Source organism: Lissotriton vulgaris, chromosome 1_2 (assembly GCF_964263255.1).
Source record: "Lissotriton vulgaris chromosome 1_2, aLisVul1.2, whole genome shotgun sequence".
Lineage (NCBI taxonomy): Eukaryota > Metazoa > Chordata > Amphibia > Caudata > Salamandridae > Lissotriton > Lissotriton vulgaris.
In genome coordinates this window covers 204,992,863-205,137,041 of record NC_141686.1, presented here as the reverse complement: position 1 = coordinate 205,137,041, position 144,179 = coordinate 204,992,863, and positions in this window count along the sequence as shown.

Sequence of the window (144,179 nt, the reverse complement as noted above, 5' to 3'; positions counted from 1 at the left end):
GGGCTCCACCGGAAGTGATCAAATTGGTAGTCTACAGTGTTTCTGGATGTTTCAGACTGAAGCTGGCGTCAGCATGAGAGCACCACCATCTCGTGGCTACGTCATGGCCATTCCGCGAGCAATCATGGCAGTCGCTCCCCACCGGAAGTCTGCGGGAGTCGGGGGTCCCGGTGACTGTTGTAGAATCTTCAAGGCTGAGGGGACTTTTTTGGGAATGGGGCCCAAGCCCTAGCAGTCAAGTGTCCGAGTTCCATGGTTGCCCAGAGCCATCTTTGCAGGCCAGGCCCAAGTCTGTGGAGCCGACCACCATTTCGTGAGCTCCGTAGCTGCCGCCTGTCGCTGTACCGCAGGATTGGGTGCAATTCCGTTGGATGGCGGGTGAGACGTTGTAATAGCAAGAGCAGGCGCAATTCAGCTGGTTGAGCGAGGCACTGTGTCGCAAGGGCGGGCGCAAGTCAGCTGGTCGAGTGAAGCGCTGGGGTGTAGCTGAGAAACCTCCACCTGGGGAGGTGGGGGAGGCTCGTTCGCGCCGCCTCTCCCTTCTAGTGCACCCCACGCCGTCTCCTGGCGCAGGTATATGTGATGGTCGGACCAGGGCACCGCAGGACGTGTCTTCAGGTCAAACGGATTGTGGGACAAGGTGTGGAGCAGGCGAAATTATCTCGGGGGCCTCCGTCAAGCGGTTCAGGGAGGCACCGCATCACATTGTTTTCCAATGCAGTCAGGTCCACAAACAGCCCCCACTTACTTTGAGAATAGTGAAGCTGCAGCAGGTGCAAATAAGCTTCAGACAGTGTTACAAGCGCTGCTCGGAACCCTCAACTATGGCACCCAACATCCAGGACTAATGCCATTTGTGCAAGGCAGTGACATCGAAGCATCTCAGGGACCAAGCAACATACTATATCCAGAGTCCCTACCACAACCTCTGCCTTCCTTCTTACCTAGTTATTGTTCTTTCACTCCCACTCCAGGCTTTTAGTCTGTGGATGGAAAACCATGAACCTACACTCACCTATGAAAATCTTACTATTGATGGTTGATTTTGAGCTCCAAATACAAAGGCTTGTTTGGATCGATGTTGCAGCAGGCTGCCATGTAAATAGATATTTAATAAAACGTTTTACCCTGTTACTTGTTGATTTTGAGTCCCAAATACAAAGGCTTGTTTGGATCGATGTTGCAGCAGGCTGCCATGTAAATAGTTATTTAATAAAACATTTTACCCTGTTACTTTGCTGGTGTGTTGTATATATTTATAATAATTGCATAGGGTTTGTCGTTATTTTGGGTGGGGTGGGCGGCGGAGCCGAGCTGTTTTGCAGCCATCATGGTGTCGAGCTCAGTTCCTCTCACTAGTTTCGTATTTCTCATGAGGGGTTGTTCATAATGTTTCTATTTTAGCGAGGTCAAAAAGAGATCCCATTAGTGGCCTACTGATTTTGCTTGATTCCTTTTGTTTTTTTAACGATTTTTCACTATCTGCAAAGACTAAACAGTATTGCGACTCTGTGCTTGTTTGTAAATAGAGAATGAACCAAAGAGAACCAATTCCAAAACAATAAATGCTAGGATAACAATCAATCAAATGGAGAGGGAGGCAGGCACGACAGATTACAACGGGGGCAAAGGCCTGTGTTACCTACCCTTCACTATCTCCAAAGAGAGAATACTCCTAAAAGAAAAGAGGGGGGGGCAGCGTTCAAAGCACATCAGCGTGCATAAACACAAATTTTTTTTTACCTACCACGTACTTGACATTTTACAGCTTTTGATATTTGCTATTAAAAAACCATTGAAATTCACTGAAAAAACCATAGGTTATAGACCACATATAGTTAGGAATTACCATTTACAACACCTTGAAAATTCACTGAAAAAACCATGGGTTATAGACCATATATAGTTAGGAATTAGCATTTACAAAACCTTATTTTACTCACACAAAACCATTGAAATTTCATATATAGTTAGTTGCACTAACTATATATCGTGCACCCGCAATCCACTGCTGATCATGTCACATATTACATCATTCATGACATGATCAGTGACATCACTGATGACATCTCAAATGACATCACTGATGACATCACTGATGACAACATCCAGTGACTGTGTGTTTCTGTAAAGTCAAAATATGTCTTACATATTGAAGAATGAGTGTCTGGATGAAGGATTTAGTAGGTGCATAACTGACTGTATGAGTGAGTGATTAAATGTGTCTCACTGAGTGCATGGGTTAGTGACTAAACTGTCTTAATTTGTGCATCATTATGTCTGTTGTACTGTAAACTGCTGCATGTGTTGATCAGTAGCTTTATGATTAAGTATATGGGTTATTGATTGGTTGCCCAAGTATTTGTATGGGAGACTGAGTGTGTGTGTGTGGGTGGCTGGGAGGTGTATGACTCTGTGCATAGATGTGTGAGCAGTTGATTCACTAGATGTATGGGTTCAAAAGTGCATGTGGATACAGCTGTATCCTACCTCACCGCCAAGACATGGAACTCCCTCCCCATCCACCTCCGCCTGACCCAGGACCACCTCGCCTTCAGGAACCAATTCAAGACCTGGCTGTTCGAGCAGTAGCAGATCCCCCTCCCCCAGCGCCTTTGGACCCACTGGGTAAGTAGTGCACTATATAAATGCGATGATTGATTGATTCCAGTAAATGTGGTTTGGTTTGATATTTAAATATGTATTACATATATAGCAATTTGCATTGAACAATGAGTGGATGCATAACTGTCTGGATGGAGGATTTAGTAGCTGTGTGATTGACTGTTTAAGTGGCTAATTAAAAGTGTCTCACTAAATACATGGGTTGTGACTAAACTGTGTGAATGGCTGTATCACTCTGTCTGTTGTTGTGTAAACTGCTGCATCAGTTGGTCACTAGCTACATGAAAGTCTATATTAGTTATTGATTAGTTGGCTGAGTATTTGTATGGGAGAGGGAATGTGTGTGTGGTTGGGTGGGGGGTGTGTGACTTTGCAAAGATGTATGAGTAGTTGATTCACTAGGTATATGAAGTTAAGAGTGCACGTGGAAACAGTTGTTTGGGTGAATGAGAGTGTTTATGGGTGTGTTGATTGTGAGAAGTTGGCCTGGCATATGATGTTCACTATTCTAGTGGGCACCTTGCACCAGTCCAAACGACCCATATTGCTGGTAGGCTAAAGACCACCTTAGAGAAAGCTATTATTGGCAAAGTCTTGAAGGAATGTAAAGCAGCTTGTTTTACCAGTCTATAATCTCTTGAATGATCAAATGAAAGTACACCACACAAGGTATATATATATAATATATGTATTTATTCTAAACACAACCCCTCTAGTCTCTTTATGAGGCTAGAGTAGGCGTGGGCGGAAAATCCGTTCCGCTCGTGGATTTTGCGGATTTTCGGGAAATCCGCAATCCGCGAGATTTGCGAATTTCCCGCAAAATCCGCAAATCCGCGAGCAGCGGATTTTGCTCGCACTGCTCGCACTGTTCGCGTGAGTTCGCGCCCCGCGAATAAGTGCAAAATTGCAGAAATACGATCTTGGCAAAACTGAAAGTAACTACTTACCAGGTTCAAAAGTTCAGGCACATCATTAGTAGCCATTTCCTGTAGTGCTTCCTGAGGGGCCCCTCCAGAGTTCAGTTGCCAGTTGAAACTATTATGTGACCCTGCTCTGAACCTCCGAATAGTTACACATATGCCACAAAGGTCCTGAATTACAGCTAAGGGAGACAAGCAGGAGCCAGGCTGGAAGTTAAAATCCATTAATCAGCCCCTAATTCATTATTGTCAGTTGGGGCAGGGCAGGTGTTGTAACTAATTTTGCAACAATGAAAGCACTTAGCAAGTGCAAAAGATCACTAATCAGGGCGCACTAAGGAAGCAGGTGCCAGCTAAAAAAATATTCTGTGACACATTAATCAGCCCCAAATTAATTCAGGTCACTTGAGGCAGGGAAGGTGTGCTTTGCTTTGCCGAAAATAATGTACACTGGACAACCAGAGGGTGTAGTGATGAAACAGAGGGTGGCATGGGTGGGCCAGAGGGTGGCATGAGTAGTCAGAGAGTGGCAGTGGTGACAGAGAGTGGCAGTGATGAAGAAGAGTGTCCCAAACAGGCTGGACACGTAGAAACAACAAGTTCGCAAAACTTGCGACCCGACAGGTAAGTTCGCAAATTGCGAAATTGTAAAAACCCTCGCGAACTGGCAGAAACACGGGCGAACACAAAAAAAAAAAAATCCGCAAATTCGCGGGAATTCGCGGATTTTGCGGATTGCGAATCCGCAAATCCGCAAAATTCGCGGATTGCCAATCCGCAAAATCCGCTCATGCTTAGGCTAGAGGCCAAAGTACAATACAGGAACTTAAATAGCACACAGTAAATAGCACAGTATACATTTTGTCCTAGGTGCCTTAAAAACCATATACTAAAATAGTGGTATAAGAACCATATGAGAGTTAGAAGTAAGGCCTAGGGCCTGTAGAACCACTGGGGCAACCAGGAACCACCCAAGGTAGGGACGCAAGAGACCCACAGGAGACGAAAAACCTGAAAGCAGAGGGGACAGAGTCTGGATCACTAGCCAGTGACCAGGATGGTGAAAAGAAGATGCCAGCTGATGTTGGGTGCTTTAAGGTGTAGTAAGTGAAGCTTGATTTTTCAGGCACGAGGTCCAGGAGGCGTCAATGACGACCAGGAGCTGGATTCTAGCTGCCCCACTCGAATGGTGAGTGCTGCAGTGTCGGTATCTGGATTGGATCCAACAAGCCTTGGCAACAGCAACACATACAAGATGACAAGATTGGCTTCGGTGCAGACCGGCAGGATCTGAGGGACTGACCCTTTAAAGGGAAGTCAGTCCCACATCACTCGTGATAGCTACAGGTCTCACCTTCACTGGGGACTTGTGTCAGCCTCGGCGATGTCTGGAAGTCCATGTCCTATGTCGCAGATTCTTCAGGATCCGGCTGGAGCCTCGAAAATGCAGACCGGCAAGATGCTTGTTTGGTGCCTGTTTGAACAGGCAGGTCAATCCTTGACCACAAGGAAGATTTCTTCGGTCTTCCAGTCGATATGGAGTGTCGAAGGTCCAAGATTTCATCTTCAGAGTTTCGTCCAGAGTAATCTAAATTCCTAGTGACTGGGTTCCTAAACTTATACTAAGTTTAGGGGTTGGACTAACTCTAGGGTCCCACCTATGTCCAGTTTTGCACCAGAGCTGGAGCTGAGTGCCCAGCAACCAGTTTGAACAGGGAAATGCATGGATTACCTTGTTTGCCCTAGGCAGTATCTGAAAAGCACTCACTGAATGCAACCCACCCTGCCCCAATACACTAAAGCCTGTCTAGGGAGGTGCGGGCACCTCCCTGGACAGGAAACCTATTGTCCAGGCCTCCCCTGCCAGGGTTTCGCCCAGCAGCAGGAGGTCAGAATATTGTCAATGGCAGCAGCATCCATTGTGTGAGGCTGAGGCTACTTTAAACATTTACCAGGTAAGTAATGTGTACATGTCTTCTCCCTCTAGGATTGTCAAGGCCTGCCATATGAGTGACTTATATGTTAATAGGTGTCTGTTTTAAATGGTGGATATAGGTATACTATATCCCAGTAAGAGGTGCTTCCACCACCTTACCCAGGCTGCAAGTGCAGACCTGTGGTGCCATTTTGGACGGCTTCCCAGGGGTGGCATGCTTCAGCCCTTGGTAGGCCTCTGGGGAACCTATGCTTTTGGTACCTTACTAGGGACTCATAAGGGTGACCCAGTAACCAATCTGGTATGTACCTAAAGTACATGCAATCAATTTATAGGGATAACAGCTAGGCTGTGGTCCTGATTAGCAGGGCCACAGCCAAACTAAAGTCAAAAGAACTGTGAAACACAGCAAAAAGTGGGGGTAACCATAGGAAGCAGATCCTACTCTCCTACATTAATGAGCAACTATAACTCTCAGTGGTACATGTCCAACGATGTAGAAAAATAAAAGGCAGTATATGTGACAGTTGTTGTATAGAAATAACTATACATAAGAGTCAGTGATTGTTTGAGTGACTGTATGGATGACTGTATACTTGTAATAATGATTTTATAAGACACCAAGTATGAGTTACTATCTGTATAAATAAATGAAGTGGTGTTTGTATAAGTGTGTAGCTGAGTAAATGTAAGCGTGATCGATTGTTTGCATAAGTGAGTAGGATGACTGCGTAACTGAGTAGGATGTGTGCAGGTGTGTCAATGTTGATATAGGTGTATACGTGAATTTGATAGTGTTCTATTGATCAGTGACAGCATGTATGAGTGAATCTATAGGTGAGTGATTAAATGTGTGTGTAGACCTAGGAATCAGTGAGTGGGTTTTTAGAAACTTGTATTGGTGTGTCAATGGTTTCAAAAATGACACTTTGTATTTTACAGTGAGTGATCAAAGGTTATACTACTGTGTGATGAGATGTATCATATTGTCACATAGATAATGTCAACAGTGATGTCATCAGTGATGTCATTTGAAATGTCATCAGTGATGTCATTAGTGAAGTCACTGACCGTGTCATGAATGATGTAATATGTGACATCATCAGCAGTTCGAGTTGTAGTTTGCAGAATTAACTATAATGGAGGAATTTCACTGGTTTTGTACGAGTTATGTTATTGGCAATTTGGCAATTTATTGGCAATTTATAAAGCGCGCGTACGCCCGAGGGCTTCTTGGCGCTGGTAAGATAAAAAACATAACAGGAGGAGAGTCTGGCGGAGGAGTTATTTCGGGTAAGCTTGTATGAAGAGATGTGTTTTAAAAGCCTTTCTGAAGGCAAGAAGGTCTCTACTCTGTCTGAGGGCAAGAGGTAAAGAGTTCCATAGGGTGGCTGCAAGGAAGTGAAAGCAGCTGCCGCCTTGTCGTTTTTTCTTGAAACGAGGAACTTCTAGAAGATCTTTGTGGGCAGATCTTAGGTTCCGTGGGGGGACGTATCTACCGATCAGCTGTCTTATGAATAGGGGTCCTTTGCCTTGCAGAGCCTTAAAGATAATGCATCCGGCTTTAAATTCGGTTCTTTGAGCCACGGGGAGCCAGTGCAAACTCTCGAGGCCTGGTTTGATAGGTTCCCATTTGGGTACTTTGCAGATCAGCCTGGCGGCCTGATTCTGCAGGTACTGTAGTCTCTTGAGTTGTCCTACGGGTAGGCCTAGGTATAGACTGTTGGAAAAGTCAATATGGGAGAGTACCAGGGCCATGACCACCTGGATTAAGGCGGAGGGAGTGAGGAAATGGGCGATTTTCCTGATTTTCCTTAATTGGAAAAATCCGGAGGAGACCACGGTGCCAATTTGGGATTTTAGCGAGAGGTCCTCGTTGATGGTTATCCCTAGGCTTTTCACAGTGGAAGATTTTTTAGGGGGGAGGCCCATGTCCGATGGCCAGAAGTTAGGGCTCCAACTAATTTCGCTCTTGCCGGGCAGGATCAACTCAGTTTTCCCTGGGTTTAGTTTGAGGTGGTTTGAGGACATCCAGCTCTGAATTAGGGTCATGGTGGCTTGGAAGTCCTCCACCGCGTTAGGAGAGTTGAGGACAAAGATAAGCTGTAAGTCATCTGCATAGTTGTATGCAGTGACTTTATGCTTACTTAGGGCAAAGAGGAGGGGCCGCATGTATAGGTTGAACAACAAGGGGGATAGTGAGGAGCCCTGGGGCACCCCACAGAGAGACTTGACCTTGGCGGCAGAAAAGGAGCCTAAGCGAACCGATTGGGTACGTTCGGAGATGAACGATTTTAACCAGGCTAGGGCAGAGTCTCTGAGGCCCGCCTGTTCGACACGGTTGACCAGAATGGAATAGTCAACCGTGTCGAATGCCGCGGATAAGTCGAGAAGTACTAAGGCTTGATGAAGGTTGTTATCGGCGTTGGACCTCAGGGTGTTTTGGACTGCTAATATTACCGCTTCAGTGGAGTGACCAGGTCGGAAGCCCGCCTGGTTGGGTTGGAGGTATTCTGTTTCCTCCACGAAGTTAGAGAGGCAGTTGGTGACATGTGCCTCCAGCATTTTCGATAGAAAAGGTAGCAGTGATATGGGCCGATAGTTCGCAAGGTCGAGCGGGTCGATGCCGGGCTTCTTGGTAAGGGGAATCAGTAAGGCCTGTTTGAAGCTGCTAGGTACTGTCCCTGACATAAGAGAGTCGTTGAGTAAGGATAACATGCTGTCGGGCATAGCTCGACCAATTTCTTTCATGATATGGGGGGGGCAGATGTCCATAGGGGATCCTGATTTGACTCTAGACAATAAGGTTAAGAAAGTTTTCGAGTCGATAAGGGGGTAGGAATGTAGAGTTGAGGGATTGAAATAGATGTCATCCACTGGGGCGGATGATGGAGATGTGAGGATGTTTTGCTTGATCGTTAAGATTTTGTCACGGAAGAAGTCATTCAGGGAATTGCATAGTGCTTGTGAGGGAACTACCGGGGGGGAAGTTCTGTCGTCGTTGCAAAGGTCGTTCACGATCCTGAAGATTTCTTTAGATTTGTTGGTGGAGTTAAGGACTTTAGATGAATAGTAGGTTGTTTTCAGGTTCTGTAGGGTTTTTTGATATGTCTTCCTGGCTGAGCAATATGCGGCTTTGGCCAGTGGGCAGTACTGGGAACGCCAGGTTCTTTCCTTTTGCCTCACTTCGAGTTTCAGTGTTTTTAGTTCGGGTGTAAACCATTTGTGTGCGTCCGGGCTCCTTGAGCAGCTGAGATGCGTAAGAGGAGCATAGATGTTAATCGCTTCGGTGAGCCAATCGTTGAGCCGGCTGTCGGCCTCGTCCACATTGTTGCTAACGAGAGGGGGGGAGTTGCCAAAGAAATTTAGGAAGGCTGGCATGTCTATGGAGGACCATTTCCTGATGGTGTTGCTGGTTTGTAGTTTAAAATGGGTTGTCTTATCTAGCTGGAAAGAGAAAGTAATGCTGTGGTGATCAGACCAACAGCAAGGTTTTATGTCTAGTACAGATAGGGGTAGGTTCAGAGACCAGATTTGGTCGAGGCTGTGGCCCTTCTGGTGGGTCTCGGTGTGTATATGTTGCGTCAGGTTAAGATCGCAAAAGAGTTCGCTCATCTCTGCAGCTTGGGGGTCCAACGATAGGTTGTCGAACCAGAAGTTTAGATCTCCAACCAGGAGTAGTTTAGGATGGTTAGTGACCAATGGTGCCAGTAGTTGAGCTAGAGCGGAGGGGAATGTAGCCATGGTTTGAGGAGGGCGATATAATAGGACCAATATAAGTGAGCCATTGGGGGTGTCAATTTTGGCGACTATGTTTTCAGTATTAGGTAAAGGCAGAGAGGGGAGCTGTCTGAGTTGGAATTTTTTATTGACGATTATTGCTGCTCCTCCCCCAGTTTTTCCGCCTGAGTGAAATGCCCAGCTAACTATAACAGCCCTGAAACCTATATTTTTTTCAGTGAATTTCTAAGGTTTTTTAAATGCTAATTCCTATCTATAACATGTGTGAAACCTATGGTTTCTTCCACGAATTTCAAAGGTTTTTAAATAATAATTGTTAAATGTAATAATAGTTATATATATTTTTTTGGTACTGATTTTATTTATTTATTTATTTTATTTTGGAATTTTGTAAAGCGCATGGTTACGCGCTCCGGCGTGTCCCCGCGCTGAGAGAGAGCCTGTAAGAGGGATAGGAAGTTACAGTAGTGCTAGGCGGAAAAGGTGGGTTTTGAGGGCTTTACGAAATTTGGTCTCAGAGGGTTCGAGGCGCAATTCAGCTGGAAGCAGGTTCCAGTGCTTGGCTGCAAGGAGCCTGAAAGATCTGCCCCCATCCGAGCTTTACGGATTCTGGGGACAACAGCCAGACCCATGCCAGAGGATCTGAGCATCCGCTCTGGTCTATATGGGGTGATGAGGCTATTCAAAGAGCCGGGTGCTCTACCTCCAAAGATGCGATGGCACATGCATAAAGCTTTGAAGGTAATCCTTTCACGGATTGGTAGCCAGTGAAGGGACCTCAAGGCGGCTTTAGAGGGTGCTCTCCTAGGAAGCCTCAGCACCAGCCGGGCTGTGGCGTTTTGCAGTACTTGGAGACGGTTGAGACTTTTAGCCGTAATACCCAGATATAATAGGTTGGCATAGTCAAGTCTCGATGTAACCAAGGCATGCACAAGAGTTTGTCTAGCACCGACCGGCAGTAGGTCAAGGACCTTTCGTAGGCTCTTAAGTATGCCGAAACACATACCAACCACCCGATTTACCTGGGGAGCGAAAGACAGATCAGAGTCGAATAGAACCCCAAGATTTTTCGCCTGTTGACCCGGCACGGGGGTTGAGCCTAGACAGTCAGGCCACCATGCTGAAGACCACACAGACGGCCCGCCCCCCATCACGAGCACTTCCGTTTTGGATCCATTCATCTTCAGGCAGTTGTTAGACATCCAGGAGGCAAGCTCCTGCGTGCACGCACTGAAGTTGAGTGCCGCGGTTTCGGGTGCCCGTGACAGAGAGATGACCAGCTGTGTGTCGTCAGCGTATGATACCAGTTGGATACCATAACTTTCTACAATGGTGGCAACAGGGGAGGCGTAAAAGTTAAACAGGGTGGGGCTGAGGGCAGAGCCCTGGGGAACCCCTTGATCGAGATTGAACACACGGGAGTAGTGTTCTCCCTGTCTGACCTGAAAGCCCCTCTCAGTCAGGAAGGAATGCATCCAACTGAGTGCCACCCCATTTACTCCACCATTGTTAAGACACTGTAGCAAGGTGGAGTGTGCTACAGTGTCGAATGCGGCACTTAGGTCGAGTAAGATGAGAGCCATGGTATGCCCCTCATCTACTCCTTGCCTAATGGTCTCAGTTGCCAGAAGCATCACAGACTCTGTTGAGTGGCGTGCTCGAAATCCAAACTGAGTCGGATGGAGAAGGTTGGCTTCTTCCACAAAAGTCATAAGTTGGAGATTGGCCACCTTCTCTGCCACTTTGGCCATGTAGGGAAGAAGGGAAATAGGCCGAAGATTGTCTAGCCTATCCCAACTGAGATTAGATTTTTTTTGGAGCGGGAGCACAATCGCTTGCTTCCACTTTTTGGGTACGGTGCCGGTTTTAAAAGAAAGATCCAGAACATCTCTGATGTAAGGCTCCAAAGCTTCCATACTCCCTCCAAGGAGTTTCGGTGAGGCCGGATCACGGGGGGAACCTGACTTAATCGAGCGGCAGATTTGCTGCAGCTCATTAGATGGTATTTTCTATAGTTGTTTAACTTTGTTTTTAAATATTTTATTTATAAAATAACATTATAAATTTTTTATATCAATGCAAAAATATTTTTTTTAAATATTGAAACTGAAAAATGTTTTAAAAAAAATATATTTATATTATTTCCTTTATTACTATTTTTTTCTAATTTTTTTTGGGAGCCGCGCACCCAAAGCGTACCCTTCTGCATGGATTCTAGCAGCCCTGTTAGGAATGTTGTGAAGGATTCGCGTACGGTGTGCGACGGGTGCGTATTTTCAGACATGTGTGCGATTGATATGCGACCGGTCCGCTACTCCAGCTCCTGCGCATTCACGACACATGCACAGTACTGTACGCAACACTTTCGCGGTGACAGGTTCCGCGTGATAGGATATACGTGTTGGGCGTGGTGGGTGCCCGACTCCCGTGTTTTTTTTATGTCTAAAATGATATATATATATATATGTCTTTAATAATATATTTTTACTTGTAATAAACAAATTACTTTTAAATGCACTTTCGAGAAGTCGCGTAGGGTGCTTGCTGCGTGTGCGCATAGTCAGCTGATCCCATGTGACCCCACTCATTTGGATCATTCTTCTTTGAGCATCTTTGGGAGTCATCTCTGTGCTTTGAAGAAACCTAATTTCACCATTTTTTTTGGTTTAAAAAAAAAAAAAAGAACATGGCTTAAGGACAGCAGCAACAGGAGGAGAAACATTCTTCAGTAGAATAATTTTTTGCCAGAAGCTCCATGTCCTCAAAGGCCAGAGTCAGTGGTATGGAAATTCTTCACCTTTCCAGCAGGACAGAAGAAAGTAAATGCAACGAAGTTCATTTGCCGGATTTGTGAGAGAGTTATCTAGAGGCAGTGCTGAAAAGAAGTATTCCTGTGGTACTGCTTTGATGTATAAACATCTAAAGACCATTCATCAGGTGAATCTGTCTCGGGAGGAGTGTGGAGGAGCGGAAAGGAACCCTCCACCTGGAATTCCAAGTACTTTTGCGACATCAACTGCTGCATCTGCACTAGACATATGCCCTGAGTTTGCTTTTCTTGAACAGCACTGCGTCAATTGAAAGAAACTTATTTGTTTTGGGGAGCAGTCTGTAGAAGCAGTTTGTGTTGCACAACGGAAACATCATTGGTAGTTTTTTGTTTGCTTTGTTTTTTGGAACGCAAAATCATTCTTGAAGTTTCCTGGTTTTTTTCATTCATTACACCAAAAAAATACAAAATTGTTCAGAAGATAAATATATAAAAGAAAGAAAAGTTCTTCTCAGAACTAACTTCTCTGGTTAAAGAAATAATTATATTTGTATGATAATGTGTGAATGTTTGGTTATATATGTTTAGAGCATAATTGACTGAAAGAATGCATTAGTAATGTATGGTGAATGTAAAAGTGCAAAAGAAAAGAGTCATTACCAAAACAATTTTTTTTAATTTTTGGTGGGTGAGTGGAAACACAGTTCAAGTTCAGAGCCTCTTTTAATGAAGAGAGTTATTTTCAGACCACGTGCTGCAGTGTGACACTGTAAGCTCTTCAGCTGCACTTCGCTCTGGTGCTTCCAAAGCACAGGGATGAGACATATGTACATAAATATGTTGCAACTCTATGCTTCCCTCTCCACTGCTGTATGAACTGGAGACATACATTGACACAGCCATCCTTGCACCATGGTGCAAGGATGTTTATGTTGTGGGAAGATTGTTTTTGTGCAGGAAGGGACAGTGCTTAGTTATTGGTGGAGTAATAGGATAAGGAGCGAATGCTAGATGGGTGATTGGAGAAATGCATGAGACAGACTAGAGGATTCCTAGACAGCATAGGTAGTAACTGAGTATTTAAAATAATGTATCAATGCTATGTACCTGATTAGAGGTCTGCATGCATAGTGCTCAGAATGTTGCAGCTGTACGAGTTTTCTTGGCTAGATCATTCCTTAGGTACATGACTAGTACCTAGAATAATTTCAGTGCTGCAAATAGAGTACACGTTCAATTTATAAGTGCTTAGATATTGGCAGAGTGATAGAATATGCAGATAGTGTTGGATGGGTCAATGGAGAAGTGCACTACTTAACTTAGTAGTTTGTTTGAGGTTTATATATATATATTGCTCAGCTAAATGTAGTAGTGCATTGATAGAGTTTGTGTTACTTAATCTTACCTTGACAGTAGTACATATAAAAAAAACATTGTTTTTTACGATTTAAATTTCTTACAATTTCGTACTTTATCATTAGGATCTGTGAAAGAGAAGAAAAAATACAGTGCTAATATATATATAATATATTTTTTACAACACAATATAATTTTAACATTATGTACAATATTTAATTTTCCTTTTCCCGATTTTGTGTCAAAAATATTTTCAGTATAGTCAACTATTTCTGAACAATCCATAAAAACAACATCCCCAATAACATACCATGTAATACAAATCACACACACATATGAAATGATTTGATTTGATTTGATTTGATTTATCAATTTCTAGAGCGCACGAATGCCCGAAGGCGTCTTGGCGCTATGACTTGTCCGTATTCCTAGGCAGGCCTGGAGTTAGTGCAGTTCTTGAAGTTTATGCCGCGAAAAGCCAAGTTTTGATTTTCTTTCTAAATAACTCCAACGTTGGGCTGTTTTTTATATCTAGTGGCAGTTGATTCCATGTCCGCGCTGCATGAACGAGGAAGCTTCTTCCTCCCCAGTTTGATCGTTTAAACTCGGGTATTGCTATCAGTTTTTGTTGTCCAGATCTGAGTAGTCTGGATGGTTCGTATTGTTTCAAGTGTGTTTTCAGGAAGAGGGGTCCTTTGCCCTGCAGGGCCTTGTAAGTCAGGCATAGTGATTTGAATTTGACTCTTTGGCTACTGGTAGCCAATGGAGTGACTCTAATTTATGGCTGATGGGCTGAAACTTTGGAATTTCCAGTATTAGTCGTGCTGCTGCGTTCTGAAGTCGCTGCATTTTTTCAATAATTTTTATTCTGGCTCCTGCATACAATGCATTTCCGTAATCCAGTCGAGACAGTGCGAGAGCTGTCACTACCATTTTACGCGTATCTTGGGGCAGATATTGGAGTATCTTTCTTATCATTTTTAGTATCAGCCAAAAAGACGAGGCTAGCTTGTTTACTTGTGCTTCGTATGCTAATTTGGTGTCTATCATGAATCCTAAATTTTTTACCTTCTCCGAGGGTTCTGGTCTTGTTCCCAGTTCATGAGACCACCAGTCTGGGGACCAGATGTCAGTGTTACCTCCCAGAATCATTACCTCACTCTTTTCTCCATTGAGTTTGAGGCAATTTTGTTGCATCCAATGACTAACTCTTAGCATGCATTGTTGGAATTTTTCTGCTGTTACTTCTTTGTCTTTGCCTATGGAGATGACAATTTGTGTATCGTCTGCGTAGGAGATTGGCGTAAAAATGCTTCTTTCTAAGAGAATTTTCTTACTTAAATATGAAATAACTGAAATAGCAATTCAATGAGCAATTCTATATAATTTCCATATACTCAAAATGATGTTCTTCAAAAATATATGCTGTGAGAATGTCCAAGAAAAAGTCCTTAATTGCAATTAATACCTTTCCTCTAGGCCAAATGGTATTCCTGAAATGCTTTTTACTGTAATTGTCCAATAGTAATTGTGTTAATAGTTTAAACATATTTCCAATAGGCTGAAAAAACATATTTCCAATAGGCTGAATTATGTTTTTAAAACTTTGGCTTTAAAAATATTAGGTAGAAATGTGGTAATTCATGAGGCAAACAATGTTTAAAAAACAAATGTGCATCATTACAATATGTCATCCTTTATCGCACTTAAAATCGACAGTGTAATATCCAGATGTTGTAGAAGGACCATCGTGAAAAATGATTACTACTGCTACAAAAGTTCTTCCTGATATTGATAGTTGACTTGCTACAAAATGTTAAATTAAAGTTTCCTAATTTCTTCTATCAGTTGTAAAACGTTGTATCAATAAAATTATATATTGTCCACATTTTGTATAAATAATGTTGATAACATTTCTGATTTGCATTGGCTACAATCCATGTTCTGATTTGCTGCTTTAACTAGTTTGTTGAAATGTCAAATATATAAATCTTTCAGGGCCAGATTCACAGAATTAACTTAAGACAAAATCCTAAATTTACTACTTTTGGTATTCGCAGAAGTTAGGATTTTGTCTTAAGTTTGTCTTAAGACAGACCTAAGACAAAATCCTAGCTTAAGTCTGTCTTAAGACAAAATCCTAACTTCTGTGAATACAAAAGTAGTAAGTTTAGGATTTTGTCTTAAGTTAGTTCTGTGAATCGGGCCCCATGTGTCTATGTTAGTGATAGATGTAAACGTACAATTTTCACATTCATGTTCCCATTTATAACGAAGGCGAAAAAGATTTTCAATTTCTATTCCTTCATTTTCCAATACTGCATGCATATACATTATAAATTCCTGAGCATCTTGTTGAGTATTCTGCGTAAATTGTGTAGAACCAGGACATATATCCAAAATATTGCGAATATCTTAAACCTTTACATTTTACTTTTATCAGTTCTCAATTATTCATAAATAAAATGCAACACTGAACAAAATCTTTTTTCTCAAATCCCCATATTTGCTGATGCAGGCTTTCTAGACAAAAACAACATTGACCACTATATTAGCAAAGGAGTTGATACCTGTACTATTTTCTAACTGATACTGGACAATCTCTTCATTAGTGTCCTTTTTCATTTTACTTGCAATCTCAACTTTATCTTGATTTTTTTCCTAAAGATATTTCACTAAAGATAGTCTCATATTTTCTTTTTCGACCTACTACATGCTTTTCATGTACAGGATATTCACCTAAATTTGGAGCATACACTCTTCTTAACCGATTATACTCTTTTACACAGTTTACATCTGCACTAATTGTTCCCTCATCAAAATCAATCAAATACAATCCAGATAAAGTTCTGACTCGGGACAAAGCAACATATGCCATATCCTCTTATCTACACTTAAACCTTGAGAAGTATGAATAGTCACTGCATATGCCAGAGAAAGAGGAAACTGTTTTCTATGAACATATAAATCTTTAACAAGCAAAAAAACTAACTTGACAATGACCAATTTGTTTTACTTCTTCAATCTGATCAAATTTAATTTCAAAAATTCAATTCCATCTCTACTTTGATAATTAAAAAAATGAACAACTTTACCCATTGCTCCATTTATTAAACCTTTTTCCACATCCAAATTATGCCGTAAAATTACCAGACAGTTTACACATACATATATATTTCTAAATCTGCAGTTTTAGATATGGATTTTTCTAAAGAATCCAATTTTGTTTTCAATTTTTCCATCAAAATAATAGTGATTCCTTCATGCTCTAGTTTATCAATGGCTTCCATTTTGATTATTTTTCATTTTCTAGCTTCAAAAGTTCTTCATTGAATATAGAGACTCGCGCAGTGTTGGCATGAGGCAGATTATAGATTTATTTTCTGCAATTTTTTTAAATATTTTTTCAGGAACTATATTTTCATTTGTTTGTAAGTAGTCGACTTCGGAAAGCTTGTTTGCCATGTTCTGTCAGTAATTGGTTGTCCTAGTGGATCTTGACTTAGTGGAGCAGAACATTGACTTGAGAACTGTTTCTAGCACTCTCAGCTGCAATAGTAGCTTCTTGATCAATTTAATTGTTCAACTTTTTGAGATAATTTGAAAAACAGTACATTCTATGGTATCTTTAAAAGCATTGAAGGAATCTTCATAGCTCTGAAAATCTCCAAGTAATTCCAATTCTGTACGCCACAGTTGGAGTGGTGTGGCTTACTGGTTAGAGGCGGCAGACCCAGAAGCAGAGAAACGGCCCGGGACCAGAGTTCAATTCCCGACTCGGCAGGGTCGTGGACCAGGGTCAGCGGAGTCGATAATTCTCGCCTCGGTGCCTACTCTAACCAGGGATCACACTCGCCAACTCTGGGCATTAGCTTGCTTCATCTCTGCAATGGCCCCCCACATTCCCGGGGATGCCTGGTTTCACCTTGGAGATACCCAGTAGGGACCATCTCACAGGGATAGCCAGGACGGGTTCCCCAGCGGTCTACAGCGCCAAGACGCCTCAGGGCAGCAGTGCGCTTTACAAGACACATACATACATACATACAGTTTGAAGAGTTGCAAAAGTGTTAAATAGTAAAATTCCCTTTTATCAGGAGAATCACAACTCAGTTTTCTGCGATTAATCTAATTTCCTTTCCTTTGTTTCACCAAACATCCTTCTTAACCAATGACTGCATATTTTCCTTCATTCATGTTTTCTGTAGAATTCTGTTTAAAAGTGTAATATTGCAGCACTTCATAAAGACATATGTTCTCAAGATGATGACTTCTATTTGGATAATATGTGTCAAATATGTTTGTTTTGACAATATCTGTACTTTCCGGTTCTTTTTCTGCTAAATATTCTATTTCTTGTACAAATTTAAGTACTCGATTTCGCGTTGCAGCAAGACCCAGACTCACCCAAAGGATTCTTCTAGATTTTGAGTATAAACTTGCAGATTATAACCAATCTGAGCATTCAGACACTCCAATTTATCGATGGGATAACATCTTCAAACTGAAACTGTATAATTTCCTACTGAGACTCTTCTCGTGAGAAACTTCTTCCCACATTTCTTTTAACTCCGTCTTTTCTGATTTTATAATATACGATGTCACATACCGGGCAATAGCAATGGAATTATCAGCTACATACTGAATATTCATATTTGCATTCCACATTGAGAGAATAACTGGATTATAATCATTGATATATTTTGATTCTTCACGTCTTCTCTAATTGTATGCATTTTTGGGAGATTTTCGAGTAATTGTATGTCTCACAGCTGACATAAAAATTTTAACTCTTCCTATGGATATTACAGGACGTGGAAATCCAAAACGACATTTTGTGTAAAACTTTTCCTTAGACGTATACTTTCGTCAACAGTATTTTCTAATTTGATGACTTTGGTATCGTAAGGCTTTTTGCCTTAAGATGTTTTCTTCTGTTCTTTTTGGTATAGCACATGTGGCATATTCTACAATAAAAGACAAAACAGTGTCATCCGAATCAGTTCCGAATTTGGGTGCATCCTTGATCCATAACAGCATATGCATATGAGGAGCACCTCTAACTTGATACTCCTTTCTCCCAAAAAAATCCACAACTTCTCCAAAAGTAGGATTCTTTTTGTTGCATATTAAAGACATCATAGCTTCAAACCTATGATTGAAATATCTGCATACATTAACACGATCCAAAGAGCACAATTCTCCAGATGTCTTGTATTCAATATTTGTTATTTTCAAATTTGCTTCTCGAAGAAATTCAAGTAAAGCATCCCAAGCGTATTCAGCACAGCTTAGGGTAAGAACCCATGTAGGAGTTCTTAAGTACCTTAACATACATTTAGGTACTCCATGACATGCCATCAAATGAATCAGCTGAGATTCTAAATGATGTACTTTATCCATAAATTCCTTTGCAGAAACATTTTGAAGATGTACTCCCGTTTTAATATGCGGTTGGTTAAATGCATATGAAAGTCCAGACAAGTCACTCTCAAACAAAAGATGAAATATATATGGGATGATTGTCGAAATCTTGGATCTTCTGCATACAATCTTCTTTTCCGATATTCAAACACAGGGATCTGCACTGATCGTTCATCATATTGTACACCTTTTCCAGTTGGGAACAGCAGTTGAAAACAACAAGCTTCCAAACTTTTTTCCCATACACTCATGGGAGTCCCCTTTGCTTTCTTCATTTGGAATAATTCAATTGAATTCCCCATCACTTCTTTCGAATGAAGTGGATGTACACTATAATGTTCATAGATTTCTTCACTTTTGGAAATGTCCACTTTTTAAATTTGACCACATGACATTTCACTGTCATCTGCTAAAAGTATTTATTTTTCATCCAAATACACATTTTTGTAGTAGGTTTTTCATCAGATATAATGTTGCCTTTTGCACTTTCCTCACATCCACTAATTCTTGCCAGATTTTCTTACTCTTAGTAGGAACACCATTAACTAGAATAACTAGTGGTTCATTTTCTACATTCTCAACACCAATAGTTTCATTATTTTTCTTTAAATCTTGAGGTAAATATGCAACTCTTCCTTTTAATCCTCTCTGTAAATCTGTAGGAGGCAAGGTACCTGTTTTAGGCTCCATACAAACAATAGCCTGAAATGGGTGTGCACATTGAATCAGAATAGACTCATACGTATTTAAATCTATCAGTTCTGGAGGAATAGTTACCAAATCTAGATTATTATGGACAGTTCTAGCGGGCATTTTATTCTCGTCTAATTTGTTATAACAATATTTACAAATACGCTGATCTGAACCCAAATCAAAACAATTCTCTACCAAAAAGTAGTTGCAAATGCCTTCCATTTATCATTAATTACTCTTTCACTTTTTAAATACAGATCAACAGTCCTAGCCTGATTTTTATAGTGAGTTCGCCGGCAACAAATGCAAGAATAATTTGGCCTTTCACCTGAAATCACCTTAAACTTTGTAATATGAAAAAGATTTTTGCAAAGCACATTTTTTGCAATATACAGATAATGAACTATTAAATCTCAAGCAAGGCTCTTCAGATTTACTTCAGTAAATCTCCGTGTTTAAACGTTTAGTCTTAGAAGCTAATTGGCCATATGACAAGAGAGTCTCCCTCGTTTATAGAGGACTTAAAGAGGAATTAAAAGATATGGTTATGCAGATTCTTGAACTTCCTGATAATATTAACTAATTTATAGATCTAGTTATAAAATTAAATCTCAGGCTTTCAGAAAGAAGGGGAGAAAGAGGAAAATCGGATCATGGATTAATGTTATTCAAAGAGAAACCTATCACTCTAAGAGAAGCACCTATCAAGTTGGACTCTGTAGAACCTATGCAGATAGGTTCAATCCGAGGGTCTCTTTCTAAAGACAAAAAGGAGAAGAGGCAGAAATTAAACCAATGCCTTTCTTGTGGCAAAACAGGACATTGTGTTAAGGAGTGTCTGATTCGTCCCAACAAATTGAAAGAAAAATCAGCAGAAGTAGCTTTAACGCATGTTCAGTCGGAAAACTAGAAAACTCGATAAAAGAAGAGGTCATTTTGTTGAGTGCCTATTCTAGTTTGGCCTCCACTGTTCCGCCTCATGGGTGCCGTCATCTGTGTATTAAGGTGATGCTACAAAATTTAAATGATTTTAAGTACTCCTGGGAAGTATATGCACTCATTGATTCCGGAGTCAGAGGCAACTTTACTGATACCCAGTTTTGGAATACTTTAGGTTTCAAAACTAAGATCAAAGACATCGCAGAAATAGTGTGGGCAGTAAATGGAAAGGAGCTCACATCTGGACCCATATTAAAGCAAACTGAACTTCTGGAAATGGATTGCTCCCCTAGTCATAGAGAACAAATTACTTTTGACATCATAGATGCACCTCAGTTTAGATTGATTTTAGGAATCCCTTGGTTAAAACTACATAACCCTGACATTAATTGGGTATCCAAGACTATAACTTTCAGATCTTCCCAGTGTCTTAACCATTGTTTTTTGAAACATCTAACAGAAGACATAGTGCAAGGCTTTGACGTTTCACATGAAACCCTGAGCATTGTATTTCTTGAAGGAGTTCCTTTAGACTATTCTGATTTGACTGATGTATTTGACAAAAAAAAGGCCAAAACGCTTTCCCCCCATAGGGATCTTGATTGTAGGATAGATTTAGTACCCGGAGCCATGCAGTAGAATATATGCTCTTACTGAAAAAGAAAATGAACATCGGCGAGAAAATTTGGATGAATATTTAGCAAACGGTTTTATCCAGCATTAAAAATCTCCAGTTTCTTCTTTTTTTTATACCGAAGAAGGGGGGAGAGTTACGCCTGTGCATTGACTATAGAGGCTTAAGTAATGTGACCATAAAAAATACGTATCCTTTGACTCTCATTACAACTTTATTAGATCAAGTAAAACAGGCCATCATTTATACAAAATTGGACGTGCGCAGAGCATACCATCTTGTGAGAGTTTGCCAGGGCGACAAATGGAAGACTGCGTTTTGCACCACCTTAGGTCTTTTAAAATATCAAGTTATGCCCTTCGGACTCTGTAATGCTCCTGCTGCTTTCCAATTTTTTATAAATGAAGTATTACATGAGTTCATAGATGTTTGTTGTGTAGTTTACATTGACGACATTCTAATATATTCAAAGTCAAGAGAAGAACATGTAAAACAAGTATGTGTCATTCTTCAAAAATTGCTCTCAAATTCCCTATATGTTAAGTTAGAAAGAAATATGTTTCATGTCTCTAAAGTAGACTTACTTTGATATGTGATTAGTCCCTCTGAGATAGAAATGGATCCGAAAATGGTGGAATCAGTACGTTCTTGGCCAAGTCCAACTTCTGTGAAACAGGTGCATAGTTTCCTAGGTTTTGCAAACTTCTATTGTAGATTTATAAATCCTATAACCAAACTTTTACAAAAAGGAGTACAGTTTGACTGGTCAGAATGTGCAGAAAAAGATTTTCAAGAATTAAAAACAAGGTTCACCACTGCACCATTTTATGTCACTCTGATCCTACTCAACCTTACATACTAGAAGCGGATGCTTCTCAATTTGCTCTAGGTGGAATTTTATCACAGCGTGATAAAATCTCTGGTCAAATGCACCCTATAGCCTTCTATTCGAGAGAATTGTCTGCAGCCGAACAAAATTAAGCCATAGCAGACAAGGAGTTATTGGCAATAGAAGCAGCTTTTGAAGAATGGCGCCATTATTTGTTGGGGGCTCGTCATCCAATTACTATCTATACAGATCACAGAAATTTACCTGCCTTGAGATCTGTCAAAGCATTATCTGCCAGACAATTGAGGTGGTCTTTATTTTTAAATGACTACAATTTTGTAATTACATTTCGACCTGGTAAAGAAATTCAAAAAGCTGATGCATTATCACGAATGGAAGAAAATGAATCTGAAAACTATGTAACTGCACAACCAGTGTTACCTACAACGTGTTTTCAAGCTAGTCTTTCTATATGTGATGTATTCTCAGACATTAAAAAAGAATTACAGTCAAGAAATATAGAAGAGTTGAAAATAGAATTCCCATTTACACAACAAAGAGATAAGCTGTTATTTGTGCATGATCAAGTTATGGTATCTTTTGCAGACATTCAAAAATCTGTAATGCATTTTCATCATGACACCCCTTTATCAGCTCATCCAGGAGTTACTAAAACTTACAAGCTCATCAAAAGACACGTTTGGTGGCCTTCCATGTTCAAGGATGTACAACATTTTGTTGAAACCTGTAGCATCTGTGGTCACATCAGACTCCAAGTGGACTTTTGAGACCTCTATCCGTACCACCACAACCTTGGCATACTATTTCTTTAGATTTTATAGTTGAGCTTCCTCTTACTAAAAAGGGTTTTTCAACCATCCTCACTGTAGTCGATCAATTATCACGAATGGCCCATTTTATACCTCTAAAGAAACTACCTTCTGCCATGGAATTAGCACAATTTTTAATGAATCACATAATACGATTACATGGAATACCATTAGTGGTAATTTCCGATAGGGTTTCCCAGTTCATTTCCCATGTCTGTCAAAATTTAAGTGCATTACTGAACAAGGAAATCCGATTATCATCAAGTTATCATCCTCAAACTGATGGTTTGACTGAACGCACTAATCAGAATATAGAACAGTTTCTCCGATGTAAGTTAACAAATCTAGATGATGAATGTTCAGATCTCTTAAGTGCTCTAGAATTTGCATATAATAATGTGGAACATACTTCCATTAAAATGTCTCAGTTTTTCTGTAATTATGGATTTCATCCAAAAAAATATTCCTGGTCAGTTACCCGCTACAAATACAGTACCATCTATATATAATTACATCTCTAAGTTAACATCCTTTCATGACGAGGCTCAATATAATTTGGCTAAAGCAAAAGAAAACCAAAAGGTTGCAGCAGACAAACATAGGAAAAAACAACCCTCATACTCTTTTGGAGATAAAGTGCGGTTAAACACGAGGATTTTAAAAATGAATGGAACTAAAACATGTGATCCTTGGTTTAAAGTACCCTTCCTCACAGAGAAAGGTATAAACCCTGTCTGTGTAAAGTTAACACTCCCTTATCAATATCTGTTTCATCCAGTCCTCCATGTCTAATTCCATAAGCCTTTTAATCCACAAACTCAAATCATTCAACCTCCTCCTCCAATTACTATTGAAGGACACCCAGAATTTGAAGTGAAGGCTGTCTTAGATTCTAAAAGGATACATGACAAACTCTTTTATTTAGTAGACTGGAAAGGTTATGGCCCCAAAGAACGAACATGGGAGCCTATAACTCATCTAAAAAATGCGCCTAGAGTAATAAGAGCCTTTCATACACGATACCCAACTAAACCAAGACCTATTGCAAGAGTTTTAGGAGGGATCTTCAGAGGGGAGTACAGTCATGAATCACAACAGGTTTAATAGGGCTGGTCCCACAACACACATGATTATTCAATCAGTGTGAAGTTCATTAAAGTAAAAAACCCACCCCATTCCCGTGAAACATTTAATATGTGCAATTAACAATTTGTGTTTCAGAATTCACATTTACTTTTAGAAATGTATACTTCTTTGTGGCTTTGAGCTCAGGACTTGAAATGCGTGTTTTGGTGCAGGACATGGGATGCGTGTTTTGGTGCTCGCCGCTTTTCACAATCAGAGGCTTGCATTCTCCGCCTTCTTTCATTGCAATTTGGGTTTGGCACTGAGATTCATGAGAGACTCGATTCTCGGGCAGGGAGATGCAGCAGGGACAAGACGGTGGGGAACTCAGCACGCTCCGCTCATGTTACGTAACAGACCATGTGCGTGTGAGCGTTTGGGTGCGGTTTACTATTTAAACTGTACCCAAGGTTCTAGAAGGCGCTTTGTCTTCATCTTGCACACAGGAAGAACCGCATCTGGAAACCTTCCGCCTGGCCTCTTGACTTATCTGATTGATCCAAGGGACATTTTCGGCAATTCCATGAGCTGGCTGACAGGACTGGCGGTGGCCCTCCCATTCCACCCAAAAGATTCACTGCATGGGAGGAGAAGGTGCTTGCCATACTGCACCAAGAGAGTCTAACAGGAGTGTCCAGAGTAGTGGAGGCTGGTAAGTACAAACACATGACTACCACCACACGGCTATGTACTGCCTTGCACAATTATAAAGCTATACCTCTTAGGAGAAATTCCATTAATCTGCACCAGACACTCCCAAAAACATGTCTCACAGATCCAACATTCACATGTCTCACAGATCCAACATTCACTCCCTCCCATTCACTTCAAACATAGCTATCAACATTACCATGGGGACATGTGTGCAGGGAGCCAGCACTACAACTCCCACCAGGCCCCCTTGTCTCACAGTTTAGTAAGATGGAGCCCTCCCTCTACCCCACTCAGAAGCATGTGTCAGCCATTACATTACCCTCATTAAACTAACAGGTAGGTAGCCATCTTCCCTGGGAGGGCTGTTTGGGGGTGGGAGTCCTGCACAACTACTCCCACCATGCCCCCTGTCCCACACCTGAGTAAGATGGAGCATTCCCCCACCCAGGAGCAGTCAGAAACCATAGTATCACCACAAACAAACGTACAGGTAGGTCGCCATCTTCCCTGGGAGGGCTGCTTGGGGGTGGGAGGCCTGCACTACTACTCCCACCATGCCCCCTGTCCCACACCTGAGCAGGATGGAGCACTCCACACCAACGCAGAAGCAGTTACCAGCCAATGTATTGTTCACCCCCACCTAACAGGTAGGTAGCCAGTTAACAAGGTTGTACTGTTTGTGGATGAGAGGCCTGACCTTCTACTCCCACCATGCATCCTTGTCCCGCAGCTCAGCAAGATGGAGCCCTCCCCAGAAGCATGTGTCAGCCATTACATTACACTCATCAAACTAACAGGTAGGTAGACATATTATGCTGTCTTGTGGCAACACTGAGCAGGATGTAAGCCTCCACCACACACACACAGATGTGTCACAAAAGAAAGCCAAATGGGAAAACATAACAGGTAAGTAGCCAATATGTGCATCTAGCCATTCATCACAAAACCATGGTGCTGTATGACAACACCAGCCCTCTCGTTTCACATACACACCGATCATATTGCCACTCACAGTGTGCAGACAGCTAAGCCAAGGAAACTGTCACAGCAAGTGTGACACACCAATGCATATGTAAAAGAAAGTCTATGCACAATCATGCACAGCACTGAATGACATGTATAGTGCCATGGGGCCAGAGCAACAAGGACATATGAAAACAAATAAATCATGGTTGGTGGTACCATTCCAGATATGCACATGACAAGACAAAGGTATGCAGGAGATGACAATGGCCAGTTCATGCCCAGATGTGACGTCTCCCAAAGCAGAGTAATCAACAAAGAGTCCGCACAGAAAATCTTGTTGTTCTAGTTCCTAGATGGCAACATGTCCCTATAATCACAAATTCTGCAAGTGGTGCACAGTAGTGCACATAGAAAACAATGTGATGATTAGTTAACTATGTAGTATACATACAGTGAATAATACACAGCTAACAGAAAGCTTGCAGGGTGCACTACAATGACCATTTCCCATCTGACCCACAAGTGACCAAGGACTGACTGTAAAGGACAACACCTGCAACCTGCAGAGCCAGTCTCCCCACCCCTCCTACCCCCCCCACCCCACCAGGAACATCAACTCTCTGATGTTGACTCCCGGGATTCTCTGAACAGGGAGCTCAAAGCTGGTCAATCTGGTGTGCCAGGGCGCAACAGGTCACAGGACACCAATGTCCCCCCACCACATCTGCGGTTATACCAATGTCTCTGCAGACCCTTGCTGTTATGGCTGGTGTGTCCTCCACCCCCACCACCACCAGTGGTGCCTACAGTGGTGAAGCAAATGGTCCATGGCAGCAGGGCAGGAGGGAGGGGCCCACTGTCTCATACCTAGCTGCTGTACCTGGCACACCTTCAGGCATCATTTGTACCTGGCATACATCAACAACACAATGACTAAAGGCTGAGCATAAATGATAAGTGTGTGCATGATCAAACATAAGAGGACAGGCAAATCAGAACATCATTATTTGAAACAAACATTGCTGTGATTTTCACTGCACTTTCATACATTGACCTGTGTACACATTGTAGAGTCCATAACAACACTGTCCTGTGTACAGGCCCATCAATATCACAAGTGACATGTGACGGAGTACATGCCAGTCTACAAAATCACATACACAAACATGGCATGTGTAGTCACCAGTGGGGTACATGGAACATTAGCATTGTGTGCGCAATCATGTGCCATTAACCATGTGGCCCCTGTGCACTGTTGATGATTGCCAGATGGCCATTGACACAGCATGATGTGTCCATTGGTGCTAACAAAGTAATCCGCCACCCCAATCTCTGCCACCCATGTCATTGTATGGCACCCAAATCCCAGTAGCCACCACCTGGCAGCAGCGGTGTGTCATCAACAATCCCCAAAACACAAATGCGGTAGTGAAAGCTATAGAGACATTCCCAAATGGCTTTTGGCATGCTCCACCACCCAAATCGCAGTGACTAATGTGAACGTATGTGTTAGATTTGGGTGTCTCTACTTGGCAGAGGTAGGTACCTTTGACCAAATAGGGACCCTTGTGTCTAGTCAGTTTAAGGGGGTACACTCCTAAAACAATCCCTGCTCACCCCTTTGGTAGCTGAGCAGACAGGCTTATCTCAGAGGCAGTGTGTAAAGCATTTGTGAACACATACAGTAACACAGTGACAACACTACAGATGGACACCACACAAGCTATAGTATAAAAGTAGGTATTTTTATATAGACTGAACACAAGACCACAAACAACAAAAATCCACAATACTGTACTTTAAAAATGGTAGAAATAGCTTAGGTCTCTGGAGACGGTAATTGCGACACTTTATACTCAATGTGCCTTTGGATGCTTAACGCTATACAATGAAAGTGTTGCAGGGAAGCTGATGCTTCGGTTCCTGCTGAGTAGGGGATGCATCAGTTCTTCTCAGCGTAGGGAGGTGATGGTTTGGTTTCTTACTGGGCTTCCGTGGCGATGCAACCAGTGATACGATGACAATCGGGTGCAATGAAATAAAATAGCATCTTTTTGAGGCAACAACAATGCGTGCACACCCAATGGCTGTGAGGTGACTCAATAAATTTCCAGAGCTGTAACAGGCCCTGCAACATGCTATTCCAGTGATGCGAGGGGGTCTGCTGCGACGGCGACACTTTTCTCATGTGATGTGAGGCGCTTCAGCAATGCGACAGTTGCAACACCCTTCTTCAGTGATGCGACAACAATGGCTGCGGCGGCATCATGTTTCTCCAGCGATGCGACGGGGGTCTGCTGCAACGGCGACACTCTTCTCCAGCGATGCAAAGTGCTTCTGCAATGCAACAGCGGTAACACCCTTCTTCAGTGATGCAATGACAGCGGCTGCAGCTGCATCACGCTTCTTCTTCGTGAGTCGCGCTTCCAGATCCTTGCGACACATAGTCCATCAGAAGGCCAAGCACAACAGCAGGCATTTCAAAAGAACTCCGGAGAGCTGGTTGGTGAAGTCTGATGTCCCTGAGTCTTCAGCAGGAGGCAAGGTCTATCTTTAAGCCCTTGGAGATCCTTTACAAGTTGATGATAGTAGCAGCAAGTTCCTTTCTCTTTTCTTTGGCAGTCAGGCAACCACTGCAGGCCACTCCCCAAAACAGCACTCAGCTTAGGGATAGTTTCCTCCTTCAGTTTCTCTCTGGTTCCTCCCCTCAGCAAAGGTTCTTCTTGTTTCCCAAAAGTGATCTAAAGTTCTGGGTCCCAATATTTATACTAGCAAATCCGTTGTCCTCTGAAGGTTAAGGGTCCTGTACCCAGTCCAAACCAGTTCTGTGCAGTCCTGGAGCACTTTGTTGACAAGACTCCTTCTTTCCTTTGACAGTGTGGGCGAGGGACATCAGACAAACCACAAGAGGCAGAGCCAGCATTGTGGAAGGCAGGCCCAGCCCTATTCAGGTCCCAAGTGCAACTCCTCCCACCCATCTACATGCAGATAGCTATATTCAGCCCTGTGCTGACTCACCCTGTCTCCTGGAATCCCCCAGCCCCTGTCACTCAAACTCTAGACAATGAATACACAACCTAGCAGAGGCAAGTTTGGACAGTTAGGCACAAAAATACTTTCTAAAAGTGGTATTTTCAAACACAGGTTGTTAAAAACAACTTCACTAAAAGACAGGCATACTAAACTCGAATTTCTACCTAGTTCCCTGAGTCAGTTAGGATAATAAGATGTTATAATCAAACTGCCCATTCTGGCCTATGGAGAATAGTGACCATGAGTTATAATGGGGTGGCCCAGTGCCCCTCAGAACCTGGGTTATATATGCAATAATGGTTCTGTTGGGAAGAAAAACAATTGCTTTGTCTGTCCTTAAGACAGATAATATTTGCAGTGTTATTTTGGAATTACAAATATCCAATTAAAAACTAAGCAAACACACCATTTTTGGGATTCAATCCTGTATATTTATTATTTTATAAATTATTACTTATATAAGCAACACTGATGTACATATACTCAAGGGGTTGTCCTAAACAAAATTCAACAAAAACATACAATTGACTTACACAAGATTAAGTGAATAGAAGTGAAACAATGACATTTACTGCAATTCACAAGTAAACATACATAATGACAATTAAAAAACTGGTCCAAAAATCACGGTACATTGGTTACAACACTATTACAATTTTCTGGTTGTGGTTGAAACTTAGTAGGGACTGATGGGCAGTACTACGTTGACGTTTCGACCCTATGTTACGGTGCTTTCTTTTTTCACAACCAGCTCGGGTCTTCATCAGGACTAAAAATACAACTGGACAACCTATGGGGGAAAGGAAAGGCTTTTAGCGTCTTAGGTGTGTTATAATATACTGTGTGGTAAGATTGTAACCATCATGGTTATCTCACCTGTAGGGATCAAAGACCTGCGTCTATTTCTGAGACGAGGGTAGGAGGATCTGTCAGCCGACAATATTCACTCCTCAGGGGTCAATCACTTCACGAGATCTGTAATTAATAATTACTACGCTTGACTACCACATTTTTAGTAAACCGTTATTTAAGATTAGGACGTATTAATATTCGTACGTACCTTGCGCAATTTATGCATACGATTCATCCACCAGCCGGCGGAGAATCAGAAAATCACTCGTTAAAGCGCCGCAATGTGATCACCTATGACAACAGGAAAGGAGAGGACGACTTAAATCAGGCTCTCTATAGATTAATGATTATAGAAAAACTTTGGCGATTTAATAAATGCGCCTTATATTTGTGCAGAATTGTTACAAAAGGGGAATTATTGCATGCAATCAATAACATGCATTCAATGGGTCCACTTGCAACTAACAAATACAACAATTGTGTCTCTGCAAGGACAGAAAAACACTGCAATCCACTGAGACATGTCCGGGACACACACACCATCCACATGATGTACCCACAAAATAACAGGATATAATGACTGTTCTCTAATTTCAAACGCACTTGAGAATACAGACCACAAACACCTTGCTTAACAGGAATATCTGCAGAAAGGGGAGTCCCGGAAGGTAACAGGGTCAGGACACTGTCAGAACAATACCTACCTTACACTCACCATAGACACAGGAAATGTATTGTATGGGTCAACTGCCTTGAAATTGTATTTGCCTAGAGTGGCATACACCTGTGGTAATGTTGTCATTGCAATTAGTTAACTAGATCAATTGAAGGCACGGACATTAGTCCCCCACTATCAAGTCACATACATCAATTGCAACATTACTCTGTATACATATGTGTGCCCCATGCAGGCAAATTCCATATGTATCCTTGTGTATTGAGAAGACAGTTGTCTTTCAGCCAATAACATATATATGCAGCTTGCTTCTACAAAAATGTTGCCCTTTGCCACACTTGCACTATGTTGACATCTGTAAGCAGAAACTATGAAGAAGTCTAATTTCAAAAGCAAAAGTTTGTGACTTCATGTCACACTCCTGGACAAAACTAATGTAGACATTGACACCCAGCCAATGTAGTTACAAGAATGGATATTGCATTCTAACTGAGTGATTATACTCCATAGACCATATGTAATCCACGCCATATTACCATCATCGTATACTTACATTATAAATTACCATGAATTACAGGTAACAACAAATGCACTTTTCCGGCCACAGGAATAGCAAAAGAAATATGGTAATGTTGGAGGGTTTGGTAATGTTGGAGGGTTTGCAAGGAAATACGAAGGGTAGGTGCTTTTTTGGTGCAGGAATTTTTGGGGGTCGGGTAATGGGGTTGGATATGGAAATTAGGGTTTCAGGAGGGGTGGGGACTTTTTTGAACAGGGAATTTTCTCTTTTGGGAAATTTGAGAGGATATTCTAGGTTTCTTGGTGGGCAGGGGTTTGGGGAGTCTGAAGGTTATGGCGGTTGGCAGGGTATTTTATTTTGTGGGATGGGTAGGTCAGTTTGGATATGGAAGAGGTCAAAGGCAATCAGGTGGAGTTACTGGGCAGTGTGGGTACGAAGAGAGGCAAGGGTAGGGGCAATGGAAGTAGAGGGTTGTGAGGTCTGTGGCATGTCTGTGGATGCTGTCTTGTGAGTGTGCGTGTGTGTGTTTGCACATATGTCTGGGTGTTTGTGTGCTGCATGTAGATGCTCAGGGCGGATACTTGGAACTGTGGATGGGGAAGAGGCAGGAGGCAGGTGGAACAGATGAATTTGGGACAATGCTGCCATCAATGTGGAGGGGAAAGCCTGATTGGATCTCTGTAGCGCAGAAATGTCCGAGTGAATGCCCCCTAGGATACCAAGATACCATTTGGGTAAGGTGACTGGTATGCTTCTGGAGCACGTTCAGCACTGACATCTTACCCACAGAGATCTAACTCAGGAGGTCAATGGCTTCCTCACTCAGGGTAGCAGGGGAGACAGAGGCAGGAGGTAAGGTTCCTGCTGCAAAGAAGATGCCTCACCTTCTAATGGATCGTCCACTGATAAGGGGCTGGGGAGCAGCTGGGAGGGTAATAATGGTAGGGGTGGTGGTGCACTCTGATGGACTGGATACAGTTCCAGGGTCATCCCCCACCACATGGAGTCCTCACTGGAGTTGGAGCTTGACGTTGAGCTGTTAGATGTTATATCACTCGTGCCCTCAGTGAAGCTCCCTCTGTTCTACTGTTTCCCTCTTACTAAGTGTCAGCACAGGAACCACTCTGGCTAGCTGCTTCCCCAATGTCCATGGTGCTGTCTACTTTGCTGGCCAGCTCTGATACCATAAACAAGAAGTAAAAGGAATCACATGAGTCATCCATATGAACTTAACATATACGTTTCAACATACTCTTTCAAGATTACACAACTACATCAATCAAGATTTTACTTCAATTCAATTCAATTCAGTCTTTATTTCGTTGCATTGCAACGTAAAAGATACAATAAAATATACAATACATTATAAGACATACAACAGTAAAATCTTCATCATAAGGGCACCCTAGTGTTACATTACTTCTACAATTCAACAATTTAACACATTGGCAAATATTTCATCAATAGAGCACATAATATATAGCTCAGTTTGGCACAGTATCAATAAATATTAAAATAGTTTAAAAAGAGTAGAAAAGTTAAAAAAACATTAAATTGAGTTTACACCGAAATTTAAAATGCTATACATTGGCTTTATTCATGATTCCGGGGAGTCTAGTTTAAAATGGAAGAGATAGTTTCCTTCTAACAAAGTAGGTGGACAATAGGAATTTACTAATACCGAACACGATTACTTGACTGGTGTCCATAGTTAGGATTCTGCCCGCTTCCCTATGGGAAGATGTACCAAGATTGCGGCACAGGGGGACTATCCATTTTTTCCTAGCTTTGTCATAACTAGGACAAAAGAACAATATGTGGAAGATGTCCTCCCTTTGGTTATCGGTGCACAAAGTACAATGCTCTTTATCAGACTTCCCCCATCTTTTCTCAGTTACTTTTAACCTCAATGTTCCATACCTAAATTTTAGATATAGGGATTTTGCCAAGGGGGGTTGGATTTCATCTAGAAATTGTTCGAATAGAACCTCATTTTTTGCCAGTAGGAATTTTTCAGTAAGGGGGCGATGGGTTCTCGAATACACAGAATTATAGTTCACATATGACCAGAAGCTTAGTTTAACAATTTTCTTGGAGTTTGGGTTTAGAGTTTCCGGCTCGTTCCAAAAATGTGCTAATTCAAGCTTGGTAAGCCAGTTTTTCACGTGCTTAAACCAAAAAATCTTATTATCTCTATCCAACTCTAAAACTTCCTTCAGGCCATTTCTGTAGTCAGATAGTTCTACGGTTGTCCATAATCTGATCCACATCAGCAATGGTCTCAATATAGTATGCTGGTCTGTGTGTTTGATGTCAAGATTATTAATTATTATTATTATTATTAAATTACACTTGTATAGCGCTATCTACCCGGAGGCCTCGTAGCGCTCATGACTGACACTTTATTGGCACGGGATCAGGGCAGATCAGCGTACTTTTGCATACAAGTGTGTTTTAAGGGTTTTCCTGAAGGAAAGATGGTTAGTGGTTTCCCGAAGGGATACGGGGAGGGCGTTCCAGAGCCTGGCCGCGGTATGTGAAAAGGAGCGACCACCCCATCGAGCCTTCTTGACTCTGACGGAGGTGGCCAGCTGAAGGGAGCCAGAGCGGAGGGAACGCACAGGAACGTAGGGGGTGACCAAGGACTGCAAAATTGCGGGACCAGTGTGATGGAAGGCCCTGTGTAAAATACACATAGCCTTGAACTGCACTCTCGCCGCAATAGGAAGCCAATGGAGTTCTCTTAAGGCATTCCTGGCTGACTGCCGGCGAGGAAGATTGTAGAGAAGGCGGGCCGCACTGTTTTGGGTGACTTGGAGCTTTTGGATGACAAAGGAAGGGGCTCCCATAAAAAGAGCATTCCCATAGTCCAGGCGCGATAGTATCAGGGCCTGGACCAGGATCCTCCTGGCCTGAAAAGGAAGCAAGGGGAGCACCTTCCGCAGCATCCTCATCAGCCCAAAACAGGTGGCCGCAATCTTAGTGGCTTGTACTGAAAAGTTCAAGGCTGGGTCGAGCCAGATCCCTAGGCTCTTTATCTGGGGCTTGGGAGTGGGGGGCTCACCTAGACATGGTGGCCAGATGGATGTAAAAGCGGAGGGGGAAGAATTCCCCAGCAGAATGACATCCGTTTTCTCCCCATTGAGTTTTAAACAAGAGGAGTGCATCCATCTGGAGACCGCCTCCAGACAGGGACCTAAGGTGTGGGACGAACCCTCCGCGTGGTCTAAAGAGACCACCAGTTGGGTATCGTCCGCGTAGGTGACGATACGCACACCGAAGGGTTGGACTATTCTGTCTAGAGGCTCCATATAAACATTAAACAGGGTGGGGCTCAGGGAGGAACCCTGAGGAACCCCACACCTGAGAGGATGTTTGGGGGACACTGCCTCACCCTCAAAGACCTGGAAAAACCGGTCGGTCAAGAAGGATGTCAGCCATTCCAGGGCCGCGCCCGACACGCCCATGTCCGTCAGTCGTTGCAACAACGTGACATGGTTAACCGTGTCGAACGCGGCGCTCAGGTCCAATAGGATAATGGCGACTTTCCCACCCTGATCCAGCACAGCTCTTGCTTCTTCTGTGACCACTAGAAGAGCAGTTTCTGTCCCATGTCGCGGACGAAACCCTGTCTGAGAGGCACGCAGGAGACTGTTTGACTCCAGATAGTTTGTTAGGGTGTTGTTTACGTGCCTCTCAAGCAGTTTGCTCAACCAGGGGAGCAGGGAAATGGGGCGATAGTTTGCCATGTTACTTTGGTCAAGATTGGGCTTTTTCAGCAGCGCTCTTACCATTGCGCACTTCCAAGACGGGGGAACAGATTTGGAGGAGATGGAGGTGTTAAGAACATCCAGTATGATGGGGCGGATCATATCCATCGCCAATTTGAGAGTGTGTGGGGGTGCTGGATCATTGGGAGATCCAGAGGTGACTTTAGCAGTCAGTTTATCTAATGCCAAAGCATCCAAGGGTGGGATTGTGTCTAGCCTACAAGAAGCTAAGGCATCGAAGGTTGGGAGGGTGTAGGGTTCCGGCTCGTTATTTGTGTCCTCAAATGAGGAGTAGATTGTAAGAATCTTTTGAGAGAAAAAGTTAGCCAAATTGTTGCAGCGGTTTTGAGCACCCTCAGTATTGGGGCATTCGGCTGGGGGGGAAACGAGGGATTTCACAATTTTAAAAATTTCCCTAGGGGCATTGGCGGCTGCTTGAATTCTACTGTCGTAGAAGGAGGTTTGTGCTAGTTTTATCTCCTGTTTGTAGAGCCTAATATTGGCTCTATATTCATCCTTCTTAGTTTGAGAATAGTCCTGTCTCCAGGCTCTCTCCTGCTTACGGCAGGCTAATTTCATACTCTTAAGTGCGGGGGTATACCATGGAGCAGCTTTTGTTTTTTTTGTAAGATTATTGTTTTGAACAGGAAGAACCCTATCAAGTGTAGAGGTGATCCAACCGTCAAAATTGTTGGCTGCTATGTTGGCATGCATCACCTTCCCGGGGGGGTCTATAGCCAAAGCAGCTTCCCATGCAGGGAGGGAGAGAGAGGACCATTTCCTAGCTTGGTGTTTGGCGGGACAGTGGGCAGAGAGGAGGGTATTTGTGTGCCAGATGAAAGGTATCACAAAATGATCCGTCCAAGGTAAAGGGATGGGGGGCTCCACTGTAATGTCGTTGATATTACTAAAGACAGCGTCGAGAAGATGACCTCTATTGTGCGTTACATGGAATCCCTTTTGATAGAGGTCCAATGCTTGAAGATTAGCACGAAGCGAGTTAGCAGCAGTATCAAGAGGATCATCGAGGTGCAAGTTGAGATCCCCCAACAGAGTGAAATTAGGTGAAGATAAGATGACGCTGGCAGCCAACTCAGTAATGTTAGTAATAAAATCTTTAAGGGCGCCGGGAGGGCGGTAGATCAGAATGCCAGAGAAGGTGGTAGTGGGGGAAAGTTCTAGCGAAAATTGAAGACTTTCGCAGGTCGAGGAGGTAAATGGGGTGATTCGGCACTTATAATTGTTCCGATAAACAATAGCCAGTCCACCGCCTCTCCCAATTTGGCGGTCCAATCTCTTGAGAGTAAATCCTAGTGGGATGGCTCCGACGACTGCCGGGTCGTTGTCTGCCTGAAGCCAGGTTTCTGTTAGGAAAAGGGCGTGAGGATTGAGCTCCTCAATCAGTAGACGTAATTCGATGTGGTGTTTATTAAAAGACCTACAGTTTAGTAAGAACATTCTCCACTCTTGAACAGAAAATGGGCGTCGATTGACGCGGATTGAAGGACTCCAATTACAGTTTTTACAAATGAAGTCTGAAAGAGTAGGCAGAACCAGGTGATCACAAGTCGGACTAGTAGCATGACGTAGGGCATGAAGTGTGGAACAGTCATAGACCATCGTGGGTGCAACCACAGCCATGATAAACAGATATTACCACAGGTAGCAGGAAGCGTCTGGACGCGGACTGGCGCAGACTGGCTTCTCTCTGGCGCCTCTCCGGCGCGTCTACGGCGCTACCGCAGCGCGTCACCGCTGCACGGTTGAGCGAAGGACTAAGTAGGTAGGCGGAGTGGGAGACTAGCGCGTCAACCCACCAAGTATGGCCGCCTCCAATGGAGCAACCAGGAAGTAGTGCTGCTTGCCTCCCTCCACATCAAACAGCACTAGAAGCTGCGGTGGACCGGGGAGTGAGCGAGCACACAGCAAGGAATTAATTACACGATGGAAAAGTATTTAAAAACAGTCTAAAAACACAATTCTAGCAGGAATACAAGAACACGCTTGTAGCAGTCCTGCTTGCTACCAAGCGCCAGCGTGATAAATTGTAAGTCAATTTCGAGCGCGCTTCAGGCCAGCCCTTTAGTAATCAGGGCGGAGTGGGAGACTAGTGCGTCAACCCACCAAGTATGGCCGCCTCCAATGGAACAACCAGGAAGTAGTGCTGCTTGCCTCCCTTCACATCAAACAGCACTAGAAGCTGCGGTGGACCGGGGAGTGAGCAAGCACACAGCAAGGAATTAATTACACGATGGAAAAGTATTTAAAAACAGTCTAAAAACACAATTCTAGCAGGAATACAAGAACACGCTTGTAGCAGTCCTGCTTGCTACCAAGCGCCAGCGCGATAAATTGTAAGTCAAGATCTAGATATAGGGGTATCAGGGGGGTGTTAGTTGGAATTTTTAATAGTCCCCTGACAAATTTGTTTTCCAATACTTCAAAAGATTTTTTACATATTGGACCCCAGATTTCTGCCCCATACAGGGAGGCGGATTGTACCTTATATCTAAAAAGCTCTATCGCGGGAGTAACTGCTTTGTTTACACTTTTGTTATATCTCTGTGTGATTGGGAAGCAATTTTGATTGAACACCAATTTAGATTTTTCCAGTTGTGGGCCCCAGCCCATTGCGGAGTCCATCAGTACCCCCAGGTAGGTAAAACTGTGCTCGTAGTCTAATCTTTGCCCATTCAACATTAAATTCTTTTTAAAGGTTTTGTGCGGGTTCAAAGCCATATATTTTGTTTTTTTTATGTTAATTTCTAATCCTTTATTGATACAGTACTGTTGGAACCTGTCTAAAAGGGTCTGTAGGCCATGAGGCGTTTGCGATATTAGGATTGTATTGTCCGCGAAGAGGAGGGACGCAACGCGTTCCCCTCCCAGTCGAGGAGAATCATTATCACAATCTTGCATATAGGTTGCAATTGTCATTTACATAGAGGGAGAATAGGGTGGGCGCCAGGACGCAGCCCTGCCGCACTCCCCTTTTTATTGGGATTGGGTGTGTGAGCTCCCCGTTTGGGCCCCATCTAACCTTAGCGTAATTCTCCCGGTGCAATCCTATTACTAGTTTTAATAAGTCGCCAGGCAGCCCTTGCCTATTCAGGGTTTCCCAAAGTAGATCTCGTGGGATGAGATCAAATGCTGCTCGTAAGTCAACAAAGGTCACATACAAGTGACCTTTGCGCATGATGACATACTTCCAATACAAGCAGCATAGCCTGAATACTTGGTCTATAGTACTAGTTTTGCTTTTACTTAAATACTTCATAATGTTCCATAAATAGCACATGTTAGAACACAATTCAAATTGTGCACATTCACACATGATGATATCAGCAACATTGTGTGCAGCAAGTTCAGCTTCTTCATCCACAATGTCTTCAACATAACAAAGTACCAGCTGATGTTTTGTTGTTCGCTACTGAAGTCATTCTGTCATAAAGTACCTTTCTCATCTAATGCAAGGGAGTTTAAACCTCATACTGGGAATAGTAGACACACAATTGATTTGAAACATGGTATCCATTCTGCTATTCCTATTCATCAACTTGGGAACCAGTAGGCCTAATGGTACAGCTCACATATCATGATAGTCATATATCATGCTGGTGCAGTCATTGAATGGGTCATATCACACAGATCATACTTAAGTTGCTCATATGTCCAGTAGCAGAAGTAGTTTTTTGTCAGCTCACATGTATTTCTCTTATTGTGGACACATTAAAGCAGTAGGCATAGCTAGGGTGCAATGCATTTGTATTATAGTCTTTTGTCACTTATGCTCAGTTTTAATAAGATTAATCAGATTGTCTTGCACATTGCATACATTTTACCAGTTTGCCATGTAAACACAGGTCAGCACACTGCCAAGTCCAATGACTGCATTTTCCTCCAGCTTCATGTGAATAACTATGTCACGGGGCCTTCTGGTTGCATTGTCTGTACAAACTATTAGTCCTGAACACCTTACTTGAAAAAGTGTATTCACTACTTCTTACCATGTTGTCAACACTGCAGAAGTCGACATTTGTTAATGCCAAGTCTGAATGTCCCTCACTTTTTTTGTGCATTGTGCACACATTGTACAGATTAAGTGCTATCTGTTCATCTCATTTTTGTAAAGAACTTCTGAATAATGCTCATATGACATCTCTGACTCTAACAGTAAGGCAACTAAACCATTATTTGCAAAGCATCATGTATTACCAGTTAAGAGCATTTACACACAAGAGAACCTTTGTAAATGTATATCGGACATCATTCCTTTCATTCAAAACCCTGTTTCAACCAGAGACCTAGGGCCAGATGTAGGTCGGTCGGTAACGGCCGAAAATCGGTATTTTCGGCCGTTACCGACCGGTATACATGATTTGGCATGTAGGGGCACAATTTTACAGAATCGGTAACTTTACCGATTCGGTAAAGTTACCGATTCTGTAAAATACCGAATCGGTATTTCTACCGATTCGGTAAATCTCTGATGAAGGTGGGACTCTTCTGAGTCCCAAAGACCCTTCAAAATCGGTATTTTACCAGACAATCCTATTGTGTGGTAAAATACCGATTTCAGGTGTGCATGCACATGGGTGCATGCACACCTAGACAAGTGACAGACAGACATGCCCTTAGGGCACGTCTGTGTACCACATGGCGCAAATGCCTATTTGTGGGGTGCCAGAGGGTGTCAAAGTGACACCCCCTGCACCCTTGCAAAATTCGGTGTTTACCGATTCTGTAAATACAAAATCGGTATTTCCCATTGATTCCTATGGGCTTTGAAGCCCATAGGAATCAATGGTAAATACCGATTCTGTATTTACAGAATGGGTAAATACCGAATGTGACCGATTCGGTATTTACACATCTGGAAATACCTACATGTCCACCACATTGATTTACCGATGTTCAATTACCGAATCGGTAAAATTCGGTAATTGAAAATCGGTAAATCAATTTTACCTGCATCGGGCCCCTAGTTTGTTAGCCACTTAATGGCATGTATTGTCACTATTACAGAGTCAAAAATATGAACTCAGTTTTGGAATAGAGAGGATGGATTCCTACCCTCAGGGCCAGATGTAAAACCCTTTTTATTCAGCGCCTCGCAATTTGCGACACATTGCGAGGTGCAAATTGTGAGGCACTAAATGAAATGTACAACAGTGTGTTTACACTGTTTTGCGATTCCCAATGGATTCGCAAATTGCGAGGGTCATTAATATTAATGAGCCACTCGCAATTTGTAAGCCCATTGAGAAAAGCCAGCCCTACCAGGGATGGTGGCCTGCTGGGCTCAGCAGACCACCATGTCTAGGACTGCTTTTTATTAAAGCAGGTTTTATGTTTTTTTTAAATGCAGCCTATTTTCCTTGAAGGAAAATGAAATGCATTTAAAAAACAAAATTGAAACGTTTTTGTTTAATTTTTTCAATGGCGGGCAGTGGTCCCTGGGACTACTGCCGCCCTTAGGAAATAGATTTGAATGCATTTGCAAAGGGGAAGCAATCCCCTGGGTACTCCTTCCTATTTGCAAATGCATTACCACCTACTTCAAGTAGGTATTAAGTGTTTTGCGACCGCAACACATTATTACATTGTTTTGAGTCGCAAAACCTATTTAGCGATTCGCTAAAAAATTGCGACTCGCTAAATAGGCTATATACATGGCCCAATATGTTTTTGCATGTGCAAACGAGTTCGCAAACCCGTATGTGCATGCAAAAATGGGTTGTACATCTGTCCCTCATTCAAGTGAAAGGCCAGTGTGGCAGGTGACATGAGTTACCAAACCTGTAAATTACCCATCAGATACATAGGAGTTCACTGGGCTCCAGTGCTGGGACTTAACATTGGTGCACTGACCAATTACTACTCACCAAGCCCTCAACATAGAAAGTGCCTGCTACTTGCATGTATCGCATATGATTCCACAGTGGAGTGATCTAACTTCAACATAGTTTACAGAGTTGGCGTGGCCACACAGAGAGCAGTCTAGACATTTGTCAATGCGCTGACAGATGTTGAGCACTTTCAATAGTTCTGAAGCCAATCTCCATGCACAGGTTGTTTTTATGAGTTCTGAGTACAATAGGATGACACTACTGTTAATACTCTGACATTTTTTCCTCACATGTCCCAGAGGAAGGTGGCAATCCTTCCATCTACCTATTCTGGTGCACACGCATCTTTTAACACTAAACAGTGTTTTTGTGCGTCTCGCAACCTAAAAAATAGGCAGCAGGCTAAAAAGCTTACACATACATGGATTAGTATGTTGTGCAACAAGGCACCTACTCACCTCCTCAGTGCTGCTGTCAGGCCCTCAACTCTCCATCCAGTTAAGGGAATACCACCGCAAGGATGTGTTACATTTGGGGGGTCAGGATGTGTCATGTGCCCCTCTAGTCTGGAGGAGACAGGCCCAGCCAGACTTTCGCAATCTTCCGGGTCCAGCCTCTCAATTCCTGCCACCATTTCCTGCAGTGGGCACTGCACTGACGGTTGAACCCCATAGAGTGAACCTTCCAGGCGATGAGCCTCCACAGGTATACCTTCTGACGGGCATTGACCTGTAAGGGTTTCATTGTGGGAGGCCATTAGTTCACATGCAACATGACATATACAAATACTGGTAGACATAGGTCATAAACTGTTTGCTCACATGGAATAAACAATAGCAAAGGTGTATTCTGTGCACTTCACCAGTGTTGAATTATGACTCTCCTGAGAACAGTGATATGATATTAACACTAGTACCTACACATCTATTGCAGTGTACTTGCCCAGAACAGTTACATACTCCACTGTGCAAGTTTTAAAAACATGTTGAAATGGTTTTCTCTACGATTCCAAATGCCAGAAGTGCATGGTTATTGCACATGTTAACTGACAAAGCTTTATCCAAAAGGGACGGTGCACAAAAAATGTAAATAAAGTTCAATTTGTCTCCAGAAGTCTTCGGAAATACTTTATTGTTCGGAATTTCTTTTTTTTTAAAACACTTCAGCATCAGCCAACGCGTTTCGTACCGATGGTACTTCGTCAGGGCTTATATATAGTATTGTGTGATCTATAAATATACGGAGTTATTGGTCTAGGGTGGTCACAATAATCCAAGATACAAAGTATCTTCGCCCGATCTTGAAATAGAGAATGGGTGATTAAACGCCCCAGAATTCTTGATAAGACAAGGGAAAATCCTCTCTATCAAAATCTTGAGTCAAACCAAATGTAAGGTCATTACAAATGAAATATGAGGAGTCAGGAATACCACTCAAAATCTCATATGTTCCATAGACCTCAAATCTATGCCTTCTGTATTTACTTGTATGGGGCTATGTCCCAGTCCGTACTGTTCAATAGGTATCCTCAGAGGTTAATATTAAACCCAATGGGACAGCTGACTCCGAAATAAATTGATCATGTGTAACAATAATCATAGGATCAGAATGAATAATACATCTGTAGAACTCATCAATATAACGGCCATTGTGCCTCAATACGGCTGTACGCGACCCCCACAGTCCTAAGTCCGAGTTAACTGACAAAGCTGTCTGATCATCACTCACTTTCTCAACTGGCTTTAGTCCATGGGACCATAGCGGTTGGTCCTCGTTTGTCACATTTTCCAAAATCGTCCAAAGCATTCCATTGCTTACTGACAACAAGCATACCACGCGATTCAAACAAGTATCAGTGGGCCTCAAGTAACTTTGATACATGACTAATGGAAGTTTACAGCATCGGGGTTTACATGAGCTGCGGACACGAGCATAGATCCCAAACCATCATCATAACAACTATCAGCCTATGGCTGTGTCTGATTCGGGTATGATGCGCCTACTGCGTCTTTTGAAAAATCGTTCTGGTATGCAAACACTCTGCATATATATATTGTGAGTTTGGGATATTCCATGCCTGGATGCAGCATTTGTTCTGGTGAAAGGGACATCTAGCTGAAAAGCCTACACTCACATGACACATTGATAGGGTGGCTAATCCTAACATGAATTAAAACTACTCCATTTTGCCTCTTGGGGTTATTTCAGGCCAATATGTGTATTTGGTGCAATTCAAGTACAGAGTTCCCCTAGTTACTGCATTTCAGGACAGTGTGGCCTAATGTGCAATCTGTTTGATGTGAGACTGGAAAGGTGGTGTGTGTTTCAAGTTCTCGATACTACTTATCTAGAGGAATGACTACACTGTAACATTAAGCAGCCACATACGCTTAGCTTGTATATGTGAATTTTTAGGGTCATCTATGTGTGCTACACTTAAGTGTACAACTGAAGTTCCTGGCACTTCTACATTGTAAAAGATTTGTGTATGTAAGTGTGTGTGTAATGCAGATGTGACAACATGACAGTGTCCACCCTATGACATTGGTTTGCATACATTGCATTGTCATGCGCTATAAGTATGTAGTGCCCCAGATGTCGTGCAGTACAGGATCCTATTATGTGTACAAATGAACAAGTGCATGTTGCTTGGTACATTGTGAACTAACACTAACCATGTATACACTCTACATATAGGTATCGCAAAGGAGCCAAAAGACAGCCTCCTGTGTACAGGCCCTTCCCAGACCTAAAAACATTTGAGAAGCGAGAGATCATCAAGAAATACCATCTCACAAGGGCAAGAATTAATGAGTTGTGCCAGCAGTTGACAGCGCCTAAATACCGCCAGTGATTATCACGCTTTTGAAATTCGATTTTAATTCATTCATTCATTCACCTTATTTGAGGCCTTGGATAATCAATCTAACAGCGCTAAATCCCAAGGTGAAGGTGATGGCAGCACTACATTTCTCTGCCATGAGATCATTCCAATACACATTGGCAACATTGGGTGGAATGTCTCAGCTGAAGCTCAGCAATGTTCTGTGGGATGTGTTGCGGCATTGGCCAAATACATAGACCACTACATCAAGTTTCCTAAACCTGGAGAGTAGTCTGACATCAAGGGTGATTTCTATGCATTAGGACAGATATCCAATGTAATTGGTTCTATCGATGACACATGTGCTTGTCTCTTTTATAGTATTGTAAAACCGAAATAAAGACTTTGATGATGAAGACACATGTTATGTTGATACCACCACAAGCCACTGAACAGGTGTATCACAACAGGAAACATTTTCACTACATCAATGTCCAGGTGGTGTGTTTGCCTGACATGTGCATTTCGCATGTCTGTACCCTTTCCCTGGGTAGGCACATGACGCATATATCCTCTGTAACAACATCATCCCATATTTGATGAGTCAACTGCAAATTGACCGGGCCTGGCTTGTTGGTACTTGATGTTGTATATAGATGTAGTGTGTGTTGGTTGTATGTCAGATAGTGATATGTATTTATCAATTTATAAAGCACATGGTTACACCGCTGGTGTGTCCCTGCGCTAACGCAGACTTTTCAGTGGAGCCAGCATGGAATCTACCAGCTGTGAGTGCTCTAACCAAATAGCGGCACTCAAATAGGGAGCCTTGACGCCCTTTGGGCTAAGTAGCGCAATATAAGATGGGTTTCATTCATTTATTTAGAATTTAGTTGGAAGGTGTTAACAGCCAGGTATTTATTCCCTTACAGAAAGTTTTTTTGCAAGGTTCAGATCTCAGCTCCCCTGGCAGAATATTCCAGCTTTTGGCTGCGAGGTAACCTAAGGATTGAGCACCCATCCTGACTTTCTGTGTTCTTGGCACAGTGACCAGGGAAGTGCTTTTGATCTTAAATTCCGTGCTGGTCTATAGGCAGTTATCATAGAGTAGAAAAACTGCAGCCCTTTTTTCCACAGAATATTGTGACAATAGGACATGGCCTTAAACATAATCCTCTTCTCGACAGGCAACCAATGCAGGGTAGCTAGCGCCCTCACAGCCACTGCTCTTTTTGGCAGGTTCAAGACTAGGTGGGCAGCCGCATGTTGAAGATTGAAGCTTGGTTAGTCCTTTTTCTGATGCTCCCAGATAGAAGATGTTTGCATAGTACATCTAGGAGGTGACCAAGGTATGCCGTGTAGTTTTACTGGCAGTCATCGGTAAAAATTCAAGGAGTTTTCTCAGGATTTTGAGAATCCTGAAACATTTCCCCACCACCCTCTGGATTTGTCTTTCAAACGTAAGTGTGGACCTCTGGATTATTTAATTCTGCTTTCAGGGCAATCATTTACCCTAATTCCTCAGACCACCATGCAAATATCCATATCGAGGGTGGTCTATAAAAACCTCAGTTTTGTTGCCATTAAGTTTAAGGCAATGGTCTGCCATGGGTCCTGGGACCAGGTGACAAGTTCCGTTTCATTGGCATATGAAAGAATAGTCACATTGATATGTTGTTTGAAAACTGAAATGTTTTCTGCGTTCATTGTAGAAGACTCTGGATGAACCAACCACCCATGGTTATTGACACCATTGTGCAACCCAGTCACCCCAGCAGAAATGCGCTTTAATGAGGCCCACTACCTGACCAGGTGGATAGTGGAGCGGACATTTGGCTTCCTGGAGTCAAGATTCCTCTGTCTGGATAAGATGGGAGGAGCCCTCCAATATGCACCATGAAATGTGTGCCAGATAATCGTGGCTTGCTGCAAGCTACACAATGTAGCTATATGTAGGAACATACTTCTGATAGTGGACAAAAGAGACCAGCAGGTGCCTCAGATGGAGGATCCAAGCTTGGGCAATTGGAGATTATTAAGCATTGCTCAAAATCCGTTCCGCTCACCGAATTTGCTAATTTTTGGCAATTTCGTGGTCCGCAAATCGCACGAAATTGTCAAAGAATTCGCAATTCGCGAGTTGGTGGATTTTTTTTGCTTGGTCACGCTTCAAAAATACAATCTTTCGCGCGTGGCATTGACTTACCGTTACTCTGAATTTGCCGAGTTGTTTTCCTCCTGGTTTGCGTGCGCTGCCCCATTTTTGATCTTGCTCCGTGATTGCGCGAGACTTTTCGACCACGAGTACGTCATGGCGTGATCGCGTGGGACTATTCGACCGCGAGTACGTCATGGAGTCCCGCCATCTCGCAATGCAAGACTTTCAGAACGCGAATACGTCATAAGGGCCCGTGATCATGCATCGCGAGAGTAAACAATTGCGAACACGTAGATGCGCCCCGCAGCTGACACCCGGCTGAAGATTTGAACATCTTGCGTTCCCGAAAACACAAAAATTGGTATTCTGCACAAGAAATCTATCGCTGGAAGCATAAACCTTCTGAAATTGATGATTTGGATCAGAATAACTCCTCAGATTGACATATGGCTGCACGTTTTTGTGCAAGGAGTGCATTTAGGAGGGGTTAGGGGGAAATAAGTGCCCCAGAGTTTCCAACTTCCCGTTCCTGTCCAGCAGGCTCCTCCCAATGCTTTGTCCATGTTCTGGTCACTTTTCATTTGGATCTGGAGCTGGAAGGATTACTCTTTATGGCTTCTGTTGGATATCTGTATTTGAGGACTTTTTTTTGGATCACTTTTGGAGTTGAGATTTTACAAGTAAGTTGGTTTTGTTTGTTTGGGGCATTGCAGTTGCTGCAACTACAATTTATAAACTTTTTCACAACTTTAAAGAAAAGATTGTGTGGGTAGCCACAGTATCCAGTAGGTCCAGGGTTAGTCATGGGTGCATGATACAACTGTTTCTGTGAGTTATGTTGAACTTAAATATCATTTACGGCATGGATGGCATGGAATTGAATAGCTCACTGTTATATCTATGTTGAAGTTTCTTGTAATTTTGGGGTGCGTGTTAAAGCCATACTAGCCAGTAGCCCCAGGGGTAGTCAGTGGTGCATAGGCCAAGTCTTTCTGTGGGGTCTCCTGAATTTAAACATCATTTAGGGCATGGATGGCATTGTATTGGGGTGATTTTTGTGTGTATTTCGATTTTTTGGGTGTTGTTGGGGCCTGGTCCAGAGCCTGGCCGTGTGGGTGGGGGCCATTTTGAGGCCTGGTCCAGGGCCTGGCCATGTTGGTGGGGGTCTAGGGGCCATTTTGAAGCCAGGCAGTGAGCTTTGTGCCATAGGCCTGCAGCCAGTCTGCCTTGCTTTCATACATTATGCCCTGGGGTACTTAGTGGTGCATGAAACAACTCTCTCTTTGTGGTCTCTCTTCTATAGAATTGCAATTTTTATTTTGGGTCTTTCCGCTTTTGGGTGTGCTCTGTTAATGATAATAAATGCCTAGTTGCAAATATTAATTGAAGCACAACATATGCAACATTTATTTAACTGATGTTCCTCAGGCTTCCTTTGCTTTTAGGTAAACAAAGACTGAGAAGAACCAGGAATCATCCTCATCATCATCACTTGTTGTAGTGCCAGGATGAAGTCCTGCTGCGGTGTGTGCACAATGTCACATGTGGCCACAGACAACTCTGCAACATGTGCAACTGCGTCCTGCTGTTCTGACATCTGAAGAAGAGGGACCCAAAGAAAGGTGGCCGTAGCTCCTCTACCAAGAAAGTTGCCAGTGCCACTGCCAGTAAGAAGGTGCAGAAGAAGCAAGTGGCGCCACTTTCCAAGGAGACTGGTGTGCCGACAGACACTTTTTTTGGGAGAAAAAAACTACGCCTCCAGCAGCGGTGTCCCCCGGGGATCAAGCTGGGAGCAGCACCTATGCTTCATTGGTCTCAGTGACACCACGCCAAGTTAGGCCCAAGCCCATGAGTGCCGCAGAGGCAGCCACTTTAATTGCTCTTCACCATCGACCAGTGATGTTGGCGTTGACTCATCGCAAAGTAGCATCCAATCAACGCTGGGTGTAACTCATCTGACGAGTTTTCAACCACAGCCGCAACGGCAACCACAGGTGTACAAGTAGAGGCTCAAGGAGAGACGCAAGGAGAGGTGCATGGAGAGGCGCAAGTAGAGGCGCAAGTAGAGGCGCATGTAGAGGCGCAAGTAGAGGTGCATGGAGAGGCGCAAGTAGAGGCGCAAGTAGAGGTGCATGGAGAGGCGCATGGAGAGGCACTGCCCACAATGCTTGTTCCTCCAGAAGTAGCGGCACATGAGGAAATTGAGATTCATGCAGAGGTATCAGCCGAGCAAGCCACTCTGAGTCTTGATGAGCCATTGTCTTCCAGATCCCCAGCAAGGATAAGGAGGGCTAGTACATGTTCTTCTTCAAGCCCCCTTCCTTCTGATCTACATCTTGATTGGCACCAACCAATTCAGTCTGATAGGAAGGCAAGCCATGAGCCGACAAAGCTAGGTAAAAGGAAGGTTCCCGCAAGGCTTCCACTTATGGGTGATGACGAAGAAGCAGTAGAAGTGGTGTATTCTGCTGCTGATGAAGTGTCTGGCGATGACAACCCAGTCATCAAAGTCGTCACTCCAGCCCCAGCAGGCATGCAGCAGACAGACATTTTTACCCTATCCCGAAATGCTGCTGTGAGGGATGTGGGAGGCGTGGCACTGGTACCACCACCAACACAGGTAACTACTACACCAACACGACCTACAGCTGCCATATTTTCACTTCAGAAGGGCCGGCAGGGACCTCCATCAAGCTCGACCACCGTTACCACAAGTAGTGGTGCTGGTACACACAGTAACCCTGGCAGCAGCAAGGCAGTAGTAGCGCCCACACCCTCTACCCCAGCAACATCTATGAGGCACAGTAAGAGTCTGCTAGAGACACCAATGCAAAAAAGTACATCAATGAGCCTAACTGGTTGAAGAAACCTGGATCATCATCATCATCACATATGAAAACGGTCCAGACCACCATTAAAAGCATGTTTTGGTCGGAGGTGCCATTTGAACGCAACCACCCAATGGCACATCTGTATAATACAATGCTGGCTAAAATGCTAGCGTTGGACCTTCTCCCTTTTTCTTTCATGGAAGGAGTGGGTTTTATAGAATTTGTGGCAACAGTCTGCCCTAAATGGAAGGTTCCTAGCTGGTCCTATTTTGCCAGAGTTGAAGTTCCAGCACTACATGAAGATGTGCTGGAAGTGAATGGGGCCGCTTTGCAGAAGAGTATTGTTCACACTATCCACCTGACAACAGACATGTGGACACATTGCCAAGCCGTTGTTTACATGTGCATCACTCCACACTGGGTCTCTTTTGCGGGGGTTAGAGATAAGATAGCTGCAGGTGTTGACAGTGTCACCGTTTTTCAAGCTACTCGGAAACATGCAACAGTAGCCATGTTTGCCATGGAGTAATCTCATACTTCAGTAAACATTTTGGAGGAGTTTAACAGTAAGGTCTTTAAATGGCTGCTGCCAAGAAGGCGCATACTTGGTATGTTTCCACGGATAATGGCAGTAATATAGTTAAGGCCATGAATGATGGTGGCTATTTCGGAGTGCCGTGTTTGGCGCACAGTATTAACATTATTGTTCAAGATTTCTTGATAAAAGAAAACACAGTCAGCAACTTACTGACCACCTGCCGAAGAATCTGCACACATATCAGCCATTCTTTTAAGGCCCGGAAGCAACTGAGGATCATTCAACGTAACCATAGAGTGCCAGTCAGAGGACTCATCCAGGAGGTGGCAACACGTTGGAACTCAACCTTCTACATGCTTGAGCGTCTCTTTGAGCAGTACTTGGTAATCAAGGAGTATGTCTTTAACGCACGGGCTACTGTTATGAAAGACATGAGGCTAGAGGTGGAGGAATGGGACCTAGTTAAAAGCCTGACAGACTTGCTTCGTCCTTTTGAGGTCTTCACCCGTGAAGTCAGCAGGGAGGACTGTAGTTTGGGCAAAGAAATCCCATTGTTGCGCATGCTAGAGCACCAACTGAAGGCGGTGCCTTCAACGTTCCGAGTTGATACTGAAAAACAAGGTACATATCTGTTGGCGGAGAGCTTAATAGGCCGCCTAGTTGACAATGTAAGGCTTAAAGGCATACATTCACAACAACATTACATTTGTGCCACTATTCTGGATCCACAGTATAAAAAGGCTCTGGCCAGCAATGCATTCATTCCTTTTTCTGAAGAAGATGTTTCAAAGTGCTAACATTGGCTAGCTCTGTCAGCCACTCGGTTTGAAAAAGAGCGGCAGGAAACTGAAGGAACCACCACAAGTACTACTGAAGCATCAGGCCATCCGGCGTCAAGGTCCACTTCTGTGGCTGGAGGCAGTCACTTTCCCTCAGAGCCATTAAAGACACCAGCAACCGGATCATCACCTGCACCAGGCCCAGCCATAATATTGTCAGAAGCGGATTGGATAACTCATCAAGAGTTTGCTTGTTCCAGTGTTGATGCAAAGGCAACACATGGTACGCAATGTGGAGCACCCCTGGAGGACTTTGAGCGGATGGTGCAGTCCCATCTGGATGATCCAACAGAAGTTTTCATTGATCATAACTCATTGGTGTATTGGTATGGGAAAGGCCTCAGTGGCCCACTGATCACCAGGCTGGCTATAAATTATTTGGCTTGCCCACTCGCAATCGTGTCTTCTGAACATGGTTTCAGTGCTGCTCGTGCCATTGTCACTTCAAAAAGGACCCGCCACTTGCCCAAAAATGTGGAAAGGTTAACAATGATCAAGATGAATGAGCACTTCATACCACAAGATTACAAAATAAGTGAATCCACGTGGGAAGAAGAGGACACCGACTTAGGTGAAGGAAGTTCTTCTCTGTTAGCTGACCTACTCCATGTTCAATTCACAGAGTTTGAGGATGAGCTCTACTTCCCTGACAACTAGGCTTGAAATACTAACTTTTTTTTTCTTCCATCCCTATTGTCTTTTATTTCTGTGTGTCTTTCTTTGATTTGCAACTTTTAGCACAACAAAACTTTAATCACAACAAATCCATCAGCAGCACTGTCTTAGTTTTATTTCCATATTGAAGGTGCCGTTGTCTACATTCCTGAAGTTCACAACTCAGTCATGCTCCTCTGTCATCCTCCTCCAGACTCCCCCTATCCATTTCCCTCAAGGCAGGTGGCCGGATTACGCAGAATCAAGAAACTGTTGCTTCGTAGACGAGTCCCCTCAAAAGAAGTGGGACTAGAATGACTGACTATGCTGACTGTTACTTCTGAAATTGACAGAAGAGGCTGCCCTGTGGCCCTGTACTTAAGAATAAGATGTTGACAATTGGAACAGGTAATGAATGATGAGATGGCATGTAGTGGGAAACACTGGCTGTCTGGCTCTGATGAAAGCAATTGTTGTTTGTTTGTTGTGGATGAAGTGAATCCTATCTATGTGTTCTGTTATTATTATTTAATCTTGCACACAATAAATGTAACTCAAGTGTGCTCTGTTTACCTTGTTTAATACAAATTGTACTTCTACTGCAGGGGCCACTACGTTCAATATGGAAAACGTCCTTGGACTCACTGTGTGTAGACTGTGACTGCATGAACAACATTGAGTTTGTCAACCACATGATGATGATGATGATGATGAGTCATGATGACCAAAGTTACATAATATCTTTACAGTCACTCACTGGGATGGATGAATCATCATCATCGATTTACGGAAGAACTATGGCCATTTCGTGAGTGGCAAACAGGTAATCAAGTCAACAACAACCACAGCAGAACTACATGTCTGTCTAGTCGTGGTATGGAGTGGTCGAGTCAGTGTAGTAGTGTTATGCCAGAGTCCAGACAGCAATTCATGTGAAATTGCGCCTATGTGGCTTGCTGTATAAAATTAGATCTGCTTTGTCTGTCTGTGTCAAAGAGGAATTTTACTTAGAGGTTGGTTCACTCAGGTGGTGCCTGCCTTGACCATCTGCATGGCCCTGCCCCTGGCCTGCTGTGTGCTATACTTTTCCTGGAAATAGAGACTCAGAGTTTAGAAATTATGCATGTATGTAATACTGTTGCCTCTGAAAGTAAAAGTGTTATTTTTGCACTACACACTGTACCTAATATTTTTCCTCCGTGGTGTTTTAATGTCCCTTTCTGTTTTTCCATTGACAATTACAGGCCGGCACTTACCCTGTGCGACTGGAAAAACATTAACTCAGGCTTACCATAGCAATTCTGCATCCACCAGGCAGGCAGAGGACAGTGTGGTCACCAAGATTGATCGACGGAGCGCCCGATGGAATAGAGGAGTACCACGAATAAGAGGAACAGCTGGAAGCATGCAATTTCCCAATTTGACCAAGACAACTACAACAACATACAGTTACAGTATCCACTTCACTTGCCCTTATCTTTTAAATAATGTTATTGTTGTGAATTTCTATGAGGCTTGTATCCAAAGATTTGCTTTTCTTCATTTGTTGTTTGCCCATGCTGTGTTTTTTTTTCTCTCTCCAAAAAACTTTCCCAAAAATTCCCATTCCCATCCATTTTTCAAACCCTAACCCTCTTCCTCAGGGCTGTGTGGTTTTTATTGAGGTCTGAGAGTAAATTACACCAATAATTCCACACGCTTGCTGGGGAGGATAAGGTCAAAGCAACAGAAAATCAATTTAAAGGCAGGTCAAGGAATCTGCGAATATATTCCTATTCTGCTTGACACCCACCCATGAGTATTTGCAAATCATTTCAGAATTTCATGTCGGCCATCGAGTGGATTCATCAACAACAACATCCTCCTACAAGTGACGAAAGCTTACGCTGCTGTGTCCTACAGTACTAGTTCTTGTAGTAGCCATAATCCACACAACTACTAGTTAACGTTTGATTGAATACTTTAGCATTGCTTAAGCTACAATTTAATTTATGGCACTGTTCTTGTGTACTGTACTATCGTACTGTTCTAATGCTCCTCTCAGGCCACACAATGTCTCACTTCCGTCTTTTTCATATGCTGCTACTGCCTGTGTGTACCACTACTATTACCACCACAACGATACCATTTCATCCGTCCAGGATTCCATAGCCAACCTTAATCGCCATTTGCTGTGCAGCCAGCCCTGTGCCTAGCCCTATTCTCAAACACTAATGACAGGTAAGATAAGCATTTTGGGGGAGGAAGAATAATGGAGTAGGGGGAGAGGAAAGACTGATGGTAGTACTAGTAAAGTAGTAGGACAATTGAATTCACTATCTCTGTCAGTGGCATTTTTATAGAAATTTGGGTGATATTACTTAGACAATTTGAATCAAGCAGCCAGTTAAGTTTCAGGAATACAAACGCACAGTTAACCCCCCCTGCCTCCCCCTCAAAACATAAAAACACGTATGCTATGTGTAGGTAGAAAATAAATAATTATTTTTACCCTACACAAATAAACTATCCCGCAAGACCCGACTGACCCCCCCTCCCTAACCCCAACCAATGTCCATGAAATGCCCAAAAGTCCAAAAACCCCAACACCCAATTCCCACTCCCCCAAAAGTCTTTAAAAAATGGGCAACGGACAGTCTCTACTTTTGCCGGCGGTGTCCTGTGGCCAGGTGGTTGCGCAGCTCTCTACGGTGGGCCTTGAGCAGGGCTTTCCGCCTCGACAGTGTCACCACCTGCTGCTCATGGTAGGCCACTCGCAGGGTCAACAGGTGCATCCGAGCCTTGCAGGCACTGTGGGCGGCAGCTGTTGTGTTCGCTGCTCGGTGGCGGCGGGTGGCTGCCGGACCACGGCACCGTGCCTCTGGAGGATTGCACTGACTGTATGACCCAGGGGCAGCGGAGGAGGATGCAGCTGTTGTAGATGTAGTAGTAGACTGCAAGTCATCCTCCTCCTCCTGGTCCACCAGCCGCCGATATTCTGCAACAATAGCCTCCATCTTCCGGCGCCTGGCCCGGATAGCCAACTCCGTCCTAGATAGTTTAGAAGGAGTATCTATATGAAGAAAGAGAAAAATACTGCAACCAATACTCTTTAAGATTAATACAAATAATTCAACAGAAAGTTGTGTCACAGTAGCACTAGCAACTTGCAAGCACAGTACATAACATTTGTGGCATGTATCTATCTAACCTCCCACTTCGTCGGCCTCTGCTCTAACATTAGTGAGAGTTTCAGAAATTCTAATAGCACTATATGGACTCACTAAATTAGACTCAGACAGTACACCAGTCTTCTTCTTCTTTCTTGTTTAGCAAAATTACTACGTAAACTTGTGGAAGCCGGCATAATGCCAGCGCAGTCAGCTTGCACCCAAGAAAAACAGACACAAGCCACGATGACGCAGGCTTGCATTACTGTTACCAGTCCAGTACATGCAGGTGGTGATTGGTGAAGCTCTTACTTTTCTATTACGGGTGGCACTGGCCATACTCTATTACAAGGGCTACTGCTCAATTAATTTAACCTTCACCCTGCCCTGTCCCTGACTACTACAAAAGGAAAATGAAGAAGATAATATGATCATCTATCCCTTCACAGGACATTTGCTTATGTAAGGCATGACTTTAGGTGCTTTGTTTTTATTGATTGCATGAACACCGATATGCCACACATGAATGACAGAGTTGAAAACAAATTAATAACAGAGGTAGTGAGTGGTCCCCGTAATCACCGGAGGAAGGCACTTGTGAGTTGTGACTTGACTTGATAATGTGAACTATACAATAGATACACAATATATGTTGTGCTTGCAAACTACTGTTAGTTAAGGGAGTATTCTGAAAAATTATAACTTCTACTTTTCTCTGCTTTGCTACTCTGGCACGGACATGCAGTGTTACATGCTCTTCAAAGTAACACTCTTCCTCCAGTGACCATCTACTCTGTCTACTCTACAATGTACACCTATGCTATCTATGAGGAAGATACCATCCAGGCATCCATCCATTCAAAGTAAATGTCAATCATTCTTCTTAATGTCTCAACTGGACAAACCTTACTTTTTCTCAGCGAAAAACACCCTTTTTTATTTTTTGGGTAAACCGCCAGCCATGCATCCGTGCTTGACTTGCATTCGAATTTGAACCGAATGATATATTGCGCACACATTTGGGTTCTGTTTCACCCACCCAGGTTGTCCTCTTTTCTTTCTCCTTCCACCCATCCTTGGTTCAGCCTTCAACCGGCCATGCATCAGCTTCCAAGACAACTGTGCGTGCATTCAAAAACACGTATCATTCTTTGACAGTCATTATTTTAACTTGCTCATCCTTCCTTACACCCTTCTTTCCCTTTTCGTTCATCCCATCCATCAAGTTCATCTCTGATCTGACTTGGCATCTCGATAAAACTTTCACAGCTGAGTTGAAGTCAAATTTAGAGGAGGCCATTGGTTACTTGTCAACTCCTGCCTCTAATGCTATTGCTAATGCAAAGTCAATGGTGACTGTCTTCTACCTGGTTGACAACAAATTTGTTCTAAATTTGTAAGTCTTCTTAACAGTAAAGTGTACTTACTTGGAATGTAAAACATATATACCCCTGCAGCGAGCCTACTCTGCAATCTCAATAAGGAAGGAATATAATAGCTATGCTTACCACTGCCCGCCACCACCGTGGCATGCCCCACAGCAGTTCCTGCTGGCACCGCATCCACCCCTGGAGTAACCGCCTCCGCTCTGGCCCTGGCACTGGTGGTGGGCTGTGCTGATGGTGTTACACCTAGAAAATACATTTAATATTTTTAGATGCAACATACACCACTCCCTATTTTGTCTAGGAATGAAAAAATAACATGTTACTACATAAACAAATTTAAATATTTGTGACACTCTAGTCTAAGCTAAAAAATCCCCTTTCGGAAGGGGAGGGTGTTTTTTATTTATGCTCAGCCATAACTTGATACACATTTTTGTTACAACTGATGAATGCTTGCTTTTTAAAATGCACCATTTTTCTCATAACTGACAGAAGTTTCGCTTCTATGAACAAGAGCAAGATATTAATCAGAGTGGTCATCGTCACCACCAAGACTTTAAGTTCCAACCAGGTGAGGGCTCTCCCATAATTGATGTGTAAAATAAATCAGCCACTGTTCAGTTTTAAAGAGTTTACTCTTTACATTATGTAAATAAAGTTGACTTTATTAAATGTTTTTATATAATGCACAATTGAAATGTAATATACAGAGTACACACAGAGCTAGTTGTTTTACTTTTAATAAAGCTTTAAAACTTACATATGTAAATGTAAATGTATAGGCATTTATATAGCGCACTACTTACCCGGAGGGTCCCAAGGCACTTTGACCACTGTGAAGCCCTTCCTGGCTTCCCTGAGAGATGGTCCCTTAATGGGTATCTCCAGGGTGAGACCAGGCATCCCCGGCGGTCTGGTGGGGCCGTTAGTGAGGATGAGGCAAGCTAATGCCCAGAGTTGCCGAGTGTGATCGCTGATCAGAGTGGGCACCGAGGTGAGAGAATTATCGAGTCCGCTTACCCTGGTCCAGAAACCTGCCGCGCCGGGAATCGAACCCTGGTCCCGGGCCGTTTTCTGCTCTCGGGTCTGCCGCCTCTAACCAGTGAGCCACACTACCTCACATAGACTCTGTGGTTTTTGGTCATGAGTGAGTGTGCTGAATAGGAGTTTTGTTTAACACCTTTTGCCAATTGTGCAAGCTTAGCTAGCTACACAGGCAGACTAATAAAATAGTAGTAGCACAGAGAGTCATAGTAGAGGCAGGATAAGAATTTAGAAACAGTCTACAAGAAGATCAAAGACGATTTAGGAAAAAATAGAATTATGATGAACATTTGGAATAAATACGTGCTGTAAAAGTTAGGGAAATATAACTATTAATATTAACAGGAAAACTTAATGGGGCCAGCAGAGTAGCCCTCGGCAGTCCGATCCTGGCCTTCCTGCTCCGCCGGCGCCGCCACTGCCACCTCTGTCCTCTTGCCCCTGGGAGGAGCTGATGTACATGAAAGAAAGACACAAACATGGATGATTGTTGTCAACTAAATCAAACATTTCAAAACAACAATAACAAATTATTTCGGGGAAATAGACAACAATTGCACTAAATTTATTGACCTATCTGGATTCGCAGACTGTCTACTTGGAAAGTTCTACTAGGACTGGCAGGCAGCACTCAGTAGCACGCAAAGTGACAGACACAGACCGCCATGATTGCAGACCACTAAAAAGTTTCCTACTAAATAACCAGTCATAATATATATTCAAACTATCAATCCACCACCATTATCTCTTCTTAGTGGCAGGAGTACAACGGAAGGACTCGACTTGAGTCTCTAGTGTCTAGAATTACACAGTTCTGTAAAGTACACTCATACATAATCACTCAGGCCAAAAAAGCACAAAATTGAAAACTAGTAAGCATAGTAGCACCGCCAGAAACCTTTGAAACATATTTTGCTCCTGACAATATGTCATATCTTTTAGGAGCCCTACCTCTACCCCATCTGCATGCTACTTTATGTTTCACCATTAGCAAACCCAGCGCAATCAGTCGCTTGATTTGTCCTTCAATGTTGGTTGTGTAGCCTAGTAATGCCATTTCCGGGGTCAAGTCAATTTGCATTTCCACTATTTCATTCAGCGCCCTCCCTACTTCTTCCCAATAGTTGGCTATGGCAATACAGAACCAAGCCAAATGCATGAAATCAGCACCTCTTGCCCACATCTGTCACAAGCTTCATTTTCCATCAGTTTGAGTTTGTACATACTTGCAGGTGAATAGTACATTCTGTGTAAAAATGTAAAAAGCATATTTATTAATATACTGCTCGCTGTGATTCTTTCTGTTTTCTGGCAGCAATATGACCATATTTAATCTGTTAAAGGATATCCCAGTTCCTGCTCCCAACCTACTCTGGCCTGCACAGTGTTTCCCTCCTCCTTCCCAATAGTTGCTTTGTATATACGCGACAGTGTGTGAGACTGCCTGCCATGTAATCACAGGTGTAGTGGTGACCGACTGGGATGTTCCTTCGGGAACTTTGGCGTGGCTGTTTTGACATTTTGTCTATGTTGAATAAATAGGAAGCGATACATTGTGGTAGGATTGCTCTCCCCAAAGAAGATGTGCCCAGGCTTAAATCCCCCCTTTTCGTACATGTCTCCTCACGTATCCATACCTTATTTTAAAAGCATGCCTCTGCATATTCCCTCATGCGTAACTGGAAGGGCCTGTTGGTGTATTAGTGGGAGCAACAGGGAGTATATCATAGGGGTTTGTGATCTCTTTGGAATATTTTTCCATGCGGAGTTGGTACGTTACTGTTTTATATTTGCCTCCTGCTGCCTGACTCCTCCTTCCAAAAACCCAGCCAAAGGGGTGGGTGACATATAACCTTGTTCAACCGCTAGATCATTCATAAATGGTGGAGGCTTAAACCACTAAGTATGTATGTATGTATGTATGTATGTGTGTTATTATATAGCGCTTGACTTACCCTAGGGCATCTCGGCGCTTGCATTGGGAACCCGTCCTGGCTTTTACCTGTGACATAACCCGTACTGGGCATCCCCAAGGTGAAAGCCAGGCATCCCACCACAGGGGCCGTTGTGGAGATTAAGCAAGCTTAATGCCCAGAGCTGCATAGTGTGAACCCGTGCTTAGAGTGGGCACCGAAGCGAGAATTATCAAGTCCGTGGACAATTGGGCTCAAGACACTGCCGCGTCGGGAATTGAACCCTGGTCTGACCTCTGCTTCAGGGTATGCCTCCTCTAACCTGTGAGCCACACTTCTCCACCAGTGAGCCACTAAGTAGCATATTGAGCTTGCGCACTGAGATAGTATAGTTCGACATCTGGTGCTTCAAAGCCCCCCCTGAGCAAAGGGTAACGTAAGTGTTCTCAATTTAATATGAGTTTGTGTTACTCCCCATGTGTGTCTAATTAATTGACTTTTTAGCCTTACAAAGAAGGGTTGGCCCGGTGGAAAAGGGATATTTATGAATAAATATAAAACTTTGGCCATTATTATCATCTTCATTAGCCAATGCGGCAAGCCAGAGATAGCGGCATTGCAATCCACTTAGTGATGGCCTCTTCTACCATGTTTAGGACCATAATTAGTCCTCATTAGTTCTTCCCTATCTCTAGTAATATTGATACCCAAATATCGGAGCTCAGTTTCGAACTACTGTAGTGGGTATTCCACCGGGCTGTTCGGGGTGTTTTGGGTGAGAGGGAAGATCTCTGATATCCCTCAATTTATTTTGGTGCCTTAGTATACGCCAAACTTGATGATTTCACAAATGGTGTCATTTAATCCTGTTTCTGCGTCTTGTACATATAACGTGATATCATCCGCATACAACAAGACTAGTACCAGCCTAGTTGGGTAGTCCAGTGCATGTACTGTGTAATATTGCCAGAGCATAGCCACCAGAGGCTCTATTGCAATCACAAACAGTAGTGAGAGGGGACATCCCTGCCTCGTTCCTCTAGTTATTTCAAATGTTGGAATGTGTGTTCCAATTACTAGCAACATAGCTCTCTGCATATGATATAATAGCTTCACCCACGCCAAATAACCCAGCGGAAACCCCATGTGTGTCAGGACTGATAATAAATATTCCCATTGAAGAGAATCAAATGCTTTTGTGGGATCTAAATAGACTGCCATTGCCTTTTCGTCCTGATCTATATCCTGAATAATGAAAAATAGTGTGCTTAAATTTTGAGATGTGGCTCTGCCTGGCAAGAACCATGCTTGGTCTGGATAAATCAATTTTTTCATTAACAGGCTTAAACTTCGGCAAAAATGTTGATCTCATAATTGATAAGGGACAGTGGTCTGTACGAGTCTGTGCTGTTTTCAAGATCGAAACTATGTTAACTTCCTGCATTGATTGTGGCAATATCCCCATTTGCACAACTTCTTCATACATTTTTTTCAGGACTGGCACCAGGATATCTAAGTACTGTTTGTAAAATTTGGTTGTGAGACCGTCGGGTCCCGGAGCCTTCCCATTACCCATCTGCATTGTAGCTACTCTGATTTCCTCTTCTTCTAGATCAGCAGCCAGAAATTCCCTACGCGCATTGCTTAGCCAGGCCAGTTCTACCTTCTCAAGATATGCCCCTGTTTCTGCTTGTTTGGAGTTACACTAAGTATATAATGGTGAGTAGTGCACAGCGAATGTGTTTATAATGTCTGTTGTATCTCTGTGTACTTTACAGCCTCATCCATAACTTCTAATATACAATTAGCGGATTTGTGAGGGGGTGTTAGCTCAGCTAATGCTTTTCCAGGTCTTTCCCGTTCACCGTACCTCCTAGCTTTCTAGTTTTTTCCACCAAATAGGCTGGCTCACTCCGACATGTCTTTATACTCAGAGAGCATTTCCCTGATATTCACTAATGCCAAATTTGTCTTGGCTGCCTACACTTGTCTTCCCTGATCCTTTATTTTGCCTTCGAGTTCGGATAGGCAGCCTGATTCATCAACGACCCGTTTTGCGAGTCTATAATAGCGATTCATAAGGAATCGCTATAACAGGCTCGCAAAACGGGATTCATGCAGGAATTGCATGAAAAAATGCGATTCCTACATATTCCTTATTTGCGATTAGCAAATTTCTAATCGTAAATAAGGAATAACTCCCCATTCATTCCTATGGGCCAAAAGGCCCATAGGAATGAATGGAGAGTTTTCCTTATTTGCGATTAGCAATTTGCTAATCGCAAATAAGATAGCAATTTAAAGGGTGCCAGGGGTGTCCAAAGGACAATAGGTTTTGCACACACAATTCCAAAGGACATGTGTGTGTGCAACATGCAACTTAGAAAAATGCTTTTAAAAGCATTTTTCTAAGTTTTCGCTATTTACCACAAGGTTTGACCTCGCGGTAAATAGCGGGCCGAAATTGCGAATTCGCTATTTAAAAATGGATGATGAATTGCATTTAAGGAATCTCAAATAGAGATTTCTTAAATGTAATTCCTCGCAAAATAGCGAAATCGCTATTACCGATTTTATACATTTGGGATGATGAATCCCAAATGCAAAAATCGCACTCGCAAAGGGCCAGATTCTCAGAATCTGGCCCTTTGCAAGCGCAATTCAGCTTGATGAATCAGGCTGAGGGTCTTTCTAATATCTCTTAAAATATCCCCCCAAAATCACCATGCATAGCTCCTTTACAGTGACTTTTATTCCTTCCAAGACTGTGGTTAATTAGCAAACTGAATCTGTACTGTTTCGGAGAAACTCCTCTAGCTCTTGATTCAGTTCCGTCTGAAAAGCCGAATCTAACAGTGCTGTGATACCGTATTGCCTGAGACGAAAAGGCACTTCTACCTTTGTCTCTGTCACTGGCTCCACGAGAAGTAGCAATAAGGGGAAGGATACAAGGCAGACATAAGCAGAGGCTGAGGCTTGGGGCGAGTTCAAAGCAAATAAACAGGGTAAACTGGGCAAAATAGGCAGACCACAAAAAAAACGAAAGTAATAATAAAGGCTAAACGTGAAAAGCTTAATAAATATGGGAGAGTGCAAGGGTCTGAGCTGCAAATGTATAGGGAGGGCAGTGCTTTAAAATATATCACAAAAGTACCTTCTGAAAATAGAGAGCTATCTGAGGGTGAGCCAGTGGAAAATACTGACGAAAGCTCTTTCCCCTATCGATTATATAAAGGAAAGGGCCCAAAAAATACTAGTAAAAAAGGCCCTCCTTTGGAGAATAAAGTTAAAGTAACCCCCCCCGCTAAGGTCATAATTTAAGGTTTTGCCCCAAGTTTTGGATGTGGTAAAACAAGCGAAAGCTCTCAGGATAGGCAGTTTTCAGCCTGATTTGGTGAAGCAGTCTCACTTCCCTTTTAATATGGCAACAGAGAGTCCTTTGCCCTTGCCTGGGTATTGCCCTCAGTCAAAAATCAGCTCACACATTTGGCCAATTTCTGGCCTGCCTTTAAGTTCTTCCAACTTATCAGAGCCGCAGCTGCAGCCGCAGCCGCAACCGCAGGATAAACTGAAGGGTGGACAATCCCCTCAGCTGAATGAGTCAGAGGTATTAGGAGCTTCTGAAACAAATGGGATTATGACCCTATAAATCTCCCTACAGGTGGAGACGAAGCTGCTACTGTCCACGGAGTATTGGATGCAAATATTGGAGTGGGGGCGGCGGTGAGTGATGAATTTCCCTCAGGTACTCTGCTAGAGTCTTTATTCCTTACGATTGCATCTGATATTAAAAAGGTTTTTGCAATCTCGGAGTCAAACCAGGGAGACATTAGACTTTTCTGTGAATCCGTATAGAAAAAGCTCAACATTCTAAATTTCAGGACAGGAATCTTAGAAAACTTGGTGGAACAACTTAAAACTGACCTGGGAGCAGCTAAAGATAACATTTCCTTACTTAGAAAAGAGGAAGTTGCACTCCAAGACCAAATGTAGTCATTAGAAAATGACTCCAGGCGCAATAACTTTTGCCTTTTGTGCAGATCCATGTATCAGAAGAGGAACTGAGGCGAGATATACAGAGGATGCACAGAGACCCTTTTAGGAGATATCATACAAAACCAAGAAAGATCCTGATCAGTTTCCTCACCTTTGAATTAAAAGAGAGAATACTAACGGCTGCTCTTAATTTGAAATCTTTGAAATCAAGAGACTTCACTTTTGAGATGATGTCAGATCTTTCGCGTTCCACTCTAGATCATCAATGGGAGCTGGGGAAGAGAATGGAAGATTTTAAGAAGTTGGGGGCTGTGGTCCAACTCAAGGTACAAAAAACACATAAACGTCGTGTCTGAATGGTTTCAGTTTTTGATCACGTACACTGTTTGTAAAATTTTTTGTATGACCACTGAATTCAACCTGTAGATATAGGATTGTCTGTTTTGAATTATCATGATTTAGGATATTCAGAGATGTCCCTGATAATCATTCCGATTATTTATTTTGTTTGCAGAGATTTCCCCTGATGAAGGGCTTATATGGCCCGCCTGCAGGAAGGGGTAGGGTCAAATTGTGGTCTCCTTAATCCTCCATGAGAACGCTCTAATGTTTATCATGGAACGTAAACGGCCTCCAAGGTAAGAACAGGAGAGAAAAACGTATACAATACTTGAAAGATTCACACGCACATATACTTATCCTGCAGGAAACCCACATTATCATAAAGGAAATTACTAAATTTTTTGTTTGCAGAGATTTCCCCTGATGAAGGGCTAATATGGCCCGAAATGCATACAGAATGATGATGAAGCATTTTGGATATATTCATTGATTTATTTTGGAATTCATCTCTTTTGTACATATGGAAAATACAATTTGGCAAAAAGAAAACCGGTCAACAAACTTCATTATACCATTGGGCAACCAACACGCGAATTTGCGCAGGGGGACAACTCCTATTGGGATTTGCGTCCAACTCAAATTCCCAGCTCAACTGAGGATCATGTTCAATAATAAGATGCATAATGTGCGAACAGTGCAGGGGCAGATGACCTGCTAGAGAGTTTAAAATAATCTTTCTTACACTATGACAAAGTATGTACACTGCGCAACTTACCTGCTTGAATTTGGGTGACGTACATAAAGAATCTGGCTAAGCACTGTCTAACTACATGTAGATATATTTGGCATACACCAGGTACATATGAGTTAATTATATTTCTGAAATATATACATGTATTCAGCACCAGCACTATCATAAACTAAAAAGTAAAAATAATGGCAGACCAGGGTCTATCGGCCAGCAGAACCTGGACTCTCCAGGTAAATAGGGGTTGGGTTCTCCAAGGGGGGAGGAGTAGGGTTAGGGGGGGGCGGTGGAGTTAGCACGGGTGAGGGAGCAGAGGGGTAAAAAAGAAAAAAAGTAATTCTCATTAGTCTGTTAGCCCTATTAGGGTTTTTTATCCACTGTTGCTGTTCAGGTGTAGATTCCTTGCAGGAAGGGGTAGGGTCAAATTGTGGTCTCCTTAATCCTCCATGAGAACGCTCTAATGTTTATCATGGAACGTAAACGGCCTCCAAGGTAAGAACAGGAGAGAAAAACGTTTACAATACTTGAAAGATTCACACGCACATATACTTATCCTGCAGGAAACCCACATTATCATAAAGGAAATTACTAAAATGTGTCAGAAGCTAAGGTGGGTGGAACACTGTCTCTGTTCTGGTCAATCGTCTAATGTCAGGGTGGTTGCTATATTAATCAAAAGGCAAGCTAATGTCAGCCTTCTGGATGTGAAGACGGACTCAAGTGGATAAATGGGTTATAGCAACGATTTCTGTAGAGAGTACCCCTTTTACGGTAGTTGGTTATTATGGTCCTAATCATGATGATCCTTCAACCCTAATAACAATATTTTTAAATCTACTGGGCCTTCCTGATAGAACAATTTTCACAGGGGATTTCTTTCGTTTTAGATCCTCAATGGGATAAATCCCCAAATAGCAGAGCTAACATCTCGTCTAAGTCTAGAGCCTTTTTGAAAACGATGATGAGGCAAAATGCGCTAATTGATTTCTGGAGGGAGAGGTGTCGCAGCCAATTGGGAGTGTCTTCCTATAACAAAAAATACAGATACAAATCTAGGATAGACTATATTCTAATAAGTAGTGATTTAGGAAGCAATATCAAAGATATAGGCTATTTGAACCCCCCTACTTTTGGATCATGCGACCTTCTTGATGGAATGGGATCTTGTAGGGAGAACTCAGCAAAGGGTTTGGTCATTCGATCGTACAATCCTTTTAGATAAAGAGGGTATTACTTATCTGTCCCAGGAAAATAAATCTTTCCTAGACATCAACATTGGTTCTGCTGAGGTCACTGTGGTCTGGGATACTCTAAAATCCTTTTTGAGGGGATTGGTAACAAACAGGGCCTCATATAAAAACAGGAAGTATAGGGAGGAAATCTCACTAAGAGAGGGTCAAATGAAAGAGGTCGAAAAAAGTATAATGAAAGAGAAAGATCAGGAGCGAATTCAAAAATCAATTGATAAAATGGAATTTCTGAAAGCGCTTCTGGAAAGCACAGTTCAGGCTAGAATCTCCAGCAGGTGGGAGGTGAGCAGGCTTGCTCATTTTTATTACAGAGAGGGGGGTGGCAGATTACTAGCCTGGAAGGCTAAATCAGACAGGGTGCACAATTTGATCAAGGAAATATAAGTTGCAGACTCCAATACAACAACAAATAATGAGGATGAGATAGGAGATGACTTCCATACCTTTTTTAAGGAATTATATGATGAGGACAACAGAATAGATAAAACTGTTGCTAGAGATTGGTTAAACTCGGTCCATCTCCCAGCTCTGGAATCTACTGAGAGGCAAAACCTAGAGGTGGAAATCTTGCAGCAGGAAGTTAGGAAGGCACTCTCCGCTTGTAAAACTGGAAAGGCAGCTGGGCCGCATGGCCTTCCAGCCGAAGTCTATGAATCTATGGGTGAAGTCATAATTTCATTCATGACCATACTTTTCAATAAGGTTCTAGTAGACGGGGTTCAACCACCCTCTTCGTGGGGGGAAGCAAATATTACTTTGATTTTGAAACCAGGTAAATCCTCATTCAACTGTGGGTTGTATAGACCCATTTCGCTCCTCAACTCTGATTATAAGTTCTTTATTAGGATCCTGGCTGATAGGCGGAAATCTTTTTGATTTCATGTACAATTGATTCTTACCCTTTTGCTGGCTTGCATGATGCTTGATGCAACAAAAGCATTTGACAGGGTAAATTGGAATTATCTTGCTGCCGTACTAGAGAAATTGAACTCTGGCTCAATGTTTTGCTGGACTATTAAACTCTTATACAGTGACCCGTCGGCAAGGTTGGTAGTTAATGGTAATCTGCCTAAGCCCTTTGGCATTAGGAGAGGAACAAGACAGGGCTGCCCTCTCTCTCCCCTCCTCTTTGACTTGTACATAGAGCCATTTGCTCAGAGTCTTAGGGAGGAGCCAGTCATAGTACCATTCAAGAGCGGCACATGGGAGAGAAAGGTAGCCCTGTACGCGGAGGACATTTTAATTCTGTCGTCAGATTTAGAGACATCTTTTCCTCAAGTCATCAAATTAGCAGAGGTGTTTGGCAGAGTTTACGGCTATGAAGTTAATGCAGGAATTACCAAAATCATGACCTGGAACCTGCCAAGGGTCCAATACCACACTAAAGATGAGATGAGATGAGGTATTTGGGAGTTAAAATCGTTCCTAGCATTGAGGAGGTAGCCAAGGTGAATCTTTCAAATATTCTTAAAGAGAGCCAAAATCAAATGAGATCTTGGGCCCATCTTCCCTTGACCATCTTATGCAGAGTAAACTTGATAAAAATGGTTATTTTACCAAGAGTAACTTTTCTCTTCAATATTATCCCACTACATTTCGACAAACAATTGATTGACCGATTTCAGCAAGCAATTAATTCATTTATGTGGGTCTACAAAGCAACCAGGATCTCCTGGAAAAAACTAAGACTGAAAAGGAAAAAGGGTGGTCTTGCACTCCTGGATGTGGAGTACTATGCGTGGGCATTTCAATAAAGTCACTCAAGAATGCTGTTAAAATCTGCAGATTCTTCAGATAAAGGGAAAATGTTTAAAGCAATGCTGGATCAGTCGGGGCTTACCTAATAAGGTTTTCTTTTTAAATATGGAGTCTGAGGGCCCGATTCACAGAACGAACTTAAGACTCAATCCTAAGCTTACTATTATTTTGGTATTCACAGAATGCACTTACTACTTTTGGCATTCACAGAATGAACTTACTAATTTTGGCATTCACTGAAGTTAGGACTCCTAACTTTAGGACTCCTAAATGCCTTCCGTGAATACCGAAAGTCCTAAAATTACGATTGTTCTCAATTTAGTAGTAGTAAAGTTAGGACTACTAACTTTAGGACGCCTAACTGCCTTCTGTGAATACCAAAAGTCTTAAAATTAGGAGTCCTAACTTTACTACTACTAAATTGAGAAAAATCCTAATTTTAAGACTTTTGGTATCCACAGAAGGCATTTAGGAGTCCTAAAGTTAGGAGTCCTAACTTCTGTGAATACCGAAATGAGTAAGTTCATTCTGTGAATACCAAAAGTAGTAAGTGCATTCTGTGAATGCCAAAAGTAGTAAGTTCATTCTGTGAATACCAAAAGTAGTAAGTGCAATCTGTGAATACCAAAACAGTAATAAGTTTAGGATTGAGCCTTAAGTTCATTCTGTGAATCTGGCCCAACATTTTTTTCAAAAAGGTTAGGCTGAACGTTCTATGTGGAGCAGCCCAAATATGGGCCAGAATTAAAACATCAACGGGCCTGGAGTATTACTCAAGATTAGCTCCATGGTGGGACAGTCCAGAGTCTCCTAGTTGCCTTCAGGATATGCTGGCCACACCATTAAAAACAGCAGGATTAGTAACATGGGGAGACTTAACTGAAGACGATTCTCAAATTCCTTGGGAAACATTTGAAGAGAAATTGGAAGGGGGTATGTCGAGATTTAAGTATATTCAGTTAAAAAGTTGGTCCCAAAATCATTAAAAAACGATTGGATTGGGGAATGATCTTGAAGAACTCTTGGTTAAGAAAACCAGCAGGCAAGAAGGAGGTAGCTTCTTCCTATTGGGCAAATGAGGAGGCAATAGACGGAAATTTCAGTTTAGCCAGAGAATTATGGGAAGAATTGATTTTGGTGGGGGATTGTACTGAGTTATGGCAGGTCTCATATAACACTTTGTTCTCAGTTGTGAAGCCAGCCTGGCTGAGAAGAAATCATTATTTCACTACGCACAGGGCTTACCTGTCGCCAGCTAGACTCTCTGAGATGTTCAATGATCCAGATGTAAAAAATGTAGCATTGAAAGGGCCCCCGATACACACATGTTTTGGACTTGTCCTGCTATTTCGGATTTCTGGCAAAAAGTGTCTTCCACTATAAAGTCTATTTTAGGATATCCAGTACACATTACCCTCAGCTTAATAATTTTTGGTATCCAAACTGAAATTACTGGCCATAGTAGGGGTTTCCTCTTCTTTGCAATTCTGTTGGCCAGACGAAAAATATGCAAGAAATGGGCTGAGGTCTTGCCTCCTACACATTCGGAATGGCTTTCATCGGTGTATAAAACATCCAGAATTGACTTGGCCAGACTAAAAAATAGCAAGAAGAGAGCAATTTGGGACTGCCTGTTAAATTGGTCCCCTGTTCAGACAGAGAGATAACCTACTTGTCTCTGTACCTTGTGAGGAAAACCTTCATTTTGTCCTACGATTAGGCCTCATGGAAAGCTCTTAGACCGAGATGGATTCCCTTGGTATCACTGGGTCATCAGGTAATAGTGATCTAAGGAGAGTTCTATTTCCAACTCCGGTCTTTGGTTTCTAGAAATCGGTGGAGAGCATGACCACCCTCTCATAAACAGCGAGAGGGCAGCAACTGGTAGGTTGCAGGTGAACCACTAGTAGGCGGGCGATATGGGGATAGGGCAGCACCCCATAAAAAAACCTCCCTCTCCAAAGCAAGCAACAGTGGCGACCGGCGGATTACTAGCTTGCGTGGGTTTGAGGAGAAGGAAGATCAAAAAAAATTAAAGATTTTTAAAAAAACAGTGCTGTGATAAGCAATTGCAGTGCCATATATCTATTTCAAACTTTTGGGGTAGTCAGCTGCATATAGACTGGGTAGGTTTCTGAATATGTTCGTGCTAGATGTTGTGTGGAAGCAAAATGTGCCACTATTTCTTTGGAAGTTAACCAGATGTCAAGCCTGGACCACCTACTTTGCACAACAGAGTGAAATGTTTCTTCCTCCAAATTAGGGTGGCAGTGACGCCAGGCGTCTACCAAATGATGTTCAGCTACAATCTGTTGTACTTGACACTGCGCTTTAGTGTAGTGATGTGGCTGAGGATACGATCAGTCTTGGGAAGGACATAGTGTGAGATTGAAGTCTCCTCCCCATATTATGTGTGTGGAGCCTATGTTTAAAATCAGCCCCCAAATTTGATAACAAAAAATCTCCATCATCAGTATTTGGTCCTTAACTGTTTACCAATGTAATGGACTGCAAAGGCAGCCTGACCCAAGCTATACAATATAAGCCTTGCGGATCATTTATCGACCCCTCTTCGACATATGACGTATTGTTTTCATGAGTATAGCACTGCCTCTTGAGTATGACGAATATGAGGAAAAATATCGATATGAGGCTCATCTTGCAGCAAATGTAATTGTGTTAGAGAAGGTTGTATGCGCTTCCTGGATCAAAGCAATTTTCACATGATGTTTATCCGTGTAGGCTAGCAGATGCTATATCAAACCTATACCCGCAGATTGCTCTTTGTTATCACTATTACCTAACATTATTCTGCTTTAGTGCGCCCATTTGACCTGATATTGTGTATCTGCTGAATCCAATTACTAGAAGATTGCATGTCTTGTTGTACTCTGTGTTTGATGTTCTCTCTGCATATCCCCAACTTGCCGTGTAGCAGTCCCTCCTTCCTTAAACCCCCCGGAACTAACATGGAAGCCAATTGCACCGTTTCTTTCTCTGTATCGTTCTTGTAGCACATGTCCCATTTTTTATGCACATTATACATTTTGGCTAATTAGTGATTATAGTGGTATGGAATAGCAACCTTCTCATTGGCACAGTTCACAAACTTTACAGCAATCGTAAAGCTTAACACAATACAAACAACAAACCTTCGTCGTGAGAACAGTTGTCTTCCTCCATATAGGGAGAGATATGGGGAGCTCCCTTTGGGGTGTGTTCTCCAGGGGGCGAGGCAGAGTCTCTTGTCCAGCTGACTCTGCACTGGAGGGTGCCCGGGGTTTTACTAGTTCAGTGTCTGGCTGCTTTTTTCTTTAATCATGTGGGTTTCCACTGGGCTGTACACCGATCTCCGTTGGGTGTTCGTGTGAGACAAAGTTCCAGAGTCAGCAGCGGGTTCTTGTCCAATTGTCACCCGTTGTCCTATCAAGTCACTGTTGTTTGAGCACATCTGTCTGGATGGGACTCAGTCCTGCATCTTTTTATAGATGCTGCTACTCTTCATGATGGGAAGACGATCCTCTGCTAGTTGAGGTTGAGTGTTCCGTTCGCTTGGCCTGTCTTACGGTAGTTTCTGGGAACTCAGCTGCCTAGAGCGGAGTGCTGCCAAAGTGTTCTTTGCCTTTATAGGTGAGGCGCAATCTAGCAGGATACAGCATTGCATATTCCACCGCCACCTGCTGCACTTTTTTCTTTAGCAGTAGGATTTTTTTGCGTGCTTCCTGGAGTGCCAATATAAAGTCAGGGTATAATGATATTGTGTTATTTTCAAATACTATTGATTTCAGTTCCCTGGCCCTGCGCAAAGGTATGTATTGATCTCTATAATTTAGTATCTTTGCAACTATTGGTCTTGGTGGTGCACCAGCTGAGGTTTTTGGCGCATCACTGATAGATTGCTGGTTTTCATGGTATATGATCATCCCAATAATCTTTATGCATATGAACAGATTTACTCTTTTGCTGACCTGTCCACGGTCTACCAGTGTGATTGCTGCCTGTCTCCTGCTGACAGCGCTCCCCTTCATGGGCGCTGCCCTGCCGCCGGAGCCTCCTGCCTGCCTCACGCTGCCTCGCTGGATTTCCCATCATGCTAGCGTGGCCGCCGAGTGGAGTGCGGGCTGGGGACCACATCTCCCCTCAGCCCTTGTGGCCAACGCATCACCCAACCTCGCCAGGAGGTGCTTAAAAACGGTGTAAGCCCCTGCTGAGTGGGGAACCTTTGCTGACCTGTCCACGATCTACCAGTGTGATTGCTGCCTGTCTCCTAATGACAGCGCTCCCCTTCCTGGGCGCTGCCCTGCTGCGGAGCCTCCTGCCTGCCTCCCGCTGCCTCGCTGGATTTTCCATCACGCTAGCGCGGCCGCCGAATGGAGTGCGGGCTGGGGACCACATCTCCCCTCAGCCCTTGTGGCCCACACATCACCCAACCGCGCCAGGAGGCGCTTAAAAATGGTGGAGCCCCTTTGAGTGGGGAACCTTTGCTGACCTGACCACGGTCTACCAGTGTGATTGCTGCCTGTCTCCTGCTGACAGCGCTCCCCTTCCTGGGCGCTGCCCTGCCGCCGGAGCCCCCTGCCTGCCTCCCGCTGCCTCGCTGGATTTTCCATCACACTAGCATGGCCGCCGAGTGGAGTGCGGGCTGGGGATCACATCACCCATCAGCTCTTGCGGCCCACGCATCACACAACCACGCCAGGAGGCCCTTAAAAATGGTGTAAGCCCCTCTGAGTGGGGAACCTTTGCTGACCTGTCCACGGTCTACCAGTGTGATTGCTGCCTGTCTCCTCCTGACAGCGCTCCCCTTACTGCCGCCAGAGCCTCCTGCCTGCCTCCGGCGGCAGTAAGGGAAGCCTCCTGCCTGCCTCCGGCGGCAGTAAGGGGAGCCTCCTGCCTGCCTCCCGCTGCTTCGCTGGATTTTCCATCATTCTAGCGAGGCCGCCGACTGGAGTGCGGGCTGGGGACCACATCTCCCATCAGCCCTTGCGGCCCACCCATCACCCAACCGCACCAGGAGGCGCTTAAAAACGGTGTGAGCCCGGGCAAAGGGTGGGCCCTCTGATGCCCAAGGAGGCCCGAGGAGGCCCGAGGAGTCTGGTCTGGGCCACGTCTCTTGGTTATACCATCAAGTCACAGCCCAAGGTAATTTAACTCTGCTGAACTGCATTTGATTAGATTGTGACTTAACATAGTACCTGCCTAGGCGCTAAGTGGCATCATGGTCAAAAAGACACCAATGTCAACTCGATCCACGTCAAGGAAATTAGCACAGGCAACAACCCCACTTCCAAGCTTGACTGTGATCGATAAAATGTTACAAAAAACAATAGGGGTTGTTGTCACTGCCATAGAAAGTACCCAGAGGCGTCTTTCACTACCGCGAGCATGTGTTTGACAACTCACCCTACGCAAGGAACTAATATACCTGCAAACACCTCCATAATAACAGCTTTGTCACAAGACTCCATTCTATTGCATTCATACGCGGACTTACCGGGGAATGATCAGAACTGTGCTGATATATTACAACAGTCACTACCCACTGATTTTGCTGTTCGGGAGAGCAGGCTGTCACTAACCCCCAACTTGCAGCCAAGTGAGGTTCCCCCTCCTGTGATTGATGTGTCTAATGTCAGAGAGGAGTTAGATGATTGTGGTAATAATGATGCAGCAGATAAGGCATCCGATATGAGCCCATCACAAAGCATAAGCGGTAATGGACCTAGTGGACCCAAAGGTAGACCGTTACCTAGTAGGAAATTGGTAATTGTAAATCAACCCGGGGGGGAGACATAGAAGTAAACAGAAGAGATCAACCCAAATTTCCTCGAAACAAGGGGGGGGAAATAAAACGCAGCAGAGCAGCCATTCACAATTAAATGAAAACCAGGGTACTGTTCAAAAAGACTCATTACCTGTTACTATGGAGGGTCTCATAACACAGCTCGAGCATTTATTAAAGTCCCTTATTACCCCAATAGTTGAAAGATTGAGGGTCTTAACGGACAAGGTAGAGAATTTAGAAAAGCTGTGAATAGCTAATCTCGATCTGTTAGAACACATTAGCACACAGTATAAGCAACCAACAAAAAATGCCCTAAAGGGGAAGCCTAATAACAACTTGGCTGGGGGCGACACGAGAGTAGTTAGTCCTCTTGCACCAACAATCGCAGTCACTGCCCCGGAAAAATTAACTACCAACATCCCTACTATAACAACAGGGCAGAAATCTGCTGTAGAACAAATGGAGAAAGGCAGCTTAGAACCCAATAATATGGACAGGGTAGCACCTGTCCGGAACATCAATAATATAATCCCCCGCAATGATAAACTTACCACCGGAAATCAGTGCATATGTAGCTATCCTCGCCAATGTACCAAAGTTAAAGCCCACCCAATTTGAAAACCAGCAAACACTCACAAGCAAAACACTATATTGGCTCACTAGAAACTGTGGGTTTCCGATGTGATGGGCAAATCAGATTATTTCAACCCAGAGAGTAGGTTGGTTGGGACCCAGTTAAAAGGAAATAAATGGTGACTGTATAGTTATAAACTTCAGGACATCTGACTGGGTCAGAGACTCAATCTTAAATGCACCTGTGCCCTCCAATTGGGAATATAACACAACTCTACTCCCTTTAGACTATTTCTACAGGGGCCAGTCAGGGAACAACCCTAAAGCACGGATAATCGACCACCACAGAACTACCCATTTCAATCAATATACCACAGCCTACGACTTTGCTCCAATATATAATCCTTGGGACAACTTCGTAATCCCGACCTACAACAGATTCCAGGTGTTTGGCTCACTGGATGAGAATGACTGACAGAGGGAACAAACCACATTATCTCAATCACTTGATGTAACTGTTACTAGGGGAATGGTTGAAACTGATTCAGGGGTGTCTGCCATAAAGAGGGTAGCCGGGTACACTGTAGAAAGGTTAGCAAGTGATGGTTTGCACACAATTGCCAAAATAGTTCAGACCGATGTAACCTCCGTCATAGATACCATTCCGGCTGAGAGTTTAGAAACAGTTGCACCTTATGACACTGCACATGATTATACTGATGAAAGCCTCAACATCATTACCCGGAATATAGCAGGTATTGCAGGTAAAATAACTACCCCTTTCTGGAACACCTTTATTACACAAGGGCATGATATAATTTGTCTCCAGGAGACGTGGCAAAGAGCTCAAAAACAAGTTGAGGGATACACATCATATAGTGTGGATGCATCAATCCCTGTAGCAGGAAGGGCAAAAGGGGGACTCTTGACTTTGTGATCAACTACCCTAACTGAGTTCAGTCTTGGTAGCTGTGTAGAGGTGGCCCCGTACGCACAGATTCTGCGCCTGGTACATGGTAAAGGTAGGGACCTAGTTATAGTAAACTTTTACAATAACATCATTGGAGCTAACCGGGGTATGATTGTACAAGACATAGAGCGGGCAATAGAGGGAGTATTAGAGCAAATAGGTGATCCCCCTGTAATAATTTGGGCAGGAGATTTCAACATTCAAGCGTGCAGTCATGCACAGAAGGGGATCTGCGGTCATCGAGGTGAGTACTATAGCGGAGGTAGTACTGCTTATAATCATTTCCCCCATACCAACTACAGAAGCGCCTTGAATAATTTAGTTGCTAAATTAGATTTAGAGTTGCTAGACTGCACAAAGAATAGAGATAATGTAGAGTGCCCGTCATTTAGAGGGAGGGATGCCCACTCAAATATTGACCACATCTTGGTGTCCAATGGATCAGTCTATTCCAACTTCTGGGTAGTCGAGCAGACTGTGAGCAAACACAACAGCCTATCACTGGTACTATTTGGTTGGGGGCGAAAAACCCATGCTTATGGGAGACCCGTTCAAGGGATCACAGCCGAAAGACCAAAAAGCATGAGAATAAAGTGGGTTAGAATTAACCCTGCCCAATTTATGATGGAAGTTCTCTTTAACCACATCGCTGCTGTGGTTATTTTTCCCCTGTGCTGGAAATTGCCATTTTGCTGCTGTCATGACGAGCTCAGCTCGTCATCAGCACAGCTCAACTGTGCCTCATGACGAGCTGAGCTCGTCATGAGCATGGAAGGGGTTAAATGTAGCGTGAAAATAGATTATTGTCTAGGTTCCAAACTGACCCCTGGCAATATACTCATTAATTTTTTTTAAATAATTAAAGTGATTGATAACTCACTTACAGTTAGGAGTCGAAAGCTGAGGAAAACTCAAATGGTTTGGTTTGATAGGAATTGTGCCCAGTCATTAAATAAACTCAAACTAGCTCTAGATACCAAGCCCAGAGATATAGCAAAAATTAGAGAGGAGAGCCATAATTATAAGATCTTGTTGGCCACCAGAACAAAAGAATTACAAAATGAGGCTTGGTCTAATCTGGACATGGCAGCGGCAACAAAAAACCACAAATGATTCTGGAAAACCACTAACCTCCTAGAGAATGACAACATCCCTGAAATCACCTTCCATGTAAGCTGTCGCGCCTGGATAGCCCATTTTACTGGGATTTTTAATTCAGATGGGCTGATTTTAGATATAGTTATAGTGCCCGGTTCAAAATGGCAAAAAAAGAAGTTATCAGTGACCCTAACCGAGGTCACCTAGGCAATTAGAAATAGTAAGGGCGGCTAAGCCCCGGGCCCCGATGGGGTGCCAATGGATTTTTACAAACATGAAATGAACTTATGGGCACCTATCCTGACACAATATTTTAATGCTGCCATAGAAGACAGGCTTCCACCAACATGGAACCATTCCATTATCGTACCTCTTTACAAGAAAGCCCCAGGTCAGAGGCACTTAACTACCGCCCCATCTCACTTCTAGACTCGTCAATTAAAATTCTTAGTTGAGTCCATTTAGAGAGACTAGAAGCCTGGGTTGAGGAAAACAACATCTTATCCCCATTGCAGTACGGGTTCAGAAGGGGGATGGGAACGATGGAGCAGTGTGTGAACCTGGAACTTATCATCAGCAAATACACAAAAGCCAAAGAAGGTAATTTATTCTTATGCTTAGCTGATTTAGGTTCGGCTTTTGATTTGGTAGAACATTCACTTTTATGGCCAGTTTTATTAGAAATGGGTGCTCCTACCGAAATTATTTATTTTCTGACCAGACTCTATGAAAATTTGTCTAGCAAAGTCAGATTCGGTACTGCTGGCGAATGCACTCCTTTATTTAGAATTAACAGAGGCATTCGTCAAGGATGTGTTCTTGCCCCACTTTTATTCTCTTTATTTATAAACCAAATTGATCAAATTCTAAGAACAATCCAAGTAGATGCCCCCATTATAAATGGTAACCCCATTCCAATTCTTTTATACGCGGATGATGCGGTCCTTCTCTCTCGGACCCAAAATGGCCTGCAATGTCTAATCAATAAGTTTCAGACCTTCACAGAAAGTAGAAAACTGATAATTAATAAGGGAAAAACATTTATAATGTCATGTGGAAGGAAGTCAAGAAAGAACAGGACCTTTTATTTAGATGGGGGAAACTGGAAACTGTAAAAAAGTTCTGTTATCTGGGTATTACATTCTCAGGAGACGGAAGGTGGGCTAATGAACAGGAGAGCGTTCATTCCAAAATGGTCAGGAATACTAGTAGCGTTTTTAGATTTGCGGCGAAACTAGGGGGCCGTAGGATACAAGAGATGGAGTCTATTTACAACTCTAGGTGCATATCATCAGCCCTGTATGGGGCAGGGATATTGGGCTACCATACTCAGAGTGGTAACCAAATGCAGTATGAGGAGAATGCCTTCTTGAAACGATTGCGTTGTGCCCCGGCTGCAGCCTCAAATGAGCTAATGCACAGGGAAATGAGCTTAAACTATGTCAAGGACCTAATCGCCTTGCGCCCCCTGGCCCTATGGCGATCAATCTGGTCAAAAGAAGAAACAAAATTCACTCAGGATGTGATAAATGACTGTCTAAAGCCCGATCACCGCTCAAATATACCTTAGTTATGCCATATTCAATTCTGGTATAAAACACTCTATGAATTTGATATTTTTAAAGAACCTATAATGGGGGCAGGTTTATCAAAAAAAGAGCTTAAAGTCACCTTCCTGAAACATAAAAGAAGTAACAGAATGACCGAATGTGTAAAACAAAGTACGTTCAACTTTTATCAAGAGTACAGTGCTAGCGAAGGCTTTCAATCATACCTTACTGTTGTCACCAAAAGCTCTCATGGCTTTGTATTAACTCGCTTACGCCTAGGAATTGCACACCACCTAGTAGCATTCCCACTGATTAAGCAGCATGGCACATGTTTATGCCCCTGTGACGGTATTTCCAAGCAGAGTAGCTGTCATTTTATGTTGTTTTTCAATTTGTATACTCCTTATAGGAAATTTTATCTGAAACCCATCTTTTTAAAATATGATATACGTAGTACTAAGATAGCGATGCAGCTGATGTTTAATTTAGGGAGCCCAGATATATGCTTCCATGTGGCTACATACATTTTAAAATGCATTTTTGCACGGAAATCAATCATTGTAGGAACTTAATACATGGTTTTAACTTATATGCACTTTACTATTGTCAGTTTGCACATGTATTTTGAGACAAAGGTATACATCGTTTTTAACCCATATGCACTTTGTCATTGCCATTTTGCACATGCGTCGGAAAATGAGTATTCTAAATTGTGTTTGCCAATTTTGCACATCTGATTAATTCAGCTATTGTATATTATGACTGTTGTCCCTCATTGAATAGTTAACATATGTTATTTTTATGATTGATGTTTATATCACGAAAAGTAAACCCCTTATTACGTGTTCCTCAAAACCAAGAAGGAGCACATAATGTTTGTATTTGGTACTTGATAAATTAGGGTCTGATGTAAATTAATGATGTACATGTAATTTTTATTTTGTATTTGTTGCTATATGGTTATATTTATAGATACCGAATAAAGCATTTTGAATTTGACAAATTTTACTCTTTTATCATTTTACACAATAAATTATTTTTCATTAGATCTCAGAAATCTTGGCTGTGCCTAACGTGAAGCAAGAGGCTCTCACCTGCCCTTTTATTTCCATTCAGTTTTTGCAGATAAAATGTTACAGAAAGCACACATAAGCATTTGTGTATTGGTAATTTTTTCCGGAGCGTCCCTGCATGATGATCAAGAAGTCAAGGGGATTGTGATGGGTCGGGTTTAGAAAGTTGTTATCTAATTCTAGGTAAGAGAAGGTATTAGAAATCCCACTGGCCCTTTGGTTTGTCAATTTAGGGCACTCAAGGGAGCCCTATTCTTAATTCTCACACACGTTCATAATGTGACACGTTTTGTTAGAGAAACATTACTTTTTGTTTAAGCCACACCAATGTTCTGCTCATTATGGGGTTGTTCACGAGCTGTAATTGGCATAGTATATTTGACGCTCTTGTTTATCTTACCTAACAGGTAAAGCAAAACATGGAGGTGCCTCAGAGGAGAAAAGTCACTTTCAGCAATCTCTGGCTGGTCTTTCCACCACGTCTTGTTCATGGCACTCATGGACAGGTGTGTTGTGCTGGAATTTTATAGTGTCTCGGGTACCATGGGGCTGCAATTGCTGACACCTTGGGTCCATGGCACGTTTGAAGCCAAAAAACACCATGTGGTGGATGTTTTACTCCCAAAGGTTTAATTACACTGAGGTTTTCATTGAATGCTTTGAGTTAAATTTGCAATCATTAATGAGAAATGGGGTTTTGCCTGCACTGTTGTTAACGAGGACACTCTCTGCCCTGAAGGACGTCCCGAGGACTTGCCGTTCCCTGGAGGGAACCAACGCCTGCTATCCTTTGTGTTGCCGCCTGCGGGACCGGGACGGGACTGCGAGACCCAGCATTCTCAGCGCAGTTTCCATCGCAGCGCAGCTGGTGTCTCTTCCCGCCCCCAACACTCCCTAATTAACCACGCCCCTTCCCGCGGATCGCGGGACGCGCGCGGGCGAAGACTGGGCAAAGAGCGGGCCCTCTGTGGCCCTCAGAGGCCGGAAGAGGCTGAGCTGGGCTAGAACCCCTGGTCGGACATCAGTCCGTGTAAGACTATCGAAGTAGGTCCACTGGGGTGTTATTTCCTGCTTAATATGTCTATTGAAGCCCTAACTCCGGAACTTGTTGGTTCAGAAAAGCCAGTGAGTTTGATCAATGAGACATTAGACAACTATTTTAAGAAAACTGTTATGGACACCCCCAGTATTCCTACCCTAGCGGAACGACGGGCTGAGCGTCGACGCTCGGTGGAAAGCCTGAAAATTAGGTCACTATCTGACTCACCTGTATTGATCATCTCTACCTTGGAGAGGACTTTAATTGAGAATGATTGTACTGTCTCTCTGGATAGTGTTCCATTAATATTTAGAGAGTGTACGCCCATGAATGATACTGGTTCCCAGGATATTGTGAATGCCCCCATTAATCCTATTAATTCCAGTGTAACTAAGGCCACAATTATAACTGAGGCATTGATAACCCCTATCCCTAGGCAAAGTAAACCTGCAAGGAACAGGGCTAAGAAAGTTACGCCGACTAAAACTTATGGCCCCCCACCTAATAAAAAAAGTCTGAAAACGGCCGATTTACCGAAGCGGAAAATAAATCATGCTGATTTTGGGATTAAAGCTAATACTAATACAGGGAGAGAGCGGGTACTAGCATCGGATCAGGGAATCACGGTTACATCACTTATACATACAAGCCCCACGTCTAAAGTAGTGGAGGCCAGCTCTGATAATTCATCCGTTTGTGTGGCACCACAGGAATCCCCAAGCCATGTCTTACTCGATAGTGTAGAGTGCATAATAAGGACATACACTCTTGCTATCGTAGAAAGACTTAATAAAATGGATGATAGAGCGGGATATGGGTAGCAAGTTAGTAACCCTGTTTTACAACCTACCCTCATACCAACCCCTTCAAGTACCCCAGTTATAACCCCTACACCTGCCCCTGCCCAGACTATGGTCATGTCACAAGCATCACACACTCCTAGAGAAATTATACCCAAAGCTACCCCTGTATTGTCAAAAAGTAAACTCACATTGCCCCCTGCTGTATCTGCTAGTGGGCCGACGAGGAGTATAGGACAAGCCCCTGGGAATCAGAAGAGGGATAGGGGGAGTGGGAGGCCTACACGGGGAACTACAGTAAGGGCCCCCTTCCAGAACTTCCACCGGAAGCAGTGCCTTTCGTGGTGGTCCTTACCGGGGTGCCAGAGCTAGAGGCGAACAAACGCGAGGGTTTTGCTCAACTGAAGAATAAAATAACGCATTGGCTGAGCATGTATAGACCCATTGCGAATAACATCAATGGCGAAATCGTCCATGTTCGTCGCCTCCCCTGGCTGGGGGGAAGACCTAAGGACATTGAGGGCGACGTGGTGGTCATAAATTTCAGAGACCAGAATGCTGTCCACTTCATACTTAACTGGTCCTCTGATCAAGTTAGCAACCATATCCCCCCTCGCCCACTTACATACTTCTATCCACATTCAGTGGTGTTCCCGCCCCACCACCAATTCCCGCTAGCCCCTCCTCCACCCCTACCCAGGCAAATGTATTCAAATCCATACTGTCCACCCGTGTACAATAATGGGTATCCATTAATTGGTCATTATCCTGCAGGGGCAGCCAACCCATATGGGTGGAACATTGTGGCCCCAAGGCATAATTCCTCCTCTCACAGGAGAATGGACCATCTCAAAACTTTCACGCCCCTGGAGACCACCAATAGGTTCAACCTGTTTAGCGGCCTGGAGGATTGTGATTGAAGCCAGCTGGCCACTGGGGAGGTAGGTGAGGGAACACGTGGAGACGGTGGGGTGGGATGTAGACAGAAGTATGGTGGAGAGAGGTTCTATTACGGATAATTTGTCTACTGGGTTTAACGCTGCTCGTAAAACCAGCTGCTATGAAGAGAGTATTGGGCAGCCTCAATGCAACCTGGATCCCTTTACTTTGGCAGATGTCATTACAACCCCTATGGTCTCATCGACGAGTGGTATTATCCCCCGGCTATCTGATGACCCCCTGATCAGGGACGTATCCCCCCCTACATGGGCCCTCCGCCCAATGAGGCTGCAAGACTATCAGTGGGAGGGTATAAGCTGGGGAGTTGGAATATTGCCGGGTGGAATAATAAGGCAGATCGTTTAGTGTGGCTAGAATTTGTAACCCAATTCGATATTTTATGTCTCCAAGAGACCTGGGCAACTGAAGATGTTCGCCTTGATGGTTACGTTGCCTATAACTGCCCAGCCCAGCCCTCCAATATGGGTAGAGCTAGTGGAGGGTTGGTGATACCGCTGTCTGTAAGGCTGCCGGTGCGAGTGAAAACTCATCTGACCGTTGGCCTGCACTCGCAGTTGTTATGGTTGCAACATAGGGATGGGCGGAATGTTTTGGTAATTAATCATTATAACAATGTTTTCAACCATTCAAATACTGTTGTAGTCGATGAACTTGATGTGGAGGTTGATAAGTTGTGTGGTCGAAATAGGGTGTCTTTTGAAATTCTGTGAGGAGGTGATTTCAACATTCATATGTGTCCCTTTGCTGGCATGAGGGTATGTGGTTGCGGTGGGGAGGACGGGGAAGATCAGGCCCATTTTCTACACTCGGCCTATGGCGATTCTCTCAACACCCTCATGCTTAAATTGGATCTAGGCATTATGTTACCTGGGGAAGACAAAGAGGGTAACCCGGTACCAACCTTTATAGGTAGGAACTGTGCGACAGATATTGACTACCTCATTGTCTCCACCAGTATTACTGTTTTGTGCACCACCCCCGAAATAGTAGACTTAGCCCTTAGCGACCACAACTGCTTAACAATGTACCTATCCTTGTGGGGGGGATAAGATAAAGGCGTCGCACGGCATAGTGTCAGACGTAATTCCACACAGACCAAACGGCCCTAGAATCAAATGGGGTAGGCACAATGAGGAACGCCTATTAAGTACAATAGTGTCAGCCTGTTTAAATGAGGTGTACTGTCTTGAGCCTGATATAGGTAATGCTGGCATATTAGCTAGCTTCGACACCATCAATAAAAATATTGCTAAAATTTTAACTGGTACAAAGCCCAAAGGCACCGGGACCACCTACGGGTGGTTCAAAAGGAATGTACTAAATCCCTACAAAAATGAAAAGCTGCCCTCAAATGTAAACCTAGGGATAGGGAAGCAGTCAGGGCCCTAAGGAGGAACTATACAATTCACCTGAAGGCCAGGAAACAGGAATTAAGGGAAGAAGCCTGGGACAACCTGACTAAGGCCGTGGATCTTAGGGATACTAAGTTATTCTGGTCCACGGTCAATAGTCCATTTCTTCAGAAGGATAAATTGCCGGTACTGTCTGCCCAGGTGAGCGAGGAACAGTGGCTCATTTTTCTAGCATCTTTAACCCCGATGGATTAGTTGCAGGGAGCGATAAGGATGCTGTGGGTGACATCCCCTTACCCCTTAATATCACAGTCACCGAGGTGGATGCGGCATTCGGTGTAGTAAGGGGGGAAGGCACAGGGCCCCAACGGGGTACCCGTGGACCTTTATAAAGCTGAGGTACCCCTTTGGAGCCCATTGCTGACCAAGGTGTTTAATGCAGCAGCAACGACCTCGGCCTCACAGGTCTGGGGGGAGTCCATTATTATCCCTATCTACAAAAAAGGAGAGAGAGGAGAGGCAAAACACTATCGCCCTATCTCACTCCTTACTGCCTCCCTTAAAATCATGAGCAGGGTGTTATTGAGCCGTCTGGAGGACTGGGTTGAAGAAAAGGGTATCCTTGCCCACTCCCAGTTTGGATTCTGCTAGGGGTTAGGCAAAATAGAACAGTGCATAAACCTGGACCTCATCATAGGCAAATATACACGCACTAAGCAAGGCTCACTGTTCCTTTGTTTTGCGGACCTCTCCAGTGCCTTTAATTTGGTCGATCATGGTCTTCTGTGGACAACTCTACTGGATATGGGCGCCCCACGGGAAATCATTTATTTTCTGGCACAATTGTATAGGAAGTTATCGGCAAAGATACGTTATTGGCAACTGGGTGAGTGTTCCACTAATATCCCTGTAGGCTCTGGTATCAGGCAGCGATGTGTCCTTGCCCCCCTTCTTTTCTCCCTTTTTATTAATGCCATTGAGTCCGAACTACGTGCTGTCAGTGCTGATGCGCCGACTGTTGACGGCATACCCATTCCGGTACTGCTTTATGATGACGACACGGTCCTACTCTCTAGAACCCCTGTCGGGCTGCAGAGACTCATGGATACATTTGTAGATTTTATCAATGGGAGAAAATTAAAAATTAACAATACAAAAACGTTTATTATGGCCTGTGGCAAGAAAGTCAAAAATTTAAGACCGTTTACAGTTATGGATCAAATAATACAAGTGGTTGACAAATTTTGCTATTTAGGCATTACTTTTAATAGTGGGGGCATATGGGCATCCGAAGTGACGAATGTGAGAGCTAAAATGGGCAAGTGTGCTTTCGGCATTTTTAAGTTTGCTTCTAAGTTAGGCTCCAGGCGTATATCCAATATGTTGTATTTATATTGTCATAAATGTGTTGCCTTGGCCCTCTATGGTTCAGGGGTATGGGGCCACTGTAATCATAATATGCTTCAGGTGGAGGAAAATACATTTGTCAAAAAGCTTCTCTGCTTACCACCCTCTGCCTCAACCAATCTGATCCACCAGGAGGTTGGTCTGGAACATCTTTCTGATCTAATAAGTCTTAGACCACTTTTGGTATGGAGATCTATTTGGTTCAAAGAGCAGACATGGTTTACAAGAAAGATTATCCTAGATTGTCTCCACATGGACAAGTGTTCCCGTGGCTTAATTACATCATCTGTGTATTTAAGGATGTCTTCAAATTGCATGTTTGTGATAATCCATCTAGTGTTATAGACATCCCTAAGAAAGAACTTAAACATGTCTTTATGAGGGCTAGGACCCTAAAGCGTAATGTAGCCACCTCTCATTACTCTACACACGTTTTTTATGATAAGTATAACATGTTTGAACCGGGTTTCGCAGGATACCTTAAAATGCTTACCATTCGCTCTCACCAATATGTACTGACAAGACTGCGGATGGGGACCGTTCATACGCTTGTCGCGTGCCCGCATATTAAGACTCACACTATTGCCCCTTGCCCATGTGATGGGACCTCAAAGCAAAGCTTGGAGCATTTTTTATTGATATGTCCATTTTATCTTCATCTTCGTAAAACCTATCTGAAACCACTTTTTAAAAGATATAATGTATCCACTACTAAATCTGCCATGAGGCTTTTATTTTCACTCGATTCGCAGGACATTTGTTTTTTCACCGCTGCATTTATTTTAAAGTCGGTACACCTGAGGAAAAATATGTCCTTTGTTACATGAGTATTTATAAATTAGTTGCATTTTATATGTATTTTATCGTATCATGTATGTATGTACTTTTATGATTATTGTTAACAAATGATCGAATAAAGTTTTTGAATTGAATTGAGAAATGCTTCCTACTGACTAGCAAATTAACTAAACTGTTGGTGCTTTTTTTTGCAAAATTCTTGGAATCTCATCTTATCTCACACTTCTCGTAAATATCCAATAGAAAACTTGAATCTTTGAACATAGCAGTGGGGGGAATATGGGAAAATCATCAGGGGTCCCTTGTTAATAGTTGTGTTTGTGGCAAATGTCCCAAGTTGGAGCTGGATGTCAATGGTCTCTTCTCCAGTGAAGCATTCTTGTAATGAAATGGCTGTATTGAGATCTAGGCAGTGCTCGATCCAATCGACTCTTGCTCCTATATAAAGGCCACCTATGTTTAGATAATTAAGTGAAATTAAGGAGATATCTGCCTGAAACCAATGCAGTTACAACTTAACACTACATAAAGTAGGGGGAAAAAGAGGCTCACATGGAAACATTAGAGTTAGAAAAAAAATGAACTAACACATTTTTGGAAAGAAGTGTGAGAAGAATATTCCACTGGATTACCTACTTCAACTAAAAATTAACAAAGACATCAGCAAAGAAAGACTGGTTTGGAGGATGAAGAGGACAGTCCTCACAGCCCAAAGAGATCTGCAGAAAATTTACCAAAAGATTATTTGAATCCCTGAAAAGTATGGTGTAGCATCTTCCCAGCAGGAGTTCACCAATGACACACACTGAGCTCAGTAATACATGTCTCGATCAGTGGCGGCTCTTCCGTTAAGGTGGAGGAGCATTGTTCTACTTCTTTCAGCAGTGTAAATAAAGGAAAAATAAAAGGATAACTTGTTGTTATTATCATTTTATTTGTTCTTGCTGCAGTGTCTTTTGGGGGTGGGCGGGGCTGCTGTGCTCTCAGAGCCAAGGCGTGGAGTGGGGGCACGCTGTAAGTGTGCAATGACTGTTTGGTCAGCACTCTCGGTCTGGCCAAACAGTCATGCGCACTTTGCATGTTCTCCCCCCAGGCTGCATTACAGCCTGAATGGAGCATGTGCCCAGGCTCCCATTCCCTGGCTGAACGCCGGACCAGATAGGGTCATTTATTTTGAACTATGAGGATTGAAAGAGACATTCCAGCTGTTTGAAATGATAAGTTTGACAACATATTTGTTCTTCTCATCTTCCTATACAACACTCATATGCAATGCTGTATTACATGGTAACAGTTATATCCCAGGCAAACATGATCCTCACTGGAAAGAACACATGATGTCAACTGAATTAGACACAATTATTAACTTGTCTCTTCCATGCCTCTTTGTCACATTGACCATACCAAGAAGGAAAACCACTCATAGAACCAGCTACTGGTGGTCTTCTCAAAATTCTTTGCACACTTTGAAAATGTAGATTAATGTGAGCTCCAAAGCAGGGCACACATAGTTACATACAAATGAACCAGGCTATGACCCGCTGCAGGGTTCTTTCTGGGGAAATGAACTCAGGATTCAAAACCACTTCAAATGCCCTCGTTCCACCCAAAGGAATCTGAGACATTTTGGTGATCAGTTAAGAAATACCACCCTCTACTTACTACTCCCGTGCCATGGGACAAACCGATATATAACCTACCCTCAAACCTCTCATCCCCAAGTATAATACAATCCTCTTCTACAGGTATTGAATAGATGCTCCGAGGGTCCAAAAGTTCTCCTCTTTCCCTCTGAAGGCTCTGGGGTGACATGTTTGCACGTATCACAATTAGGGGCTTTGTATTCTGAATTGTTTTTTAAGTGGCGTTACCAACAAGGATACATTACTCTTTGCGCTTCTGCGCTAAGATATCCGGACGCCGGTTCCAGTGCCCGATATGCTGTGCACATGTCCCTTTCAAGACTCAGAAGATCCCCTGCCCTTAGAAACTCTCTGTGCTAGTGGCTCCCAGAATCAACCAATGATTTATAGGAGCATATCACGTTGAGCTTCATTACAAACTGACGGTCTTTGGTACAACATAGGAATATTGATCCTGTTTGACACAGACATTCCACTTAAGACTGCCCTTTACCTGGAAACACTATGCATTGCCAGGCTTCTAGTATACATTGCTTTCTGATGAAGGCTCCATGAAGTCTGGGGTGACAAAAGACTAGTGTCAGGTTCCTTTGTGTGTGAAGATGGTAAGCCCTTTTGAAATGTAAGTGGGAAAGGGAACAGCTAAAACCTAATAATCCTGGCAGGATGGCCAATCCGTCCTACAACCTTTCGTCTCAGAAGCAGGCATCAAATGGTTACAACAAGAAAATGCCAACTTTCCAACAGTGGCAGTTTCAGAACTTTGACTTAAAATCGGACTTTACATTTGAAGAGGATTTAAAATTAAATTTCATTTGAGTGCACCATGACTTTCTACCTGCTTTCGATCAAATGTTAGCACTTATTATATGTAATAAGGTAAACTAATGTTATGTAATAGCAGACAAATGCTGTTCTTTAGTGAAAAGCAGATCTTGGAGTTTTTCATACTATCTTTATGGGCTTTAGGGCCTCCCGTAGTGGTGATGTATATTAGCAAGCATTTGCAATGCATTAGGCCTTTTATTCACCGAAGATGAGCTATTGGCATTGTAAATGACAATGCCTTTTATCTATGTTTTGGAATTTAAAATCATAAATGAAAGGCATTGTCATTTATAATATTAATAGCTTAAACTCTTGCAAATGCAAGACCTATTGCATTTCAATAAAGTGCCTTCTCAACCGCTTGTTAGAATGTAAATATCAGAGGAAGAGACCTGCCTGCGACACCTTCAAAGTAGTGATAAATAGTGCAGTGATGAAGATGTGTAAGTGTTGTAAATTACACAGTCATAAAGTGTGAAGTGAGAGTTACATATTATCCGAGCTATAAATACTTACAAAGCCCCCCAACACCTCTCACTATGTGATTACACTGTTGTGGCTCAGGAGGAAGAGTGGAAGGGAGGACTAGTTCCTGCCCTCTCCGTGTTTTGAGTGTACAGTGTGGTATTGCGTAATGTCACTGCTATCTTTGGCCTAATAGAAAACTCCCCAGCTGTACTAGGGCACTGGCTTCATCTCCTGGTGCTGGATTGGCTGTGCTTTATGGTAGGCATGGAGGGAGGGAGGGATGGTCTTTTCTGCAGCACCGGCCTTGTACAGTGCCCCTTCTATTACTAGTGTGCGAGAGGTGCTGAGGGGGTGGTATTGGTGGTACTGATATAGGTGATATTGGTGGTGGTGCTGGTATTGGTGGTGGTGGTGGAATTGGTGGTATTGGTTGTGGTGGCATGGGTGGTGGTGTTATTGGTGGTGGTGGTATTGGTGGTATTGGTATTGGTGGTGTTATTGGTGGTACTGGTATAGGTGGTGGTGGTATTGGGATTGGGGTATTGGTGGTGGTATTGGTGGTGGTGGTATTAGTGATGGTAGGATTGGTGGTGGTGGTTTTAGTGGTGATATTGGTATCGGTGGTGGTATTGGTACTGGTGGTGGTGGTATTGGTATTGTTGGTGGTGGTATTGGTGGTGGTAGTATTGGTGGTGGTATTGGTGGTGGTAGTATTGGTAGTGGTAGTGGTATTGGTGTTGATGGTATTGGTGATCGGAGTGGTGGCGGTATTGGTTGTAGTGGTATTGGTGGTGCTGGTATTTGTGGTGGTGTTGGTATTGGTGGTGATGGTGGCATTGATGGTGGTATTAGTGGTAGCAGTGGTGATGGTATTGGTGGTGATGGTGGTATTGGTGGTGGTGGTACTGGTGGTTTTGGTGGTTGTTTTGGTGGTTGTGGTATTGGTGGCATTAGTGGCAATGATGGTATTGATGGTGGTGGTGGCATTGGTATTGGTGGTGTCGTATTGGTATTGGTGGTGATATTGGTATTGGTGTTGGTATTGGTATTGGTGGTTGTGGTATTGATTGGAGGTGGTGGTATTGGTTGTGGTGGTGGTATTGGTGGTGGTGTTGGTGATATTAGTGGTGGCGGTATTGATGGTGATGGTTGTATTGGTGGTGGTACTGGTATTCGTGGTGGTGGTGGAATTGGTGGTGGAGGTGGAATTGGCATTGGTGGTGGTGGTTGCATTGGTGGTGGTGGTTGTATTGGTGGTGGTGCTATTGGTGGTGTTGGTTGTAGTTTTGGTGGAGGTGGTGATGGTATTGGTGGTGGTATTGGTGGTGATGGTATTGGTGGTGGAATTGTGTGATGGTAGTGGTGGTTGTGGTATTGGTGGTGCTATTGGCAGTGGTGGTGGTTGTGGTATTTGTGGTGTTACTTGTGGTGATGGTTGTACAGGTGGGGGTGGTATTGGTGGTGTTGGTATTGGTGGTGGTATTGATATTGGTGGTGGTATTAGTGGTGGTGGATATTGGTGATGGTGTTTGTATCAGTGGTGGTGGTGTTGTTAATAAAACAGGCTTTTGAAAAAAAAACCTCAGGTGGCTTTAGTACAGATGACATGTAACTCAGATGTGCTGTTGTCAGCTTCAGGCCATTAGCACAGGATTATGTGCTACCAGAAATTCACATGACTTATTTTGCTAATCATTTCTGAATCCATTTTACTTCAGGGGAGTTGAAACAAACACGAGATAACGCCAGGTTAAAGTGATTGAAAACGGGTGCCCATGTTACAGGGGAGGCTGTGTTGCTTAAAAAACCCACAATTGGTTTCAGCTGAAGCAGCACATGTCCCGCCAGCAGTAAGAAAAACTCAATAAAGTAAAATAGTGTTCACAGGCTAAAGAACAGGTCCAGTGAATCAACCGAAGTAAAAGGGCCAGTCGCCATGGGAGGGTACAAATGAAGACAAGGCTGTACTAAGGAGCGACTAACAAGCTGGTTAACAAATCCGAAGACAGCAGTTACGAAAGACAATGACACAAGCCAATGAAGAGCGTGGGTTTGGCTTCTCTCCCATACTCTTCTACAGCAGTCCTGCAGAGCGAGCAGTACATGCAAGCTGCCGCTAGGCTCGATCTAAAAAGGAATGTTTAGGCCTGGCAAAAGGTTTATTTTGGTAGGTTGAAATGGCAATTTCAATACTGCACTACAGGCAACTGTGGCATGCCTTTGACATGCTTTAAAGTGCTTTTCAGGGTGAAGTGGGTGGCAAAAGGAATACCGGAGGCCCACTAGTCGCATTTTATTTATGGGCCCTGGATAAATGTATGCCATAGATGGGGACTTTTATGTAACTTAAATGTGCCAATCAGGTGTAATCAAATATATCTTGTACAAACACCTTGAGAGAGCACAAGCACTTCGACACTCGTTAGCAGTGGTAAATTTTCAAAGCCTGCTTCAATCAATCATACCTGAATGTCCAGATAACGCCACAGCTTCAAAATGTGACAGAACACAGACTCCTGGTCCCCATGGTCCTGTTAAACATGTTCAGCAATGAACTTGTCGTTGATTTAACCTCCACTGGATGCATGCCCTCACAATATTACTATGGCTAATATGCCAATTTTGAAACAAAGGACAATAGAATAAACTGTACAGCTAAAGAATAAGGTGTGCCACTGATTCTCTAAAATGCCAACTTTAATGCTGCTAATTGTGGAAATTGAATTGGAGAAGGCACTCCTGAAAATCCTTTAAAGGAGACTGTGCAGTCATCAACTGTAAATATCCAACTGTAGCATATCTTTTTTCCACAAACTGTTCAGGAATGAGATGCATACTAGTCTTTAATGTGTGGGCTTGTTTTACAAGCATTTCCGGAGCAGGCCTGCATAACAGCAACCAAGCGACAAACCTTTTCCTCATTGGGTATAGGAGGCCTGGTACCAGCAATAATCAGTTTCTCTCTACTCTCTGATCTGAGGACTTAGAATGACAAAGGGTGGAGGGAACTGCATCGATTAGGATTGATGGAAACATTATAACTTCTCATGCAAAGACCAGCGTGTTAATTGCTCAAATATTATTTTCTGAAACATTTAAGGCATAGGTTGCATATTAACTATGTGTTAGACCTGGCAACTGTGGCATGGTTTCCCCCTATCTTTTTTCCTCTACCTCCTGTATTTTTGATGCTGTGCTGGATTTAGTTTTTACTGGTTTAGATGCTTTGGGCATTTTGCCACTTCTGTTCAGTGTCAAAGTGCAAGTGCTCCCTGTGTAAATTGTTATGATGATTGGTTATCCATGATTGGCATATTTGTATCACCAAGAAGTCCCTAGTCAAGTGCACTGAGTGTGCCAGGGCTGGTGATAACAAATGCTACTAGTGGGCCTGCAGCACTAATTGTGCCACCCACATGAGTAGCCCTAATATGGAGTCTCAGGCCTGCCACAGCAGTGCCTGTGTGCAGTCTGTGAACTGCTATGTCCTCCTGGTCAGTGTCCCCACTGGCCAGGCCTAACCCTTCCCTTTCTGTACACATTGGTCACCCCTATGGAAGGCCCAAGGTACCCCCTTGGGCAGGGTGCAGTGTGTGTGAAAGGTAGAGCATGTACCTGTGCAGGTGACATGCTCTGGTAGTTATGTTATGTTATTGTAAGCTTATAAAGCGCCTTATCACCCATGGGTATTTAAGTGCTATCAGCGGACACACAACACCAGTGAAAGCACAAAGCCACCCGATCAAAGAGGCCCCCAAACCTCCAGGAAAAGCACGGTTTTCAAATTCTTCCTAAACGGAAGAAGATTGGTTTCTTTCCTGAGGCTAGCTGGAAGGCGATTCCACGCCTGGGGGACGGTATTAGTGAATTACAGCCATTTTCGTTGTTCACTATTGTAAGGCTATCTTGCCCCATAGGCTATCAAGGGGAATGCTGTGTACAGTTACTACCAGCATACCTTCCCATAGGAGCAAGATAGGACATACAAGTCTGGTATCCCTGGACTCAGAATTTAATAACACATCTTTTAGGAAAGGTGGTTTTTAAATCCTGTGTTTGCGAACAGCACTTTTAGAAAGTGGAAGTTGTCTTTTTTTTTTTTTTTTGGTCCTCATATCCACCATGGTTTTTGAAAGCCATTTAGAATAAGCATTAGACGAGTTTACACAGTATAGTAACTGGAAGGAATCATTTCGTTCGAGAGGAGAGCCACAGATCCCGCAACTGTCTCAGCTTGAAATTCTTTTAGGCTGCCAGTGGGGAGGCCTACTGCTGGGCCTGGGCCGGGATATGACCGGTTAGATTGAGTTGGCACCATAGTAGTATAATCATTGAACCCGGGGGGAAAAAAAAAAAAAAACGGATCTTTATTGAGACCATACAATCGAGTGCCAAAAGGTTCTTTTGCATCGGTTTCCTGATCCAGCTAGATCTATGCGTGCAGTCTGTAGCATTGATGTCAGCCAGTCCCCATGGGAAGGGGGGATGGAATCCTTCCATCTCCTGCAGATCTCTCTTCTTGCCAGAAGGATCGTGTAGAAGACCAGGTTTCTAGCTATGTTTTTAGTTGTCCTCAGAACTCTAAAGATCACTAATGGTAAGTCTATACTAATTGGAGTACCTAATGATGCCGTGAGAGTCTTACCTATGGCCTCCCAATAAGGTGTTATACTGGGACACTCAAAAAACATATGGATATCTGAGGCTGCCATTAAACCACATCTTGCACATGCCGCTGAGGTTCCTGAGGTAAATTTAGATAATCTTTGGGGGGAGTAATACGACCTGTGAAGGGTAAAGAGATGGTTTCTACGTAACCATGAGGGTTTCACCAAATGTATTAAAAGTTCGAATGAAGTAGACCAGAGTTCTTGTACGTCTTGAGTCAAAATTACATCGGCCCAAAGTTGAGTTGGTAACTCAAATTCCCCATCAGATTCATCTAGAAGGAGTCTATACCATTGTGAAATCTCATGTTTTGTTGGGGGGGTACCAACCAAGTTGGTTATTAGTTGACTATGCCCTCCAAGTGGAAACTTGTTGCGTTTGGATTGTGGATCGTGATATGTCTGTGTCCAACTTCTGATTTGTATGTATTTAAACCTCAAAAAGGTTGGACCTATTTTGTTCTGTAAATACTCCCAGGAAAGCAGATCCCCCTCATAAAAGAGATCCCCCCATTCTTTGAGGCCTGCTTCACTCAAGGGATTGGCTAAGGAATCTTCCAACCAGGCTGGGCTATCAGGCAGCCCCCAAAGTGGTGTTTTATCGCAGTAGTATCCCTGTTTAATAGGTTTAATTAGCTCAGACCAGGTTTTAGCCAAGCCATACAGGACCTTGAACTTGATCTTTTTGAAGAATTTCTGGTTGCCGAATTTAAATAAAAATCCAGACTGACTGAGGCCTTCCCCATTTAGCATTGCCGAAAACATTAATCCTATCCCATAATCAGCAGGTTTATTTAGAAGCATTCGTATGTGAGATAGCTGAAAAGCCCACAAGTATAATTTTAAATCTGGTGCGGCTATTCCTCCCTTCTTCCAGCGCCGTCTAAGCTTTTTCCAAGCTATTCTAGGTAGTTTTTTATTCCAGATGAAAGAGGTGATTTCTGATTGTATTTTAGTTATTTGAGTTTGATTAAAGTAAAGGGGAATAGTATTAAAAAGAAAAGAGATTTTAGGCAAAATGACCATTTTAACGAGATTAGCCATCCCTATCAAGGATAATTGCAGGTGCGACCATGCTTGCAATATTTTCTACATTGTTTAATGATTGCTGTAATATTTACTGTGGCGAGCCTATTGATATCATTTGTGATATTCAGGCCCAAATATCGTAGTGACTCGCTCTCCTGTATTTCCAAGGAGCTTGGGTTGTCATTCCAGACCAACATCTCTGTTTTTAATGTGTTGATCTGGTAGCCTGATAATTTCCCGAACCGCTTGGCTATTTCAAATATAACCGGGAGTGCAGTTGTTACATCTGATGTAAGAACAAGTAGGTCATCAGCATATAATGCTACCTTCTTTTCCCAGCCACTATGATGAAAAGGGACAATCACATTCTCTCTTCTCAGTTGTTGTGCGAGAGGTTCAATGTAAAAGTCAATAGAAGCGGGGAAAGCGGACATCCCTGCCAAGTCCCTCGTGTTATATTAAAGGGGTCTGACAATTCACCATTAATCAATAGGCTAGCCGATGGATTGGTATACAATAGACTTACAGTATGACGAAATCTCCTCCCCACTCCAAATTTAGCCAGGGCCCTCGACAGGTACACCCAATTAACCCTGTCGAAGGCCTTGGTCGCATCCAGAGTGAGGGCGGTCAAGGGTAAACTATGTGTCACTGCTATATCCATAGCCCCTATAAGTTCGTATGTCAATTCATAGAGCTGTCGGCCTTTGACAAATCCTTTTTGATCTGCATGTAGAACTGCGGGGGCTACCAAGGCTAATCTAGAGGCTAAAATTTTATAATCCACATTCAGGATTGATATGGGCCTATAAGATTCGCAGGCGTCTCTAGGCTTCCCAGGTTTCAATATAAGTGTGATGAATGCTTTGTCCCATGATGAAGGGGGAGTCTGGCCTTCAAGGAGGATCTTATTAAACATCTCAGTAAGGAACGGGGCAATCTCATCTTCTAACAATCTGTAGATCTCTGCTGGTAAGCCGTCTGGCCCCGCTGCCTTGCCCTTCTTGCTTTTTTTTATAGCGGCCCTAACTTCACCTTCCGTGATAGAGTCATCCAAAGCTTGAGACTGAGCCTGTGTAAGTCTAGGGAGGTTAATATGGCTTAGCCAATCATCGACCTCCTCAGATCGGGTTACAATATCCTCTTTATAGATAGACTCAAAAAAGGCCTTAAAGGCCCTTCTAATTTCAGTATCTGATGTTAAGAAATCATTGCCTACCTTGATTTTTGAAATATTGTTCCTGACCCGATCTGATTTAGACTTCCATGCAAGCATTTTTCCAGCGCCTTCACTATACTCGAAATGGGCTAATTTACTTGCTTCCCATCTCTGCTGTAGTCTAAGATTCAGTACTGATCCCAAATTGGCCTTCAAAGTCGCCATTTCTTTCCTATAATTGTTTATAACGGATTCATCTACCCCGGAATTACTATCAATTACACCTTGGAGATTTATTATCCTTCCCTCTATGGACAGGATTTGTTCTTTATATTGCTTCCTTTTATGAGATACTTTCGTTGTTATAAGACCCCTTAAAAATGATTTGAACGAATCCCAGACAATTCTTGTTGCTGCTGAATCATTATTGATCGAAAAGAAAAAGTGTGCTTCTCTTTTCAGATATAATATGTCTTCAGATGAAGAGAGAAGAGAACGATCAAAGGACCATCTGGAGGGCAATCTCTCCATTACATAGGTGAGGTCCATTAGTACAGCAGAGTGGTCTGAAAGATGAAGAGGTAAATATTCAATGGATTTTACCTGTTCAACTGTTCAACCTGTTAACTGTCGATCTCTCGCGAAACACAAGAGAGATATATTTGACCTTTTGGAGACAGCTAGCCCAGCAGCCATGTTTGTCACAGAAACATGGTTAAACGATAATTCTGGCCCTGACATCGCCATGGCTCTCCCCAATGATTACACCTATGTGGGGCGAAACCGGGTTCTCAAAGAGGGTGGGGGAATTGCCATAATTTTTAAGAGAGAATTTTCTTGTAAATGGGAAGATCTTGATTTCCCAAACTGCGAAGCGGGTTTGTTCAAACTTCTTCTTTCTCCCCATTTTACTTTAACTGGTACACTGATCTATCGCCCACCGGGCTCGGCTAGTGGATGGGCCTCCTTTTTTCCTGAACTTATTGCCCCTCTAATAGCAGAATCGACTAACTTTCTTGTCGTTGGTGACCTAAATATCCATTTTAATTCAGTTTCGTGTGCCGCCGCTACGCGCCTTTTACAGGATCTTGCAGCCTTAGATCTTCACCTTCATAATTCCGGCCCTACACATAAGGCCGGTAATCTATTAGACCCCATCTTTTCTAATCTCACTGACATTTCCTATCAATCTTCATCCCCAGTCACCTGGTCTGATCATTTTATTGTTAACTTCTCAATTAAGATAACTGTGGTTAACTCTTCTAATACTGCTCTTCCTCATAAAGCCAGTAGGAATTGGAAACGTTTAGACATAGACAAATTAAACACTCTTCTTGCCAACTCTAAACCTACGTTTCCCAATGTGACTACTAAAGAGTTACCCGTTATCAGATCATGGTTCAGCCTTGGATTCCTGTCTCCCTACTCAAAGAAATAAATCGCAAATCCATCACCCGCCGGCACCCTGGTTCAACGACTCCCTTCGCCAAGAAAAATCCAACTGTAAAAAATTGGAACGCATATGGCGTTCCAATTACGGCCTAGATCATAAAGCAAAATACAGGGCTGCCCTTAAAACCTATCATTCTGCTTGTGACATCGCTAGAGCCAATTTTGCTAATAGCACTTTACTTACAGCTCAAAATAGGCCGAAGGCATTATTTAAAATAGTCAAAGAGCTTTCAGGTGCGGCCTCTGTACCTAAGGATCCCTGCCTGGACACTGCACAGTGTAATGCCCTGGCTAATTTCTTTCTTGAGAAAATCGATAGGATCTATGACATTTTTAATGCTACTCCTGCTGCGTCCACTCATCCGGATCAAGTCTTACTCACTTCCCCTCCTGTTGCTATCGCCAACTCAACACCTGCTGCTTCCCTACTCCATGCTTGGGAACCTATCTCCCTTTTGCTTCTAAAAAAGTATCTTCAAGACATAAAATCTGGTTCTCCCCTTGACCCGATGCCCCCTCAAATTTTGAGTACCTTGGACCCAGCCTTACTCCATATTATTCTGGGGGTCTTGAATGCTTCACTAACTGAAGCTATTGTTCCCAATGAATGGAAGCATGCGATGGTGGTTCTATTATTAAAAAATCCCAATGCTGATCCCAACAACCCGTCTAATTTTTGCCCCATTTCTTTGCTTTCATGTTTTTCTAAAATCCTTGAGAAGCATGTCAATTTTTTGCTCAGTTCTTATGTTGAAATTTCTAATCTTCTTCATGGCTCTCAATCCGGGTTCAGGGCTGGTTTCTCTACTGAAACCACTCTTCTTGGTGTGTCGGAGACCATCAGAAGACAGGTGGACAACGGGGAGACAGTGGCACTCATCTTGCTTGATCTGAGTGCCGCATTCGATACTGTCTCCCATTCCATCTTGTTGTCCACCTTGAAATCTGTGGGTGTCGGTGGTTCCGCCCTGGCCTGGATTGCTAATTTTCTTTCTGATCGCACTTTTCAAGTTTTTTCTTCTACATCTGTTTCTTCAATACTCCCCTCCACTCACGGTGTTCCCCAAGGGTCTATTCTTAGCCCTCTTTTCTTTAATCTGTATGTGAGACCTCTTGCTTTTTTGGCAGAACAAGCTGGTCTCACAATTTATTCCTATGCTGATGACACTCAAGTCATCTACTCACTTTCTACCAATAAAAATCTTCCTTCTTCTTCCCTACAATCCGGACTGAAACAGATATCTGATTGGATGCTCAAGCACAAATTAAAATTAAATGGGGATAAAACCGAACTGCTTCTGTTTGGTTCAGACACCTCTCTCTGGGGCCCACAACATTGGCCTCCAGAGATGGGCCCTCTCCCCACTCCAACTGTGACAGCCCGTAATCTTGGGGTCCTTCTTGATAATCAACTATCTTTCAAGCAACACGTTGTCAAAGTCTCCGCCACCTGTACCACCATCATCAGGTGGCTAAGGAAAATCACGTGGATGCTACCTGCTGACACCCTAAGGACTGTAGTCCAGGCTCTTGTCATCTCACGCCTGGACTATGGGAACATCCTACTCCTGGGTTCATGTAAAGAGGTAACCAGGAAGTATCAGGTGGTAAAGAATATGGCAGTTTGCCTTATATGTAACCTGCCTGCCAGAGCCTCGGCCGCTTCTCATATGCATAAACTGCATTGGTTGCGAGTTGAGAGCCGAGTCAAATTTAAAGCACTTTGCTTAATGCACCGGATCAGGACTGGTAAAGCCCCGAACTATCTATCCTCTTTGGTGCAGCAATATGTTCCCCCCCGTATACTTAGGTCTTCCACTCAGAACAAGTTTAGGATTCCGCGTGTTAACAGAGCCAAAATGGGAGGGCGCACCTTCCTTATGGAATTCCTTACCTCAATTCTTGCGTTCTGAATTGTGCTATTTGACCTTCCGTAAAGGAATTAAGACCTGGCTTTTTAATACTTAATTTCAGTTTCTATGTTCCTCTTATCCTGTCTACCTTTCTGTTTGCCTTAGCGCCGGGAAACCTCCGGGTAGCTGCGCGCTTAACAAATGTAATTATAATAATAATAATAATAATAATAACCAGCCGTTGGCTAATCAAGATAAAGTCGATCCTTGATTGGTGTTTATATTTATAGTTTCGGAAAGACACTCCTTGCTGATCCCCAGACCTTTCCCTCCATATGTCTACATATCCGTAGGTTCTCATTGCAGATTGCAGCACTGACCTAGACGTGGACAAAGCTAAGGATCGACTATTAGGGGATTTGTCCAAAGCTGGATTTAGGACGATATTAAAATCACCTGCTATAATAGTTGGCTCAGGAAAGGAGAGTAAATGTGAAAACATAGTCTCCATTACCGTAGGATCATCCTGATTCGGCCCGTAGTATCCTAGAACTGTGGTTTGAGATCCCGCTATTGCTACGGAGGCTATGGCCCATCTTCCTCCTGTGTCGACCTGCTGGGATATAAGCCTAGCTTTAGCTACTTTTTTAAAGATTATAGATACCCCTCTGATATTACTGGTCTGAGTAGTGGAAACCACAAAGTCTATCCACTTATTTCTTTTAAATAAATCAATCGACTCAGAATTTGTTAGATGAGTCTCTTGAAGAACAATGACCTGCGCATCCAGATCTCGTATATATTGCATAATTTTGTTTGCCCTTGGTTTGGTGCGCAGGCCATTAACGTTCCATTAGAAATATTTTATATTAATCATCTTCAACATAGATATTTGACAAAAAAGACAAAAGAGAGAGGTAAAAAGATAAGGCTAGACCAACCCATACTTATCTAAAGCTTGTTACATCAAGTGGTAATTTCGGATTTTTACTATCAAGACTATTATATCTCGGCTTTTTGAGGACATTTTTACTTTTTTTCCACCCCCACCACCTACCCTAACTATGTGCCTTCCACCCTCCCCCCTCCCATTCCCTGGAAAACCCTTGCAATATCTAACCGGTGCAATGTCCGGTTGATAGCGCCCCTCCATGAACTCCCAGATAGAAAGCCCACCCATTTAGTTGCAAAACATATAAGGTATTAAGACCTAACTAATAGTGACACTGAAATAATTATATTGTTTGATAACTCGAGGGGAGAAAATGTTTTGTTTTTTTTTGTTTTTTTTCCTTTTCTGCCTTCTTTTTCCCCTATTTTTTTTTCCCTTTTCCCTTTTTTTTAATTACATTTTATGCAAAGAACTCAGAGAAATCGAGAGATGGCCGTGAATCATTAACACATTGACTGAGTCCTAAGATTTCTTATTGCTTCCTATATGCATTAGTAATTCATCCGCTGCCTGTACTGTTCTAATGTTAGTCATTTTATTATTATACATTATTTTCATACCAGCAGAGAATGTTAATTGAGCTGAGGCACCCGCTGCTCTGAACGCTTCCAGGCGCCTCCCAAACTCCCATTGCTTCTCCAGGGTAATTCTTGAAAGATCAGACCTTATTAAGAATGTAACCCCCTTTGCAACCAGCGATTTTTGCTTTAGTGCAAGATTAAGAATTCGTTCTTTCAGAACATACGTGTGAAAATTTACAAGAATTTTACGGGGTTTGGATCTCTGGGGATTTTATCTAAAGGGATCCCTGTGGATTCTTTGAATGTCCAGTGCTATTTCTTCTATAGAGAGGTCTAAATTCAGAGACTCTTTTAACAAGCCTGTTATATATTGTTTTAAGTCTGAGACCTCTGAACCTTCAGGCACATTCAGGATTCGTAGGTTCCCCCTCCTCGCGTTGTTTTCCAAGGTCTCCATCCTATCACTGAGCGCTTGCTCCTCTCTGGAGAGCTTCTGAATGTCTACTTTCGCCTGGTCCAAATACATTGAGAGTGTTCCTGTAGTCTCCTCCAGGACTCCCGTTCTTATAGTAAGTCCCTCAATTTTATTTTCAAGGGATTCACAGTAGCTTCTTATTTCCGTTTGATGTGCAGCTAAGTTTGCTGAAGACACCGCAAAGCCCTTCCTTATTTCTAACGTGAGGGCTGAAAACATACCTAGTATAGTAGCTGGCGTTATGTCATCATTGGCTGCAAACTTGGTTTGATCAGTGAGGGAGTCTAGAGAGTAGTTCATTTGGTTGGGAAGATCTCCCCCAATTGCTCCGGCTCCGGCTTCATTAGAGCTGCCAAGAGGTACCTCAATATCAGACAAATCTTCTGAGTCTTGTAATATGGGGACTGATAGCACCTCCACCCGGGCTAACGAAGATTGTGAGCCTGACCCTTCTTCGTTATCTCCGTCTCCTACTCCATTTGGTAGGCATAAATCTCTAGCTTCATGTTCTATACCCCCTTCTTCTGTTCTTTGATCCATGACCTTGATTGCGTCTATAGGGTCAGAATCCTGTACCAGAGACATCTTATCAATTTGGGGAGAAGTTACCACTTCAGAGCCAGCTGACATGGCGTGATCCCCTTGTAGATGTAGTAAATGACTTTGAAGTAGGATCGTAGGGAAGGGGTAATCTTAGCTTTTTTCTCAGATATGTTGTTTTCCTGCGTTTTAGTTTTTGTCTTATTTTTGGACTTCAAACCATATTTGGTGCCTCTTCCTTTGACCTCTGTGTTTAGGTAAGAGGAGGATTTTTTATTTTCAACTGCGGGGGTATGGTCACCCAATCCACTAGGTACAGCTGATATCTCAACTTTATCATCTAACAAAGCAACTTTCTTCTTCCGCCCTCATTTGTTGGTAACTTTAGTCTTACTGAGAGGGGACTGTATTGTTGGGATAGTATCAGAAGCGACTAATACTTTTATTGGCACCTCTTGTCCTGCCAAGGTTGTAATATAAGGGTCGGAAAAAATTTAACTCCCCTTGTCTGCCCCCTCTACAGCTTCCAGGTCCGGAGATACTGCAGGTACAGGAATATGAAATGGCTGTAATTGCAGCTGTTCAGATGCAAGTTCTGGGGGTTTATGCAGGATTTTATCAGAAGTCACTGCGTGGTGTGGCTGCCCCAGACTTCTAAGTAGCCTCCCTCTCCTCAGCTCCAGCGCTGCTAACTGTATACGGAGTAGTGGAAGTTGTAATTGCTCAGGACGTTTAAATACACCAGTTAATTCAAGTAACTGTGGTTGCAGAAACCTCCGAGAGAGATCCCAGTACTGTATGAGGGGCCTCTGCTCCCCCAAAAAAAGGCTTACCTCTTTAGAGACTTCCTCGGCAAGATTAATACCCAGGTTACTTATCTCACGCTGTAAATGCTTTCAAAGCTCTTGCTCCTGCCGCTGAAAAATCGCTGGTGTTTCCAAAGCAATACTGCTTTCAGCACAGAGTTCAATGCTGCCAAACAGCCGACGGCCGCCCGCGTTCACCCCGCCCTCAGCTTCAGCTCTGCACTCGAACAGAGAGCGGACTGACTGGAAGTTCTCTTGTCTGATCTTTCTGTGTGCCTTGGCCTGTTTGTGAATTGACTGTCTGGTTTGTGGGTGACAGGGCTGGGGGATTCCAGGAGAAAGAATGAGTCCACCCTGTAGTGAATAGAGAGATAAGCATCTAGATGTGATGGAGGAGTTGCACCTTGGAACTGAATAGGACTATGCCTGCTTCCCACAGTGCTGGCTCAACCCCCTGTGGTACGTCTGATGTCTCTTCCCTGCACTGTGAAAGGAGGGAAGGAATCATGTAAACAAAGTGCTCCAGGGCTGTGCTTTCCCTCCACAATGCTGGCTCCATCTCATGCTGGGCGTCTGACGACCCAGCCCCTCTCTGTGAAAAGAAAGGAGAGGCCAGGAAAACAAAGTGCTCAAAGAACACCCAGAACTTGTTCAGACCGGGCTCAGAGCCCTCCTGCAAAAAGGTAACAAAGACTTTTTAGGGTATAAAAACAGGACCCCAGACTACAGTAAATTAGATCATCCTGGAATCAAGAAGGAACCTCTGCCAAGGAGAAAGCTGAAACTGAAGAAAGAAGACTGTCCTGCTGTTGCTCTGCTGGAATGACCTGCTGTTGCTTTGCTGCCAAGGAGAGGGAAAGGACTTTGCTTTGTGCGGTGTCCCCTGTCTTCAAGGAATATCCAAGGGCCTGAGAAGAGCTGGCTCCCTGTTTATGAAGTCCCAGAAACAAAAGGATTTCACCCCCAGCTTCCCTAAACTCTGCTGAGAGAGTGCTGTCCTTCCTAGAGAGCTTGGGCCAGTTGTGGTGCCTCTGGAAGTTGTACCTTTGTTGGGAAGCTGGAAACCAAGCTTTTAAAGACTTTCTGCAAGTTTTGTCGCATCGCTCGCTTGCGGAGCGCATCCTCGACAGTGTGAGGAAATTCCCGCCACTACGAAGGCCGAGATCATCGCAGCGCCTTTAACCACTGCCAGAGCCGTGGCATCCTTCGTTTGCGGGACGTGTGGTAGTGGGTTTCCTCAGATCTACATACTCTGCAAAAACTCCATGACACCGTAACATAGAAGTTGGCACGGAAACTTGAAATGCAAAAGACAAGTTTATTAAGACCCCATGGGGTGGTGGTACAATCCTACAGCACCCTTCGGCAATGTAAGAAGTATCACACCGAACATCGGTGTATGACCTCTTTTATGCAATTTTACAGTAATAAAAAGAGTAGGCGGAATACATTCGCTCAGTTTAGGTACATATAAGGACATTTCTGGAATACAGCCAACTCATGGGAGGAGTTTTAGTACCACCGGTCAGTTTGGGGGAACATTCCTAAGCGATGACCGTCCGCTAATACAGAGGGTTTGACTGCGCATGTGCAAGCTTGACCAGTACTAAAAATAGCCTGTTGATGGGCAAGTTAGATGGTCATTGGTGCAGAGGAAGGACAAAAGGGCATGCTGACCACGAGGCAGCATGTTCATGGAAATGGAAGCCAGCAATACAAAATGGCCTCTGCAAACGTGGTCAAGATAAGAAGAAGTTTGTGTAGCTGAGCTAAACGCTAACCCGATCATTGTCAAATTACCACAGATGACCCTTTTAGCGTTTAGCTGAAGCTACCTCATAACGGAAGTAATCAGGATACTCATCATCAAGTTATTTTTGCGCTGTGCGGCTGTTTTAAAATAACCGCGTTACATGACGAGCTCAGCTCGTCATCCGCACACGTCACCCGTGGCTGATGACGAGCTCAGCTCGTCATCAGCATCAAAGGGGTTAATCAACATAATATTCGTTATTTCTCGATTAATCATTTGCTCATTCTTAGCAATGGATCGTTTGGATGGAATACAAGCAGTAATACACATAGAACATAACATAGGGCCACATTGAATACATAGGCAAAGGAAGAAGAGTATCCCAATTATTATACATCGAATAGTTAACAGTTTCCAACCCCAAGTGCTGAGCAAAGTCCAGAACCAGTTTGAGAATGTCCATGTACCATTTTCGGGATGTATTTCAGCAGCTATTTTATGCAATTTAGAAATAGCATCATACACAGAAGGTGAATTATCAGGGACATATACACAGCAACTACTACCGATAATGCGACATGCACCCCCACGATCAGCTAACACTACATCTAGAACCATACGGTTCTGGAGCGTTACAATTCTAGTAATTTGAAGTTCCTCAGTCAAATTCCCTAAGGCAAAAACTGTTTCATTAGCAACAGCTTCTACAACACGTTTTAGCCCTCTTATTTTTCTGCTATTTAGGGCAGCACCAACAAATGAAAAGAGGCCTAAATTAAAATCGACATATTGCTGCAGGGAGGTGTCTGTTTGATCAATCTCATCAATTGCTAATGTTCTCTTCACTCTGTTTAATGTAAAATCATGATATAATACAAAGTCATTATGATACATGGGTGGGGCAATAAATACAGGGGGTAATACAAAGGATATGTAACATGTTCCTAACCATCCAATAGGAAGACGGTGGTAACCTTTATTTCCACAAATGAAGTAAGTATTTTGTGAAGCTACAAAGTCAATACCATTTGGCGTGTCAATGGTGAGAGTAGTATTACATTCACTTCTCCCTACCGGAATAGTACCTTTATTTCGGACACATAAATCAGCTTTGGTGTCAATAACTGTAATCACATGTAAACTAGACATATTTGTACGTCTTTGATTAGTGTAGACATGAGGCAACAACACATTATCTGGTCGATATTCTTCCCACTCGAATTTAGTTCCTTCTGCTTGTGGGTAACCATCTCTGTCATTATAGCAAACTTTATTAAGCCGGAAAAGCAATCCACCTTTTGTTGGCCATCTTAAAGTAAACAGAAGAGTGTACCAAGCGTTACAAGAACCATTATGAGAGAATGGAAGAGGAATAAGTGGAGTGCCTCTTTCTTTTGATGTCCAGGCAACATTCCACATACCCAACAGTTCAAGGTGTTCGTCATATTATGGGTATGATGTAGAATTTGAATGAAACTGTTATTTAAATAAGTCTGTCAATGTCTTTCTTCATGGTAAGGCAAAGTGAAATGAAAATGTTCAGATGGGATTGGGGTAGTAGGCAATAAATATTCTCTTGCCGGAACCAATCGTTCTACAACCCCAGCTATTATTGCTATTACCACTATGGTCGTAACAAAAAGCACGGCACCAAGCACTCTCTTGTTTCTCATCATAGTAGGTGCCATAATTTGAAACACAAAAGTCTCAAAACAAAACTAATTAAAAGAATGAGTGCTGAGCTCCGAGGGAGCCGCTGGTTTCTTCTCCGAGATTCAAGACGGGTGTCGCTACCCTGGACTGAACTGATCCCCCCCCCTTGATATTCTCGGCTTCCGTTTTCAAAAAACTTAAAGCGGTAACTCAACCAGTCTCGCACAAAACAACTGCTCTCCTTGGCCGTAGATTGTATCTTTCTCCTCCAGAAACAGTGTGGTCCGGGAAGGCTCCCTCTGATTCAGTAGATGTTGTAGCTGGGCTCTTCTCTGCGTCCAAGATGTCTCGATAATCAGACAGCACAGCGGGGTTCACCAGATCCGGAGAGACACATTGGGCCTGATTCACAGAATGAACTTAAGACTCAATCCTAAACTTACTACTATTTTGGTATTCACAGAATGCACTTACTACTTTTGGCATTCACAGAATGAATTTACTACTTTTGGTATTCACAGAAGTTAGGATTTTGTCTTAGGCCTGTCTTAAGACAGACTTAAGACAGACTTAAGACAAAATCCTAACTTCTGTGAATACCAAAAAGTTGTAAGTTCATTCTGTGAATGCCAAAAGTAGTAAGTGCATTCTGTGAATACCAAAATAGTAGTAAGTTCAGGATTGAGTCTTAAGTTCATTCTGTGAATTGGGCCCAACGACAATGAGTAAAATGCACCCACCGCTTCTTATTCGTGACTCGCACGGCCATTCGAGTTGTCAACAACACCTGCTCAGGGCCGCGCCACCTCGTCTCCAAGCTGCTGGATCTCTCAAACAATCGAATCATGACATAGTCCCCAGGACGAAGATTGTGAGCCTCTCCAATGGAATTGTCGGGGAGCGCTTCTCGAACCTGTTGGTGAATAGAGAGTAAATCATTTGTTAATCGTGCCAAATAAACGTTCATCATTATACAAGGCACATCATGTAGTAAACGAGGCTTAGGAACTCCTCATATATTCATAGGCCTTCCAAACACCACTTCATAAGGTGTGAGGCCAGTTCGGGAATGTGTTAATGATCTAATAGATAACAATGCTAGAGGCAGGGCATCCGGCCATTTCAAGGACGTAGATGCCACAATCTTTGCTATCTTCAACTTCAGATTAGCATTATACCTTTCTACCAGACCTGCTGACTGCGTGTGGAATACAGCGTGAAACTTTTGCTGGATCCCCAATCCTTTCAGGACATACTCCACTATTTTCCCGACAAAATGAGGACCATTATCATTCCACAAAAATTTACAAACACCATAGCGTGGGAAGTACTCTTTGAGCAGTACCTTAGCTGTTGTTAATGCTGTATTATCCTTCGTGGGGAAGGCCTCAACCCATTTACTGAAAGCACACACCACCACTAAGACATACTTAAGATTATTGCAACGCTCAAGCTGGATGTAATCTATTTTTAGTACTTCAAATCGTGCAGTAGGTGGAATAAACCCTCCTTTCGGAGTATAAGTCCCTTTAGCAGGATTGTACTGCAAGCATATCAGTCAGGTCTGCACTACTCTTTTGGCCATATTGGCAATCTCAGAATGCTCCCAAACTTGTGTAAGCAACTTAGTAATTGCAAGAGCTCCAACATGTGCCAATCCATGTTTCATTTGAACCATTGCTTGCAAGTAAGCGGCAGGCAATTTCCATCTCTCCATATCTTTGCTCCTCCAGCAACCCTCATCATCCAACACTCCCTCCGTTGCCCAGGTTGCAAGTTCTGCTTCAGACGCTGATTTCTGAATATCTAATATCTCCTCTCTGGCATCATGCCATCGCTCAGCCTGTGATTTCACCACATACATAGGCGAGACATTTTGTAACATAGCAGTTTCCCTCGCTATGCGATCTACGAAAGCATTTCCTTGTCCTACTTTGTCTGCCACTTTCTTATGTGCACTGAATTTGATTATTGCTACTTTCTTTGGGTACAATAGCGCATTCAGGAGATCATGTACTAATTCTCCATGCATAATGTGCATTCCGTGTGAAATCAAAAACCCTCGAACCCTCCAGAGTAGGCCAAAATCGTGCACTACTCCAAATGAATACAGGCTATCAGTGTAGATATTCACACATAAACCAGCACTTAATTCACATGCTTTCGTTAAGGCTATCAATTCATCAGCTTGGGCCAATTTTTGCGGTATTCGTGCTGTTTCTACCACTGTCTTAAGTGTCGTGATAGCATAGGCTGCAGAAGTTGTACCATCTTGCAACCTTAAACACGATCCATCAACCCACAGTTCCCCATCTACATCTGGAAGTGGCGTATCCTGTAAGTCAATACGACCCTTTGTTTGTTCTTCAGTCAGGAAAACACAATCATGGTGTTCTTCCTCCTGGTTCTCACCAACTGGATACGGCAATAAAGTAGCAGGGTTCAAAGTGGCACATCTCTTCAGTGTAATATGTGGCGCCAACAGTGTTAACTCATATCCTGTTAAACGTGCACGCGTTAGATACTGGGTTTTTGTTTGGTCTAGCAAAGCGTCTACCGCATGGGGAACTAACACCAACAATTTGTGTGACAAAACTATTCCCTCACTCTGTCGTATAGCCACTGCTGTTGCTGCAACTGCTCAAAAACACCCAGGTAATCCTCGTGCTACAGGATCAAGTACTGCTGAGAAGTACGCACAAGATCTCTGTATATCCCCGTGTGTCTGCGCTAAGACTGACAATGCACACCCATCTTTCTTGTGTACATATAATGTAAAGATCTTTGTATAATCTGGTGTACCTAGAACTGGTGCAGAACAAAGGGCTTGTCTCAATTGCTCAAAAGCATTCTGACATTCATCTGTCCATTCAAGGGAGATCGGTGTAGTTTTGGACAACAATGCTAACAAAGGTTTATAATGTGTGAGAACCCCATTATCCAATGTCTACAAAAAGACGTTAAACCTATGAAAGCACAAACATCTTTCTGAGTGCGAGGAACTGGTGTATCTAAGATTGCTTGGATTCGATCAGATGTCAATGCACGTCCCTCCTTAGACAAAAGATGACCGAGGTAGGTCACCTTTGGTCTACAATATTGTAGCTTTTTCCTAGAGACCTTGTGATTATTCTGGGCAAGAAAAGAAAGCAGGGAAAGAGTACTCTCTTCACATTGTTCCTGCGTGTCTGCTGCAAGTAAAATGTCATCAACATATTGAATAAGAGCCACTCCAGACTGTAAATCAAAAGAATCAAGCTGTCTTTTTAAAGCCTGGCTATAAATGCTAGGGCTTTCAGTGTAACCTTGAGGAACTCGACAAAATCTATATGATTTGTTATTTAATGTGAAGCCAAACAAATATCGGCTATCAGGATGGATGGGGATCGAAAAGAAAGCATTCTTCAAATCGATAACAGTGAAGGTAGTGGCTGTGGGCGGAATCAAAGTAAGTAAGGTGGTAATATCAGACACCATTGGGTACTGCGGCACTACTATCTTAATAATTTCCCTTAAATCAATAATGAAACGATAGATTTTAGTGTCTGTATCTTTCTTTAAAATCGGAAGAATTGGGCTGTTACAAAAATTATAGGGGACTTCTTCCACCACGCCTGCAATAATCAAGTCATGTACAATATGGATTAAAGCAACTTCACCTTCCATGGAAATTTTATACTGCGGTACACGAGGCAAAGACGCCCCCTCCTTTACAGTGATGCGTATGGGAGGGATAATCATTTGTCCCACATCTGTATCCGAAGTAGCCCATAACGTTTTTGGAAGAGAGGCTAACGCCTCGGTCTCTTGCATGAGGCACAATCTCTCTACATCTGGGTAATTCTCATTCAAAGTAACTCGCACCCCTTCAGGAGCACAGCGTATATTTGCTCGAAAATATTTAAGCAGATCCAATCCCATAATATTATACGGAGTGTTTGGTGACAACAGAAACGGACATGGGGCAGTAAATTTGTCAATGTGAAATGTAAGGGGTTGTGACAATGGGCTAAGAGAGGGTGTTCCATCGAACCCTATTGATGTAATTATTTCGCCAGATAGGGGAGCCCTTGGAACCAAGTGTTTGGACAGAGCACTGCAAGTAGCTCCTGTACCGACTAGAAACTGATCAGTAGAACCCAAAACATGCGCTGATACATATGGACCCCTTTGATCTACTGGTACTTCAACCGATTCCACACCCCATCCTACGCAATCCTATGCATGTACATAATCCTGGGACTCAGTAAACTCACCCTCAGCTATCTGATACTGGTTCCGTCGATCAAAAGTATTATGATCATTCTGACCATGACCCCTCGCTTCAAACCTACCACGATCATTCGCTCCACCCCTTGGCCCTCAATAACTATTCCCCGTCCTTCCACTTCCTCGACCACGCTGATTATGCTGTTCTCGAAGCACCGGACAGTCTGAAGCCCAATGTCCAAACTGTTTACAGTATGCACACTGGTCCTCAGAAATATCAGAACGAGCGGAAGACGTACCATACGATCCACGTCTACCCCTGTCATTCCCTCTCGGCTGTGTAGCGTAAACCCGAGCCAACATCAACTTCGTCTTTAACTCCTTCGCTTTCTTATCACTACTTTCCTTAGCCTCCAATTCCTGTTGTTCATAATACTGAGCCATGGTCAATAAAGACGCAAGGGTCGCTGTGGTCCAGGAACTTTCACTAGTCTTTAAACGTTTTGCAATCTCCGGTAGGAACTTAGCCACGTACTTGTCAACGAACAAATGCCTGCCCGTGTCCTCTGTTAATAATTTCCCACTGTAGTCATGAAATGCTTCCTCGAAACGTGAAAAGAAGTCAGAAACCGATTCATCCGGTTTCTGCTTACAAGAAGCTAACATAGTCCAATCAATCTTTTTAGGGGGAACAAGCGTTTTTAATTTATTCAAAATAGCCCCTGGAAGATCTAAAATTAATTGGCATGGCTTACACGCGGGCTCCCTATCCAAATCAGCTTGGGCTAGGTCTTTCCATTCTGCACCCAGAATCGCTCGATCATCGAACTTACAAATCGCCCTCCACATATCAGGAGGCAATATCAACCCAAAGAAAAGACCAATATCAACTAATGTCATAACACACGAAGAAATAGCCCCGTCCACTACTTCATAGAAAGCTGCCGGATTTTTACGCGGGTCAGGGAGAGCAGTCTTAAGTGCCATCACATCTGTTCTATTCCACGGTGTGTAAACCTAATTATATATAAAATAACCCTTTGCATTCACAGACGTTTTATCATCATCTGTACCTTGCCCTTTAGGAGGGACATATAAAGGTGCAGCTTCTAGCATAGGCATAATATGAACTGTAGAACTCCTATCTGCTCCAAAGATAGGACACTCCTTGGATATCTCTGTCGATCCAGGCGCAGCCGAGTCTGATGCCTTTTTCGCCGCCCGCAATCTTAACGCCTCATCCCGCAGATCGACCAACCGTTGGAAAAACGAATCCGCATCTGTAAGAACAAAAATACCTTTACGCAAATTCTCACGACCAACTGATACATCCTTTGGCTCCAATTCAGATGAATATTTTCTAAACCGTTCTACAACTTCATCCCCAAAATGACTCAGAAAATACAAACGTTTACGCATATGGCCATCAACCTCTGAAATAGTTATAGATTTCATATTAAGTTTTTGAGCAAACCCACGCAATTCCGCAGCCCGATCAACACTTAGCCTGGTACGACTATCCCCTTGATCGTCTTCGTCCAATTCCTCATTCGGAGCCGTAGGTGAAACATACGGAGGCGGGCAACGGTCTAGCAATGAAAAATCATCAGATTCATTAGTAAGGACTGGATAAAGAGGGCGTCGAATAGGAAATTGACCATTAACTTGCAACATCTCTTTCTGTTCCTGCAACTCTTTTACCTGAAGCTGTAAAGCTTTGTCACGAGCAGCCTTTCGCTGCTCTTTGTCCGCCAAGGCTTGTTCACGCTTCATTCGCTCACGCACCGCTTTCTCCGACATACGTACACAATCAAACATATCCTGTGTAGACCTACGCTGAAACAAACATTGCTCCACATATTGAACCTTTCGTAAATCAAATGACCCATGTAGTGGCCATTGCAATTCATGATCAGTCTTTGTATATTTATGCCACAATGTACTATACATAATAGGGGGAAGGCCAAATTTGATATACATTTCACGATTAGGTGTCCCCTCTGGGGGAGCCGGCTGAGATTCATTTAATCGATAATTGGTACCCTTTCCAAGACAGCACATTCCTCGAAGTGTGCTTTAAACAGGCATGTCAAAATATCACGAAAATGCAATATTACATAAAAATGGCACTTAATATGTTTTACACATGGTGTGCCGTTCAAACAAATACAAAATCAAAGAAATATCTCTACACTACCTGCCTATGTGAGGTGCACTCCACATATAACTCAAATCATAGATCCAAATGTTAGCTAACTCAAACAAATTCAAAAAGCCACAGTAAGTGTCAGTAGACTATCTTACCAATCAAAAGCTTACCAAGATCTCAAATATCCAGGTTCCAGCTGCCAAGTTCTTTAATCGAATCAGCAAAACAGGCACTGTACGACAACCCAACCGATCAGAATCTCAGTCGAGGACCGGCGCCACCTGGAAGGTCAGATCAGAAGGAAGGGAAGAAAACACCGTAGGTGCCAAGACTCTGGTCACTCAGTGGCAGCGTACGCGTCCATGGCGAGTTTCCAATCCTTCGTCACGACCACTCCTTCAGGAATCGAGTCGCCGATGAGTCCATTCGTGGTCGCCAATTTGTGGTATTGGGTTTCCTCAGATCTACATACTCTGCAAAAACTCCATGACACCGTAACATAGAAGTTGGCACGGAAACTGGAAATGCAAAAGACAAGTTTATTAAGACCCTTTGGGGTGGTGGTACAATCCTACTGCACCCTTTGGCAATGTAAGAAGTATCACACCGAACATCGGTGTATGACCTCTTTTATACAATTTTACAGTAATACAAAGAGTAGGTGGAATACATTTGCTCAGTTTAGGTACATATAAGGACATTTCTGGAACACAGCCAACTCATGGGAGGAGTTTTAGTACCACCGGTCAGTTTGGGGGAACATTCCTAAGCGATGACCGTCCGCTAATACAGAGGGTTTGACTGCGCATGTGCAAGCTTGACCAGTACTAAAAATAGTCTGTTGCTGGGCAAGTTAGATGGTCATTGGTACAGAGGAAGGACAAAAGGGCATGCTGACCACGAGGCAGCATGTTCATGGAAATGGAAGCCAGCAATACAAAATGGCCTCCGCAAAAGTGATCAAGATAAGAAGAAGTTCGTGTAGCTGAGCTAAACGCTAACCCGATCATTGTCAAATTACGACAGATGCACCAGACAGGTGCGGGAAGATTACCATCGCTCCGAGTGTCGTTGCAGAGCCTGTCGTCGCTGGGTGAGATCATCACACCGCTTGCTTGCAAAACGCATCTCATCATTGCGAGTGTCGTCGCAGAAGCCATCGCATTGAGGAGCTGCGAGAGGAAGATCACCGCTGGTCCGCGCATCGTCGCCCCAGAGATCATCGCAACTCCAAAGATCATCGCAGTGTGCCTTTGCGAGAATAAACTTCCTACGGAACCTACGCACCAGAATCCATACAAGTCTGCCTTCCTCCCCATGCAGAACGGATTAGTCGCAACACGCCCGCTGCTGCAGCGGAGTTGTCGCATCGCCTCCCCAGAATCTGAGGAGCAACGCACCACTTGTTTTCCACCACACCAGCTTCTGCTTTGGAACTTTGGCACTTTTAAAAGGTACTGTTGGCAAAATGTGAAGCAACTGTGAACTTTTCACGCAACTGTGGCATATTTTATCGCAACCGTAAGAACTCTTTTTGCAACCATATTCTTGAACTGTATATGTTGGAATTTTGTCTTTTTGGTCTTGTGCTGTTTAGATTAAATACCTTCATTTTTCTAAACTGTTGTGGAGTCATTTTGTGGTGTTTTCACTGCATTACTGTGAGTGTTGGTACAAATACTTTATACATTGCCTTTGATAAGCCTGACTGCTTGTGCCAAGCTACCAAGGGGGTGAGCAGAGGTTATCTAAAGAGTGCTTCCTCCTTACCCTGACTAGAAGCAAGGGTCCCTATTTGGACTGTGGTACCTACCACTGCCAACTAGAGACCCCCATTTCTAACACTATGAAACAATGGTTTTCTGATGTAAGAATTTCTGATAGTATCATGCTTAAGGAAACCTTGCAACACAAGGTATTTGGGATGGATATGTCAGTTTGTCTGTACCGGCATTCCATCTCTAGCGGGAAGACCAAGGGGGACTTGTAACTTTTATTTTTACTTCTTTAGATCCACAGATTATGCATATTACAATTATGCTTCATGGGATCCAAAGTTTCCGTGTCTTTAATTTTTTTTAACTTATCTTTTGCAATGTTGTAAACCTGCATGAAAAGACCTGTATTATTGACAACTCATATATTTTATATAGGTATTTTAGTTTAGATCTAACTGGATTACATCCTAAATAAACTCTGTTCACACTCTTGGTAGCTTGGCATGAAGGGGGGTAGGAAGGACCCCTCCAGCATTAGGCCCATTTCTCTTTTAGACTCGGTAATGAAGGCTATTGGGCTAATTGCATTGCATAGGATTTTTTGTTGGATTAATGGACATAACATGTTAACACCAGCCCAATATGGCTTTAGGGAGGGGCTTGGAACGCAAAGCAATAGCTCAATCTTCATTAGATATACTGTAACTAATAAGAGTTTATTTTATTTCACATTTTTTAATGTTAGTAGTGCCTTTGACTGGATTATTAGTTATAGGCCATATTGCTTGAGATGGGTTCAGATCAGAACATTGTAGAACTTCTGTGATCCCTATGCTTTGGAGTCAAGGCTTCAGTAAGGTGTATGATCAAGGGAGAATGTACTTCATCTGTTGAGCTTAAATGGGGAGTTTGTCCGCGATGTGTTTTGGCTCCTATTTTGTTTCCTTTGCACATCAGGGGGCTATTTGATTCCCTCTGGGAAGGATTTGCCCACAATTAACCATGCCCCATTCCAGTTTAACCATATGTCAACGATGAAGTGTTAATGTGCCGAACTAAGGGGCATATTATAAACAACAAGCAATATTTATCGCTAAATGAGCTTAGCGATATATTTTTTATCGCCGCGCATCGCCGGATTTTATCGCAGAGATAACGTGCTATAAGCAACGTTTATCTCAAATGCGATAAATTATCCGGCAATAGCGGCTCAATGCTTGAATATCGCTGAAAATCCAGCGATATTCAGGCATTAACGCCATATAGGGCCCCACAGAGCATTGCTGGAGCTGCGTTGGGCAGGTGATGCAACTCCAGCAATGCACCACTTTTATGGCACAGATGCGTGACGCAGCTGTGCCGTTTTTCCCCCATGGTTCTCCGCATTGTAAATGTGTTGCATCCATGCTGGCATAGCTGTGGTGCACAATGACTGGCCAATCCCTGTTGATATGCAGGGCTGTGCCAGTTATTGTAAATATGTCCACACATGCCAATGACTCCTGAGTACAGATCAATCTGACCCCACAACATACCCGTCCACAGGTGATCATTGAGGACAATCCAAAGCATAGACAACTACCAGGTGGAACAGCGCCAACTACAATGTGTATGAAAAATAGATGTTGCATTAAATGACATTAACATTGTCTGTCTCTCACACCCACAGGGCAATGTGCGGAATCTACCCCCAACAATGGGGGAGATGAATCACAGTCCCAGGCTCTGCAGGACCCTCATCCCACCGACAGCTACGCCTCCCATCACTCCACGGATGACCCGGACCAACCTGGCACCTCTGGTGCCCAAACCCGTGCAGCAGCTGAATCAGGAACATCTGCGCCAACCACCATCACTATTCCTGCCACATCCCAGCAGACATCTCGTAGCCCTGCCCACAGTCAACAACAGAGCCAGTCTGACAATGAGGGATAAGGTTTGCCAGGCACCCATTAGGTGGCAGACAACACCACCACTGCCATCCCTCAGGGGTCCCGTCGATCCGATGTGCCCACAAGGGCAGGCCAGGCTCATGTGGGCAGAGGTGGTGGGAGTGGTGCCAGGTGGAGGCAAGAACCTGACCAGCCAGCTGGAGGGCCCGGTATGTCTCAACTACACAACATCATGGAGGCATACCGGCAGGACACCAGGGAGATCAGTCATGTAGTGGGGACCCTAACAGGGATGAAAAACTTGCAGGCCGAGCAACACGCCAGTCAACAACAACACCAAGGACGGATGGAGGCAAGACTGGCTGAGCTCCTGGCGGTGCTCAGGGACATAAGCCATTCACTCCGTCTGATCGCAGACAACATGGAGCACCCTCCCTGTGTCACCAGGCAAGAAACATCTAGGCAAAGACCGCCACCAGGCAAAAGGAGGGAGGAGGAGGAGGAATCATCTGACGGAGCGTCCCATGCATCGTTAAGGCCTGCATATGAGGGTCCCCCAAGGAAGGTGAGTCATCCACGGAAAAGACAGTGAGAGGCAGTGGGCCATGCATATCTCCCAGGTCACCTGGTCTGGCACCTTGACCTTGTGTGCAACAGCATCACCTCACTGACTGTCCTACTCTCCCACATGGAGTTTCTGGTTGCAGTCTGAACAATGATGCCAAGCACTGTGGTCTGGACTCTGTTGACTCAAACTGCAAGGCATCATATCTCCCTCTGTGAACTTTGGATTCCTGACATTTTTGTACAGCACCTATCGCTCACAAACGTTTCACGCACAATACAGACAAATAAACGACACAATCACAAGTAAAATTGGTGTTGCTGTCATTTAGCATGAATCAACAACATACGTGTGGGGATATGTCAAAGTATGCCAGAGTATGGAACAAACTCAAGCCATCCCTACACTGGGATTTGAGTCTGGTCGAGGACACACATAGGTCTCAATGTATCATCAAATACATACATGGAGCGCAATACTCACCCGTGATGGTTTCAAGCTGCTGAGGGGGGTGGGCTTGCCATACTGCTCGGACAGACAGTTTTGGAAGAGTTTTATGAAGGCGTAGAGGTCATGGGTCATGTGGACGTGCCCAGGGAGGGAGTACCAGGTCTGTTTGGTGAGGTGGGAGAGCTATCTCCTGCATACAGTTGTACTGTGTATGTGATGAATGGTGCCCAGGGCAAGGTTGGCTGGACGGAGTTGTGGCAATGGGGTGTAAGATGGGAGACGTCCATGTTCGTCTTTGGGGCTGGGGTTGTGGAGTGCCTTTTGAGTGTGGCTGAGGAGTTTGAAGGTGATTCTGCAGTTGACAGTGAGCTATTGTAGGTATCTCAGGTGGAGGGTCATGTGGCTGTGGCAGGGGATGGTAAGATGAGGTGTGTGGATGCACCCTGGATGTGCACAAGTCCTCCTGGAGTCTGGCTGTTGTTCCTGCTTAGAGGCTGGTATCGTGGACTTGGGTGAATGTCTGTCTTGCCTAGTAGTGGATTTATCTGAGGATCATTTGCAGCATGCGGAGGAAGTTGCAACTGGCCCAGGCCGTTGTGACACAAGGAGTTGTCCCAGCTGTAAGGGGACAATCCTCAGAGGATGACCTCAGTCTTGTCCAAGTCCAGCCTCAGGTGGCTGATGTTCATCCATTCGTCAGGGCACCTCATGCCCTCTTGAAGGTTGGATCTGGAAGCGGCTGGGTCTCTGGTGAGGGTGAGGAGCAGCTGGGTGTAAATGGCATAGGACATGATGATGAGGTTGTGTGCGCATGTGATGGTGGAGAGGGGGGTTATGGAGAGATTGAAGATTGTGACGCTGAGAGATGAGTCCTGGGGCATGGGCCCGATGACCCCAGTGTACTACGTGCTGGAGGGGGGAGGCGGACTCCCTGGGCCTTGCTGCTGAGGTACTTTGAGATTTCAACCTGAGCCCTCCTCTGTCGGGCGCAAAGTGTGTCCAGGCAGGAATCCCCAATACCCCAGAAGCGAAGCTATGCCTCCACGTTTCCGAAAAGGTATTTTCCTCGCTGTGTAGTGGAAGACACAGCAGCGAGAAAAGAACCCCTCCAGAAAATGAAAAGACCAAGTCAAGGAGTAGTCCGCCAAGAACCCTTGGCTGGGAATGATGGCACGTTTCTACTGGAATGTGTTGTAATCACTGCAGAGGAGGGGAACACAAAAACAAGAAATGAGATAAGTCTGCAAATATGACAATAGTAACAAATGTGGCCAAATTATCTCCCAACTGTGTGCTATTCCATACTCACCACTGACTATCCAGTAGGAGGAAATAAACCTAATGTCTTGGTCTCTTGTGAACAAAAAGGGTTGAAGGAAAACAAAAGTCTCCAAGCGTCCGTAAATAATCAGAAGTAAGATCCAATATTGGAGCTGTCTGTTGAAGTAGCACAACAAAGGAACACACGCTCCTAACCAAACGTGTATTCGGTTGCTTCCAGTAATCACAATAATGTTCCAACACTTTGTTTAGCTGAATAAAGTTTGGTAATAGCAAAAAAGGAAGCGCTTACCCATTTGCTTCACGGGGACGCCCAGCATGAGAGGAAAAAAAAAGCCTCAGACGTGACTCTCAGTGCGCCTGTGGGATACTCGTTGCGTGCGGGAATCCAGGTAAACCTCTCTCGGTTCACTGTAACTCTAAAGTTCGTCAGGGAAAGGGTGCCAAAGATTGAGGATAACCGCAGTTACGTCACTGCTGATTGAGACCAAAATGCCGGGAATGTGAGGCTCGGTGAGAGTCAATAATCCAAAGCGCAGCCGTTATCTGCACGGCAGCAAGGAAAGACAAGGTTCGTCAAAATAGTTCAACAAGTCAAAGGGCAGCCGTTGTCAGCACGGCCGATAAAGGATTTTGCAGGGAAGTGTGCCTGAAGGGCACAGCTCAAAAATGATGCTCGAAGATAATGCGCAGTTCACCACCGCGGCATCCGGAATACAGGAACCAAAACTTGGGAGAGTCCAAGGTCCGAATAAGGTGTAGGAATCACATGGATGAAGCCGCCAGGATACTTCAGGACTGAGCAAGAAAGCCAAGCGCCACCATAACGTCTTTAGGCAGTATGAGAACCTCCCCTGACATCAGCTGACAACGCAAAGCAGTATGGGATAGCACACAGTTCCAACCCCTAAAGGCATTATGGTATTCGTAGTGCAGCTCTAGTTCTAGGTCAAACATCATATGGATCCCAGTGTTGGAGATGTGTGATCTGACAGTGTGGTAGCACATGGTGTAGAATGCCGTTGAGAGGTCGATGGGGGTGAGGGTGGTGGTCTCACCATTGTTGAGCAGGGTCCAAGATGTCGTTGGTGGTGGCAATGAGGGCTGTTATTGGGGTGATGACTGTGGAGGATGGACCGGGGTGGTTTGCCTGGACGTGTTTGCTTGGAGGGAGATGGTCAGTTGCTCGTTGACTGTCTTATTCATGACATTTGTCGGGTAGGGAAGCAGGGTGATGTTCCTGGTAATCGTGCGGTACTGCCGTCCATTGTTAAAAAAGGTCCTGGTGTCTGCATGCCTCCAGCTCCCATGGAATGTGGCGTACTCAAAGGAGACATTCATGACGTGCCGGAGGTGGGCTCCAAGGATGGGGTATGCTGTGATTGAGATGTTGTGTGGGAAGGGTCCTGAAGGAGAGCCGGAGTGGATTGTGTACATGAGCCGGGTGGTGTCTTTGCTGCTGACGGGAGTCCAGGAACTGAGGGGGTCCTGAGGGGGTCCTGTGGATAATAGTGATGTTTGCGTGTACGTCCATGAGCTTGCAGTGGTAGAATGTTGCGAGGGATCCCCTTGGCCTTGCAAGGGTGGGATGTCTTTTGGATGGAGAGCTGGGGTTAGATAGTTCACACACAATGCTTATGAGCTCCTTGATGTTGTGTGTGTTGGTGCCTATGCCCTACCTGAAGGAAGTCCTCTTGTGAGTGCTGGTGATATGGTGATGTCTGTGTGTGGCGGTTTCAGGGCTGAAAGGTAACTTATGGTTGTTTGTTTCGCAAGGTTTGCACAAGAGTCCGCCTAGACATGTATGAGTCCAGTAGGTCTGCTTTTCCCAGGTGGCTTAACTGTTGTTGTACTTCACAAGAAAGTCCGCCAATGTGGCAAGATTCTTGGATCAGTCGCTGATTCAGTGTGTGAGGTTGCAGGGTGTGGCGGTGGTGTTGGTTGGAGTGTCCTGGGCGAGGGTGCCACAGCTCGTCTGTGGTGACTTAGGTCAAGCATCTCTGGGCCATCTATAGCAGAGTGTGGGGAAGTGTGTTGCTTATCGGAGAACTGGATATGTTCTGCCAGTTATTCCCCAAGTGCACGTCCTTGGTTCTGCCTCGTCTTTCTGTATCTGTATTTTTTTTTAAATGTATTATGTTATGATATTTGATGACTAGAATATTGTATATGTTTTTACTTTTGAAATTGTTTATACTTGACGAAGTACTGTGAATATCGTGTCCTAATGCTACCTAATTTATTGTAGAATGTGTTCTTATTGTAAATGTTTTCAGGAATTTTTTCTGAAATTTTAAGGTTAAAAATGTAAAGTGTGAAGGGGAAAACTCCTCTGTTTTAAGAAAATAAAAGACTGTAAACGTTACATTTTAGTGTGGAAACTACATTGAATGAGTACCTTAATCTAGGATGCTGAGTGAATGAGATGAAACTACAAGGCAGTAAAGTGAGTATAGTTGTTCAGTAGTACCTCCAGGGATATTCCCTTGACTTTCATTGTCCATAGTACCCTGTTCCCTGGAACACGTGGGGTCTTCTCTCTTTCCTTTACCAATAGGGATCATTAGCCACGAATAACTGCATGCATGTTGGCAAAGTACACATACTCCCATATGCACAATTTTCGTCAATTATGCCATAGATGACGCATGCAAAGTGGCAAGAGATCGGCGCTGACAAAGATGAGGCACATTGTACTGTGGTGACCACATTTACTACACAAATGGACCAAGTATGTTTTGAGGCCATGCTGAATGAGCCAATGTCCATGGCCAGTGCCACTGCTCAGAAGAAATGAACAGTCATGTAATGAGTATACCTGAACTGCTGCTAAACCAATGTGCACAGGACTGCCTGTGACTGTCAGGGCCTTGAATCCTCTGAAATCTGTGATGCTCAAAGGGGTCCATCTCCCGATAGCCCCTTGGTCTGAGTAGAAATTACAGACTCAAAAGGGTGATGAGGCGAGGGAAGGAAAGGAGGGGAACAGCAGGGAGGGAGATCTGAAACAAAGGTAAACAAACAAGCATAAGGATTCAACAATTCTTGTCACTGAATCACTGAATACCACAGGACCTATACTGAAACAGTTACACCTGTAAACTAAAACAACAGCCACTGTATCCTAGTTAGGATCACAGTAATGAAAGTGCTTATAGATCTGAGGATCGAACAAGGACATTACTACACACTGACAAAGAAGGCTGTTCCATACGTTTACATGTATTTATTCAGCAGTTTTCAACATACCCAAAAAAGTCTTAACAGCCACGTAACTGGGACATTTGAGCCTAATTCAGGATGAGCACTACCAGCCCCTGGTATGAAAACATAGATGAGGAATCCCCATGAATTCATAGCACATTGAAAGGTGATTAAACACCATAACACACCAAAGATTATGTTGTACGAGTTGCAAAAGAAATGGCCCAAATTATGATCCTGTTTCAAGGATTGTGCAACTAGCACAGAGATCACAGAAGACACATAAAAGGTAGTAGAGTATTGCAGCAATATGAAGGGGGATAACGCTCTGCAGGCTGCCTCAAGGCAACTAAAGCCATGCGTTAATCCTGAAAATCACAGAGTATGAATAAGGTCCAATAAACTGAAATCCAAATGCACTGCAGCCCCACTAAGGCAAAGCCAACAATCTGTAGTTATCCCAGGAAATCAGTGAGGCTCAAGAAGGGAAATTACACATCCCTCGCAAGAGCCTTAAGAAGCTCGTCCAATGAGGGAGGTAATTTGGTAAACACAAGGAAGCCCCACAATAGCCTGGGCTTTGAAATGCCAAACAGAACAAACTGCTGGGCCTGAACTCAACAGAGAGTAATGATGAGCGATGGCACAAAAACACCCCCACCGTGACCAGGATATGCAGCATGCCACAAGAGAACACCACAAGGGCATTTATTGAATGATAATGTTTATGGTTGCGGTATGCTTGCTCCTGTGCCTGCGGTGGCACCCAAGCCACATGTGTGCCATCAATGGACCCAATGACATGTGGCATCCCTCCCAGGGCATAGAAATCACCCATGACATCTCTCAACTCTTCAGGAGTCGGACATTTGATGAATTCATCAATGTGCTCCAACATGGCTGCCAAAACATCACGCAGGACACAGCTGAACATCATCTGTGACATTCCACATGCATCAGCTATGGGTTATTGAAACGTACCGGTAGCAAAAAAATGGGGGGCTGCCATCACCTTTATCTTGGGGGTCAGTGCAGTAGGATATCTGTGTAGCGGTTGGAGATGTGGTGCCAGATTCTTTGTCAACTCCTGAATCAACTGTTGAGTGAATCTGTAACATCAGATGCAGGCATGTTCCCTCATGGTAGCCAAGACTGGGAATGGCCTTGGTAGAGGCGGTGCCCTGCAGGACATATTTGGGAAAAATGTAGATTAAAGGTCAGCCAAAATATATGGCAATGTACATAGCACATGCAAAACTGCTACTAGTCATCAGGTCACTATGGAGTCTGGTGTTCGCAATACTTCCAGGACACATATGCCAGCTTGCTGGCAACTCCTACGAAAAGCCAGATAAACCTATAAGTTGACAAATCAACATGACATGCCCTGAAATGAGCAGCTGGGCCTGTCTGAGTGAACAACCCGAGATATCACTGGAGTGACACACGTCACAATACCTGCAGTGGAAGGTTGTCATCCCATCCAGACAGCTGAGTGCAAGGCACACGCACAGGTCACATAGAATGTCAAATGCACATATCAAACACATTGGGATTAAGGTGTACACGTTACAACAAAACAACACAGCCATTGTCACAACGCAGACATGTATGCCTGGGGAAATATGATGTCTGATGCCATCAGACCCAACAGGTGTGGGAATACACATGTGGCATGGTGTGCGTAGATGTGAAACCATTGCCATCTCAACACAGACCCATGTAATATGCACCAACAGCAGATGCAGTTTACGGAACACAAAACGCAAGCTCAATGTTACACATGACACACACCTGACATAGTCACATAGGGTCATGCTGAGCGTGACATGTCAGTTGACAAAGTACCCCAGTCCCTGGCATAAGGAGACAGGTGCCGGTAGTGATGACTGTGCTATCCCAGTGTTTCTATGCATGACAAAATCGGACAAATGGTACACATGTGACAAGTGTCAAGGTGATGTGTGCCACATACTAGCCCATCACACATGACATGTGTCCACAGGTAATCACACATCTATTGTGCAACAATATTTGATGCCCTGTGATATGTCACTGGCTGCCACACTTAGGGCCTGCACATGAAAGTATGCAAAGAAAAGTACTTGATAGACATCCTTGTGCGAACCATACCCCTGCATTGGCATCAGCGTGTGAAATGCACCGTGGGAAACGCACCGTACCCCTGAATTGGCATCAGCATGTGAGACGCACAGTGGGAAACGCACAGTACCCCTGCATTGGTATCAGCATGTGAAACGCACTGTGGAACTAGCACCGTACCCCTGCATTGGCATCAACGTGTGAAACGTACTGTGGAACTAGCACCGTACCCCTGCATTGGCATCAACGTGTGAAACACACCGTGAGACTAGCACCGTACCCCTGCATTGGCATCAGCGTGTGAAATGCACCGTGGGACTAGCACCGTACCCCTGCATTGGCATCAGCATGTGAAACGCACCATACCCCTGCATTGGCATCAGTATGTGAAACGCACCGTACCCCTGCATTGGCATCAGTATGTGAAACGCACCGTACCTCTGCATTGGCATCAGCGTGTGAAACGTACCGTGGGACTAGCACCATACCCCAGCATTGGCATCAGCGTGTGAAGCGCACCGTGGGACTAGCACCGTACCCCTACATTCATAGCGTGTGTGCGCATCGTATCACTCTTGTACTCGTGCCATACGCAAGCACACCGTACTCCTACATTCTGTGCGTGTGTGCACATCGTATCACTATTGTAATTGTGCCATGCGCGAGCGCACCGTACGCCTACATTCCGGGCATGTGTGCACATCGTATCACTATTGCAATGGTGCCATACGCGAGCACGTGAAAAGCACCGTACACATGTGTGGATCTCAAAATTACTTAAGGGACACATAGGGGACGATTAGTAGGCACTGAATGCATTCTGGGTGTCATGGATACTGAGATTTGAGTGTGTGCTACAGGTGCCCTGCAAAAGTCACTTGGCCCAAAAAATACAATGTTGCAAAATGATTGTCGAGCTGAAGCTCAAATTTTGAATGATGCAAATGCGCGTCAGAGCCGTATGTTTAAAGGTATTGGAGGAAACCTACGATGCCAACGAATCTGACCTATCACTCTGTACTCCTTGAACTGAAAGCCCCTCAGCAAAACTCATTTAAGGCAGCGTGAAGCCCTGAGAGGGTACTTGCCTGCACTGCTGCTGTCTCTGAATCCCCTGGCATTTCATGGCTCGTACTATGGAGAGAGCACCAGCCTTCATTGATGAGAAAAACTAGGCCCTGCTGGACAGCCTACTACGACAGTACAGAAAGCTGTATGGAAGACTAGGGGAGCAGGTGAGTGCTGACTCCACAACCTTTGACTGTGCACCTGTTGTGTTTGTGCACAACAAGCATTGTGTATTGGTGGGACAGACATGCAATGTGGTTTGGAGTGAGTCCCAGAGGGTGTACATGTTGGCGTCTCTCATTCAGAGCATGATGTAGTTCATGTGCGTTCACTCCTCCCTTGCATTGTGCTTACTGTGACATTCACTGCATAGTGAATGACACATTCAGCCGTGCCAGACCTTGCTGGCTTTATTTCCAAATGTCTTGAGGTGGAACAGTGGCCCCCCAGAGTGACAGCTGACTGTACTCACAGATGTTTATGACTTGACGGAACCTGTGGTGAGATTGTCCAAAGGATGTGTACACCCTCATAGACATGTATGTGTGTGAATGCGCCTTGCCATGTCGTTGATTGTGTATGTGATGTATTGCACCACTACTGCATGGCGTATGTAGCAGTTCTCCCCATCTGATGTGACAAGTAAGCAGTGCTGTGTGCCTGACTTGCAAAGCAAAGCTAGCACGACACCTGTGACACCCCAGTGCCAAGTGGCACATGTGCAAAGTGAGGGTTGTATCTGCTGTTGTCAGTGACAGACGAGTGCTCTGTGCCAGGGTGTGTCTCTCCGGTCTGCTGAGGGTTCTACAGTGGAGTGGGATATGTGACTGCTTGGCACTTGCTGTCCCACACCCTGCAGTTGCATGTGTTGCCCAGTGTGTGCCATGATCAGTGAGTGTGTTGCACCCGTCACACCATCTGTTGGCTTTCAATGCCATGTAGTGCATTGGGGCTTTCACACAGGCCAAATTCACATGGACAGTGATGCAAGTCCTGTCAGCATCCTATGCCCTGTTCACATTATCAAGGATGCACAAGTGTGTGTCTCTGGGACATGTAGCAGGTGTAATGATCTGGTTTCAATGTGTGTTCCTGACAGGTAACTGCCCAGGAGAAGGGGGAAATCTGGTGGGACATCGGCAGGGCCGTCAGGTCTGCGGGGGACACTCGCCGGCACCTGCGCAACGTGCAGAAGAGGTGGCAGGACATCTGCTGCTGGACCCGACGTATCGTCCGGGTCCAGCTGAAGCTGTCAGCTCCACGCTGGCATGGTGGACACCGTCGCCTGACCCCCCACATGCTCCATGTACTGGCGGAGAGGGTAGGTACCTGGCTGTTTGTTGTGTTGTGTGTCACCTGCTTTTTGAAGGGCTTCAAAGCCTGGCTACACTTCCACAGTTGTGGTGTCAGCTCAGACAGGTTATATGTGCACTGCCTTTTCAGCTTCCATAGTCACCTGGTGCTCATTTTCATCCCTTCCCCTCCTTAACATGTGTCCCCTGGTCTGTGTGTAATCACATTTGCACATGTTAATCTAGGGAGCAAGGAAATCAGACTGCACATTGATTTCCACATCATGTGGGAGGGTGGTCTGTGACATATGTTGGGACCTTGCCTGTGCCATGACCTGTGCACTGAGGGCCCGATTCACAGAATTAACTTAAGACTCAATCCTAAACATACTACTATTTTGGTATTCACAGAATGCACTTACTACTTTTGGCATTCACAGAATGAACTTACTACTTTTGGTATTCACAGAAGTTAGGATTTTGTCTTAAGTTTTTCTTAAGACAAACTTAAGACAGACTTAAGTTATGATTTTGTCTTGAGTCTGTCTTAAGTCTGTCTTAAGTTTGTCTTAAGGCAAACTTAAGACAAAATCCTAACTTCTATGAATACCAAAAGTAGTAAGTGCATTCTGTGAATGCAAAAATAGTAGTAAGTTTGGGATTGAGTCTTAAGTTCATTCGGTGAATCGGGCCCTGTGTTGGGGCTCCATATTTGTTAGCACTGATGTTGACTCTCCACATAGGAGAGTAAGGTTTCAACTGCACACCCTTGCAGAATGCATGATGTATGTAGTGTCCTCAGACATGATGTACATCAGTGTGAGATATGCATGGTGCCATGACCGTTGCTCATGGTACAGTCAGCTCATTCCAGACCCACGGATCAGTGTGCCCACTACAGTTCCCTGAGACACCCTGGCCTCCTAATCATGTGTGTCATCCAATACTGTGCCTATTGTATGTGGGTTCAGCATGGGACTGCTTCTGTGGCATTGGTCCATGGCATAGTTTGTATTTTTCCTGTGTCTGCTACATGTGTCCACTGGACAGGGATACAACATTTGGCTTGTGACTCACACTGGGCAGTGCCTGTGTGCCTATTCACAATGATCTGTTGATGGTTGTTTATCACAAATATGTTTTGCCAGCCCCACAAGTTGATGTTGGGTTACTTTTGGAATTGTTACTGCACAGTTTTTGCTATCCTGATTCAGAGGTCTCACTTCTTGAGCTGTATCAATCACATTCACTTAGGTATAGGGGTGTTGTGCGGGAGAGGTCTTCATGGGCCCGCCTGATTTAGCCTTGCCAGGTCTGACCTTTGGGTGAGAATTGGCTGAACAGTGATTCACCATGCACTGTCCCTGTGATGGTGGCCAGTGATCTCATTTGAAGCTTTGCAGTCTATGTTGTTTTGTTCCAGACGTGACAATATTTTGCCTGGGGATAAGGGTGTGTCCACAATGCAGCAATGATTTTCTTCATCACAATTGCAGGCCCATTAGCTTCAGCATTGTCCTGAGTTGGGACATGTGTGCCACTCCACATGACAGCCAGTATGTTTCATGTGCAAGCAACTGTGTCATCAGGGAATGGATGCCCATGTGAGGACTAACATAATTCAAGTTGTGTCACATAAATGATTGTACCTTGTCACTCACAACACTTGTTAAGAGTTGTTCATGTTTAGAATGTGTTAATATGACAAATTGTGTAAGTGACAGTCATGTGCCTGCATGATAGATGTCTCACAAGGTAGTGCACACAAAATTACATTTCCACTTTAATGTAAGACGCTGGCACCTTTTCATAAATGGTGTGTCTTAATCTCCATATACATGTTCCCACAGTAGTTTAGGGGTCTTGAAAGTCCTTTGTAGTCGAATATACAAACTAAGGAGTGTCAAGACATCAAGACCTCAGTTGGACCATGTGTATGGACAATCTGCCACGCCATTTGTTTCTAACAGAGTTTTATTTAGAAGTGTGCCTGCTTTCTCAATGAATGTGGAAATGTTTTTGTGTGTGCATTTCCTTGTGAGGCATCTTTCATGCAGGCACATAAGTGTTCTTCTCAGTAAAAGGCAAATTACCACTTTCAATAAATGTCGATTGTGTAAAGTTTCGTGAGTCCCAAGGTACCAACATTTATTTGAATTACATTTTTGACCAATGTACTTACAGGGCTATGAGTGTGGTGACACCTTGGTAAGTGAGGTGGGTTAGTTTGCCCTGAGGGGCACCACTACTGTTTCTTTCTTTGTGAACAAGAGGTGGCATCACTTAATTGTATTGATCTGCTCTCCTGTAAACAAACACTAGCTTCTCTGGGTATTTCTCATTCAAGTTGTGGCCTGGTGTGTTCTTTGTATCGTTGTGTCCAAGTAGCATTGTGTCTATACCAACTGGGCAGTACAAGGCTCAAAGATGTGCAGAGTTATCTGGCTGTTACTCATGATGCATGGCATGATTTGCACTGTGACCTATTTATTTTGTGCCCATGTGTCAGACGTATACAGGTTACTAATGCATTTCTATTTCTTCTTCTTGCCCACAGCATCATCACCTGAAACAGGAGGAGAAAGCTGCACGGATCTGGAGGAGGGACCCAGCCACAGTGCCATCAGCGCTGAGGGGTCGGAGCGAGCCAGTGGCAGAGAGGGCAAGGGGAGTCAGTCTGTGGACCTGATGGAAGGTGACACATCCTACCACGCCCATGGATCCGATTCTGACTCCCAGGAGGAGGGGGAATACACCGCAACACCTGGCAGCATCACAGTGTCTGTCCCTACCTCCTCCAGAATCATCTCCACTCTCCCAGTTGCTGCGGTCCCTTCTGTCCATGCAGCCCCCATTTCTCCTTCGGCCCTGGCACTGCAGACCGTGCCCCTGTCTCCCCTGCTGCCCTCAGCGCGGAGTCTGTGAACTTACACCACCAGATTCAGGTTGGTCAGACATCAATGCTGAATGTCCTACATGGCCAAACTCAAATCCTGACCCAGTTGTTGTCGTTCATGGAGGGCATGTCAGCTATGATGTCTGACCAACGTCTGATTATGCAGTCCATGGACTCATAACTGACGGCAGCAGTTTCTCTCCTGCAGCGGTCCGTCCCCCCCTCCTTTGGACCCATACCTGTCCAAGGCACACGCAGGAAGACACGATCACGCACACCAACGGACACAGGCAGCACCCCCCCACAAAAGTTGAAGCGCACAGCTCCTGGCATGCACAGTCAGGGGGCTGTAGGCACACCCACATGGACTGGGGTTAGACCGCAGACAAAAAAAAAAAAAAATGTGAAATAACAATCCCAGGCATACAGACAAGGTAATGGCACACTAGATCAAGGCGAACACATAACTAATTCAATATGAAAAAATACATTTTTAATATGATAGAGACATACAAGAATTATTCTTTAAAAGGGTAGATGGTTTCCTGTCTTGACAGGAAACCATCTACCTTTTTAAAGAATAATTATTTTATTGTGAAACATATGTATTAATACAATGTCATTTTATCATTCTGGATCAATGTATTGATTTTTATTGTATGTCTCTATCATATTAAAAATGTATTTTTTCATATTGAATTAGTTATATGTTTGCCTTGATCTAGTGTGCCATTACCTTGTCTGTATGCCTGGGATTGTTATTTCACATTTATTATTTGCCCTGTCCCAGGATATTGCTCTTTAACAGGGGGTCCTTGTTTTTGTCAAAGTTAGACCGCAGACACGCAGCCAGAGTCACAGTGCGCAACCCTCACAGCCCTCTCCCTCCACTCCAATTGTGTCCTCGGGTGTAGGGGTTGGGCTGGCCGAACTGGCTGCAGTGTGCAGCGCTGAGTATGAGTCCACTGCACTGGGGAGGATATGTCCACCCCTGCACCCACCACACCTACCCTTACCACTCCTGTTCCTGCGGTGCCTAGTCCTGCCTTCGATGATGCCCTCCAAGGGTCCACATCACATTGAGTACTCCATGTGCAGGCAAGTTGGGGTAGACGGCCTACCTAGCGTCCCCCTACAAGGACTAATTTCTGGACTGGCCATTGGCCTTATTTAAGCAGAGACTCATATTTGGACATCTTTTTTGTTTGTGCTGAACAAAGCCTTTTATTTAACGTTCAACACTATTGCATTTCAGGTACTTGATGTTGGTGATGAAGGACCTGGAGTTGGTGTCATGGTAATGTTTTGGGGTTCTGAAAGATGTTTTTTGTTATTGGTCATGAGGTAGACCATGATATCTGGGTGCCATCACAATGTCTCTGCAATTAATCATTGGTTGTGTGTGTTCAGTTTGTCTAGAGACATTGACCTATGGAGTGTTCCTTCCTCTGTGGCACCTGACATCTTCACTGCAGACAGTTGCACAATTGTTGTGCTGACATGTGTGCACATTTCCTTTTTTGGTGACGGTTCCCTTCAACAATGGCTATGCCTGCTCACAGATGTCTACTGCTCATTTATCGGTGCCATGATTGCAACTCACTGTACTTGTGTTTTGAGTATGTACAAATGCCTTCATGGACAAATTCACCCTTTTCACCACTATGCATGTGTGTAATCACAGCCTACCCCTATGTTAGGAATTGTTATGCACGGTATTTGGGCACATGACTCACAATTTTGTTTCCTGTATCTGAGGTGTTTGAACCCTATTCCTTCCATCAGAGACTACATCTTGGTGGTCTGACCACGACCTGGACATTTATATCAGTCCTGGGATGTGTGGGACAGTGTGTGTTCCCTTTTGCTCTCGTTGTTTGGTAGGCTGTTACATCACTATACACTACTGTGTCATGATGGTAGGGTGTGTATTTCACCTGCAGCCTCCATGGGTGGGTATGCGAGTGTAATTTGACATCATCCCCCACATGTGGTGTGTCAACGCGGTGTGTGAAGGTAATTCATCCTCCAGGGAGTGGGACACTGCTGTTAGTGATGTGTTGCTATGGCACTATCATTATGGTCACAAGTTAGGGATGTGCACATACCCCCATGTAGTTGTGGTATGCTGATGATGATGTACCCCCCATACTGTTGGGACCTGATGGGAGTCATATCCACCCAACCCTCATATGTGTGGGCTCTGTGGGAGTCATATCCACACATCACTCATATGTCTGGGCACTGCTGGGAGTCCTCTGCACCCACCCCTCATATGTCTGGCCACTGCAGGGAGTCCTCTGCACCCACCCCTCATATGTCTGGGCAATGCTGGGAGTCATATCCACCCAACCCTATACTGGTGGGCACTGCTTGTAGTCCTCTGTAAAGATGTGCAGAGTTATCTGGCTGTTACTCATGATGCATGGCATGATTTGCACTGTGACCTATTTATTTTGTGCCCATGTGTCAGACGTATACAGGTTACTAATGCATTTCTATTTCTTCTTCTTGCCCACAGCATCATCACCTGAAACAGGAGGAGAAAGCTGCACGGATCTGGAGGAGGGACCCAGCCACAGTGCCATCAGCGCTGAGGGGTCGGAGCGAGCCAGTGGCAGAGAGGGCAAGGGGAGTCAGTCTGTGGACCTGTTGGAAGGTGACACATCCTACCACGCCCATGGATCCGATTCTGACTCCCAGGAGGAGGGGGAATACACCGCAACACCTGGCAGCATCACAGTGTCTGTCCCTACCTCCTCCAGAATCATCTCCACTCTCCCAGTTGCTGCGGTCCCTTCTGTCCATGCAGCCCCCATTTCTCCTTCGGCCCTGGCACTGCAGACCGTGCCCCTGTCTCCCCTGCTGCCCTCAGCGCGGAGTCTGTGAACTTACACCACCAGATTCAGGTTGGTCAGACATCAATGCTGAATGTCCTCCATGGCCAAACTCAAATCCTGACCCAGTTGTTGTCGTTCATGGAGGGCATGTCAGCTATGATGTCTGACCAACGTCTGATTATGTAGTCCATGGACTCATAACTGACGGCAGCAGTTTCTCTCCTGCAGCGGTCCGTCCCCCCCTCCTTTGGACCCATACCTGTCCAAGGCACACGCAGGAAGACACGATCACGCACACCAACGGACACAGGCAGCACCCCCCCACAAAAGTCGAAGCGCACAGCTCCTGGCATGCACAGTCAGGGGGCTGTAGGCACACCCACATGGACTGGGGTTAGACCGCAGACAAAAAAAAAAAAAAATTTGAAATAACAATCCCAGGCATACAGACAAGGTAATGGCACACTAGATCAAGGCAAACACATAACTAATTCAATATGAAAAAATACATTTTTAATATGATAGAGACATACAAGAATTATTCTTTAAAAGGGTAGATGGTTTCCTGTCTTGACAGGAAACCATCTACCTTTTTAAAGAATAATTATTTTATTGTGAAACATATGTATTAATACAATGTCATTTTATCATTCTGGATCAATGTATTGATTTTTATTGTATGTCTCTATCATATTAAAAATGTATTTTTTCATACTGAATTAGTTATGTGTTTGCCTTGATCTAGTGTGCCATTACCTTGTCTGTATGCCTGGGATTGTTATTTCACATTTATTATTTGCCCTGTCCCAGGATATTGCTCTTTAACAGGGGGTCCTTGTTTTTGTCAAGGTTAGACCGCAGACACGCAGCCAGAGTCACAGTGCGCAACCCTCACAGCCCTCTCCCTCCACTCCAATTGTGTCCTCGGGTGTAGGGGTTGGGCTGGCCGAACTGGCTGCAGTGTGCAGCGCTGAGTATGAGTCCACTGCACTGGGGAGGATATGTCCACCCCTGCACCCACCACACCTACCCTTACCACTCCTGTCCCTGCGGTGCCTAGTCCTGCCTTCGATGATGCCCTCCAAGGGTCCACATCACATTGAGTACTCCATGTGCAGGCAAGTTGGGGTAGACGGCCTACCTAGCGTCCCCCTACAAGGACTAATTTCTGGACTGGCCATTGGCCTTATTTAAGCAGAGACTCATATTTGGACATCTTTTTTGTTTGTGCTGAACAAAGCCTTTTATTTAACGTTCAACACTATTGCATTTCAGGTACTTGATGTTGGTGATGAAGGACCTGGAGTTGGTGTCATGGTAATGTTTTGGGGTTCTGAAAGATGTTTTTTGTTATTGGTCATGAGGTAGACCATGATATCTGGGTGCCATCACAATGTCTCTGCAATTAATCATTGGTTGTGTGTGTTCAGTTTGTCTAGAGACATTGACCTAGGGAGTGTTCCTTCCTCTGTGGCACCTGACATCTTCACTGCAGACAGTTGCACAATTGTTGTGCTGACATGTGTGCACATTTCCTTTTTTGGTGACGGTTCCCTTCAACAATGGCTATGCCTGCTCACAGATGTCTACTGCTCATTTATCTGTGCCATGATTGCAACTCACTGTACTTGTGTTTTGAGTATGTACAAATGCCTTCATGGACAAATTCACCCTTTTCACCACTATGCATGTGTGTAATCACAGCCTACCCCTATGTTAGGAATTGTTATGCACGGTATTTGGGCACATGACTCACAATTTTGTTTCCTGTATCTGAGGTGTTTGAACCCTATTCCTTCCGTCAGAGACTACATCTTGGTGGTCTGACCATGACCTGGACATTTATATCAGTCCTGGGATGTGTGGGACAGTGTGTGTTCCCTTTTGCTCTCGTTGTTTGGTAGGCTGTTACATCACTATACACTACTGTGTCATGATGGTAGGGTGTGTATTTCACCTGCAGCCTCCATGGGTGGGTATGCGAGTGTAATTTGACATCATCCCCCACATGTAGTGTGTCAACGCGGTGTGTGAAGGTAATTCATCCTCCAGGGAGTGGGACACTGCTGTTAGTGATGTGTTGCTATGGCACTATCATTATGGTCACAAGTTAGGGATGTGCACATACCCCCATGTAGTTGTGGTATGCTGATGATGATGTACCCCCCATACTGTTGGGACCTGATGGGAGTCATATCCACCCAACCCTCATATGTGTGGGCTCTGTGGGAGTCATATCCACACATCACTCATATGTCTGGGCACTGCTGGGAGTCCTCTGCACCCACCCCTCATATGTCTGGCCACTGCAGGGAGTCCTCTGCACCCACCCCTCATATGTCTGGGCAATGCTGGGAGTCATATCCACCCAACCCTATACTGGTGGGCACTGCTTGTAGTCCTCTGTAAAGATGTGCAGAGTTATCTGGCTGTTACTCATGATGCATGGCATGATTTGCACTGTGACCTATTTATTTTGTGCCCATGTGTCAGACGTATACAGGTTACTAATGCATTTCTATTTCTTCTTCTTGCCCACAGCATCATCACCTGAAACAGGAGGAGAAAGCTGCACGGATCTGGAGGAGGGACCCAGCCACAGTGCCATCAGCGCTGAGGGGTCGGAGCGAGCCAGTGGCAGAGAGGGCAAGGGGAGTCAGTCTGTGGACCTGTTGGAAGGTGACACATCCTACCACGCCCATGGATCCGATTCTGACTCCCAGGAGGAGGGGGAATACACTGCAACACCTGGCAGCATCACAGTGTCTGTCCCTACCTCCTCCAGAATCATATCCACTCTCCCAGTTGCTGCGGTCCCTTCTGTCCATGCAGCCCCCATTTCTCCTTCGGCCCTGGCACTGCAGACCGTGCCCCTGTCTCCCCTGCTGCCCTCAGCGCGGAGTCTGTGAACTTACACCACCAGATTCAGGTTGGTCAGACATCAATGCTGAATGTCCTCCATGGCCAAACTCAAATCCTGACCCAGTTGTTGTCGTTCATGGAGGGCATGTCAGCTATGATGTCTGACCAACGTCTGATTATGCAGTCCATGGACTCATAACTGACGGCAGCAGTTTCTCTCCTGCAGCGGTCCGTCCCCCCCTCCTTTGGACCCATACCTGTCCAAGGCGCACGCAGGAAGACACGATCACGCACACCAACGGACACAGGCAGCACCCCCCCACAAAAGTCGAAGCGCACAGCTCCTGGCATGCACAGTCAGGGGGCTGTAGGCACACCCACATGGACTGGGGTTAGACCGCAGACAAAAAAAAAAAAATGTGAAATAACAATCCCAGGCATACAGACAAGGTAATGGCACACTAGATCAAGGCAAACACATAACTAATTCAATATGAAAAAATACATTTTTAATATGATAGAGACATACAAGAATTATTCTTTAAAAGGGTAGATGGTTTCCTGTCTTGACAGGAAACCATCTACCTTTTTAAAGAATAATTATTTTATTGTGAAACATATGTATTAATACAATGTCATTTTATCATTCCGGATCAATTAATTGATTTTTATTGTATGTCTCTATCATATTAAAAATGTATTTTTTCATATTGAATTAGTTATGTGTTTGCCTTGATCTAGTGTGCCATTACCTTGTCTGTATGCCTGGGATTGTTATTTCACATTTATTATTTGCCCTGTCCCAGGATATTGCTCTTTAACAGGGGGTCCTTGTTTTTGTCAAAGTTAGACCGCAGACACGCAGCCAGAGTCACAGTGCGCAACCCTCACAGCCCTCTCCCTCCACTCCAATTGTGTCCTCGGGTGTAGGGGTTGGGCTGGCCGAACTGGCTGCAGTGTGCAGCGCTGAGTATGAGTCCACTGCACTGGGGAGGATATGTCCACCCCTGCACCCACCACACCTACCCTTACCACTCCTGTCCCTGCGGTGCCTAGTCCTGCCTTCGATGATGCCCTCCAAGGGTCCACATCACATTGAGTACTCCATGTGCAGGCAAGTTGGGGTAGACGGCCTACCTAGCGTCCCCCTACAAGGACTAATTTCTGGACTGGCCATTGGCCTTATTTAAGCAGAGACTCATATTTGGACATCTTTTTTGTTTGTGCTGAATAAAGCCTTTTATTTAACGTTCAACACTATTGCATTTCAGGTACTTGATGTTGGTGATGAAGGACCTGGAGTTGGTGTCATGGTAATGTTTTGGGGTTCTGAAAGATGTTTTTTGTTATTGGTCATGAGGTAGACCATGATATCTGGGTGCCATCACAATGTCTCTGCAATTAATCATTGGTTGTGTGTGTTCAGTTTGTCTAGAGACATTGACCTATGGAGTGTTCCTTCCTCTGTGGCACCTGACATCTTCACTGCAGACAGTTGCACAATTGTTGTGCTGACATGTGTGCACATTTCCTTTTTTGGTGACGGTTCCCTTCAACAATGGCTATGCCTGCTCACAGATGTCTACTGCTCATTTGTCTGTGCCATGATTGCAACTCACTGTACTTGTGTTTTGAGTATGTACAAATGCCTTCATGGACAAATTCACCCTTTTCACCACTATGCATGTGTGTAATCACAGCCTACCCCTATGTTAGGAATTGTTATGCACGGTATTTGGGCACATGACTCACAATTTTGTTTCCTGTATCTGAGGTGTTTGAACCCTATTCCTTCCATCAGAGACTACATCTTGGTGGTCTGACCACGACCTGGACATTTATATCAGTCCTGGGATGTGTGGGACAGTGTGTGTTCCCTTTTGCTCTCGTTGTTTGGTAGGCTGTTACATCACTATACACTACTGTGTCATGATGGTAGGGTGTGTATTTCACCTGCAGCCTCCATGGGTGGGTATGCGAGTGTAATTTGACATCATCCCCCACATGTGGTGTGTCAACGCGGTGTGTGAAGGTAATTCATCCTCCAGGGAGTGGGACACTGCTGTTAGTGATGTGTTGCTATGGCACTATCATTATGGTCACAAGTTAGGGATGTGCACATACCCCCATGTAGTTGTGGTATGCTGATGATGATGTACCCCCCATACTGTTGGGACCTGATGGGAGTCATATCCACCCAACCCTCATATGTGTGGGCTCTGTGGGAGTCATATCCACACATCACTCATATGTCTGGGCACTGCTGGGAGTCCTCTGCACCCACCCCTCATATGTCTGGCCACTGCAGGGAGTCCTCTGCACCCACCCCTCATATGTCTGGGCAATGCTGGGAGTCATATCCACCCAACCCTATACTGGTGGGCACTGCTTGTAGTCCTCTGTACCCACCCCTCATATGTCTGGGCACTGCTTGGGGTCCTGTGCACCCCCCTCATATGTCTGGGCACTGCTGAGAGTCATATCCACCCACCCCATAGTGTTGGGCTCTGCTGGGAGTCCTCTGCACTCACCCCCATATGTATGGGCACTGCTAGGAGTCCTCTGCACCCACCCCCACACTGTTGGGCACTGCTGGGAGTCATATCCACCCACCACTCATATTTCTGGGCACTACAGGGAGTTATATCCACCCCCCTCATATTTCTAGGCACCCCAATACTGTTAGGCACTGCTGAGAGTCATATCTACCCACCCCTTATATGTCTGGGCACTGCTGGGAGTCCTCTGCACCCACCCCATACTGTTGGGCACTGCTGGGAGTCATATCCACCCACCCCTCATATGTCTGGGCACTGATGGGAGTCCTCTGCACCCACCCTTCATATGTATGGGTACTGCTGGGAGTGAAATCCACCCACCCCCATACTGTTGGGAACTGCTGGGAGTCATATCCACCCACCCCTCATATGTCTGGGCACTGCTGGGAGTCATGTCCACCCACCCCTCAAATGTCTGGGCACTGCTGGGAGTCCTCTGCACCTACCCCTCATATGTCTGGGCACTGCTGGGAGTCATATCCATCCACCCCCATACTGTTGGCCACATGGGGTTGATGGCGCCGCAGCTAGGGCGACTGACTCCGGAATCTGGGGATCAGGGTTTGATCCCCGGCATCGGCGGCAGATTAGCCCAGCACCATGTGATTCTGGGCAATAGCTTGCTTAATCTTCCCCACGGCTCCCAGTGCTTAGAGACCCTTACGGGTGATTGTGCACTTTACAGATGTGTATTATTATGGCGTGTGTGTGCCTCGTATCACTTTTGTGATGGTGTGGCACGCAAGCGCGTGAGACGCACCGTACCCCAACATTCCTGGCGTGTGTGCGCATCATATCACTATTTTCATGGTGCCATACCCGAGTGCTTGAAACGCAGCCTACTCCAACATTCCTGGCGTGTGTGCACATCATATCACTATTGTCATGGTGCCATACGCGAGTCCGTGAAACACACTGTACCCCGACATTCATGGCATGTGTGCACATCGTATCACTATTGCAATGGTTCCATACGCAAGCGTTTAAGATGCACCGTACAAGTACACTTCCGTTGTTGCAGTACGTTGTTCCCACCGTATGCGCCGGCGTCGGTTTATGTGCACCAGGTCGTAGGCCTACAGGACTGGGATGTTACGGACGATGGGGTTCATGGCATGTATGTCACATACTGATGTATATTGCATACTGGGGATGCGGTTTGGGTCGGACTCTCCTTTTACGGACGCTTTGAGCTCACGTAGAAAAAGGGTCGTAGGGAGTGTCGCAGAGACGAATCATACTTGCTGGGCCGGAAACTGCTGCTTCTTTGCGTACGGACGTTGCGTAATGTCTCTCCTGGATACAAATCGTATGTATATTTCTGTCATATGGTTTTTAGTACGAATCAAACGGAGATCTGCATTGGATCCAAATCGTACTTCATCGTACGTACGGAAACGTTTCAGGGCACAATTTGTACGGGAAATATGCTCCGTTCGGCTATTTGTAAGGGATTTTATCAAATCGGAATCGGACCCATAATGTTAAAATAAATTAAACATATACATATATCATATAATATATATACTTACCTAATAAAATTCATAGCTAAGTATTTTAATAACGTATACATTGTTAACAAGATAAAAACAATTATAAATGCATATATATATATGCATACACAAATAATATAAATATAGATAACAAATTAAAAAACTACAATATTGTTAATGTTTTTAAAAATTCTATTCCAACTCCAAACAGTGCAATAGTAGGGAAAGTGTTGGATAGTGTAGGGGTAAAAATTACAATTCCAACTTCAGAGAGTGCAACCGTAGGGAAAGTGTTGGATAGCATAGGAGTAAAAATGACTATTCCAACTCCAGAGAGTGCAACAGTACGGAAAGTATTGGATAGCGTAGGGGTAGAATGTACTCTTCCCCCATCCAAAGAGTGCAACAGTAGGGAAAGTGTTGGATAGCCTAGGAGTAAACATTACTGTTCCCACTCCAGAGAGAGCAACAGTAAAGAAAGTGTTGGATAGTGCAAGGATTAAAATTACTATTCCCACTCCAGTGAGTGCAACAGAAGGGAAAGTGTTGGATAGCGTAGGGGTGAACATTACTATTCCCACTCCAAAGAGTGCAACAGTATGGAAAGTGTTGGATAGCATTGGGGTTAAAAATAACATACATGTCAATTTTTTAAAATTAAAAAATGGTTTAATAATTAATTAACACTAAATGAATTATCAATACCAATACATTGTAATAAATAGTTACTTAAATGTAATAACTTACTTCCCACCCTATTCCCCTATAAACACACAACCCACTCCTATACTAAATTAACACAATTAATATATTTAACAATTAATTACTTAATACAAATTAATTACCAATTAATAATTAATAAGCAATAAATTAATTATTAATACCAAAAAATAAACATTATTAATACATGTATTATAAATCATTTACTTCCCACCCTATTCTCCTATAAAACCAAAAACTTCTACATAACTAAAAAGCAAATTGTAAATAATCATTTCAAAAAATTATGAATTAATGTAATATAATTAAATTACTTCCCACCCTATTACCCTATAAACTCACAACCTGCTACGGTACTAAAACACAAAATTTACTTAAAAAAATACTAACTTCTGAACAATTAATACCTATATTTAAAAAAAGTACAAAATTTAACAAAACATGTGGAGCACATACATATAAAATACATACTAAAATACATAACACTAACATAAACATCGATATTATTAACATTGATATTTTTGCTATCGATTTTACTGATTTTGTTATTATTAAAAATTATAATTCTTACCTTCAGGTCGATATTCTAGTCACCGATATTCTTGATGTCGATATTCTGTCCCTACAATATTTAAAACTCGATATAAAAGTAGATCGAAACAGAAAACTTGACATTTTGTCTGTGCACCATACCCTTCAGTGTTGTGTATACCACACTGGAAAATATTTAGAGCGATGTGAAGTATAGACAAGATTATTCAGCTTATTAAATGTAGACTTTCTTCTACCAAACTAGGGATAAGAGGTGAGTGATAGGACCTGTCCTTGTGCAATGTTGGAGATGTAAGGAAGGTATTTATTCTATTTGCCACATAGTTACTTGCCATCATTCCTGGGATGAGGGTTGAGTGGAATGTAAAATAGTATATATGTTGGAAATGCTTAAAATGTCAGCATTTCCAAATCTATCGAGGTCACTGAAAATGCAATGCTGAGCCTTGGAATGCACAGACCCGTTCAGGATATGAGCAGAAACTGTGTAGGTGGAGCTCTAGAGTAAGTATTAATGCTATGATAATGGATGGCCACACATCGGAGATTGGGACAGAGTTACCTTACTTTGAGAACAATTGCTTAGCAGCACTAGGACATGGCTGATCAGCATTGAGTGTAGCATATCCTGTAGTAAAGGTTATTGTGATAATGGTCAATTACTCCCTTCCCATTTCAGAACATTAATCAGTACTTCCTTCACCAACGGAGAAGTCCCATATTTTCTGCTGTGAACCATTTAGTGGTCAAAAACAATACACTACTGAACAGTACTGAGGCAATTCCTCCTAGAAGTCTTCTCCATGAACCAGGGAGAAATTAGTCTGTTCTGTGTCTGTCTTTTCCGAATGGATGGCATGTTTCCCTTATGGATATTAATCTGCTCTTTTTGTACAACAGTATGAATGTATTTGTGTAACTCTTCAGTGGTTTTTACATCTACTTGATAATGAATTACAAAAATACTGGCTTTGTTTTTATCTTCTGGAACACTGCTACAATACTGCTAGCTTAAATCCAGTGGCACAGTAAGCAGGGTACCCTTGTCTAGGAATACCCAGCCCACTTAGGGTGAAAATTGCTAAGCAAACAAATGATGGACAGAATGCTGAATAAACCAAACATTCACCCCCAGTCAAGAGATCTGGGTTAGATCCATCATTCTTTTGCTTACCATGTCAACCCACTTTAGACCCAGCCATATGCAAATCAGCCTTGACCCTGCGCCTCATGGGAAAAATTGAGACCGAACTGCCAATCCAGGTCCTCCCTGGGATGGAAACAAGCATCCTGGGACCAGTTTCTGGGTATTACCCTTCATCAGCCAGGCTAACTTGAATCCAGTGGCACAGTGAGCAAGAGACCCATGTCTGGGCAGACCCAGCCCACTTAGGGTGAAAAGATCTGCGCAAACAAATGATGGACGGAATGCTGAATAATCATACATTCAACCCCAGTTAAGAGATCTGGGTTAAATCCATCGTCCTTTTGCTCACCCTGCCACCCCAGTTTATACTCAGCCATATGCAAATCAGTCTTGACCCTGTGCCTCATGGGAACAGTCCAGACAAAACTGCCAAGCCAGGTCCTCCCTGGCCCTGACACAAGCATCCTGGGACCGGTTTTTGGGTACTACCCTTCACCAGCCAGGCTAGCTTGAATCCAGTGGCACAGTGAGCAATGGCCCATGTCTGGGGATACCCATCCCACTTAGGGTGAAAAGTGATACGCAAACAATTGAAGGACGGAATGCTGAATAAATCATACATTCGCCCCGTCTACGCCAACATCACACCCACCAGGGCATCAGCTTTTGGGCCCGCGCCCTTATCACTTCCATGCACGCGGACAATGTCACGATTTATGACTGAGACCCTCAGGAAAATCTCACGCCCATGACGAGGGAGGTGGAGCTATTGGGTTGCTTATCTGGAGTCCAGGTCAACTGGAGCAAGCCAGTACTTTTTCCTCTCACGGATGCTACAAAGTCCTTCACCCCTGACTACCCCTTTGTTTGGGCATCAGGCCCCACTATTTACCGCGGCATCTGGCTGAGTAGGCACGTGGATGAGCTCTGGAAGTCTAATTTCGGCTGTGCGATGGACTGGCTGGAGACAAAGATAGGTGTGTGGCATTGCCATTGCTAAAATGGTGGTGCTCCCCACAGTCTTGTACCTCTTTTTAAATATTCCCGTCCCTCTCACGTCCCATTTTTCCGCAAATTATGTTCCAACATTATCACTGATGTCTGGGCAGGGCGTCAACCTAGAAATGCTTATGATATCCTTATACTACCCCTGGTCCGGACCGATATGGGAGCCCAGACTTTAAGCTTTACGTGCTGTGCGCTCAAGCCAGCTTCCTCCACTTTTGGCTCCATCCCACTCCTTTCCAACCCCATGTGGAAGTTAAAACGGACATTGCCGCCCCATGGCCACTTCAGACCGCACTATTTCTTCCACCCACGCCCCCACGTGGTGAGATTGTAATGGTTGAATGCCTGCGTTGGGTTTGTGATGGGCTGCGTAAATATATTGGCGCCAGCACACTGTATGCTCCTTCCATGAAACTTGCCAGAAACCCAACATTCCCCTCATTGCAGACAGCAGGCATGGCCTGCTGCGCAGTTCACCTTGGCTTTAACACTATATCAGACGTCTACCCTGACAATACGTTTTTTACCCTTTACCCTTCACAAAAATGCTGCTCCAATGGATAAGTTACTGTACTATCAGATCAGAGTAACCTGTAGAAAAGATAACCCTGCGTTCCCTCAGGACCCCACACCAATGCTCCCCTTAATTTTGTCAATTCCCCCAACTCCCCCCATAAGCTGGTAACTAGACTATGTGCTCTAACACTAGCCGCCTCTTCCACCAGCACTGAGCGTGCCAGTAGTGAGTGGGTGTTGACTTAGAAAGGGACCTGTCTGCTGAGCTCTGGCTCTACTGCTGCAACCAGATCAAGCGCCTCTCCCCCAGCTATCGCCTGTGGCTCATTCATTTTAAGTATTTGCACAGAGTCTACCGTTCCCCTGCATCCCTACACAAGACAGGCCTTCTCAACAATGACAGATGGATGCGCTGCTTGACTCCCGATGCGCACTTTGTCCATCTGGCCTGGTTGAGCCCCAGGGTTTCAGCATTCTGGCATGGGGTATGTGCAGCTATCAGTGGTATCACACTTGAACACATCACTCCCGATCCTCTGGTGTGCCTTCTAGGTTACGTCAAGCATATATCATATGCTAACCGCAAACTCATTTCGAAGCTTCTAGTGCTTGCTAAGCGCAGAATGTCCATCCACTGGGGGCACAAACCGGCACCCACAGTAAATAATTTGCTGGAGGATGCAGCCCATTGCCAGACGCTGCTAGTTGAATTTTGGGATTTGATGCAGGAGGCCAGCAGGCCCCCAGACAAATGGGCTCCTCTCATCTCCTACCTGCAATGCTCAACCGCTACTGATGACTCAATAACAGACTCCCCCATCACTGACACGCAAAGCGCTGAAGGAGACATCCCTTATTGAACTAGCCTATTTGCGCTTCCCCCAATGTGCCTTACTCACCACTCATTATAGATGTGCTGTGCATTGTGTACTTTTCGCTCACTATCATCCTAAAATGTGGAATGTAAATGTAAGTGTAATTGTTACTGTATTACTGCTGCAATGATAACCTGTAATGTGTCATGGTTTCCTTTTTCAGTAGAGGTTTTTGAAAAAAAAAAGTTGAGCTTGTCCCTACGTACCCTCGTACCCTATATAGTCTTGTTACTTACACTCAGTGATGTTCGCTGTTATACTTGGCATCTTTGGCATGGTTTCCTCTGAGATTTCACCTCTACCTCCTGTATTATTGATGCTGTGCTGGATTTCGTGTTTGCTGGCTTAGTTGCTTTGTGCATTTTGCCACTGCAGATCAGTGTCAAAGTGCATGTGCTCCCTCTGTAAATTGTTATTACAATTGTTTCTCCCTGATTGGCATATTTGATTTACTGGTAAGTCCCTAGTAAAGTCCTCTGAGTGTGACAGGGCCTGTAAAAGAAAAGCTGCTAGTGGACCAGCTGCACTGATTGTGCAACTGACGTGGGTAGCTCTGTAAATTTACCTCAGACCTTCCACTGCAGTGTCTGTGTGCAGTTTTGAACTGCCATGTCGACCTGGCAAGTGCACCTACTTGCCAATCCCTAATCCTCCCTTTCCGTACATGTAAAGCACCATTCTGGTAGACCCAATATACCCCCATGGGCAGGGTGCAATATATGTGAAAGGAAAGACATGCACTGGTGTGTGTGACATGTCCTGATAGTAAAATACTGCCAATTTCCTTTTACACTATTGAAACGCTATCTGTCCGATAGGAAAACCTGGGTGATACTTTGTAACTTCTTGCAAGTGTAATTTCCCATTGGGGCAAGATGGAGTACAACGTTTAGGCTCTCTGAACAAATAATTTAATTACACATCTTCTAGTAAATGTGTTTTTTAAATTTTGTGCTTGAAAATGCAACTTTTAGAAAGTATGATTTCTGCTGTTTAACCATTCTATGCACCTCTGTCTGTTTGGGGATTGACTGTCTGGGTTTGGAATGATAGGGCTGGGGATGTGCATTCTCTGTAGAAAGTCACCGGATGGGGGGTTTGAGGTGTTCCTGGCCCTGCCTGGATGACTCATGGCTGTTCTGAATAGACCTTGGATGCATTTGGAGCAGTGTGAGGAGTTTTCCTTGCACCTGAATAGGGCCTGTCTCCTTTGCACAATGCTGTGGCCATACTGCATCAGTGATGAGAGAAAGTGTGTGGACTGGCCCAGAGACACTTACACAAAGAAGAACAAAGATAAATTGGGGTATAAGTATTGGACCTTAAACCCGGGACATTAGATCACTTCTGGACTCAAGAGGAAACTTTGACAAGGAGAAAAGCTGGGGAGCTGTGATGAGGAGTACTACCCATTTGCTGTGTGCTGTGTGGGGTTGGCCTACAATTGCTGCCTCTGCCAAGGAAAGGACAATGGCTGGAACTTTGCCGACAAACATTCTTGAAGAAGAATCTCCAAGGGCTTGTGTGTGATGGACTCCAGTTCTGAAGTTTCAGGGACACAAAGACTTCTCCCCCAGCATCCCTAGACTCTACTGCTGAGAGTTCTGACCTGCAAGGAAGCGACATTTCCTTTTTTGGGCTTCTGGAGGTTGTGTCTGTTGTTGGGAGCTGGACGAAACCTAAGAGTAGCAAGAAATATCATCTCTGATGCCTTAAGCTATGCCGCCGTGATGCCCCGACTTGCACAGAGGCCAGAGGCACCGCTCCTGAAGGGAACGATGCACGGCCTGCACCATAGCTCCGACACCCTTTGATGCCTGCTAATGTCTTCCCCTGTTCTGGTTTCGACACATCACCTCTTCGCGTACACGGTGTTTAACCTCCAGGGAGCCAGCATCGACCTCAGCACCATTCGTTTGGGGGTTTGGGTGACTCTCTGCCCAATGCCGCACACCTTGCGGTCGCCGCCATGCTTTGGATATATTGCTGTTACGACATCATAATAGACTTCCAGTCAACCAAAAATCTCCCTTTGGGTATGTGTCATTAAATTTCACATCCAAATCATACTCTACTCGTCATCTCACTAAACATTTCATTTGCTGGCCTGGAGGCCACAGCAATTGCACAAAATTGAAATATATTTTTATTCAAAACTGAACAAAAGTGTCTGTACTGAGCAAAAATGAGATAACAATCAATTGTATTTAAACTGTTAAAAACAGGTTTTCCCAATTAAAAGCGACTATTTGCATCCTATTAAGAGAAACTGTGTATGTATTGCATACTTCAGCAGAAACAAAGAATCACATTCCTATTCAAACATAAAATTGTTCCAACAAAATCAATAGTTCAATAAATTACACATACATAAACAGAAACAAGAACACAATAGACATTAACATTTGTCGACAAACACTTTCTATTATGGTCTATGTCTCAAGTACAGAGTATCTATAATTCATTAATATCAACTGTATCACTCAATGCCTCTTAGATTTCGTGTTGAAATTTGCATCAACACATTTCGGTGGAATCCCAATATTTAGAGCCACTTTCTTCTGGATGAAATAGTTTTGTCCTATCGTTTCAATAAACAAAATATTACCTATCAAAAACATAAAAACAATTCAAATCAGTCCAGTGAGTTCCTGTTCAAATTCCCATAATTATACACACATATATATATGTGCATATATATAAATATATATGCACATGTGCAAAAAATACCCCTCCGATGCCCCTATGGTTTGCTAGGCCTCCCCATTGGTGTCCATCTTTTGTATTGTATCACTTCACCAACTCCTTCATTCAAAATCTTAGACCACATTTTTTATTCAATCCACTTCAAAACTGTGTATCACATCACACACTTATACTATAGTACATCTTACTTACAGAGGTATATCATTCTTAAAAGCTTTACACACGCTTTCTGTATCCTAATTTACAATATAGAGTGTTTTTTGGTTTTCGTACAGCACCTCATTTATGGTATTCTCCCCATCAGGGTGGAATCTATCATATCGCACAGACCCCTTCTCGATCTCTCTTCCCTCAATGCAATAATTTGTATCTATCTGTTCAGTTCTGGTTAAATCATAATGGTTGGTTAAACTCACATGATGGTATTATTAGAAACTCAATGTTCCACTTTATGTTTAATTTTAATCCTCAAACGCTCTGTATATGTACACGCTGTTTGTCTGGAAGAAAAATATATGTAAGGAAGATTTATAAAAGAGTGTATCAAGTTTATCATTTGTTTTTTACTTATTCTTTTATTAGATATTCCTACCTCAAGGCATTCCGTGAGCTCGATTCACTTTAAGCTTTTCAGATAAAGGTGTGGAATACCATAGTTCCTTAGGGTTTTGCCATCTCAAGTAAATAGTACCCTCAAGAATTTCTCATTGCTCCATTTGAATGTAGTACGGGGCATTTTACCATGTACAGATCTTAGGGGCAGTTGCATCAAGAATCATTTTTGCGATTCCTTAATAGCAAATTTTAAGAAATTGCTATTACAGAATTGCAAAAACAAATGCCTCAATCAATTTGCAATAATTTAGCGATTCTGTTAAAATCGCTATCGCAATTTGGGATTCCTCTATTACCGAATCGCTAATACCGAATCCGCTAATACCGAATCGCAAATAGCAATTTTCCTATATTGCTGGATTTGAATGACATCACAAACAGGAAGTGAATCTGGGAATGCTCACTCCTGTTCACATAGAGAGTCAGAGGAAGAGGCAGACTGTGGGAGCTGAGCAGGAACAAGCTATTTGGAAGCAGAATCTGTTTGAAAACAACAGCTTGGATACAGAAACAGAGGACAAGAAAGGTGAAGAAAGGAAAAGGACGCTGAAATTCAGCAAAAAAGAATTGGAAATCCTCATTGAGGAAGTGGTGTTGAGCCACGATAAACTCTTTGGAAAAGAAAAATTTGGCTGTGAATACAATCAATGGTAAATGCAGTGAGGGTCACACATCGCTC